The following is a 144179-nucleotide window of genomic DNA, read 5'->3' on the forward strand; positions in this document are numbered from 1 at the left end:
GTATAATATATTTGTCCAATGACTACCCATTTATCATCTGCATTTGTTCTCGGAGTAGCAATTTTAATGGCCAGTAGTGTATATGTACATAACATCTACCGATTTCGTCCCATTCAGATTATTTATTTATGAAGCGTCGTTTTCTTTTGTCTTATGGTCTATTATCTCGTATCCAGGCACTTTCACCCTCTATCACCGTGCCTTTTTACCTTGCGCAGTCGTCTGAGGTTTATGGACTTCATTATTAATGAATTTGTGGGCATTTTGTCAAAATATACATAACATGATTGAGTGTATAGTTGACAGTTACTTAAGCAGTGTTGTATATCCACTTCCGCCTGAATCTACCATCGATCCTGATCTATTCCACTAAGATTGTGGTGATAAAATAGAATCGTGACGTTTTTAGAAGATCAGTTGAATGCTTTAGGCACGGTCAGGACTTTGAGAAGGATAATGGCTGCTCTGATCCAAGACACACGCGGTTTCACATGGAAATGCGGCAATCAACCTACCTTTAATGACGTCGTAGTTTTATCGAGTTCTGGGGTTGTTCCTTTCTCTTCCTGCGCTTCCTCATTACTGTACCTTGTAAGGGATGACGATCACACTGGGAACAAGTTGAATGAGGTTTATTTCCATTTTTATTATGTTCGATATTCAGATCCCACCTACGTACGATCATCTTTGCTAAACGTGGATGATTGTTAGATAGAATCAAACTGGGTCTAATGACAAACGCGTGAATTCAGATGGACGTTCTTGGTTCAGTCTTCTAACAGAGCCTCGTGACGGCACTTGAGTTTGATTTTCGACGCTAGCTTGAGGTACGACTCAGCTGTGGCATTCACTTGACTGGGTTTTCTTAATATGGCAGGCTCGCGATTGGCTCCCTCAGATCCACGCGGAAGGCACGAGATTCGTCATATTTCAGGCGTTGAACAGATGGGAAATTTTGAGTAAAGGAACTAGGCTTTCTTTCTCCTACTCTCTTATCGCAGGAGACGCTGTCCATTTGGTCGAGGCAGGTTGGATTTTGTACAGAGTAACAGTAGCTGTGCTGGGTTCTGGTGAGTATGACTTGCCGATTTTGTGCTCACTTACAAGGTGATTTTGAATAGGGGTTAGTCCGAGTCCTCATCTAGTAAATTTCTGTAATCTGCAAAGTCATTTTACAGAAACGTTATGGGATTGTTGGGAGTAATAACTTCGCTGTCGTTTATTCAGATGGTCATGATTAACGTAATTCATCGGGATCCCCATTACATTTCGTCTTCCGTTTCACTGTGAATTACAAGTCGATTTTTACGGCTCAACCTGTACCAGAAAATGGTGAATTTCGCCCTAAGTTATTTTGCTAATATTTGAATTTTTGTGTGTGAGCACATGGGCGTCCACGTTGCGTTCCTTAGTCAACCTAATACTTGCTGAATAGTAGTAATCAGTACATTGCCAAACAGTTTCCCCATTACGGAACCATTGTGTCAGGATATTATACATGTTGAATGATAACTGAAGTCCAGGAGTGCGTTTGTGAATGAACGTCAGCTGGAATCAACTCACTGCGTTAACTTCCCCCCCCCCCTCGCCCCCCCCCCCCCAGCATCGTTTCTTTGTGACAGGACAGAGGACTAAACTGAATAACTCAGATGGCTTGGCATTCAGCGGAAGTTAGATAATGATGAGCAGTGGTTTGGTTCAGTAGGAAGCTCGCGACCACGAGAAACCCATGTTATTCGCAAAAGTACATCCCATCAAAGTATCGATTATCAGTATTAAACGTTTTCAATATTTAATAAACAGTGTGCGGTTTTTAGCTTTTTCACAGCAACTGAACAAAAGATTACACTCCGTAAGGATGGAAATGAATATGGAATGTAGCTTCTAAAATGAACGGTTCCAAAATGACCGCGGGAAACCACGTGTGTCCGCTTGGGATACTAAATCTCACTCCTCCAGAATACTGGCCGATGTTCTTAACTAATGCGCCATCTTGCCGTGCGAGGAACACTGGCTTCGTACGCAGTACCATTTTTCATCTCGTACAGAAATGCGGCACATGAAAGCCACTATTTCCTTTCTGAAGCTATATTAAATGAATGGAGAACTTGGCCACAATAGCTGCTTTGTGACTCTTTAGTTGTACCCAAAGAGTTTGTACCTCAGTTTCGGCCTGCCGCTGTGGCCGAGCGGTTTTAGACGCTTCAGTCTGGAACCGCGCTGCTGCTGCTGCTGCCGCAGGTTCGAATCCCGCCTCGGGCGTGGATGTGTGCGTGATGTCCTTAGGTTAGTTAGGATTAAGTAGTTCTAAGTGTAGGGGACTGGTGACCTTAGATGTTAATTCCCATAGTACTTAGAGCCATTTGAACCATTTGAACCTCAGTTTCTTATGAAAGATAGTGTCCACAAAAATTATGGAGTTGTTGAGTTCCTTAGCAATACTGCTAAGCCAAATGAATGTATCGTTTTGATTGACATCGTCAACATTGACATATATAGGTGGAGTACCTCTTCGACCTTCTCGTCATCACTCCACATGATAATGTCATGTTGTCGCAGTGATGTATGTGCCAAACGCAGTTCCCCTTCTGGGACTTGACGTTAGCAATGCACACTTTATCAGCGACTATGTTAGACTAGTTAAACACATTGCTTGACAAAAGCAGTGAAGCACGCCGAAGACATGTAACTTCGTGCACGAACACACCATTGGCGGATATGTAAACGACGAGAAAAATTCTCTGTGTCAGGTAGAATGGCCACCAGAGTGTATTAGTGTTGCTCGTGTTTAGTATTGTTATCAGGCCTGGTAGGATACATAAGGGGCGTGAACAGGATCAGTTGATGACTGAAGGAAACGGAGATGTCACAACTCGTGTGCTACACCGTTATCAGTATTTGAAAGATTTTGAAACAGGTCTCATTGTTGGTGTCCAATGGTGCGATATTCAGATTTTTTTTGGGGGGGGGGGGGGGGGCGGAGGGTTTCGAATGTGACTTGCCCAGTGCTGGACTTCATGGGATTTTAGGGGCAAGTATTCACGTCAACAAGGTTCCATCCGACACATCTGACCGCTACAAGAGCGAATCGCCATATTATGAACGAGACAGATGGTGCGATAATCAGCACACTGGATTCCCGTTCGAGAGGACGAAGATTCTGCTCCACGTCCGGCCATCCGTATTTGGGTCTTCCGCCATGTCACATCGTTCCAGGAAATGCTAGGATGGTTTCTTTAACAAATGCACGGCCGATCTCCTTCCCCGTCCTCCAAATATTGAAAGTGAGTGCTGCGTCTCTAATGACCACGATGTCGACGGGACGTTAAACCCTAATTTGCCAGCCTGAGTGGCCGAGCGGTTCTAGGTGCTTCAGTCTAGAACCGCGAGACCGCTACGGTCGCAGGTTCGAATCCTGCCTCGGGCATGTATGTGTGTGATGTCTTTAGGTTAGTTAGGTTTCAGTAGTTCTAAGTCTAGGGGACTGATGACCTCAGATGTTAAGTCCCATAGTGCTCAGAACCATTTGAGCATTTTTGAAACCCTAATTTTCCATTTTTCCTTTCCGTGTTGTGTAGCATGCATACTGTAACCCCTTCGCATCTGCTCTTGCTATCAGAGGACAAATAACGAATCCCTCACCACACTGTGTATCATACCGCACCACTGGTCGTGGCCATCAGCTGCGGGTCCAGTCCCGTGCGTAACCTGCCACAACTACACAAACAGCTGCGGTTGGAGCGGTATCGTTGTCGGGAAGCCTGGACTGCTGATGAATGGCCTCGCATTGGGTTAAGTGATGAATCGAGGTTCTCCACTACCCGAGATGACCATCGTCGGCTAGTATGGCGGAGACAGGCTGAAAATCCCCATTCTTCCAATGTTACTTCTGACATCAGGGTGTTGGGAACCATCAGGTCACTGTTGGTAGCGATTCTGTGATGGTACAATAGTACATCATGGAAATCGTGTGTTCTCGTCTGTTACCTCTCATGCAACAGTATAGTGCCTTTTTCAACATGACAATGCTCATCCATAGACAACAGGCTGCATGCTGTTGAGGTACTCCCGTGGCCCGAAAGATCTCCAATCTCCAGTAGAACACGTGTGGGATCAGCTCAAACGTCAACTCCATCTCAGTGCCCGTAACCAGGACATCACGGACGACCGACAACAGCTGTGGCCAGCTTGGCTCAAAAGGGATACAGCGGCCGTAAGGCACACCCCTCATTCGAAAGAGTGCAAGCATCCAGGTACGAGGGCGTGCAATGTCGTGCTCACAAGTAGGCTTATACTGCCAATTTCTTTGTAAGCTTGACTCGAAGTTTTAATCTACATCTATAAAGATACTCCGCAAGCCACTATACAGTGCATGGCGGAGGATACCCTGTACCACTAAAACTTCCTGGCAGATTAAAACTGTGAACCGGACCGAGACTCGAACTCGGGACCTTTGCCTTTCGCTTGCAAGTTCTCTACCAACTGGTACTGGCGGAAGTAAAGCTGTGAGGACGGATCGTGTGTCGTGCTTGGGTAGCTCAGATGGTAGAGCACTTGCCCGCGAAAGGCAAAGGTCCCGAGTTCGAGTCTCGGTCCGGCACACAGTTTTAATCTGCCAGGAAGTTTCACATCAGCGCACACTTCGCAGCAGAGAGAAAATCTCATTCTACCCTGTATCACTACTTGTCATTTCCTTTCCCGTTCCATTCGCAAATAGAGGGAAAAACGACTGTATGCCCCCGTACGAGCCCTAATTTCTCGTATCTTATCTTCGTTGTCCTGACGCGTAGTGAATGTTGGGGGCAGTAGAATCGTTCAGCAGCCAGCTTAAGATGCCATTTCTGTAAATTTTCTCAGTAGTGTTTCTCGAAAAGAACGTGGTGCTCCCTCCAACGATTGGCATTTGGATTCCCGAAGCATCTCTATAATATTTACGTGTTGTTGAAACCTCTCAGTAACAAATCTAGCAAACCCGCTTCTGAATTGCTCCTCTTACTTCCTTCCGTCCGACGTGGTACGGATCCCAAACATTCGACCAACATGCAAGAATAGGTCGCACCCGCATCCTATATGCGGTCCCCTTACAGGTGAACCACTCTTCCCTAAAATTCTCCCAATAAACCGAAGTCGACCATACGCCTTCCCTACCATAGTTATCAACTGCTCGTTCCACCTCATACCACTTTGCAACGTTATGCCCAGATATTTAAACGACATGAGTGAGTCGAGCAGGACAGCAGTAATACTGTATCCTAACATTACAGGTTTGTTCTTCCTACTTATACGCATTAACTTACATTTTTCCACTTTTAGGATTAGCTACCATTCGTCACACCAACTGGAAATTTTGTCTAAGTCGTCTGGTATCTTCCTTCAGTCACTCAACTTCGACACCTTACCGTACCCCACGGCATCATCAGCAAACAGCCGCAGATTCCTTCCCACCCTCAGCCAAATCAGTTACGTACGTAAAGAACAACAGTGGTCCTATCTCGCTTCACTTGTCTCTAATGAACACTCGCCGCCGAGGACAACAAACCAGGTTCTATTATTTAAGAGGTCTTCGAGCCACTCAGATATCTGTGAATTTATTCCGCGTGATCGTACGTTCGCTATGGAACACCGTGTCAAATGCTTTCCGGAAATGTAGAAATATGGAATCTGCCTGTTGTCCTTCATCCATCGTTCTCAGTATATCTTGTGAGAAACGGGCAAGCTGAAGTTCACACGAGCGATGCTTTCTAAAACCGTGCTGATTCGTGCACATAAGTTTCTCAGTCTCAACAAAGTTTATTGTATTCGAACTGGGAATATGTTCAAGTATTTTGCAGCAAACAGAAGCTAGGGATATTGGCCTGTAATTCTGCGTGTGCGTTCTTTTACTGTTCTTATATACTGGGGTCACCTGCGTTTTCTCCAGTCGCTCGGGACTTCGCACTGGGCGAGAGATTCACGACAAATGCAAGCTAGATAAGGGTCAATTCCGCCGAGTTTGGCATTGAGTGTTGGGGAGACTTTGTTACGTCGAAGTCATCAATCCTCTGATAATGCAGCTGATAGCACGAATCAACGAGAGGCGAGTATTCTGTTTCGATTTCTCCCCTAGCGTACAGATTTTTCTTGTTGCATGAAGTCAAGTGAGCATAGAATGGGTTAAAGAGTTAAACAATTATAAGCTGATGATCGTGGTACTTTGTAAAAACTGTGAACACGTTAGTTATTTCTACATGTTACTATATTACAAGCGAGTGTAGTCATCTCACAATTGATTATTCGAACTACCGATGCATCATATGCTCTTACTTGGAATTTTGTTCCTACACTCTGATTGACACGAAATAATCTTGCTACATGACGAGACTATTGAAACTGTTCCCAAAAGTGTAACAATTCTTTAACTACTGTACTTCATGATTAAACAAGCTGACAAGTCATAAAACGAATAGACCTGTCAGTCTCAGTAAAACAAGAGAAATTCACTAAAATAATCCCCTAGCGCATATAATGAAGCAATGGGTTTTAGAAATGAATACAACGTGAAGGACCACTTGCTTTTTTAAGTTCGGAACGTAAACATAGAACGCAGCAATGAGTCTGAACTAGCGTTTTGTCTAGAGACCATAGTTTTCGAACAAGTTTCAACAATGTGCATACTATCAGCTACTGAGATACGAGACACTCATTCAGTCTGACTGCATACACTGAAGGATACTGACATCAATTAGATACAATGCTTGACAAAAATAGGGGGAAGTACCCACAAGAAGAGGAAACGAAATAAAACTTCACAAGTTGAGAGGATATGTGATGTTACTGCAGTGATTACGAAATCGAGAGAAATTTACAAATTATTTGACTGTTCAATATTCTCTTGAAAATAATTATGGATAGTGTAATACAGTTTCTCTTTGCAACGCATAATTACTGTTAGAGAATTGAGACTTTTACATTTCGCATGTAGGCATGACCTTTAGATGTTCCACAGTGAGATAACCGAAATGGACCAGCAATCTAATGAACCATTGCCCTCTTAAGGGGATTCGAATATTAGGCTCCTAAATGAGGTAGTTCTCAACTGAGGAAAGAACTTAAAAAGTTTCAGAAGGGATCAGAAGCAGGGGTGTGAGCCAGATAGCCAATTGTAATTTCAAATGAAACTGTATGGTTCCAGAGACCTTTTCAAGCCTCAGACATCTGTGATGTATGTATACGCAAACTGAAGCGACGAATGAAAGCTTGTAATAGGGTTGAGATTCGAGCCCAGAACTCCTGCTCACTGGGAAGAATGCACCGTACATTATGGATATCACGCATGTTACTTCTCATTGGACAGTATCATGCTGCCTTTTTTACAGGAATATGCTAGTCTACTGGTGGCACAGGTCTCCACGAACAGTCTGCGCGATCCTGAGGCACTCCTGTGGCCAACAAGATCTCCAGATCTGTCTCTGATAGAATATTTGTGGAGCCAACTAGGATGAGAACTCCATCAAAGTGGCAGCATCCTTTATGTCAAGGACCAGTTACATGTGTGGGCTAGCTTGCTTCAGCAACGTCCTTATGATATCCCTTCCATCTTAACCAGTGCCTGCATCAAGGCCGTACTGACAATGGGGCAATATTCTTTTGTGGCAGCAGGAATCCCTTGCATGGAGCAGGCCCATCCGTGCTGGCACTGCTCCAATGTTCCAAAAAAAATTATATGCTCATAGGTAGAAGTATAGATAAACCTGTTCTGGACCATTGCGTAGTATACAGACTTTTCTCTCTATTTTACATCTGTGCGCATCCTTGTTCTTATACGGATTGTTACATTTATTACAAAAATATGATGATCCCAAGAAAGCAGTCATACTGTTAATTGCATCGAAATGGTTGTGATCTTCATACAGATAAATCTTTATCTCTTTCTCAGGACCACTAAAGATAACTGAATCGAAATTCTTTGCACATACAAGATTTATTTGGATATCCAACAATTCCTTAACATTTTTAATGTCATCCAGAGTGAACCCTTCTTCATTGTAGTCACTCAATTGGTTACATAATATCTCAGTTATCTCTTTTTGTAATTTACATTTATCTCCTTCTCTAATTTTCTTAATCTAACCTGTAGTTAGTTCTCTGCCCGAAATATTATTTGTATGGTATGTTAATGGAACTATTACTGTTCTAGGACAGCGCACATATCATCATTTTTAATTCTTGTGACGCATCTCTTAGTCTTTTTGTCTTCACTTAGAATTATTATTTTTCTGCCTTTACCGCCACTACCTCTAGGAACCGCTAACATTTGAATATTAAATGATGTATCTGCTATATCAACTGTCTCATCAGACGTTAATGTATCTCTCATTTTATTGCACAAAACTTGAACAGTTTCTCAAGTATTATTTGATGCTCTATATCCAGTGGAAATTCGATAAAACATTTTTTTGTTGTTGATTGTTGAATTCAACTTCTCTCCTTTCCTAAAATTACTTCTATTTTTTGCTACTTCCACCAAAGAATTGAGTGCTTTCGTTAAATAATCTGTTTTATCACTAACAGTGTTGAGTTTGGCATTATTAGCATCGTTGAAGACAATTTTATAGGCTATGGACCACAAATTAAATTTTGTATTAAATCTGGATCTAATTTCTTTAATCTGAAATGAATCATTTTTTAATTGGTTTGGCTTCTTCTTCTCGCTCAAATAGTTTGTTGCTGAATGGATAAATCTGATCTAGTCTCACTATTTTTTCCTCTCTAGGTGGTTGAGATTTTTCAATAATGTCATCATCAAATCTGTAAAAATAATTTATATTAGGGGCACATTTTGGTCTTGATCTAGTCTTTTGGAATAATCCTGGATGAAATTGAAACTCCTGGAACTCAATTAAAGTAATTAATTCTGATTTCTTTAATGTTGTTTATCCTCTAATACCAAGATTTTTGCTTTGGCTTTTAGTTCATTTACTTTCAAATTATTGAGAGTCCTTGTAGGAAGTGGCTATTATTTGAAACGATTAAATTATTTAAATCAGCTTTTCTGAATCTTCTATATATGTGTACATTATTCTTTCTGCAATAATCACAAAGTTGGGCGACTGTAAACTCCCTCAATGAGACTTCAAGTTATGAAGGGCAGAAAATATTAGTTTTGCAAAAAAGTTTCAATAAGTGGTAATTTCATTTTAAGTTAGTTTTGAGTGTCTTTTTCTCAGTAAATGTTTTTTTGAGATGACTTTTAACTGTTTCATGTACACACAGTTTTTCTTTTCTGTCTTTCTTGTAGTTGACAAGGCTCGCATCTACTTGAGTGCTTGTCATTGTTTTTGTTGAAATCTTTAACTCGTTGACAACCAATACATTTTTACTATTTATTTGTTCTTTATTTATAGAATGTTCTTCGTCACTTGAAAATCTATCAATTTTATTGAACGTCCATCATTACTTATAATAATCTTGAAGACATCCATTGCTTCTACTTAGTGTTTATCTGTTGACGGAAGATTTCAGAAAAAAAACTAAAATCTTTAACTTCTTGACAACCAATACATTTTTTAGAATTAGCATCAGTTTCTTCTTCTTGCTTTTCCAATAATATTTTAAAGTGCTCATCACTCGAAATTTGCTTCAAATGTTTCTTATAATATCTAGTCACAATATATTTTTCATATGCATAAAGAACTCGATTATTGTTATATGTATCTTTGTGATAGCTTTTTTCACATTCTTTACACGTGTCTGAATACTAAACCTTTGTATACATGTGTGGATAAAAATTATCCATTGGATTTTCAATTTCGCATTTGCTACACTTCTTGAGCACTTCCATTTATTGAGATATTTATTCATTAGTTTATTTACATCAATATTATGGATGTCACTGCAAATGAAGTCTAAAAAATCTCAGTCTGATGAAGACTAATAATATCATTAATCAATTGTTCTTGTGTGTTGTTATTGAAAATATTAAAATAGTTCAGCTGACAGACAATTCTCAAATTTTCTTTCATTATTTGGTATAAATTTAGTGAGTTAGGATCATATTCAAGTCTTAACATTTTTTCACAATTTGGATGTATATCTATAATTCCATATAATTGTCTTTGTAAATTTCTTCTTTGTATTCTAATGCCACAATAATCATATTCACATTCATCATCCAATAATTTTAAAAGGACAAACAAATGTCTCAAATTAATATCTTTAGCTGATATAACTACATGTCATTGTATTTCTCTAATTGTTTAATCTTTCTCATTAATTTGTTGATTTAAGATTTGAATGTGTTATCTTCTTTTCCTCAGAACACACATAGCCATTGCCTTATCAATTTGTAAGTCTTCAGTTTGTTCTTGTAAATTTTCAGTTGTAGTTTATATTCACCATATTTTCTTATTGTTGGTATAACATCACGTGTAACGCATTTTCTAAATTGTTTGGCTGCTTCTTTATAGACTTTAAATTCAATTAAATTAAACCAGATTCATTGTTAAATATTGTCTGTTTTTCATTGTAAGTTAGACCCCCTGGGAGTTGGACCTATAATATCTCCATATTTTGTCTGCAACAGCTACATTATTTCTAATTGATTTATCAGTGTCTATATATTATAAAATTTCTGCAGTGTGTTTTCCTTTAAACCATGGATTATTCTCTGTATCAATTATCACAACATCTTCTTTATTGTTATAAACAATCCTGTTGTTATTCTGAATAAATTCAAATAAGTTCATTGTAGATGGTTCAGCTTAAGATGTACTTGCAAGGCTGCCATTTATTACAAATAATTTTTATTAGTTTTGCAAAATATAGAAATAGTTGATTTTTCATTCTCTCTTAAGATGAACGATTTGTTCATGTTAAAAATTTCTAATGTTTTACGAATTTACAAGAACAAGTTGAAGATTTACAGACTGATAAAAAAGGTGATGTTTGATGATGTTGAATACACTGAAATAAAATATGATAATCCATTGGCTTTCGAATAAGAATAGCAGCTGCTAAACATTGCTTTACACTCCCCATCCATTATCATCCACACGGAAGCCCATTCTTAATTTTCTCTTTCCATACATTATTCCTCTAACTAGAGTTGCAGCAATTTTTTCGCCTAAAGAAGTATCACTTGCGTGCATTCTTTCTTTTGCAGCTAACTGAGGTTCTTTATCAACTTTGTTTTTTTTTCTGTATCTTTATTATCTCTATATGCGATATTGTGTTGTTTGCAATTTTCGTCTAGTATATTTAAATTTTGTGGAAGTACCAAAATGCCAAATCTTTCATTGGTTGGTTTCACTTTATTTCCAAGTAGTTCTGTTATAGAATATTTTGTTTTGCTTGTAACATGCATTTTATTTTCAGCTCCCATTTATAGAGGAAATAATTTATTAGTTTTGCAAAAAGTAGCTAGCATTTAAAAATTTAAAAATTAAGTAGCTGTAACTGGGTAGCTGAAAGTAAAGTGAAGTGATTTTTTTACCTATATGAAATTGTGTGCCACTTTTAATGAGAAAATTCCGAATGATACAGGTGCCTATATAGTAATTCTCAGCATGAAAAATTTGATATATAATGCATGACACAGAATATTAACTGAGAATTTCTAATAGCTTTTTTATATAGATTAGTGATAGCTAAAGCAGTCTTAGACTGCATCATGTTTGCACTTTTTTCTAATTTTCAGTATAATACCAAACAGCTGAAGCTGTCAGTACAATCAGATAACCAGAGATTCAGATACTAAAAATCTGGTTAACAAACAAGTTAAGAAAGAATTCTCTGTACAGTTTGATAAAAGAGTTGTTCTAGAAAATTTCGATACAGTGCCATATGGTTATTAACATTTAATGAATAATTATTAAAATAATATATTTATCTTGTGGGCGTGTTTGCTCAGTTGTTAAAATTATTTTGTTCATCTTGAGGGTGTGTTTGTTCAGTAAATTATTCCCTAGTGTGCTCAAGTAATTTATTTATAAAAGTAATTTTTTAAAGTGATCTATTTATAAAAAAATGTAAAATGTCGGTAAATTATCTGTGAGTGCGCTTGTTCCTCCCAGCTACTACTTTCAGGCCAGTGAGGATTATTTAGGTCTTGTATCTCTCTTATTTCTGTTCTTGCATCGGTTGGTTGACGATAATTTTTTTTTTTTTGTGGGGTGCTCAACTGCGCGGTCATCAGCGCCCAACATCGGTTGGAGCGACTGCAACGTGTTTGTTGTATTCATAAGGCCATCCTCGAACTCAGTTTCTATACTTTTAGCATACGATGGGTGGCTAGCTTTGGCGATCACATTAGTTTTTGTCACACTGACAGCAACCTCATGGCGAATATATGGGGAAGCATTGCCTGTCAGAATATAGGCCGAAACTGTCCAACAAGAAACCTTCACTTTCATTAGCGCCTTGCGGACCTGTTAGGTTTGGGCAGACATGCAGCAAAAATGAATGCATATTCTATCAGGAACTATAAGACTAATAAATATAGTTGTTCTTAAAATTCAGATCCAGACGTACGGAATAGATTCTCACATATGTTGGCGGCCTTAAGACTTCTTAAGTAACAGAACCAAGTACATTGTTCTCGACGGTGAGTGCTCATCAGACACAAAAGTTTCGTCAACACTGCCTCAGGGAAGTATGATAGGACTTGTTTTGTATTCTACACTCCTGGAAATGGAAAAAAGAACACATTGACACCGGTGTGTCAGACCCACCATACTTGCTCCGGACACTGCGAGAGGGCTGTACAAGCAATGATCACACGCACGGCACAGCGGACACACCAGGAACCGCGGTGTTGGCCGTCGAATGGCGCTAGCTGCGCAGCATTTGTGCACCGCCGCCGTCAGTGTCAGCCAGTTTGCCGTGGCATACGGAGCTCCATCGCAGTCTTTAACACTGGTAGCATGCCGCGACAGCGTGGACGTGAACCGTATGTGCAGTTGACGGACTTTGAGCGAGGGCGTATAGTGGGCATGCGGGAGGCCGGGTGGACGTACCGCCGAATTGCTCAACACGTGGGGCGTGAGGTCTCCACAGTACATCGATGTTGTCGCCAGTGGTCGGCGGAAGGTGCACGTGCCCGTCGACCTGGGACCGGACCGCAGCGACGCACGGATGCACGCCAAGACCGTAGGATCCTACGCAGTGCCGTAGGGGACCGCACCGCCACTTCCCAGCAAATTAGGGACACTGTTGCTCCTGGGGTATCGGCGAGGACCATTCGCAACCGTCTCCATGAAGCTGGGCTACGGTCCCGCACACCGTTAGGCCATCTTCCGCTCACGTCCCAACATCGTGCATCCCGCCTCCAGTGGTGTCGCGACAGGCGTGAATGGAGGGACGAATGGAGACGTGTCGTCTTCAGCGATGATAGTCGCTTCTGCCTTGGTGCCAATGATGGTCGTATGCGTGTTTGGCGCCGTGCAGGTGAGCGCCACAATCAGGACTGCATACGACCGAGGTACACAGGGCCAACACCCGGCATCATGGTGTGGGGAGCGATCTCCTACACTGGCCGTACACCACTGGTGATCGTCGAGGGGACACTGAATAGTGCACGGTACATCCAAACCGTCATAGAACCCATCGTTCTACCATTCCTAGACCGGCAAGGGAACTTGCTGTTCCAACAGGACAATGCACGTCCGCATGTATCCCGTGCCACCCAACGTGCTCTAGAAGGTGTAAGTCAACTACCCTGGCCAGCAAGATCTCCGGATCTGTCCCCCATTGAGCATGTTTGGGACTGGATGAAGCGTCGTCTCACGCGGTCTGCACGTCCAGCACGAACGCTGGTCCAGCTGAGGCGCCAGGTGGAAATGGCATGGCAAGCCGTTCCACAGGACTACATCCAGCATCTCTACGATCGTCTCCATGGGAGAATAGCAGCCTGCATTGCTGCGAAAGGTGGATATACACTGTACTAGTGCCGACATTGTGCATGCTCTGTTGCCTGTGTCTATGTGCCTGTGGTTCTGTCAGTGTGATCATGTGATGTATCTGACCCCAGGAATGTGTCAATAAAGTTTCCCCTTCCTGGGACAATAAAGTCACGGTGTTCTTATTTCAATTTCCAGGAGTGTATATACATAAACGCGGTGAAGGACAGGGAGAGCAGCAACCTGCTACGTTTGCTGGAGACGGTGTAATTCATGGAAAAGTCTCTTCTTCGTAGAAAGAGAGAGGATTGGATTTATAGAATTTCTGTTCATGTGATGAATGGCTGCTACCTCTAAATGTTAGTGCAGACTGTACGACAAACAATCCTGTAATGTTTGAACAGAATATTAGTGGCGTGCTGCTTGAGACAGTGCAATCACTTAAATATCTAGGCATAACGTTACAAACCAAACTGGATTCCAAGTGACATGTAAGGTCTATTGTGGGGAAGGCAAATGGTCGAATTCGGTTTATTGAAAGAATTCTAAGAAAGTGCAGCTGTTCTATAAAGGAGACAGCGTACAGAACAGTTGTGGAAACCATTTTTAACTACTGCTCTAGTGTTTGAGATCCCCACGATGCTGGATGCAAAAAAGACATCGAAGAAATTCCGTGGTTTGCTGCTACATTTGTTACTGGTAGGTTCGATCAATATCGGAGTATTTGTGATCTCAAATGGGAGTTCGAGGAACGGAGATGTTCTCTTAGCGAAACACTGTTGGAAATCTTAGAGAACTGGTATTTGCGAGAGAATGCAGAACGATCTTATTGTTACCAACATACATCTCGCATAATGAGCGCGAAGACAAGATAAGAGAAATTAGGGCGAGTGTAGCAGCACATAGATAATCGTTCTTCCTTCCCTCCATCTTTGAGTGGAAGAGGAAAGGCAATGACTAGGAGTGATACAAGGTACCCTCCTCCATGTACCGTCTGATAGCTTGTGCTGTTAGGTACGTGCATGTAGATGTAGACGGAGAGCTCGATATAGGCTACAACAAATTATCTTTCTGTGGACGTTATTTCTGGCTTATACTATATGCTTATATTAAACTACTACTACTACTACTACTACACGGTCCAGTCACATTTACGTGAACACCGCCTATGTTCGACGTCAACTTGAGATAACCGCTCACAGACGGCAAGTGGCAGGACCGTTGCTATTCACAATATACATAAATGACCTGGTGGATGACATCGGAAGTTCACTGAGGCTTTTTGCAGATGATGCTGTGGTGCACCGAGAGGTTGTAACAATGGAAAATTGTACTGAAATGCAGGAGGATCTGCAGCGAATTGACGCATGGTGCAGGGAATGGCAATTGAATCTCAATGTAGACAAGTGTAATGTGCTCCGAATATACAGAAAGATAGATCCTTTATCATTTAGCTACAAAATAGCAGGTCAGCAACTGGAAGCAGTTAATACCATAAATTATCTGGGAGTACGCATTAGGAGTGATTTAAAATGGAATGATCATATAATGTTGATCGTCGGTAAAGCAGATGCCAGACTGAGATTCATTGGAAGAATCCTAAGGAAATGCAATCCGAAAACAAAGGAAGTAGGTTACAGTACGCTTGTTCGCCCACTGCTTGAATACTGCTCAGCAGTGTGGGATCCGTACCAGATAGGGTTGATAGAAGAGATAGAGAAGATCCAACGGAGAGCAGCGCGGTTCGTTACAGGATCATTTAGTAATCGCGAAAGCGTTACGGAGATGATAGATAAACTCCAGTGGAAGACTCTGCAGGAGAGACGCTCAGTAGCTCGGTACGGGCTTTTATTGAAGTTTCGAGAACATACCTTCACCGAAGAGTCAAGCAGTATATTGCTCCCTCCTACGTATATCTCGCGAAGAGACCACGAGGATAAAATCAGAGAGATTAGAGCCCACACAGAGGCATACCGACAATCCTTCTTTCCACGAACAATACGAGACTGGAATAGAAGGGAGAACCGATAGAGGTACTGAAGGTACCCTCCGCCACACACCGTCAGGTGGCTTGCGGAGTATGGACGTAGATGTAGAAGTAGATGTAGATGAGTAGCAATGGAAGGTATGTGAAGCGTGTCCGGGGGACACGGAAAACAGTGCAGTCACTGTCGTAATGCGGAAACGGATTGATTTGTAGGAGTCCGAAAGGGCATTATCATTGGTTTTCAGGCCAAGTGTGGAAGAATTTCTGAAACGGCCATGTTTGTAAACTGTTCGCGTGCCACCTTGCTTAAAGTACAGGGTGATTATAATTAAAATTAAACTTTGAAATTGCTGTAGAAATAACACCACTGGTCAGAGTTACGTCTAACTGCAACGGAATATTATCAAAGGGGGGGGGGGGGAACGTATGGCAGAAGAAAAAAATAGTATGAAAAATGATCAGTAGATTGCGCTTTATTTGTCGGAATACGTAATTGAAGCCATCTGCCATGCGCACGACCCACTGAAGTTGGTATAAACACGCCACGTACATTGTTTTACCTCCTTTCACGTCTGCGACGTTCGCCATGACTGTCTCAATGCAGGATCGCGCTCTGCTTGTAAGGCTGTATTACAAGAATGAGGACTGAGCGCACGTCACTCTGCAGAAGTTCTGGACACTGAAGGATTTGAAAAAAGGCTTTGGTTCGATGACTGCGATGGGTCTGAAGAAAATGATTCGTAAATTCTAAAAGATGGGTTCTTTTGGTGCGCAACGTGGTAGAGGTATGAAACGAATTGATTTGACGTCAGTGGAAGCAGTAGCCGCACCAATGCAGGAGGAGACGAGAGCTGGGGTGGTGCACGGAGAATTGCCCAAATATTGGACACACCCGTGAGCAGGCCGCTTAAAATCCTACGAAACAACCTTCTTTGCTATTCATTCAAAATTACTCATGTACACGAGTTGCTTCCTGTTGATCTGCCAGCAAGAGAGACCTTTGCTTTAGACTTTCTTGCTCGCATGGAACTGGACAATGAGTGGCCGTGGAAGATTTTGTGGACAGACGTAGCCCACTTCCATCTGACAGGATGTGTCAATACACAGAATTGTCGAATATGGGTTACGGAAAATCCACACGCAAATCAACCAGTAACACTTCATCCTGAAAAGGGCACTGTGTGGTGCGGGTTGACGGCATCATTTATCAGCAGACCATATTTTTTGGAAGAGACAGGTGCTTCCGGTCCTGTTACCTGCACCGTCACAGGTAAGCGCTATGAGTCTCTTTCGCGCAACCACGCCATTCCAGCTCTCCAACCGCGTGCATGTGTCGATGGGACCATTTTTGTGCAAGATGGCGCAACTCCGCACATTGCAAATCCAATTAAGCAGCAGCTGAAGCTCCATTTCGGAGATGTTAGAATTATCAGCGGCCATTTCGCTACAGCCTGGCCGTCCCGATCACCTGATCTTAATCCGTGTGATTTCTGGCAGTGGGGCTATCTGAAAGATGGTGTGTTCAGTGTTCCGATTGCAGACTTAGCTGCATTGAAGGCACGCATTGCGCAACACATTCTGAACGTAACCCCGGAAACACTATCATCAGTTGTGGAACATGCTGTTTCTCGATTTCAGCTTGTTGCAGAAAACGGTGGACATGTTTTGCACGAGTTACATGGCGATTAATAATCCGATTTGATTTTTACTGATGCTTTTTATGCGGTTTTTGGCGTCAGGTCGATTAAAAACCGACTTGATTGATGGTTTTCATGCAGTTATTGACCTAAAGACAATTAAAAAGCGATGTGAGTGATGCTTTTTTATGCGGTTTTTGGCCTCGGGACAATTAAAAACCGATTTTTCCCATCTGATGTAATATGACCTTGCGGTGGTGGATGGGCTTACGTAACTAACAGTATCACACCTGTACACCCATGCACACTGAGTAGTACAGTTTGTTTAACGTCAAACCTACACCTTAGGCATTGTTGTATGATTCACTTGTCATTTGTAGTCGACCACTATTAAATTATGATGCTAACAGCACCATCTATTGCTGTATTTTGTAACTATTTATTTTTCTTCTGCCATACGTTTTCCCCCTTCTCCGATAATATTCCGTTACAATTTGATGCGATTTTGACTAGTGGTGTTATTTCTGCAGCGATTTGAAAGTTTAACCTTAATTATAATCAACCTGTATATCATTCACGTGAAAATGGCGCTATCTAAAATCGGCGCCGAGGCAGCTGCGGTGCAAGTGGGTCATAGATGAGAAGGGTGAGCAATGACTAAAAAAAAAATGGCTCTGAGCACTATGGGACTCAACTGCTGTGGTCATAAGTCCCCTAGAACTTAGAACTACTTAAACCTAACTAACCTAAGGACAGCACACAACACCCAGCCATCACGAGGCAGAGAAAATCCCTGACCCCGCCGGGAATCGAACCCGGGAACCCGGGCGTGGGAAGCGAGCAATGACTGCAGAGATGATTATGGACGAATAGACGTGCAACTGTTGAGCAACTGTCCGTCCAGATGCACCAAGTCGCTACCAACATTGTCTCCGTTAGCGAACATATAGCGAACGTCGCTGCGTATAGGCTTCTGCAGCAGGCACCTATTCATGCACCCATGCTGACTGCGTCGACGGTAATGCAACTAGACGATCATTGAGCGGCGACATTTGGTCTTTTCATATGAATCACCTATTGTGGTCCATCGTACTGGTGGCCTTTAGTGTACACAGTATGAAACGTCTTAAAGCAAACACTCTGCAACAATCTTCGGGAGTGTCCAGACCAGAGAAGGCAGTATTATGATCTGGGAAATTTTTTCGTACCATTTCATGGTTGGTCTGGTCATTTTGGAAGGCACCATGGAGCAACACATGTAAGCATCCATCCTTGGGGACTATATCCACCCCCACATGCAACTTGTTTTTGTTCTCGGAACGATGGCATCTACAAGCAAGACCATGTAACTCCCCAGTTTAGAATCCAATTGAGAATCTTTAGGGCCACCTCGATGTGGCTGGTCGCCCCATGGATGCTCACCTGGATAACCTAGCGCAGCTGTCGCGGCGCTGGAGTGAACATGGCTCCACATCCCTGTCGGTATGATCCGGAACCTCACTGACACATTTTCAGCACGTCCACAGTGCAAAATGTGGTTTCTGAGGGTTTTGCAGATGGTCAGATTAAAGTGAATGCACTGTGCAAGAGAAAGTGTGATCATTCGTGAGACCTAAAATGTTTTTCACATGGCTTAGGACATTGTGTTCGAACATTATGAATTACCTCGAAGGAAACGGTCTATTGGCACAGAGTCAACATGGGGTTTAGAAAACATCATTCCTGTGAAACACAACTAGCTCTTTATTCACATGAAGTACTGAGTGCCATTGACGAGGGATTTCAAATCGATTCCGTATTCCTGGATTTTCGGAAGGCTTTTGACACTGTACCACACAATCGGCTCTTAGTGAAATTGCGTGCTTGCGGAATATCGTCTCAGTTATCTGATTGGATTTGCGATTTCCTGTCAGAGAGGTCACAGTTCATAGTAACTGACGGAAAGGCATAAAGTAAAAGAGAAGAGATTTCAGGCGTTCCCCAAGGTAGTGTCATAGGCCCTTTGCTGTTCCTTATCTATATAAACGATTTGGGAGACAATCTGAGCAGCCATCTTCGGTTTTTTGCAGATGACGCTGTCGTTTATCGACTAATAAAGTCATCAGAAGATCAAAACAAACTGCAAAACGATTTAGAGAAAATATCTGAATGGTGCGAAAAGTGGCAGTCGACCCTAAATAAAGGAAAGTGTGAGGTCATCCACATGAGTGCTAAAAGAAACTCGTTAAACTTCGGTTACACGATCAATTAGTCTAATCTAAAAGCGGTAGATTCAGCTAAATACCTAGGTATTACAATTACGAACAACTTAAATTGGAAAGAACACATAGAACATGATGTGGGGAAGGCTAACCAATGGCTGCGTTTTATTGGCAGGACACTTAAAAAATGTAACAGACCTACTAAGGAGACTGCCTACACTACGCTTGTCCATTCTCTTTTAGAATACTGCTGAGCGGTGTGGGATCCTTACCAGGTAGGACTGACGGAGTACATCGAAAAAGTTCAAAGAAAGGCAGCATGTTTTGTACTATCGCCAAATGTGGGAGAGAGTCACAGAAATGATACAGGATTTAGGTGGGAAATCATTAAAAGAAAGGCGTTTTTCGTTAAGACAGAATCTTCTCACGAAATTCCAATCAGTAACTTTCTCCTCCGAATGCGAAAATATTTTGTTGACACCGACATGCATAGGGAGGAACGATCACCACGATAAAATAAGGGAAGTCGGAGCTCGTATGGAAAGATATAGGTGTTCATTCTAAAGGTGGCTACACTGAGTCACAGCGCCAGAGATTGTGCCAAAGATTATTATTCCGCCACCTCCACTGGTGCAGTAGTAGTTCAGAGGATGTCGAGGGCAGTTGTTGTTCTGTTGGGCGAGAGAGTAGACGCTGTTCGGTTGGTGTAATGTATAGATGAAAGACGTTGCAATTGTCAGAATATGTTTGAAAAAGGAGATGGGCTTTTGATTTATGATGCTGGTGTAATGGAATATTTTCGTCAACATATAACGAGGTAAAAAGGTATTACAGTTTTCTTTAATGACAATCCCTCTTGCTCACAGGTACAGTCAACAAAGCATCCGGCTCGTGTTCATTTATTAGACTTGTAATTCTGGTTTCTATGTGCAATTATAGTATTTCTGGTTTTTCAATTAGTTCATTGTAAATGGTGATTAAAACACTTTGTAGTATTGAGAAAGAACCGAGCCAGATACATGTACGTTGAGTCACACTACCACACACAGAACAGTTACACTTGCACTTTGTTGTTTTGTAGCTTTTATAGTTGCAGGGGACTCAGTTAATCAATTGTGTTAATGGAAATTCCTTGTCATTTTTTATTTTTATTTTATGCAGTCAGATTGCGTGCTAATACTAGTCAGGGCCAACGAGGTCTCGTAACCGGTCACACAGTTACTAAAATTATTGCACTTATTCATTAATATTAGCCAGTGATATCAGGTGTTCCCCAGGGAAGCGTCCTGGGACCTCTGCTGTTCCTGATCTATATAAATGACCTTGGTGACAATCTGAGCAGTTCTCTTTGGTTGTTCGCAGATGATGCTATAATTTACCGTCTAGTAAGGTCATCCGAAGACCAGTATGAGTTGCAAAGCGATTTATAAAAGATTGCTGTATAGTGTGGCAGGTGGCAGTTGACGCTAAATAACGAAAAGTGTGAGGTGATCCACATGAGTTCCAAAAGAAATCCGTTGGAATTCGATTACTCGATAAATAGTACAATTCTCAAGGCTGTCAATTCAACTAAGTACCTGGGTGTTACAATTACGAACAACTTCAGTTGGAAAGACCACATAGATAATATTGTGGGGAAGGCGAGCCAAAGGTTGCGTTTCATTGGCAGGACACTTAGAAGATGCAACAAGTCCACTAAAGAGACAGCTTACACTACACTCGTTCGTCCTCTGTTAGAATATTGCTGCGCGGTGTGGGATCCTTACCAGGTGGGATTGACGGAGGACATCGAAAGGCTGCAAAAAAGGGTAGCTCGTTTTGTATTATCACGTAATAGGGGAGAGAGTGTGGCAGATATGATACGCGAGTTGGGATGGAAGTCATTAAAGCAAAGACGTTTTTCGTCGCGGCGAGATCTATTTACGAAATTTCAGTCACCAACTTTCTCTTCCGAATGCGAAAATACGTACACGTGCCCGTCGACCTGGGACCGGACCGCAGCGACGCACGGATGCACGCCAAGACCGTAGGATCCTACGCAGTGCCGTAGGGGACCGCACCGCCACTTCCCAGCAAATTAGGGACACTGTTGCTCCTGGGGTATCGGCGAGGACCATTCGCAACCGTCTCCATGAAGCTGGGCTACGGTCCCGCACACCGTTAGGCCGTCTTCCGCTCACGCCCCAACATCGTGCAGCCCGCCTCCAGTGGTGTCGCGACAGGCGTGAATGGAGGGACGAATGGAGACGTGTCGTCTTCAGCGATGAGAGTCGCTTCTGCCTTGGTGCCAATGATGGTCGTATGCGTGTTTGGCGCCGTGCAGGTGAGCGCCACAATCAGGACTGCATACGACCGAGGCACACAGGGCCAACACCCGGCATCATGGTGTGGGGAGCGATCTCCTACATTGGCCGTACACCACTGGTGATCGTTGAGGGGACACTGAATAGTGCACGGTACATCCAAACCGTCATCGAACCCATCGTTCTACCATTCCTAGACCGGCAAGGGAACTTGCTGTTCCAACAGGACAATGCACGTCCGCATGTATCCCGTGCCACCCAACGTGCTCCAGAAGGTGTAAGTCAACTACCCTGGCCAGCAAGATCTCCGGATCTGTCGCCCATTGAGCATGTTTGGGACTGGATGAAGCGTCGTCTCACGCGGTCTGCGCGTCCAGCACGAACGCTGGTCCAACTGAGGCGCCAGGTGGAAATGGCATGGCAAGCCGTTCCACAGGACTACATACAGCATCTCTACGATCGTCTCCATGGGAGAATAGCAGCCTGCATTGCTGCGAAAGGTGGATATACACTGTACTAGTGCCGACATTGTGCATGCTCTGTTGCCTGTGTCTATGTGCCTGTGGTTCTGTCAGTGTGATCATGTGATGTATCTGACCCCAGGAATGTGTCAATAAAGTTTCCCCTTCCTGGGACAATGAATTCACGGTGTTCTTATTTCAATTTCCAGGAGTGTATTTTGTTCAGCCCAACCTACATAGGTAGGAATGATCATCAAAATAAAATAAGAGATATCAGAGCTCGAACAGAAAGGTTTAAGTGTTCGTTTTTCGCGCGCGCTGTTCGGGAGTGGAATGGTAGAGAGATAGTATGATTGTGGTTCGATGAACCCTCTGCCAAGCACTTAAATGTGAATTGCAGAGTAAGCATGTAGATGTAGATTAGTCCTTTCTTTTTAAGCCCCCATGCAATTCTTTTCGCCCTATACGAGATTGGAACAATAGAGAATTGTGAAGGTGGTACGATGAACCCTCTGCCAGGGATTTGAACGTGATTTGCAGAGTATCCATGTTGATGTAGATGTAGATGTAGGAAATAATTGGACTCCTTGCCGTGAGGCAGTGAGTAAGAGGAGGGCGTTTCTGACTTTAAGATGAAAAGCCGTTACTGTAGTTGGGTTTTTAGCTAGGTAGCGCGAAGCAGATTCAGAGGGATGTAGGTTGTAGTAAGTACTGGGAGATGAAGAAGCTTGCACAGGATAGGGTAGCATGGAGAGTAGCATCAAACCAGTCTCACGACTGAAGACCAGAACAACAACAGCGCGAAGTAAGTGGAAGTGGGCGGGGGGGGGGGGGAGGAGAGGCATGCAGTGACCATTCACAGATCGCTAGTTTCCTGATGACTTTGATATTCGGCAAACACGCATAACAAAGACCATCGAAGTGAAATGCAGTTCGTGATGTGTCAAGGGAAAAATGAGAGTCCTCCACTGCCTGTGGCAGGGAAGCAGGCCGCTGTACGCCGTGCTCCCGCGCTGCGCTGGCGCTCAGCCACCGCTGTGACGCTTTCCACCGCAGGCGGCCTCTTGTTTCGCGCGCGGCGAAGCGTCAAATTAAAAGAAGTTGTCGCGTAGCCGGGCTGCGGCGGCCGGACTGTGCGGCGGAGTCGCCGCCGGCTCTGGCTGGGAAGCACCTGCTTCCTCCCGCGCCGCACGACAGCAGTTTCCACTCCGCGAGCCGACGGCCAGCCGCGACGGAACCGACGCGCCGGACGGCGAGCGAGACTATCCGGAAGTGCTGAGTCACTTTCCAGCGCCGCCGCGGCGACACGCCGTAACTACTCTCCCGTAAAACACTCCGCGAATCGGGGACAGTTTGTTGCGAAACTCCTGCAGTCCGAGTAGAGGTGCAGCTAGATACCCTAACGACGCCACCAACAATGCCCTTTACCTGTGAGAATAAATCACACGTGACACTCTGTTCGCACCTCATGCATGAAGCGTGAAACATCCCCCTCTCTTTTTTTTAACTTCTCACATCCACCACTGCTGGCGTCTCACCTCCAACTGCTCAACGCTACGCGCTGTTCACATCCATCTGCCCAACACTACAATGGCAGACAACAATGCCAACCAGCCACAGACTGCACACAGCACGTTGTTGTTGTTGTGGTCTTCAATCCTGAGACTGGTTTGATGCAGCTCTCCATGCTACTCTATCCTGTGCAAGCTTCTTCATCTCCCAGTATCTACTGCAACCTACATCCTTCTGAATCTGCTTAGTGTATTCATCTCTTGGTCTCCCTCTACGATTTTTACCCTCCACACTGCCCTCCAATGCTAAATTTGTGATCCCTTGATGCCTCAAAACATATCCTACCAACCGATCCCTTCTTCTAGTCAAGTTGTGCCACAAACTTCTCTTCTCCCCAATCCTATTCAATACCTCCTCATTAGTTACGTGATCTACCCACCTTATCTTCAGCATTCTTCTGTAGCACCACATTTCGAAAGCTTCTATTCTCTTCTTGTCCAAACTAGTTATCGTCCATGTTTCACTTCCATACATGGCTACACTCCATACAAATACTTTCAGAAACGACTTCCTGACACTTAAATCTATACTCGATGTAAACAAATTACTCTTCTTGAGAAACGCTTTCCTTGCCATTGCCAGTCTACATTTTATATCCTCTCTACTTCGACCATCATCGGTTATTTTACTCCCTAAATAGCAAAACTCCTTTCCTACTTTAAGTGTCTCATTTCCTAATCTAATTCCCTCAGCATCACCCGACTTAATTTGACTACATTCCATTATCCTCGTTTTGCTTTTGTTGATGTTCATCTTATACCCTCCTTTCAAGACACTGTCCATTCCGTTCAACTGCTCTTCCAAGTCCTTTGCTGTCTCTGACAGAATTACAATGTCACAGCACAGCCAGTGATTTTCATACAGAGCGCTACGTGACGTTACCAACATAAAAACCTAAACAGCCTTCTTACATACCCCCCATACTCCCCACAAAAAATTTTACAAATACTTTTGGGCAGTGCCCAATACTGGTCTGAAATTTTTTTTCGTAATTACGATAGCAAAGATATCAAATGCACACACTTATTGATACAATGTTGGTCATAAGCAAAGATTGTTATCACAGTTCTGATCATTCATCACATTAGTAACTGCAGTTTTTTTTCGGAGTCTGAGAAGTAAATGAAAATGCACACGGAAGTAGTGGATTTCCATGCAGTCTTGAAGAAGTAATGTTGTCCTTGCAACGGAAAGACAGTGCTGACTCTTGACATGCAGACAGGTAATGGGCCACAACAGAGCAAACCCACAAGAGAGTCAGTCGAAGTTTTGAAGAATATTGGTAGGTAGGTCATCACAGAGCAGACCCACTGTAGTCCTGGTAATGGTATTGGTGGGCCATCGGTTCCGACTGTGCGGGTGCATAATCACCATCAAAGAGTCTTGCGGACAATATAGCAAGTCCATAAACCACCACTTGTGCACTCACAAACTTTTTGGAATTGTCCTTAGAACCAGCAATGCTGTCGATCAGCCCCTTGCTGAATTATTAACACACATGCAAACACTAACAGTCCCCACCCTTTTTTTTTAACTTCTCACATCCACCACTGCTGGCGGCTCACCTCCAACTGCGCAACGCTACGCGCTGTTCACAGCCAACTGCCCAACACTACAATAGCAAATATTCCAACCATGCCAACCAGCCACAGACTGCGCACAGCACAGACAGTGATTTTCATACAGAGCGTTACCTGACGTTACCAACATAAAAACCTAAACAGCCTACTTACAAGCGTTTCTCTTCGTTACTTCGGTCAATCTGTTTTCTAACGCTCTGTTTCAAGCACTTACACGGATTTCATTTCGACTGAGTGCTTCACCTAGAATTATTACTAGCTGATAAACTCGACACTGCCTGGATGTTCATTTTGCCTATTTTCTATTAGAAATGAAAACAAAATGAACTCTGTTTGTAATGTTACATCGAAAAAACTTGAGGTGCTGAGAAACATAAGGGCCCAAACCGCACTTTTGAAAAAAATAGATGTTTATGAAATTCAAATTGTGAGCAAACCACCAGTCTCATGGGTCTGACTTGTTTTTTAACCAAGTTCCAACAGCGTATAGTTCCTGTAAAAAATAGTGTACCCACTTTATGTTAAGAAACTTCAATTAATATTGACTTGTTTGCTGTTGTATAATTTGTAATAAATGTGAAACTAGAATCAGAACATAAGGAGCAGATACTAAATGCAACACACACACACAATTATGACCTCTCCCAACTCTTTACGGTCGTCGTTATCATCATTTTCATTAAGCACATTCTCGTTCAGATAAAACTGTTGAAACGTCCCCTCAGAAATATTATGAATTACTGTGCTGGTAAACTTCTACGTTATTTGATACAAAGACAGCTGAGTTAAACTGAACGTACTCAGACATTTTTCTCTTTACTTATTCTGATCATCACTAAACTGACACACAATATTTTTAGCGCAACGCAATCTGACTTTCATTAATCGGCACTAAACAATGGCCCTGACTAACAATAACCTATACCTTTCATGAGTCACTTACTTCACAAAAATCTTCGTTACTCGAACTACTGCAACACAGTGAGCGACAATACCGCCAGCTAAAGAAAAGATTCTAACTAGTGAAGGCACTAACTACTGATAGGCATAGTTAGCAAATGAAAGATTTTGATAGAGAGCAAACAATGTATTTATCTTAATAGCGTTCAAAAGTCATATATATATATATATATACATATATATATATAATTTTGTGACATCCAATTAAACAAATTTTCTTTTTCTGATGGACACCCGTCCAGATCGTCCGCTCAGAACTCTGACATCTCTCTCTCCACACCCACCACTGCTAGCGGCTCACCTCCAACTGTCCAACACTACACAAGCGAAAATTCCAACAAAGAGTCCAACCAGCCACAGACTGCACACAGCACAGTCAGTGATTTTCATACAGACCGCTACGTGGCGTTACCAACATAAAAACCTGAACATCCTACTTACACTGTCTGTTCATTCCATGCATGAAATCTAGCAGTTTTATTAAGTCTTTGTGTTTCAAGTTTGATCGAGTAGTTTTGTAAACTCTTTGTGTTTCAAGCTTCTGCCACCTACGTATCTGGACACTACATTTTCCACGGCGTCTACAAACTATGTGAAAACACAAATTGTGACTTGAAGAAAATGATGGCCTCCCGCGACTCCAGCGAAGAATGTGCTATTTTAAACTAGATGCCATGGTAACTTGTTGAAAACTTCATCTGTGTAAAATTTTGGAAATGTCTGTCACCATGTACGCAACTTTTTTTTTTCTTTTTTTTTTTTGGTATTGAGGTCGGTGGCACTCTTAAGGTCTCTGAAACTTTCAGCATCCATTTTACAGACTGGAATGCTGAAACAATGGAACGGAAGGTTATGGTGGGGCGTTCTTTCGAGAGATTCCAGCTTTTAAGAAGAAATGACCGCCAATGTAGCTAGTGAGAGTTCTTACAGCAATGAATATTTATGGTTTGGGCCCATATAGAAGTGAGTATCAGTGAAATGGGAGAGACACCTTTCCGCAAATGTTCATGTACACTGTGTTGGTGTACATCACAGATATGGCTGGTTCTTCTTAAGACAAACAGGTTTCACGACACCCTAAAATCTCAAAATCGACGATGGTGTGCTTTAGACACTCTTGGTTCTCAGCATCTCATTTCATTTCAGTGTACTCGCGGAAACACCTTTGAAGTTATGAAAGACTGGCACAAAGAAATATACATTATTTGCGAACTTTTAAGTACAGTATTCAAATTGAGAAACATATTGTGCAATATACAAATTCTTTGTAATGTTTGTTTAACTCAGAACTTGATTATAAACAACTTTTATAGTTACATGTCTACAACGCGATTTTGTTGACGTCACCATGGCAACGCTTCTTCGTAACTCTATAGACGGCCATTGTATTCGCTTAAAGCCGTTTGCACTTCACAGTTAAAAGCTGTCAAAAGTGCTGCCAGGTGTCAAAGATTTCCTTACGTTGACTCGACTGTGGGAGCGTCGTAGTAATAAAGCATAAACGTATTAACACTTCATGCATGATGCCGAGCTTTTTCACACATCTCAATGCTTATGGCGTCGTATCTCTTAAACTACAAGTCACACTATGTTATACTGGCGTGGGTACGTTAAACGGCATATGTAGATAATGTCTGGGAAATATTGTTGTGAATAAATTTAGTATTAAAGAAGTAATAAATTTAAACGTCATGCACAATGCGAAAATTTCACGCACCTCACTGTTTATAACGTCGTATCTCTTGAGCTATGTGTGTTACTATGCTATATAATCATATAGCATCATATGTAGATACTATCTCCGAAATTTATTGCGATTGGAGTTAGCAGCACAGAAGTAATAAATTTAAACATCATGCATGATACATTAGTTTTTTACGCTTCTCTTTGTATATGACGTCGTATCTCTTGATAGGTAGTTCTTACCCCCACAGTCATAGTTGCCTGACACTAAGTAATATGTTTACCAATTTTGGTTGAAATCAGTTAAGTGATTTAGGAGGGAGTGATATATATATATATCATAATGTAATTTCACCACAGTTAGATGAAGTGGGAAACATCCTTAAATCACTTAAAGCATATGAAGAAACTTTTTGCTTCCTGTTCTGTAGATATGACTTAAACCACTCATTGCTGCTCCATTTATACTGTGGAATTGTAATTTCTGTAACATAATTTCATGGTTCACAAAAATGGTTCAAATGGCTTTGAGCACTATGGGACTTAACATCTACAGTCATCAGTCCCCTAGAACTTAGAACTACTTAAACCTAACTAACCTAAGGACATCACACAACACCCAGCCATCACGAGGCAGAGAAAATCCCTGACCCCACCGGGAATCGAACCCGGGAACCCGAGCGTGGGAAGCGAGAATGCTACCGCACTCATGGTTCACACAATCAGTCGCTTTGGATATGGCACTGAAAATTCCTATTGTTGACATTTTACTACTTAAAGACTCTATTATGTGGGCAGTCTCAGCGGAACAGCATTTTTTAAATCCAAGCTGTGATTTACTGAGTACACCGTTACTGTTGAGATGGCTAACCACTCTTGAGTACATTACATTCTCGACAGTTTTTGAAAATACTGTGAGCAAGAATACTGGCCAGTAATTGTTGACATCTGTGGTATCCTCTTTTGACAATGGCATATTTTAACCTGTCTGGGAAAATACCTTGAGTTAGTGATGCTTTACAGATATTACTCAGAACATCAGATGCAACTGCTCCACATTGTTTAATATCTTGTTAGAGATGTGATATACTCCAACAGAACATTTATTTTTCAAAGATTTAATGGTCTTCCTTATTTCACAAGAGGTTATTGATGAAAACTAATCCGACAAGGATTTCTCAAAACTGACTCTTCCATGTACTGATTGGCGTTTTCTTTTCAACTATTCTCAGCAATTTTTTTACATACACTTAAGAAATGGTTGTTAAATACAGTGGTTACTTTTCCTCTCTCTCTTCGAACAACATTCCACACTGATCTGATTTTATTGCCCGAGTTGTTAATTTCATATCTAATATACATATTTTTTGATTTTCTAACAACTTTTCTCAGTATGTTACAATAATTTTTATATTGTAAAAATACTTCTTGGTCTTTACTAAATCCTGCTGCCTCATACAACTTTCTTTTCCTTTCTGAAGATACTTAAACACATGTAGTGATACAAGGTTTCTTTTAAAACTGTTTGGTGTTACATCTAGTAATTTTTTGGGGGCAACAGTGTTCAAAAAAGGTTATAAATTTATTAAGAAACATGTTGAATTTATCATTGGCGTTTGGATCATCCCCAATTAAAGTTTCTTAAACTTTCTCTGAAGTGCTCTATAGATACTTGGTTGACCAGCCTTGGACTTCTACGTAATGGTTTCTGAACAGTACATCCTGTTGAGTTTTGTAAGTTGAACAGTTGTGCATCAAGATCTGATAATGCGTTTATCACAGAGAAAGCATGTTTCAGTTTTACATCCTCTTGCTGCACAATTACAATATCTATCAGAGTGCTACTGTTTTGAGCTATATGTGTAGGGAAATTGATCACTGATTTTAAGTTATTTGTCATTAATAACGCTTCTAGTTCACTTTTCCTATCAGAATTGTTTAGCAAGATTACATTGTAATCATCACAGCTCAATAACTACTTCTTTTTGTCTGACAGATGGCATAATAAGGAGTCAACCTTTTTTACGAATAGCTCTAGCTCCCAATCTCCTAACAGGGACTTGTACACTGTTGCTAATATTAACACTACATTATCTAGTTGTAGTTCACATCCACAAACTTCAAAGTGCTGATCGACTCAAAATTTGCTTACCTCAACAGTTTTGTATTTATACCCTTGTTTTGTGTAAATGGCAACTCCTCCTTTTTCATGCTAGATCTGGAAGTGTAAGGTGCTATATTATACCCATTTATACTGACACTTCCCATCCCCAAAGTACATGGTCTTCAGACAGACGAAGTATATCAATCTTGTTCTTATTTTTGAGTTCATCTAAACACACTAACAGCTGATCTAAATTTTTTATTTCCCTGAGATTTTGATGAAGTAAATTGATACTACCCTTAGATTTATCCTTATTTACTGTACATGAAGCTTCTTTTATTCTATTTTTCTCGATTATTGTCTGTCTGGACTTTGACTTTAACCTCAAAACCAGGTCTGTCTGGTGAAATTAACCACAGGGATCATCCCTTGTATGACCGTGGCCCCCCTTACAGTATCTGCTAATAGAGAAGCTATACATAATTAAACGGTAATGTAAACCAAGTTTTAAACTTACTTTCGAAAGTTCTAATTAACAACCTAAACTCTGTATGACAGACCCGAATGAATTTAACTTTGAACAGCTAAATCTAGTCAAAAAATTAAGATCCACACTATCCCGAAATTTACGCCTAAAATGTAAACAGAACTAATGACTATCGGCCTTTATGAAATAATTTCTTTTCGATATAAATACGCTCAGAAAAGCGAAACATTCAATAGATAGCCTATCAAAGAAGTAAATGCACTAGTCTAAAAATTAATTTTAACTACATTAGCTCTTATTTCAATATTAATCACTTAACTTAGCGAGAGCTTTGCGGACATGCGTCTGCCAGAGATATAACATTCTAAAGTCATTAAGATTCAAAGGCACTGAGGTCTCATGACGACCCATTCTGCTCTGTCATACTTCTCTACTGACAACACAATACCCTCCATCTCCTTTTATACTGGCTGGTCCATCTCTCGTGACATCTGGTGATCGATTACGCATTACGTACCAGTGTCCCGTTACTTTTGATAAGATAGCGTATCTGTGTTGGAATATGGGACCTAACGGCGTAACATTATTCTAGGTCTGCCGTCGTTCATCAGATAGCTGGTGATAAGCCTGCACTCCTTTGTTCACTGATATAGATGCTACTAATGACGTTCAGAGATTCTCCTTGAGACCACAACGTCTTCCTGCAGTATCTTTACTACATTCTTGTTATAACCTTGGAAATTTTCTTAAACCCGTGTTTCTAACCTGAGCTAATTAAATCACAATACTTATGAAATAAGACATATATATATATATACATACATATATACACAACAAATTATCTATCTATCTATATCTATATCTATACTCCGCGAGCCACCTTACGGTGTGTGGCGGAGGGTACTTATTGTACCACTATCTGATCCCCCCTTCCCTGTTCCATTCACGAATTGTGCGTGGGAAGAACGACTGCTTGTAAGTCTCCGTATTTGCTCTAATTTCTCGGATCTTTTCGTTGTGATCATTACGCGAGATATATGTGGGCGGTAGTAATATGTTGCCCATCTCTTCCCGGAATGTGCTCTCTCGTAATTTCGATAATAAACCTCTCCGTATTGCGTAACGCCTTTCTTGAAGTGTCCGCCACTGGAGCTTGTTCAGCATCTCCGTAACGCTCTCGCGCTGACTAAATGTCCCCATGACGAATCGCGCTGCTTTTCGCTGGATCATGTCTATCTCTTCTATTAATCCAACCTGGTAAGGGTCCCATACTGATGAGCAATACTCAAGAATCGGACGAACAAGCGTTTTGTAAGCTACTTCTTTCGTCGATCCATTCAACAGAACTAGTGCTTAAACAATGAAGTAAACTTTAAAGTATAACTGGACAGCAGCTATGGAGTGGCAAATGATCAAGTAACCTGGTATACTACGTTTCAAATCTATTACTTTCTAAATTCAAATTCAGAATCATGACCTGTTTAGATAACAACTTTTAAATTAACTAAACGTTGCCTCAGTAACTACTTTTACCACTCTGAAGGCTACTGATATCCCAAATAACCTGTTAGTCATCTTCATGCCCATTTCTGATGCACTGCTAACCTGTGTAATGCTTTCATAGAATATCTCCCGGTCAGAACTGCCATGCCAGTACTTATAATTGACACAGGGGCCAGCACAATCCATATTTAGCAATTCCACCTCTAAATATATAATACTTTTGAAATCTGTCGCTAGCTCCAATAGAATAATGTTTTTCTTCTGGGCATTGTCATGCTTTTAGATGCACTTGAGAAAACAACATGCTTAAAATTACTAATATTTAGTGTCATACAGCTTTAAAATGGAATGTAGTTGAACAATGTCTTTTTTGGACAACTATTTATTATATGCTTTAACCAGTTCTTTGCGATATTCTTATTTAGTGCAATTTCTCTACTTCAGTGGAAATCAACGTGATGAAACAAGAAGTAGCTTCTTTTCTTTATAGCAGATAATGGAAAGCCATCAAATTATAATGTGCTGCTGTTATTATTAGTATTTTAACGTTTCTATACAAATACTTCATGATGTAGTAACAAAAAGAAGCACTCGTTTTACTAAATAACTCACGAAAATATTACTGTAGTTTTGTAGCTGTCATGTTTCCACCATAACTACAGATGAAATAGGTAAAATGAATTTTCACTTTAGTTGCTACATTAAAATTGCATGATTTACTTTTTTATTGTGACATGAAAATATAACTTATACATTGCAAATGGATATTGAAAATACAGTTTTTATTAAAGAAAAGCACACTCATAAGCGTTAAATATGACATTAAGATAATATTGTATGCTCAGTATAAGTTGCATTTACCATAAATACACTGGTACATTTGTAATAAACACATGTGTTGACTGTTTTACCGTAATTGCAGCTTGCAGTCACCAGATTGCAGTGCCCATAGAGCGTCCGTTCCTTGCGTGTTACCTGAAGCATAGTTAAAGCCACTTTCGTCTTCGTCACTACACGGTTGCTTCAGTTGTTGAATACATGCTCAGCTATAAACTTCGATATTCTGAATAGATGCATTCTTATAGGTTTTGCACGACCACAGCATCTTCTCATGGGCTTTTGTGTAAACGAGATTGTGTAACAATAATGTGTATGTAATGGTGCTTGGAGAGAAATTTTTTTTGATTTAAATTCAGCATGGACGTCTGTTGGCATTGACGGTATATTTGCAGTTCGCTTTCAAAAATCTATCACGACAATTGGCACTTACTCACTAAATTTCTGTGGACTGCTCATGCATCCAAAGTTACCGGTCTCATAGTAAGAATACTGAAATGTCACATACATATCATACAATAGGTAAAAAATTTTATTGTCCTAGTCAAGTTTTAGATTGTCGTAAGGGTAAAATGCAGAATTCAAGTTGGCATTGATTATATTGCAGTTATTGAATATCCTGGAATCCTTTTTCGTATTTCACCTCCTTTATATCTGCACTGCCAAAATAATGAATTGAGACGTTTATTGTTGAACTACTGTTTTAACACTCCATCTGTGTCTGTATTTCGTAGGTAGAATAAGGAATTCATACAATTCCTATGAATGGAAACTTAATGAATTCAATACACTTAAAATTTAAGACACTTCTCAAGTCTTACAAAACTATGAGGCATTTCCCACACCAATTTATCCAACACAATTTTACTCCATTCTTGAAGATATGAGTTCTTATATGTTGCACGAACCAGAATCAGTTCCTGTTTGGGGTTCATTATGATATGTCTGCTAACTTCAAAGAACCCAACAAACATGTTGAGCAGATTGCACACACTAAAGCGATTACATATGAATCTGTTTTTTGATCGTTCTGCATTTTGGAGACCTTTCACATTCCATAAAGATGCGGAGGCATATGTTTTGAGGGTCGATGCCATTGCGTTATTTCATGTGCAGTCGACCTCGACTGTATTACATTCATATTTTACTTCTAGGAACAGAAACTGCATTATGTGCAGTTTGCAGTGCGGCTGCTTTAGGGATTCCATCCTTCTTCATGCATGTCCTTACCAAGTAAAGGAAACTGCTGCTCGGAATTTTTGAATCATCTTGGTGTTGAATGAAAATCCTTGTCTCGTCACTATTATTAAACCTCATCGAAGCAAAAACAAATGATTCACTCATTGCGTTGGTGCTATTATACTGTATGACATCATTGCATAGTTTCTGTCCTGTATGTTTAACGAATTTTCAATTTGTCTGTGTTATCACAGTGTGCTTCTGCTGTGAAGTAGTGTACCGACGTTTGTGAGCTTCTGTTTTGTGCAACCTTAAAGCATCGATTGCACAACGACCAGCGCAGCGCCGCGAAAAGGAGTCGAGAGGGCGCTGACCCGCGCGCTAATGGCAAGAGCCGGCAGCGACACACCTCCAGGAAGAGAAGAGTTCAGTGCCCCCTGTCATAGCTGACTTAACCAGCTGGCATCGCTGGTCAGCCCCAGTTCGGTGGCAGACTTCGAGAGCATCAGTAGTAGGAAGACGATATTTAGCCTGTGTTCTGCAAGTAGTAATAGGGAGTGAATGTAATTGCGTGTAGGAAGCACAGAAGCACATCGAACCAGCCCATAAAAAGAAATTATGTTATGTTTCTTTTCTTTTTAGAAATAAATTGTTCTTATAGTTTGAAAGAACACTCCTGGAAATTGAAATAAGAACACCGTGAATTCATTGTCCCAGGAAGGGGAAACTTTATTGACACATTCCTGGGGTCAGATACATCACATGATCACACTGACAGACCCACAGGCACACAGACACAGGCAACAGAGCATGCACAATGTCGGCACTAGTACAGTGTATATCCACCTTTCGCAGCAATGCAGGCTGCTATTCTCCCATGGAGACGATCGTAGAGATGCTGGATGTAGTCCTGTGGAACGGCTTGCCATGCCATTTCCACCTGGCGCCTCAGTTGGACCAGCGTTCGTGCTGGACGTGCAGACCGCGTGAGACGACGCTTCATCCAGTCCCAAACATGCTCAGTGGGGGACAGATCCGGAGATATTGCTGGTCAGGGTAGTTGACTTACACCTTCTAGAGCACGTTGGTGGCACGGGATACATGCGGACGTGCATTGTCCTGTTGGAACAGCAAGTTCCCTTGCCGGTCTAGGAATGGTAGAACGATGGGTTCGATGACGGTTTGGATGTACCGTGCACTATTCAGTGTCCCCTCGACGATCACCAGTGGTGTACGGCCAGTGTAGGAGATCGCTCCCCATACCATGATGCCGGGTGTTGGCCCTGTGTGCCTCGGTCGTATGCAGTCCTGATTGTGGCGCTCACCTGCACGGCGCCAAACGCGCATACGACCATCATTGGCACCAAGGCAGAAGCGACTCTCATCGCTGAAGACGACACGTCTCCATTCGTCCCTCCATTCACGCCTGTCGCGACACCATCGGAGGCGGGCTGCACGATGTTGGGGCGTGAGCGGAAGACGGCCTAACGGTGTACGGGACCGTAGCCCAGCTTCATGGAGACGGTTGCGAATGGTCCTCGCCGATACCCCAGGAGCAACAGTGTCCCTAATTTGCTGGGAAGTGGCGGTGCGGTCCCCTACGGCACTGCATAGGATCCTACGGTTTTGGCGTGCACCCGTGCGTCGCTGCGGTCCGGTCCCAGGTCGACGGGCACGTGCACCTTCCGCCGGCCACTGGCGACAACATCGATGTACTGTGGAGACCTCACGCCCCACGTGTTGAGCAATTCGGCGGTACGTCCGCCCGGCCTACCGCATGCCCACTATACGCCCTCGCTCAAAGTCCGTCAACTGCACATACGGTTCACGTCCACGCTGTCGCGGCATGCTACCAGTGTTAAAGACTGCGATGGAGCTCCGTATGCCACGGCAAACTGGCTGACACTGACGGCGGCGGTGCACAAATGCTGCGCAGCTAGCGCCATTCGACGGCCAACACCGCGGTTCCTGGTGTGTCCGTTGTGCCGTGCGTGTGATCATTGCTTGTACAGCCCTCTCGCAGTGTCCGGAGCAAGTATGGTGGGTCTGACACACCGGTGTCAATGTGTTCTTTTTTCCATTTCCAGGAGTGTATTATGTACAGATCATTTTGGATTCCTGTCACCAGCTATCGCAACTAATCGCCTTCCTCTTTTGTGGCCGGACTGACTCCCACAGTAGCCAACACAACAGGTTTTATACATTATACTCATGCTGCTGCTTCAAATTAAGTTGTCCTGAAAATCGACCAGATTCCCATCCTGGTGCATAATGTTTAACTCGAGGTGGTCTGCTGTAGCAACAGTCAATGGGAATATATGGTTGATTGGCACATCAATGAGTTTATACCCTGGTCCTACTGCAAGAAAGTTCATGTAGATCGTTTGACTTGGTCCACTGTTGAGGAACGATTTTTTTGCGATATTGCACTTGACAGGGATTGTGCTATTTGGTAGTATATCCACTGGCAGATCACGCTTGTAAATTTTTTCAGTGTTACTCTCCGAATCTTCACTCTTTAAGAAACCGAGTAGTGGACCTATCGAACCTTCCTGGCTAAATTCAGCTGTCTATTTTCTCATTTTTATTTCCCTTTCAAACGTATTGACGTTTGCTCGTGGCTCAAACCATTTTAAAGATCTTTTATAATTGCATTTAAATCGTTAATGTTTAAGCCAGGGCTTTTTCCACAACTTTGTTACTTCTTAAAGGTACTTTATTGTTGACGTCATCGATGTTACGAATGTTGCTGTGTTTCCAGACTGATCAGTACAACATTCTATTTCCCCATGCTTAAGTATATTGATAAAAGTAATTTGCACTTAATACTGACACTCTGCTCTTTTAATGTTAGAGTGTACAACATCAGATCGAAATTTCGACTGATGCAATGATGTTAATGATTCTTGTTTTTAGTGCAATTTCTGGGGAGAACATTAGTCAGACATGTCCACAGAGATATAAATCAACGTCTTCATAACATCCGAGGTCATAAAAGACATGGTTGTTTGCAAGGTAATGCAATAAGGCAGATGTGAATTCCCGTATAAGTCAAAGTATTAGATGTTAACACCGTTTTTTTTAAACATATGCCACACTGTGGGTTCCAAATCCCCCTGAAACATCTAAATTTTGCAATCCCACACTCTTTGGATTTCCACATCGTCTTTGACGTCATTTTAAACGTAAACACTTCATAAAATCTGGGGATTTTCAGGTTTTTGACGAATTTAAGCAGGATCTTGCCGTTGGTGGGGAGACTTGCGTGCCTCAGCGATACAGATGGCCGTACCATAGGTGTAACCACAACGGAGGGGTATCTGCTGAGAGGCCAGACAAACGTGTGGTTCCTGAAGAGGGGCAGCAGCCTTTCCAGTAGTTGCAGGGGCAACAGTATGGATGATTGACTGATCTGGCCTTGCAACACTAACCAAAACGGCCTTGCTGTGCTGGTACTGCGAACGGCTGAAAGCAAGGGGAAACTACGGCCGTAATTTTTCCCGAGGGCATGCAGCTTTACTGTATGCTTAAATGATGATGGCGTCCTCTTGGGTAAAATATTCCGGAGGTAAAATAGTCCCCCATTCGGATCTCCGGGCGGGGTCTACTCAAGAGGACGTCGTCATCAGGAGAAAGAAAACTGACGTTCTACGGATTGGTGCGTGGAATGTCAGATCCCTTAATCGGGCAGGTAGGTTAGAAAATTTAAAATGGGAAATGGGTAGGTTAAAGTTATATATGGTAGGAATTAGTGAAGTTCGGTGGCAAGAGGAACAAGACTTTTGGTCAGGTGAATACAGGGTTATAAATACAAAATCAAATAGGGGTAATGCAGGAGTAAGTTTAATAATGAATAAAAAAATAGGAGTGCGGGTAAGCTACTACCAACAGCATAGTGAACGCATTATTGTGGCCAAGATAGACACGAAGCCCATGCCTACTACAGTAGTACAAGTTTATATGCCAACTAGCTCTGCAGATGATGAAGAAATTGATGAAATGTATGATGAGATAAAAGAAATTATTCAGGTAGTGAAGGGAGACGGAAATTTAATAGTCATGGGTGACTGGAATTCGAGAGTAGGAAAAGGGAGAGAAGGAAACGCAGTGGGTGAATATGGATTGGGGGAGAGAAACGAAAGAGGAAGCCGTCTGGTAGAATTGTGCACAGACCATAACTTAATCATAGCTAACACTTGGTTTAAGAATCATTATAGAAGGTTGTATACATGGAAGAATCGTGGAGATACTAGAAGGTATAGATTATATAATGGTAAAACAGAGATTTAGGAACCAGGTTTCAAATTGTAAGACATTTCCAGGGGCAGATGTGGACTCTGACGACAATCTATTCGTTATGAACTGAAGAAGCTGCAAAAAGGTGGGAATTTAAGGAGATGGGACCTGGATAAACTGACTAAACCAGAGGTTGTACAGAGTTTCAGGCAGAACATAAGGGAACAATTGACAGGAATTGGGGAAAGAAATACAGTAGAAGAAGAATGGGTAGCTCTGAGGGATGAAATAGTGAAGGCAGCAGAGGATCGAGTAGGTAAAAAGACGAGGGCTAGTAGAAATCCATGGGTAACAGAAGAAATATTGAATTTAATCGATGAAATGAGAAAATATAAAAACGCAGTAAATGAAGCAGGCAAAAGGGGATACAAACGTCTCAAAAATGAGACTGACAGGAAGTGCTGAATGGCTAAGTAGGGATGGCTAGAGGACAAATGTAAGGATTTAGAGGCTTATCTCACTAGGGGTAAGATAGATACTGCCTACAGGAAAATTTAAGAGACCTTTGGAGAAAAGAGAGCCACTTGTATGGATATCAAGAGCTCAGATGGAGACCCAGTTCTAAGCAGAGAAGGGAAAGCAGAAAGGTGGAAGGAGTATATAGAGGGTCTATACAAGGGCGATGTTCTTAAGGGCAATATTATGGAAATGGAAGAGGGTGTAGATGAAGAGGAAATGGGAGATACGATACTGCGTGAAGAGTTTGACAGAGCACTGAAATACCTGAGTCGAAACAAGGCATCGGGAGTAGACAACATTCCATTGGAACTACTGACGGCCTTGGGAGAGCCAGTCCTGACAAAACTCTACCGTCTGGTGAGCAAGATGTATGAGACAGGCGAAATATCCTCAGACTTCAAGAAGAATATAATATTTCCAATCCCAAAGAAAGCAGGTGTTGACAGATGTGAAAATTACCGAACAATCAGTTTAATAAGTCACAGCTGCAAAATACAGACGAATGGAAAAACTGGTAGAAGCCTATAACACTCCCCGTCTGCTAACTACTGTACCATAACCTCAATGCCAGAAGCAGGTTGTAACATAAAACAATTTTGTAAAAGTAACTATGGCACAAAGCAACAGAGCAGTGTTACCCTCTGAGAGGAATTTTGTTAAGTTGACCGTATTGTTCCTAATGGAAGTGGCTTATCGGAAATGAAAGTCAGAATTACGTTAATATTGGAATAGTGACAAACAAAATTTTGCATAGCTATACTGTTCATAGAATAAGGGAAACGGTCGCCAGCCTAATTAGGCAAGAGAAAGATTAACATTCTCGTTTATGAAAGTAGGTATAAGTAACTATAATGGACAACACAACAGACACAACCTAGACTTAGCAACACGCAAGTGCAATGAACTCTAACACACATATGTTTTAAGATTGAAGCTAACAGTTAGAGCAGCAGGAACTATTTTCTAAATTATAACAGGTACAGAAAAACACTATCACTTTCAGGGTTTACACAAACTGAGTGGTCTTTATACTGTTAATATGCACACAAGAGAGATAAACACTTGGCATACATGAGAATGTAACGTTTCACAACTGCAGCTTTCTCACTTTTACTACAACGAAACACAATGTTGACAAAATTGCAAGAAACTGACTCTCCTTTTTAGAATTTACTACAGACAACAACGTGATTATTTACTTTATAAGACTCAGCCTAAAGTTTGAAGTTGGTAACAGCACTTTAAATAACAGTTTCAATAGGAAAATTATTATTGGACAAATAACATTTGTTTTAACTCACTCTGTTACCACATTAGCTTTAACTATCTTTTTAATAAGTTCAAAAGGCATTATTTAACAAAGCTCTAGGCTTCAACGTACTTTCAGTAAGGACACTCGGTAATCACTTTACTTCAAACGGAGAGGACCCTGAGAGGTGTTATGATGAGGAGTAAATCAAGGTAGGTAAATAAATTCCAATATGAATTACCTTATATTTCAGCACACTAACACATCCATTAGGCTGATCCTTCACTGTACATCAATATAGTATTACGTTACAGTGATTGCGCAACGTGGTGGCAACTGCATGTTGGTAGGTGGATTCGCAGACAGAATTGCTGGACTCTGTCATTTCTTCGTGGCGATGATTCATACAAATTCCAGAATAGTTCCAGCTATTTGTCCATCCATCCGAGGCCTTGGAAAGAAGCAGGAAAAGCCTCTCTCTGAATCATCACAATATGCACCGTTATAATGACAGTGCACAGACTCGTAGCTCCTTTCCGACTGGTGGCTCGTCTCCGACTGGTTATCAGTTCTACCTTTTCCACCTATGCCAACCACAATTTGCGCGCGCTACATATTTCCGTTCCTGAGGGGAATCACTACACCTTTTACATACAAAATAACTAAAAGCCCTAAGTGAGGATCAGCAATTTACATAACAGCAAACAAATACATTAAATAAAACAGAACATTCTCACATATTGACACTTCTACAAAAAATTATTCACACAAAATTACAATTACATACAATAAGTTCTGTTCCCTCCAAATGGGACAAAGAACTTTAAATTACAGATACACTACTTTGCATAGAATCAAATCACGACATCAAAGGTTTTACAAAGAAAAGATTACACAATTTGATGTTATCGATTCAATCACACTTACGGAAGATCAACAATGTAACATTAAATAAATCAAAAGCAAAATAAATCCATACAGCATAAGAGCTGTGGTGTTACACATGCCCCATGTTTCATTGAAGTTTCCTGTCAGGGATACTTCAAGGAAACATCTATAACACCTAAGTGGTGCTGGCTGCAAAAAAAATTTATTCCATCCAACTTCAGTTGGGAGAGAAAAAAAACACACATTACAAACATACAGTATATACTCTAAGAATTGCATACATTTCTTCCAAAAGATTTTCAAAATAAAACATCTAAAGCAATTTTCAATTTCACACTGGTTTAAGGAAACTAATTTTGCATCATTACACAAGATATCTTCAAGTATGTTCATTTCATACACACACAGTTCAATTAATAGGCAATCAGTACACAAAATAAATCTGCATATTAGTAGCAAAGGTATAGCCTCCAACAATAAATAAAAGAATAAACACATATGCAATAACACAGAACATTCTAACTTAGCAAAACAGAAGTTTGTCTCTCAATAATTTTAAAAGGAATGTAAGTTTCAGACACACAAGTAGAGTCATGATCACAGTACATTTTACAAGGTTCAGCAATTAATGAAATATTGAAAATATCAGTTTGCATCCACATATGTACAAATATTTACACAAACAACTATGGGAACCTTTTTCCAAATGACTCTTTAAATACCAAAGTAACTTTGCAAGGTTGTTTCAAAATAATTAACTTTAAAACTGCTCTTCATTAATAGCAGTCCAAAATATTTGTTGCACATAAACACACTAACATATTCAGATCCTATCTTTAATCATCACTGCTGTGTTTTAAAACAAGGCAGTCCAAAACTTTAATTTACACCAGAAAACCTAGTCTCAAAACATCAATAACTATTTGAACAAGAATACATACACACCTTTTTAATAACTTTTCACTGACTTCAATAAGAATAGTCAGTTTATAACATATTGCTCAAAAAACCTAACTTAATTCACTGCTTGCCTCAGCACTAGCAGTCCATGTTACACATTCTGCCCATTATTGGTTTAGCAGTCTTTTTACATACAAATTTAGGCACAAATGCACAATTTAGATAAAGAACACACAAAAAAAAAACATCTTTTTAAGTTGACACACTGCCCCATCCTCTAGGTTTGGCAGTTCGTGACCACTTATCAACTTCTTGCCCCATAATGGCAAGTCCTTTGGCTACTGCTCATATAGTATATTTGGTAGCCCTTAGCTTCAGGACCGCAGAAGTTTTATTCTTTTGTCTTGTATTGCTGCCCAAAAGCATATTTTTGAGCAGTTTATTGTCATCATCTTTAAGCTTTTCATTATTCTGTCACATCTTTGGTAAAATTTGCATTAATGGTATAAAACATAAAACCTGCAACTTTGAAACAGTAATTAGACACTGGCAACAAAACCATTTCTTTTCAAATGACACAAACAGGTAACATATACATTAATCGAGAAAGAATTAAATGTCATATTCAGGATCAAGTTAGAATAAAGTATTTCTTACTACTCCTTTATCATTGCTTTTCCACACACAGTTAGGTCATTACATACACCCAGATCAGGGCAATAGTTTCATATCCTATTGCAAGTGATATCTGCCAACCCTTTTACTGGCACAAGACACATACATCTCATATCTATCTTACACACATTAGTCAGGTTCATTTCCACAGTTTTAACACACAAAGTTCTTCAACACCATATTTACCCCTATTTTCAAAAACATTTACATTTAGTCATATTATGGCATTCATTTACCTTTTCTTTTCAGTAAGCTATTCTTTTCTCATCTATTTTTTCCTTTACTTTTCCATTACATTTTCTCTTTACAGTACTCACTATACTTTCATTATTCTTGGTCATTTTCTAGTGTACCCATATTATTTTTCCATTTACTTGTCCACAAACAATACACAGTATCTTACATTATTTCTACACTTTTCACTCTATTCTGATAGAGAAGAAGGAAAGAAGATAGTAAAAGTTCTGAATGATGAAGAGGAAGGTTGGCAGCACGAAAAGAAACGGAAGTAGTGCTAGCAACGACTCGGGTCCCTGGTGCTCGTCAGGCACCTGACAATGCAAAGAGTGCATTGCCCCCTGAGGGTGTACATTTCATTCATCATTGGTTTCTGTGGACATACTTTTTCAGGTCAACTATATTTCTAACTCCTAAAGGCTTTCTTGACCTAGGGTACACAAGAAAATAAGCATTTGCATGTGGAGTTCCTTGCACTTCAAAAGGCCCATTGTAAATGTATTTGAATTTAGAAATTTCATTATTAATTTCACTAGATTTTTCATGGGTCTTCACTAAAACATAATCTCCAAGTTTAAATTTAGTTGTTTTGAGGTTATTATCATGCCTTTTAGATCTAGCGGCCGCTTTCTCTTTCATTCTCTTCTTAACTAACTCTTTTTTCTCATGCAGGTTAATTCCTACAATAGGGGGGAATTGCAAGATCTCTTCAATAATACTTTTACTTTTACGGTCCAACAGAATTTCTTCAGGGGTAAAACCTGTGGTTTCATGGTATAAGGTGTTCATGGTCTTTTCAAAGTCACTTACACATCTGCCCCAAGCCTTATGGTTATGGTGACAGTAGGTTCTACCTAACCTTCCTAATTCTCGCATATATCTTTCGACAGGGTTACTAGCCGGGTGGTAAGCTGAAATATATTTAACTTGAACATCATGTTGCTTCATGCCTTCCTTCCAGATTTTTGAGATAAACTGTGGTCCATTATCAGACAAAACTGCTTTAGGTTTACCAATGGTGTTAAAATACTCAGTCATCTTGCTAAAGACTGCTTTAGCAGTGGCTTTTCTGATTGGATATAATTTAATAAATTTGGAGAACACTTCCAATACTACAACAATGTAAGACCAATTACCTAAGGTTTTAGGTAAAGGACCATACAAATCCACTGACAATAATTCTAATGTGTCCTCTGGTACTGTATTCTGCATGAAACCTTGATTTATTTTATTTGTTACTTTTGCCCTCTGACATACATCACAAGATCTTATCCTCTCAGTAATTTTCTTAGTAGCACCTACATTAATCACAACCACATCAGTTAATTTTTCGATACACTTCTTGGGACCACAATGCCCTAAGGCAAGATGAAAATAATCAATTACTTCAGTCTCAAATTGCCTAGGCCAACACACCTTCCATTCTTCAGTGCTGGTATTCTTTCTCCTGTATAAAATTCCATTAAATATCTTGTAAAATCTACAGATTTGTGGGTAATTCTGGTTACTAAAATTAACTTTCACTGATTTCCAAATTTCATCCTCATTCTGGTGGAACCTCATACTTTTACAAATTTGCTCAATTCTTTTCCTACCTGGAACCTCCTTAATATATCTTACATGGAATTTGCCATCTTCATTATCTTCCCTTGGTAAGTTGTTCATACCCTCAGGCAACCGTGATAAAGCATCAGCTACATAATTGGCACTACCTTTAATGTATAATATCTCATAATCAAACTGTTGTAAGTACAAAGCCCATCGACTCAACCTGCCGGTAAACAGTCGACAGTTTTTTAAAAAGGTTAATGCCTTGTGGTCTGTATGAATTATAGTTTTATGTCCCCATAAATAATTCCTAAATTTCTTTAATCCCCAAATGATTGCTAAAGCCCCCTTCTCTGAAATAGTATAGTTTTTCTCATATTTAGTTAAAGTTCTACTAGCAAAAGCAATGGTATTATGTTCAGTTTCTCCAGATTCTGTGTTTTCCTGAAATATTTCAACACCAATACCATAAGCACTACTGTCTGTAATCATGTGGAATGGCTCACTTAAAACTGGATGATGTAAAATGTTTTCCCTTACTAACTCGGTTTTTAAATTTTCAAAATCTTTCTGACATTCAGATGTCCAAATATATATACTATTTTTCTTTAACAAGCTATTCAAATGTGGGCTGTTAAAAGCTTGCCCTTTCACAAATTTGCGGTAAAACCCGCAAAGACCTAAAAACGCTTTCAACTGTTTCCTGTTCTTTGGAGGAGGGCACTTTTCAATAGCATTAAGCTTTTCTGGGTCCTTGCTAATCCCAGATGTGGTTATTATGTGTCCTAAAAACTTAATTTCTTGTCTCACAAATTCACACTTTTTTAACTTTAAAGTCATGCCCCCTGCTTGAAGAGCAATAAGGGTTTTCTTTAACAGGTCACAATGTTCTTCCCAGTTATCAGTAGCAATCAATAAGTCATCCACATATACAGTCAATGTAGCACAAAGTTCTTTTCCTAATACAGAATCCAAAGCCCTAATGAAAACAGAAACAGAAGTATTCAAACCAAATGGTACAACTTTGTATTGGTAACATTTTCCTGCAAACAAAAAAGCTGTATATTTCCTAGAATCTTTGTGTAATGGGATCTGCCAATATCCAGCGGTGAGGTCTAAACTGGTTAGATATTTCACATTATGAAACTTTTGTAATAAATCATCTAAATTTTCAGGCCTATCTACTTCCCTCCTGACAATTTTATTCAATGTCCGTGCATCAATGACTACTCTTACACCTCCATCCTTTTTGTTGACTATAATAAGTGGACTATTGTATTCACTATTGCTTCTTTCTATTACCCCCCATTCCAACATTTTATCAATTTCAGCTTGTACTGCCTCTTTCTTAGCTACAGGTATTGGATATGGTCTGACAAAGAATGGTTCATGTTCCAGGACATCCATACGGTATTCAAAGTTATTTACGACACCTGGTTTATCAGAGAACACTTTCTTATTATTATTCAAGATATTAAATAAATCATCTTTCTGTTCACATGATATTTCTTGGATAACATCAACAATTTCCCTAAAACTGTCAGTTTTTTTATCATCCTGCAATAAACCTCTCACATGGTATATTTCATATAGTTGGGATAAACCATCATTTTCAGATTCTATTTTTAATAAAATGGATTCCACATTCACAGCTTGGACCTGGTTGTTACCTTCAAATTTAATTTCTATTGTTTCGGTTTCCCTATTAATCTTAACAGTTCCACTACTACAATCTAAAATTACTTTTTCCTTGTCTAGCCAATCAATACCTAGGATCATTTCAGCACTTAGTTCAGGGACCACTAAAAAATCATGTTCAAATTTTTGGCTTCCTATTTCAAAGTCCATCAATACTTGTTTTTGAATGGGCTTGCTGGATCTACCAGTAGCTCCTATAATTTTCACTCCACTAACAGACATTATTACTAACCCTGGATTACATGAAATATGATTAAAGAAAGATTCTGATATGGCACTGATTTGGGATCCTGTGTCTAAAAGTACTTGCAGTTCAGTGTTACAAACATTTACAGGTATTATAGTTTGTTTAATAATTCTCTGTTCCTTTACCTCCTGTTCTTCCCATAATAAATCCTGCTCAACCATAATGTCTTTCCAGGAAATATTACCTACTGATTTCAATTGTATATCAGGTGGCTTTTTGGGTTTGTGGACCTCTACATCTTTACAGATCTTTAACAGTTCACGGTCTACTATATTTATCTCTGAACATTCTTTAGGTTTATGTAAATCTATTTCTGTCATTTCATTTAGTAAAGCCCGCCCTAATATAGTATCATCTGGCGGCTCTTTCAGTTTTGTTTCAGTTACACATTCCGGATTTTGTTTCGAAAAGATGTCGTTAATTTTTTCGTAACCTCTTTCTGTAAAGGTATAAGTATGTTTGTCTACCTCCGAAAACTCATCTGTATCTGTCGTCTCTCCTTCATCTGAGCTATCGCTAGGTTCTATTTCGTCATCAGATTCGAGCAGGAAGGCAACTTTTAAACAGTGAGGCAGATTATCACTAGATGTTTCAGTCACTTCGTTTTCCGACTCATTTTCTACACAATGCACATCGTTGGGACAGTCAGGCACTTCTGTTATATCACTTTGAACGATTTCAGCCTTAACTTCATACTTAATATAATCGTCACATACTTCAATAACTTTCATTTCATTTTCTTCCATGCTGTCATTTTCAGGTAATCGTGCGAAATTCTTACTAGACCCTTCTGCATCAAAACTATTAAACACCTTTCCATCAACAATAATTTCATCTGCACTGCTCATAATGTCATGATTACTAACGTCCTCCTCTACCTCATTTTTACCTATTATTAATTGTGCACACGTCTTTTGCGTGGCGTATTCTACCTTCCTTTCCTCTTTATTCATCACAACCTCCCCCACATCTACGTCTTTTACTTCATACACATCATTAACAGTGCCAATATTTCCCTTTTCACTCGCCTTTTCTGGCTCCCTTTTATTTTTTAATAAAGTTTTTTCGCACGATTCCGATACCGAGTTATCTTTATCATATGACATATTAACTTTATTTTCATTTCTACATTCATCTACTACTGAAACCGGCCATCGGAAGTGTCCGATCCCGCCTCTTCTGTCTCTCTCTACGGCAGCCATCTTGTTCTGGCGTTTGCCATTTGTGTCTGCTGCCAAGTGTAATGTATGCTGTTCCGGCAACAGCTGGCCCGAGCACGAACGGTCACGTGACTTCGCACTGGGAACGCCACTATGTATCATTCCGCGCCCGTCTGCTATAGGCGCGCCCTTAACCTTCCTGCCCCGTAGTTCACGTCTTTCCTTCTCGAATCTAATATTTGGCATCTTTTCTTTGGGCCCAAAACCGGTTTCCGCGTGAATCCGGCCCGTAACACACGCGGTTTTTAGTTTTCCATTTCGTCCCTAGTTTGGGAATTACGTGCTATGTATCCTCTGCCGCGCGTCGTATAATTTCCCCTGCCTCTCGCACGACCTCTTTGAATCGCGTTTACACGATATCTTTCGTTTTCAGGTCGTTCATTTTGGTCATTACTTTCTCGCAAATAATTGTTGTTATTGTGGGGGCGAGATTCGCGATTTCTTCGCCAGTGATCTTCATCCTCTACCCTTTCCAGAAACGCAGAAAAACTACTGTGGGTACTCCCAACATACCGTTTAGAATCCTCAGGCAGTTTCTGCCAAAGAACCCAAACGATCTCGGCTTCAGTCCTTCTTGCTTTTAAGTGTATTAGTTTTCTGTACCACGATTCGCAAAACTCTTTCATGGTTTGCCTACCTCTGACATCATACAGTCTGGCCATTAGAAATTCACGCCACAACTGGTCTTGTTTTTGTTCTGACCAGTATTCGTCAATAAATTTTTGTTTGAAGGTTTCAAAAGACATCTGGTTAGTATCAAGATTCAACCCCCACCTTTTTGCTTCTCCCGTTAATGCACTGATTACAACATTAATTTTTTCCTGGTCAGTCAAATAGTCAGGAAAATTTCTTTCGCAATTCTTTACAAAGTCTAGGGGGTGCCATCCGTTATGCCTCTTCACAGGGTCGAATTTCTCTTCGCCCTCTAATATTTTACTGAGAGGCATTCTTTCAGTAAAATGTGTAGGTCCGGTTTGTATTTTCCTTTCCAAGTCATACACTTTGCCTTGGATTTGTGAAGTGTTATGTTCACACTTCTTTTCGAAAGTAAGAATCTGTTTGGTTAGAGCTCTGCTTGTTTCTGTTACAGATTGTTTAATCTGTGCAAATCCCGTGTTACATTCGGTTTGTATTTCGGATTTAATACCGAATACCTTTTCGTCAACCTTAGTACAGACTAATGGTTCTATTTGATCTTGAATTTTAATTATTTCAGAGTCAAATCTTTCGTTAATGTCATCAATTTGTCCTTGTACATTGGCAATATTGCCATTGATGACAGTAATTTCGCTTTTAATACTTTTGATTTCATTACTCACTGTTCCTACCCTTGAGTTGACTTCTTCAATTTGTTTACTAAGTCTGGTACCCTGCTCTTGCATTTGTTTACTAATATCACTACCCTGTGTTGCAATTAGCTGTCTTTGTTCTACATTTTGTTGTCCTAGTGCTGCGATTTGTGCATTAATATTGTCACTGTGTGCTGTAATTTGTGCCTTAATATTGTCATTTTCTACTGCATTTTGCTGTCTTTGTTCTACATTTTGTTGCCTCAATGCTGTAATTTGCGCAGACAACATTTTTAACAAATCTATCATATCTGAATTCTTTTCACTTTTAGGTTCTACTGCCTTTTCGTGTTCAGATCCTACACCCCTTTCTGGTTTTGGTGATTCAAACATATCCCTCGATTCATCAGCATAGCCACTGTCTTCGACAACATTGCCTACATTGTCTTGCTTAGTACGCGCTACACACATAGCTTCGATCTGTTTATTAACGTCTGCGTGATAACGTACGTAATTTAACTCGCACGTCATGCCATCTGTTGGTGTGCTGCCTGAACTGCTCTCGGTTGCATTCTGCTCTCGTGTGTCTACATTTATTTCTAATTTCCTGTCCATTTTAGCTATTATTAAGTACTGATACCTTTTATTTACAATTTAAACTGAACTTTCACTACTAGTTCTGTCAAGTAATGTACAGGTTCGTGCCGCTGGACGTTTTATGTTCACTCAATGTTTGTAAAATGCTAACTACTTATAATTTTTTCCGTCTGTAGGTGCAAACTGAACAACGTCCTGTCACGCGGCGCCACGTATAACACTCCCCGTCTGCTAACTACTGTACCATAACCTCAATGCCAGAAGCGGGTTGTAACATAAAACAATTTTGTAAAAGTAACTATGGCACAAAGCAACAGAGCAGTGTTACCCTCTGAGAGGAATTTTGTTAAGTTGACCGTATTGTTCCTAATGGAAGTGGCTTATCGGAAATGAAAGTCAGAATTACGTTAATATTGGAATAGTGACAAACAAAATTTTGCATAGCTATACTGTTCATAGAATAAGGGAAACGGTCGCCAGCCTAATTAGGCAAGAGAAAGATTAACATTCTCGTTTATGAAAGTAGGTATAAGTAACTATAATGGACAACACAACAGACACAACCTAGACTTAGCAACACGCGAGTGCAATGAACTCTAACACACATATGTTTTAAGATTGAAGCTAACAGTTAGAGCAGCAGGAACTATTTTCTAAATTATAACAGGTACAGAAAAACACTATCACTTTCAGGGTTTACACAAACTGAGTGGTCTTTATACTGTTAATATGCACACAAGAGAGATAAACACTTGGCATACATGAGAATGTAACGTTTCACAACTGCAGCTTTCTCACTTTTACTACAACGAAACACAATGTTGACAAAATTGCAAGAAACTGACTCTCCTTTTTAGAATTTACTACAGACAACAACGTGATTATTTACTTTATAAGACTCAGCCTAAAGTTTGAAGTTGGTAACAGCACTTTAAATAACAGTTTCAATAGGAAAATTATTATTGGACAAATAACATTTGTTTTAACTCACTCTGTTACCACATTAGCTTTAACTATCTTTTTAATAAGTTCAAAAGGCATTATTTAACAAAGCTCTAGGCTTCAACGTACTTTCAGTAAGGACACTCGGTAATCACTTTACTTCAAACGGAGAGGACCCTGAGAGGTGTTATGATGAGGAGTAAATCAAGGTAGGTAAATAAATTCCAATATGAATTACCTTATATTTCAGCACACTAACACATCCATTAGGCTGATCCTTCACTGTACATCAATATAGTATTACGTTACAGTGATTGCGCAACGTGGTGGCAACTGCATGTTGGTAGGTGGATTCGCAGACAGAATTGCTGGACTCTGTCATTTCTTCGTGGCGATGATTCATACAAATTCCAGAATAGTTCCAGCTATTTGTCCATCCATCCGAGGCCTTGGAAAGAAGCAGGAAAAGCCTCTCTCTGAATCATCACAATATGCACCGTTATAATGACAGTGCACAGACTCGTAGCTCCTTTCCGACTGGTGGCTCGTCTCCGACTGGTTATCAGTTCTACCTTTTCCACCTATGCCAACCACAATTTGCGCGCGCTACATATTTCCGTTCCTGAGGGGAATCACTACACCTTTTACATACAAAATAACTAAAAGCCCTAAGTGAGGATCAGCAATTTACATAACAGCAAACAAATACATTAAATAAAACAGAACATTCTCACATATTGACACTTCTACAAAAAATTATTCACACAAAATTACAATTACATACAATAAGTTCTGTTCCCTCCAAATGGGACAAAGAACTTTAAATTACAGATACACTACTTTGCATAGAATCAAATCACGACATCAAAGGTTTTACAAAGAAAAGATTACACAATTTGATGTTATCGATTCAATCACACTTACGGAAGATCAACAATGTAACATTAAATAAATCAAAAGCAAAATAAATCCATACAGCATAAGAGCTGTGGTGTTACAAGCCGATCTCGGCGAAGATCAGTTTGGATTCCGCAAAATTGTTGGAACACGTGAGGCAGTACTGAACCTACGACTTAGAAAATAGATTAAGGAAAGGCAAACCTACATTTCCAGCATTTGTAGACTTACAAGGGAATGGTCAGACTTGTCATGTCGAAACCTGTGTTGCTTTTTTTTACCACTGTGAGTTAACATTGCAAGAAGTCTGTATGCAAAATTTTAGCTGCTGACATGACCTGGAAGTCTGTAAACAATTTTATGAAGTAAGACATTATTGTCGCATGGTTTACGCGCTTATAACTGCCCTTGTACATCCCTGACCTCTCTCGCTACGTTATACCAACGCCATCTAGGGACAAGGTGGCGTTAGCTACGCGCCGCTCTCTTGCCACAGCAGTGAGAGAGCTGATTCTCCCAGTGAAAGCAATCGTATAATAATTAAACATTCGTTGACAAATATGGCTGATATGTTATCTACAACATTCTTTCCAAATAGCTACGCAATAGACACAAATAAATATACGGTTTAGAACACGTCCAAATTTTATTTCTTGTAATTACCGCAAAAACGCGAAATTAAGGTTAGGTTATGTTAGGTTAGGTTAGGTTAGATACAATGTTCAAAACATAGGTTTTTTGTGCACCAAGAACATGCAAGCAAAGACGACATATGACAGCCCTGCGAATCACAGACGTTGTTAGATGTCCATAGACAAAACTGGGCTGGTGTTAGGAATGAATCAGGCCTAGTATCAGTATATTTCGAGGAGTGCCACTCATATTTAATCAAATTCTGAAACCGTGGGGGGGAAAATTGATAATGTACTACTGATTGCAGCTTGAGAATATTGTCACGGTGATAGACAGGAAATTGCAGTGATCTGCACACAATAATTTTCTCTGTTAGTTTTCTGTAAAATGCCTTACACTGACGGAAAAATTCTCTGTCTAAAGGTTGGATTACGTTCGTCGTGCCGGGTGGAATCTGAAGTATCTCTACTTCTTGTCAGGGTGGGCTCGAAATACAGCTTTTAATGAATCAGACCTTTTATGACCTGACCACGATTCTAGAAGGAGAAGAGATTTGTTCCCGCAGAACGGAAGAAAAGCATGACGCATGAAAAGCGTAACGTTTTCATTTCCCATTTTTCCAGACTTCGATGCGTGTACCACAAGATTGTTTGCGTAGAACATTGTTCTTTTGACACGTGATCCAAAACGTCCAGTTGGTTCTTGAAGACATACATAGAGTTTAGGCAGCAATGAACCATCCAGACTAATCATGGGCATTATAGTGTATGAATGGATGAGTGCAGTCATGGACTGCGCAATCACCTCAATGTGTTTTCCCCCTTTGAATGACAGTGTTCTTTTCGCACGCATTTCTTTTTGAAAACCTGATTGATCTGCATTGTACACGTACGATTCACTAAAACTAGCGATCTTATTTTTTGCATTCGTAAGAAAAGCTTCTATCATTTCGATTTGTGTCACTTCATTTTCCGACCTGTTTCTCGATACATATTTTGTTATTTTTCTTGCTACAATTTTATGTGATCTTTTGAAGCGACTAATCCAACTTTGAGAAGCTGTAAATTCTTTAGCGCCTATCGCGTTGGCAATCAGTAACGCCCAATCACGCACAGTTGTATCACTGACACTAAATGACTGTTGTCTGGCATCGGTAAATAGCTCAAAAAGTCGCGTATTTATCTCCGTTGCAATTTCCAGTCGACTCTTACGTCGTCCAGCGACTTCCTTTTTCCATCTATACAATCCACGTTCAGAACGCACAAAGCGATACTTATTTTGAACAGTACTGACACGTATGCGTTTCTTACCACTTTCGTTCAACCAATACGTCACCGCTTTTTCCTTATCTGGTAAGATAATTGTAGTTGCTGGTGTTACTTTCGGAGATAATTGATGATGGTACGTGACACTATCACTCGAAGAGTCTTCATGAGTGTCTTCGCCGTCTGTATATTCACAGTCTGCAATATCGAGTGTTTCAGTTGTTTCTGGCCACATGTCTGCGCCATTTACATGCTCGTCTAGAAGTTTAACAACCATGTTGCACAATACATAGTATTCACGCGTGTTTTCTGTTGATTGCTTCATTTGGCATCTCCATGGCAAGCAGCAAAACATTTACAGGGTTCACCATCACTTGTGAGGGGAGATTGAATGTTCACCGTAAAGTGGCTTGCGGAGTATAGACGAACATGTACAGAACGTCTTTCACATCTCTAATCAGTTTCAGGACGGTATGTTTCGAAATACGTACCAGAAATTAAAAGGACGTGCGTGCCACAGAAACGAATATTCGATTCCCCTTTCCACCAAAACCGTGCAGCGATACTCCTCTTTAGTGAACGCCGCGATAAGACGGCCGCTCTTCCCGACCATGCGCACAACGCTCGCGACTCGCCACTTCCAGGGGTGGCCAGCCGTCACTGCAAGCGCCAAGCGGAAAACACAGCCATGTTCGTGATTTTTTTTAGGTGACTGCCAGTTCATGTCAGCAGCTACAATTTTGCATACGGACCTTTTGCACAGTTAAATAACAGTGCTAAAAAAAAGCAATACATGTTTCGGCATGACAAGTCTGACCATTCCCTTGTTAGAGAAAGGTTTTGACAATGTTGACTGGAATACTCTCTTTCAAATTCTAAAGGTGGCAGGGGTAAAATACAGGGAGCGCTTTTGACAATGTTGACTGGAATACTCTCTTTCAAATTCTAAAGGTGGCAGGGGTAAAATACAGGGAGCGAAAGGCTATTTACAATTTGTACAGAAACCAGATGGCAGTTATAAGAGTCGAGGGACATGAAAGGGAAGGTGGTTGGGAAGGGAGTGAGACAGGGTTGTAGCCTCTCCCCGATGTTATTCAATCTGTATATTGAGCAAGTAGTAAAGGCAACAAAAGAAAAATTCGGAGTAGGTATTAAAATCCATGGAGAAGAAATAAAAACTTTGAGGTTCGCCTATGACATTGTAATTCTGTCAGAGACAGCAAAGGACTTGGAAGAGCAGTTGAATGGAATGGACAGTGTCTTGAAATAAGGATATAAGATGAACATCAACAAAAGCAAAACGAGGATAATGGAATGTAGTCGAATTAAGTCGGGTGATGCTGAGGGAATTAGATTAGGAAATGAGACACTTAAAGTAGTAAAGGAGTTTTTCTATTTGGGGAGCAAAATAACTGATGATGGTCGAAGTAGAGAGGATATAAAATGTAGACTGGCAATGGCAAGGGAAGCGTTTCTGAACAAGAGAAATTTGTTGACATCGAATATAGATTTAAGTGTCTGGAAGTCGTTTCTGAAAGTATTTGTATGGAGTGTAGCCATGTATAGAAGTTGAACATGGACGATAAATAGTTTGGACAAGAAGAGAATAGAAGCTTTCGAAATGTGGTGCTACAGAAGAATGCTGAAGATTAGATGGGTAGATCACATAACTAATGAGGAGGTATTGAATAGAATTGGGGAGAAGAGGAGTTTGTGGCACAACTTGACAAGAAGAAGGGACCGGTTTGTAGGACATGTTCTGAGGCATCGAGGGATCACAAATTTAGCATTGGAGGGCAGCGTGGAGGGTAAAAATCGTAGAGGGAGACCAAGAGATGAATACACTAAGCAGATTCAGAAGGATGTAGGTTGCAGTAGGTACTGGGAGATGAAGAAGCTTGCACAGGATAGAGTAGCATGGAGAGCTACATCAAACCAGTATCAGGACTGAAGACAACAATAACAAACAACAAGCAGGTGTGTGTTTATAAGTGGTCTGTCCTGTAGTATAACTAGAAGAACTTTTTAAAAAAGCGGACTTTGTCTTTTCTTGTATGGTTTTAAATATAATCTATACTCGATGTTAACAAATTTCTCTTCTTAAGAAACGCTTTCCTTGCCATTGCCAGTCTACATTTTATATCCTCTCTACTTCGACCATCATCAGTTATTTTGCTCCCCAAATAGCAAAACTCCTTTACTACTTTAAGTGTCTGATTTCCTAATCTAATACCCTTAGCATCACCCGACTTAATTCGACTACATTCCATTATCCTCGTTTTGCTTTTGTTGATGTTCATCTTATATCCTCCCTTCAAGACACCATCCATTCCGTTCAACTGCTCTTCCAAGTCCTTTGCTGTCTCTGACAGAATTACAATGTCATCGGCGAACCTCAAAGTTTTTATTTCTTCTCCATGGATTTTAATACCTACTCGAAATTTTTCTTTTGTTTCCTTTACTGCTTGCTCAATATACAGATTGAATAACATTGGGGAGAGGCTACAACCCTGTCTCACTCCCTTCCCAACCACTGCTTCCCTTTCATGCCCCTCGACTCTTATAACTGCCATCTGGTTTCTGTACAAATTGTAAATAGCCTTTCGCTCCCTGTATTTTACCCCTGCCACCTTTAGAATTTGAAAGAGAATATTCCAGTCAACATTGTCAAAAGCTTTCTCTAAGTCTACAAATGCTAGAAACGTAGGTTTGCCTTTCCTTAATCTTTCTTCTAAGATAAGTCGTAAGGTCAGTATTGCCTCACGTGTTCCAGTATTTCTACGGAATCCAAACTGATCTTCCCCGAGGTCGGCTTCTACTAGTTTTTCCATTCGTCTGTAAAGAATTCGTGTTAGTATTTTGCAACTGTGGCTTATTAAATTGATTGTTCGATAATTTTCACATCTGTCAACACCTTTTTCTGTGGGATTGGGATGATTATATTCTTCTTGAAGTCTGAGGGTATTTCGCCTGTTTCATACACCTTGCTCACCAGATGGTAGAGTTTTGTTAGGACTGGCTCTCCCAAGGCCGTCATTAGTTCTACTGGAATGTTGTCTACTCCGGGGGCCTTGTTTCGACTCAGGTCTTTCAGCGCTCTGTCAAACTCTTCACGCAGTATCGTATCTCCCATTTCATCTTCATCTACATCCTCTTCCATTTCCATAATATTGTCCTCAAGTACATCGCCCTTGTATAGACCCTCTATATACTCCTTCCACCTTTCTGCTTTCCCTTCTTTGCTTAGAACTGGGTTTCCATCTGAGCTCTTGATGTTCATACAAGTGGTTCTCTTATCTCCAAAGGTCTCTTTAATTTTCCTGTAGGCAGTATCTATCTTACCCCTAGTGAGATAAGCCTCTACATCCTTACATTTGTCCTCTAGCCATCCCTGCTTAGCCATTCAGCACTTCCTGTCGATCTCATTTTTGAGACGTTTGTATTCCTTTTTGCCTGCTTCATTTACTGCATTTTTATATTTTCTCCTTTCATCAATTAAATTCAATATTTCTTCTGTTACCCAAGGATTTCTACTAGCCCTCGTCTTTTTACCTACTTGATCCTCTGCTGCCTTCACTACTTCATCCCTCAAAGCTACCCATTCTTCTTCTACTGTATTTCTTTCCCCAATTCCTGTCAATTGTTCCCTTATGCTCTGCCTGAAACTCTGTACAACCTCTGGTTTAGTCAGTTTATCCAGGTCCCATCTCCTTAAATTCCCACCTTTTTGCAGTTTCTTCAGTTTTAATCTACAGGTCATAACCAATAGATTGTGGTCAGAGTCCACATCTGCCCCTGGAAATGTCTTACAATTTAAAACCTGGTTCCTAAGTCTCTGTCTTACCATTATATAATCTATCGGATACCTTTTAGTATCTCCAGGCTTCTTCCATGTATACAACCTTCTATAATGATTCTTAAACCAAGTGTTAGCTATGATTAAGTTGTTCTCTGTGCAAAATTCTGCCACGCGGATTCCTCTTTCATTTCTTAGCCCCAATCCATATTCACCTACTACGTTTCCTTCTCTCCTTTTTCCTACACTCGAATTCCAGTCACCCATGACTATTAAATTTTCGTCTCCCTTCACTATCTGAATAATTTCTTTTATTTCATCATACATTTCTTCAATTTCTTCGTCATCTGCAGAGCTAGTTGGCATATAAACTTGTACTACTGTAGTAGGTGTGGGCTTCGTATCTATCTTGGCCACAATAACGCGTTCACTGTGCTGTTTGTAGTACCTTACCCGCATTCCTATTTTCCTATTCATTATTAAACCTACTCCTGCATTACCCCTATTTGACTTTGTGTTTATAACCCTGTAGTCACCTGACCAGAAGTCTTGTTCCTCCTGCCACCGAACTTCACTAATTCCCACTATATCTAACTTTAACCTATCCATTTCCCTTTTTAAATTTTCTAACCTACCTGCCCGATTAAGGGATCTGACATTCCACGCTCCGATCCGTAGAACGCCAGTTTTCTTTCTCCTGATAACGACATCCTCTTGAGTAGTCCCCGCCCGGAGATCCGAATGGGGGACTATTTTACCTCCGGAATATTTTACCCAAGAAGACGCCATCATCATTTAATCATACAGTAAAGCTGCATGCCCTCGGGAAAAACTACGGCCGTAGTTTCTCCTTGCTTTCAGCCGTTCGCAGTACCAGCACAGCAAGGCCGTTTTGGTTATTGTTACAAGGCCAGATCAGTCAATCATCCAGACTGTTGCCCCTGCAACTACTGAAAAGGCTGCTGCCCCTCTTCAGGAACCACACGTTTGTCTGGCCTCTCAACAGATACCCTTCCGTTGTGGTTGTACCTACGGTACGGCCATCTGTATCGCTGAGGCACGCAAGCCTCCCCACCAACGGCAAGGTCCATGGTTCATGGGGGGGCCTTTCCTCATATCAATGCCTATATCATTCTGTCAATGCCTATATCATTCTATCAATGCCTATACCATTCTATGAATGCCTATATCATTCTGCATTCTTCATTGTACAGGCTATGGCAACAACCCCTCCTGCTAAAGAGCCAATTGCTGATAGTCCTACAAGTTCTGGAATTACAAATGCAATAATTCCTCCAGATGTGTTAGGTTTTGGCAGAACACTAGGCATTTTAAAACGTGTTCTTCTAATTCTTTTCTGCTTTGAGACACTTTTAGCCATTGATACCATTGATTGGATGCAATTTCTTAAACATTCCACAGGGTTCTCTTCTGCTTCCTTAGTATACAACTTGTCAGAAATTTAGTGCAGCAAAGAATTTAAGTTTGGCATGGATTGCTTAATCATGGAGCAGTGAATTCCACACACTCTCGAACACAATGGGAGTCTCTGTGATATGTTTCCATATGTGTATGTCCTTCTGTCGATGTATTTTCTTTGCTTTATTGGCATAAATTCGATCCGCAGCGTGACGTTCTGCCAAACCTTGATTTGCAGTGTAAATTAAATCATGTTCCTTGTAGGCCTCATCTAGTAGATTAATCCGCTTTCATAGCATCTCCCAACATTTCCATTTCTGGAGCCTGTTGTTTGATATTCTCAATTTTAAGACTTCTGTTCATTGCTTCGATTTTTCTGTCGATTGTCCTTCATGCAACTTTCTCATGTAATCCATTACCTCTTAGCTGTACTGCATTTGAGTACAGCAATCCAAGCACCTGAGAAATATGTTTTAAATTCGTATTTTCCGGTTTGAAAGTGATAATAGGGTTCGCATTATCCCTTAACAGCTGCTTCAGAATCCTGGAATATGTCAGAACAAAAAAAAAAAAAAAAAAAAAAAAAAAAAAAAAAAAAAAAAAAAAAAAAGCTTCAACCTTCATACGGCTGCTGAAACAAAAATATTTCCGCATCTGATCCTGGTTTTCCACTGCAACGTAGTCGACTGCGAAGACACTGTTAGGCTTTACTTTTTCACATGGTGGGATATCTCTGATTTCGCTGAATCTTTGGAAGGTTACTCTGCTGATGCCATACAATATCTAGTATTATAATTGGAATATGGACTGAAATAAACTTTTTGAAAATTTATATGCAAGCCTGAAGCAGATCCATTCAGGATGTGTTGACAATGACACAACATTCGTCTTCACTTCTCCGCGATTGACTGCTACGTTCCGAAGCTGCGCGCCAAAATGATAAACTTCGGTTATAAATATTAGCAAAACTAAACAGCGTATTTACTTGCATTTCATATTAAAGCATCTCTCATTAGCGTGTTGTCATACCATTATTTTACAAATGTTAATAACCAATAGAATAATAAAGAAATGCTAAGCGAAAGGGCAAACGAAGCACTTCGGTGATCTCCAGATCGCGCCGAACTTTCTTGGCGGGCGAAATGATTCGGATGTAATATGAGAGCTGGTTCGGCAGCCTTGAAGGACAGACATGATGTCTCTTATTAGCAATTTCTAGTTATGTGGACATGTGATTGAGAACAATTTGATAGCAACTAAGCAAATATGCAGTTCATTGCTATGTTTTTATGCAAGTGTGAAGATTGTAGAATATAATTGTACAGATTCTCATATTCTGCTAACAAAAAGCGAGCGGCATCCCGTATGAACAAACTAATTGGAAATTTAATTGTTAATGTAATATCAGTTCCTCGCTAAGAGTTTATTACAGCCTCAGGAAAACGGATTGATGACCTACGTGCTGATTTTTTTGCGCAGGGGACAACTATGCAGGTTGGTGAACATTGATTAGAACTTTTGCTTTCCAGTCTGGGCGGTGAAGCAAATAGGCACCTCGCGTGTATTGCAATGTTAGTATAAGTGAGATCAGTGACACATCATCTGTAGTATAACATAACTGATTTGGAGTTGAGAAATTTTCAAGGGAAGGGGTTTATCATACGCACGTATATATCACCCCTCTATCTGTAATTCTCCTTTTTCAACTTGCTGTAACACGCACATGTAACTCTTACACATTTCGATTTTTATTCATAAACTCGTACATTTAGCAGGGTACATGAGCATACTTAAATAAGCTCGTAGTTCTGTTCCTAAATCTGGAACAGATGGGTCATACATTTCTATATGTATTATAGAGTAACATGAATTGTGAAGCTGAGCGATGTTGTCTTCCGATAGATGAAAAGTTTCGCATGCTAACTCCAACATACAAGTATTGCTCCACACCCTTTCAAAGAAGCAGTACAAATATGGCCGCAGATTAGTCAACAGTCTAAAGCATGCTTGATGCACAACTGCACACATCACATTTCCAAATGTGTGCTTTTGTAAATGGGTTTACTCTTTCTTGTTAAATAGTTTAACTGTTAGCGAAAAGTCCTCTGAAATTATCATATGATCAGCTAGTACAACTGATAGAGAGTGAGCATTTCTGTGGAACAAATCGAAAATCTACATTGATGTGTCAAATAGACACACTCGATCATCCAGGAATATTATGACTTTGGCAGCACTATGCCAAAGATTTTCGAAAACCACCACCGCATAGAAATCGTGATCCGAAATCGTTCTCACACTAACACGTTTACTGACGCTGTTATTTAAACTGTAACTAAGATTAAAAAACATTATCTTCACATCGGGCAGCTGCTATGATAACTTCTCCTCAACTAAAAGGGAAAAGAAAAAAAATAGTTTTTCGACTACATTCTTACTCGTCATCATTGGCATTAATACTGACATGATGGCTGTCTTGTAGCGGGCAGTGTTGTATGCATTTCAACATATTTATCCTTTGAGAGTTCTCTCCTGACTGGGTAAATTATTTATGAACCAATGGTCAGAAATATTCTGAAGAGCTTGTATGCGTATTACAGAGTAGTTTTTTCCTGAGAGATAATTCTTAAGAAAAAAATTCTATATATTGCGCCATTTCCTAGTTAATTAATATTGAAGTTAGCCAATCAGGCCATTGCACACGTAAATTGAAGTGGCACACCAAATACATTTAGTGTCAGTTGTTTCCTAGATGCTGCATAAAACTATTCAGTCTTTATCTTGGGTTCTATCCTGATCATCAACTGATGTAAAATTTTTTAATTTTTGTATCGCTCTCTTGTTTGTTTTTTGGAAACCTAACGAAGGATATGTTTTGTAACACCATCTTTGGTAGGCTGCTGGAATTTGTGACTGATAGGCTAACTTCAATGCTAATTAACTTGTAAATGGGGCAAGGTATCGAATTTTTTTCTTCATAGTTATTCCCCAGCACACCCTACTTTGGAATACTCTCACAAGCTTTTCAGACTGTTTGTGACCACCATGTACGAAATTAGCAGCTGTGTATATATCTTTAAAATATAAGAAACGTAATTTCTATAATCTTTGCTTTTATCCTGTTAAAATACGAAAATGCTGAGATTTACCGGTATTGTCTGTTCATTGCTACCTCTCACGCATAATTAACAAGGCTTTGACGCTAAGCCCAATAAACGCAGAGTGATGGTACTCATTGTGTAACATCTTTGATGATAAACCCGATAAATGCAGAGTAATGGTGCTTGTTAACGTGTATGAGGACAGTAAGCATGTAGCGCATTTTACAACCAAAGAAACTTCTGCCTATACTTTGAATATATTTATTAACTTGCTCTTAAAATAGAATTGTGACTGCACGACTGGCGTATTCAAGAAATCTGCCTGGCCCAGGAGTCCTAAATATCTTGAAACTAATTATCCCCAAATATATCAAGACATTTTAACTGGAGGGCTATGGTTTCAACGAAAAAGAAGAGGAGCTTGTTACTCCATATTAAATGTTCAAGTGGCTGAAATATAAAAATGTGTGTAAAAAGCTTTTAAACATTTATGAGAAACTTACAGAAAGATGCTGTAGTTTGAATGCATTTGACTATTATTAGACTTATACTACTGTTATGTGATATTTCACACAGATTTCAATGGCTACTTTGAGCGTTTAAGAGTGATATTTCTAAGTATGAGTGTAGCTTTAGGCATTATGATTTGAATTCACGATGCCAGATTGATTGTACCCCTCCTATTGAACAAGGTTTTCCACTTTCTGGGTATTAATTTATTTTTTAATCTTATTAAAATTTATTCTATAGAAATGGAGGCTCTACTGAAGAGAATAACCATAGAAATTGTAATCTGTTCAAAAATAAATTTGTGAACTGTAGGTAAATGTTTTCTATCACATTAATGGATGTGAATATTTCAATACTAGAAAAGGGATAAAATTTGTATGGACCTCAATAACGATTTTAAAAGCATTTAGCAAAACAAACATAATAAATTAATTAGTGGTTGGGATTTTCAATTTTTTGAAGATGGAAATATTAAACTGAAATGATTAAATTTAAATAATGAAATATTAAACTTAAATGTAAATAATTTCATGATATAGAACTTTGGTTCAAATTTTTCATATTTTTTCGTATGTGTATTTTTTATTTTTTTTTTAGTTTGTGGGTACTTGAGAAGAATGCTAACGAAATAACTACCAAGTGCGCTCAAGCGACCCATATAGTAATGAGAGAGGACATGTAGCTGGACTCAAATAATTCAGTTGGAGTATTTGGCGAACCGGTCGACTTTTGAATAGGACAGTTGCCACTATTCATTGATGTTGGCAGGAGAGGGTGAACCATGGCCGAAAACAGCGTCAAGAAGCAACTGATTGACCTAGAGGGACGACAGAACGTGACGACCGAGCATTCGTCAGTGAGGTACTCAGAATCTCAGATTCATCATTATCATCGACCCGAAGGGCAACTGGTGCTTCAGTGACAACAAGTGCCATTAATAAGTGGCTCACCGAAAGGAGGATGAACTCAAGGCGCCCCTTGCACCGACTGCCATTGACCTTTGTTCACCAATAAACCCTTTCGCATTTGTGACGGGCGCATTCGGTCTGGAATCTCATTGACTGGAGTAATTTGTCTTCAGTGATGATTCCTGCTTCTAATTCAGGCCCGACGACCAGCAAAGACGGAGAAGCTCTGGACAGCACGGGTTACCAGCCTGACTGTTGCCCACCAAACGACCCGATTATCAGGACCGATGACCTGGGGTACCACTTTATTTCATAGCCGTACACCTTTGGTTGTCATCCGCCGCAGCCATACAGCACAGTGGTACGTCTACGATATTCTGTATCCCGTTTTGTTGCCTTTCATGGAAAGCCACCCTGGGCCTACATTTCAGTAAGATAATGCCTGCCTGCACACGTCGACGGTTTCTAGTACTTGTCTAGGTGCTTACCAAACCCTACTTTGGCCAAAAAGGTCGCTGGAATTCTCGCCAATTGAGAATATTTTGTGACGAGTTATTTATTACCTTTTACCTGAAAATACGCTTAAAATTTTTTGACCTATTCCACATCTACTAGGACCACTTCGCTTGCCAACTGTGGAATGTACTTTAGCGTGTTTTGTTTTATTTGTAAATATTTATCGTAAAGTCTTGTTTTTCTGCATGGTTTACGTCCTGGACGACCTCCCACTACAGATCTATTGGAACGAATAGTACATCTAATCTAATCTGACCTACGTGGTCATTCCACTCTATACCTTTAGGTATCTTTCAGTCATCACTGTTTACAGTGATTTATCACCAACAGTGTAATCGAACAGTGATAGAATTCTTCGCTTGCTTAAGGGCAATACGTTACATTTATTTGTGTTTAGGGTCAACTGAATGTCGTTCATCAGTCATCGAGCCTTCTCGGGTCTTCCTGCGCTCTTATGGCGTTGCGACCTTGCTACAGACAAGAGGACCTTCTGTAAACAGCCTCACAAAATGACCGACGTTATCCAAGTAGGTACACTAGTCTCTTAGGCTAGTTACGGAGATTATTCTTGACATCTGTAGATTTTGTTTCGTGAAGAACATGTTCAGCTCCATCTGCAACGATGTACTGAATCTAAACAGAATTCTGGTCCGATAGTAGGTAAGATCGTATTTTGTTGATGATCGCCAAAGAACCCTAAATTAGGAAAGAAAATATTGGTGTAGAAACTATCCCGGAGTGTTTACACGAGCCTGATTTTTTAACGTGATGCTCATTTGATCTTTCCGAAATCACGTCCCTATTCCCTTTTCGTCATCCTCATCATCGCCTTCAGGCATTAGACGTCATCTCTGGTCCGTCTTCACGGGTCAGTCTTATTCATACCATCTCTTCTTGTGCCCACCAAAACTTCTTTTTTCATGAGGTACATATTTCTTAGTAAGCAGTGGTAATTACCACTCCGATTTATCCAAAATCTCACTTTTTAATATATATTTCATGGAATTTAGCAGTCTCCTTCACGGCTTTATCTCTCTCTCTCTCTTTCTCGCTCTCTCTCTCTCTCTCTCTCTCTCACTCACGCACACAGACTGTTCTTTTAAACTGCTTCTTGCATTGTTCATACATACAATGAAATTTTACAAGTTGCTTTATCTACGCCTTGCTTTTCTAAACAACTTATTTAATTTGTGAAATTGTTCTATTATTTTATTACACACGAAAAAGTTCGATCTACGTTCTACTCCACCAGTCGTCATTACTTCTGTCTTATCTGTAAAGATCTTCGTATTATATTCTTGGTACAGTAAGCGCGACTTGTGGACAGCACTTTGCAGTTTACCTTCATTATCGTATATTAATAGTCAGTCACCAGAAAATAAATGTCTATTTGTGTTTCGTGTGCTATTTTTGAACCAGAGTTAACGAACAGTTCCTACAGTTTCAAGAGGTCGTCAATATATGTACTGAAAAGTTCTACAGCACACTGTTTTTTTTTTTTTTTTTTTTTTTTTTTTACGTGAGTATAGTATGCATCGGGCATCGTCTTTCTTCCACTATGCTGAAGACAAGTTGTTTATGTGGTGTCACCGCCAGACACCACAATTGCTAGGTGGTAGCCTTTAAATCGGCCGCGGTCCGCTAGTATACGTCGGACCCGCGTGTCGCCACTATCAGTGATTGCAGACCGAGCGCCGCCACACGGCAGGTCTAGAGAGACGTCCTAGCACTCGCCCCAATTGTACAGCCGACTTTGGTAGAGATGGTTCACTGACAAATTACGCTCTCACTTGCCGAGACGATAGTTAGCATTGCCTTGAGCTACGTCATTTGCTACGACCTAGCAAGGCGCCATTATCATTTGCTATTTATCTTGTGATGCATGTACCGTCAGACCGATGTTCACCAATTATGGATTAAAGTTAAGTATTCCAGAAGCTACGTACTTTTCTTCCTACTATAAACTCCTATAACTGTTCCAGACCTCACGCCAGCCTGCGTGAGCTTAGACGCGTGCCTTTCGGCTACCAGTCATAGTGGCTTGGCTGTCTTGCCAAGTCACAACAGTTTACATATTGGGTCAAACCCCTTAACATAGTATATACATGCTACGTGGGTTTCATTACTATTCTCTCTTCTTTTGTCAGTTATTTTACGAGGAACGTGTTGTTGGAGCAAGATCAGCCTTTTCTAAAGCCTACAATGGCCATTTTGAGATGCTATTGGACATGGGCGGCAGATGGTGATCGAAACATTCCTTAGACCCGTTGTTAAACTCATTAGACGATGCAAGCAATAAACGTTTCGTTCAGCATCTCCCGACTATGACCAACAGCCTCTGAAGATGGGCATTAGCCCGCATCTCGTGGTCGTGCGGTAGCGTTCTCGCTTCCCACGCCCGGGTTCCCGGGTTCGATTCCCGGCGGGGTCAGGGATTTTCTCTGCCTCGTGATGGCTGGGTGTTGTGTGCTGTCCTTAGGTTAGTTAGGTTTAAGTAGTTCTAAGTTCTAGGGGACTTATGACCACAGCAGTTGAGTCCCATAGTGCTCAGAGCCATTTTTGAAGATGGGCATTGTATGCGGAAAACGTTTATGACTGCGTTGTAGGATGCGATTGCGTCACAAAAAAAAGGAGCTTCACAACTGTCTCATTTATTATTAGCGTTGGATCTTGCCCATTCGTCGCTTGTAGGGTGCCTAAATGATGCTGTGTCCTCAGAATGCTGTACAACAGTTCAAACAAATAACATTAGTAGTTTTATTTCTATAAAGCAATTGATAATACTTAACATTGGAGATACATTGGTGTCACAAGCAACATGCAAACTCTAATAGTCCTCGCTATAGAAAAAGTCCAAGAGCGGCGCTTGTGTTCACTTCTTGTAGGGGGCGCTCCTGACGTGGCGCGGTCCAATTCCGCGCACCATTGGCCGACGTTTCCTCACCGCCTTCCCTGCTCTTGCGTTCGTTCCGGCTCTTGTGATTACATAATGTTGCTTAAAATCCGTCTTGATTGCAAAAAATTTTTTTTATTTTTTTTATTATTCATATGACCGGTTTCGGTTATTCAGAACCATCTTCAGATCTGATATTTCAGTTACAGGAGTAACCCGTCGAAATCCAGCAACTTTCACATGTCTTTTATGTGACGTAGCATGTGAAAGTTGCTGGATTTCGACGTGTTACTCCTGTAACTGAAATATCAGATCGAAGATGGTTCTGAATGAACCGAAACTGGTCATATGAATAATAAAAAAATTTTTTTTGCAATCAAGACGGATTTTAAGCAACATTATAAAATCACTGACTGCTGTTATCCCATAAGACATTATGTCTGTTTTTGCAAAATCTTGTGATTACGCCGGAACATTCCTCCCTCTCCCCCCCCCCCCCCCCATCCCAAAGCGACGGATATCGTCGTGTATGGAGTGCGACCGCGCCGGGGGATGCAGGAGGGTGGACACCTCGACGGGCCGGAAGCTCTGGCTGCAGGGGACATCACGCGTCCGGCCGTACCCCGCCATCCGGCCTGCGCTCTGGCGGAAACGTCGCCCGAGAACCGACCAGAAGGGTGCGCGTCCACCTCCTTCTGCCATGAACCAGATGAACGCGGCGACTGCTACGGTGTGGGCGGAACCAGCTCCATCGGTAGGACGAGAGGTGGAGGAGGCGAAGGCTCCGTCTCGATGGGGTCGTCCCGTGGTGTTGTGGTGGCACCCTCTGGCGGCTGCTAGGGCCGCGCTGTCCTCTGAACTCGTGAATCTGGAGGATGAAAGATCATTGTGTATATGACAGAGGCAGCACTGCAAACCATCGAGACCTGAAAGAAGATACATTGCAAGCGCCAAGGCTATGGACGATCTCGCCTAGCGCCCAACGTCTGCTGCCGCTGAAAACCCTGTAAAAGACAGTATCGTGCTGCGCGAAGCGATACTTGCGGCCTTCCTTAGGCCCCGGATGCTGAGGAGGGTGGAGCAGTTGGAGCAATTCCGGTGGTGGCGCCCGTGAGGCAATTCCGCAGGGGATGGTCCATCTCGTGGATGCGAACGTTAGGAGCCGAGAAACAGTTGCAAGGCTTGATCCTTGTATGAGCGGAGCGAAGTTTGGCCATTTGCTGCTTGAATGTTCTGACAAAACATTCGGCTTCGTCGTTTGTCTGTGGATGGAGCGGTGCACCAGTTAGATGTATGTCATTGGGTTCACAGAATGTTTAAAATTCATTTGACGTGAACTGAGGTCCGTTGTCTGACAATATTACTTCAGGTAAACCTTCAAGAAAAAAAATTGATGACAACAGCAGAACTGTGCTACGTGACGTAGTCGAGTTCATTGGCACAGCAAAAGGAAACTTGCCATATGAGTCAACCACAGTCAACTAACGAGTTTTCCAAAAAGGTCCCGCGAACTCTATGTGCACACTTTGCCATGGTGATTGAAGTGTTGGCAGAAGAGCCAACACTGTGTTGCTAGACGAGGCCAAAATGCACGCGTTTAACTACACGCTGACTGGAGTGAGGTCTGGAACAGTTAACGGAATTAATAGTAGCAAATAAAGTACGTAGTTGATATAATACTTAACTTTAATCCACAATTGGTGTATATCGCTCTTGACGGTACATGTTATAATCTCAATATCAAATGCTATGGCGCCTTGCTAGGTCGTAGCAAATGACGTAGCTGAAGGCTATGCTAACTATTGTCTCGGCAAATGAGAGCGTAGTTGTTACTGATCCACCTCTGGATAAGTCGGCTGTACAACTGGGACGATTGCTAGTAAATCTCACTGGACCTGCCGTGTGGCGGCGCTCGGTCTGCCATCACTGACAGTGGCGACACGCGGGTCCGTCGTATACTAGCGGACCGCGGCCGATTTAAAAGCTACCACCTAGCAAGTGTGGTGTCTGGCGGTGACACCACAGTGATTGCGACTTAGGCTAAGCAGAGAATTTTTGGGGCGGAGCTGACTGATTATCCGCACATGCGTGACACTGCGGCGTCATCTGTTCTATTTGGGCGTGCGTACCCTGCCAAGTACAGTGTCGACGCGGTAACTGTTTTGTACGGACAATCCCCCCAGTGTCCTTGGTGAAGTAACTACAACACGTCTTTTTCAAAGCTTTAGGGATCAACACATGTGACTGTCCACTGTCATTTTGAACAAGAATCGCACCTTTCTGTACAGCGAGCCTATGCCGACGTGCAAAGTATCGGCGCACTACTGAGTTCTTTATGCTGTTCAAGGAACGAGGCCAAGCTGTGCGAATGAACTTGAGCAAAATGTTCAAATCTGAATCAGCTTCAGTGGCCTGTGCAATTTTCTTATAGTTCAGCGGAAAAGACTAAAGCAATGCAGAATCCTGAGCATCAATGTGACAAGAAGATGCAGCAGAAGCGTCAAAGTCTGTATCAGGGCCAATTGGAAGGCGTGAAAGTGCGTGCGCATTACAATGTAGAGCTGTCGGACGATACACAATCTCGTACTGGTATTGAGACAACAAAGCCCATCGTTGCAATTTTTGGGCAGTTCGTACAAGAACCGGTTTAGTCGGATAAAACAAGGACAGCAAGGGCTTGTGATCTGTTACTAAGTAGAATTTTCTGCCATACAAATAGTGGTGGAATTAGGTGACAACATATACAATAGCCAATACCTCTTTTTCAATTTGTGAATAATTACACTGAGTTTTGGACAACACAGTAGGTCTGCCTGTATCATCAATTCTGTGCGAAAGCACTGCACCGGTTCCGTAAGCGGAAGCGTTAATGTGCAATACAACTTGTTCTTAAGGATCAAAGTGAACTAAGCATCGATCACTGAACAATGCATCTTTAAGTTTTTGAAAAGTTACTTGGCACTCATCAGTCCAAACACAGGGGACATTCTTGCGACGCAGTCGATGCAATGGAGCTGCGATTTGTGCAGCATTCGATATGAACCGAACATAATAGTTCATTTTCACGAAGTTCTGACTGCAATTCTGTGATATTGCGAGGAACTGGCAGATCTCGTATGGTTAACAATGCGACTGCAGAGGATGTACACCTTGACTATATGACATGACCAAGATATAGCAACACAGGTTTGAAAAAGCCACACTTGTCCGGTCTACACTTCAGTCCTGCCTCAGATAACACACGAAACAAAACACGTAAATTTGCAATATGTTCTTCAGATGTACGACCTGCTACTACAATACCGTCCAAATAGTTTGAACAGTTTGGCACTTGTGCAGTCAGTTGTTCCAAATACCGTTGGAAAATGGCGGGTGCGGAAGCACTGCCAAAAGGTTAAAGCAGATATTTAAAAAAGCCCAAATGAGTATTTATACACACTTCATCGAGCGGTATTTGAAGATACGCTTCGTGCAAATCACTTTTTGAGAAGTAGCGTCCAGCGCCTAATTTGTCCATGAGATCCTCTGGGCGTGGCAATGGATAAGTATCAATCACAGTTTGTGGGTTGACCGTAGACTTAAAGTCAACACAGAGGCGAATGGGACCTGAAGGTTTGGGGAGCAAAAGCAGTGGACTTGCCCATTAACTAGCTGATGACTCCGTTATCCTGCAAATATCTTAGTTCATCGGCAACTTCGTCCCTTAATGCAATGGGAACAGTTCTGGCAAAATTACGGCTGAGCATTGTCTGTCAGAGTAATATGTGCAACAAAATTGTTAGCTTTGTCTAAACCTTCAGAAAAGAGTCCCGGGAATTCTTTTAGAAAGCTAGCAACACTGTCCTTTGCATTAAATGCAGACATTGACAACACACATTGTCCTGAATGTGAAAGCCAAACAAATCAAAAGAATCGAGGCCAAAGATATTACATTCGGGTGACTGCAGCACTGTATAAGTCACTGTTCGAGTATGCGAGCGATAAATGGCGGGCAGAGTACATGCTCCGAGAACGGGAATGTCTTGTCCATTATAAGCCGTCAGTTGCGTGCTAGCTTTTGACAGGCGCGGGGAACTCATCAGTTCATATCTTTGACGATATAGCACTGTGACAGAGGCATCCGTGTCCATCTGAAATTTCACACGTTTTCCACAAATAAGTAAATAAACAAAAAGTTTGTCATATAACAGAAGAAACTGCACGCTTGCTAGGTTTGATAATGCCTCTTGAAAACTGGGAATACACTGCATCAACGACATGGATCTTGTGACTAGGTTTCTGTGAGTGGGGCAAATTCGTATGTTTGTTCCGTTGCAAACATGCGGATTGCACATTTTCTTTCCTACAACAAGCGTATCACTGAGCTTGTCGGGAGGGACAGTCTTGTCGTTTGTGGCGTGAATAACACCGTGGGCAAGACTTAATTCTGTTCGCCTGTGTAGCCGCCTGTTTAGCGAACTGCTTTCGGGACGGTGACAGGTGGTATTTATTCGGCGTGGCTAGCGCACGCCAACGGTGTGGAATGGAGCGTTCGCTACTGAGGGACTCTAGCCGACATATAGCTGGCTGCTCAAATGTATGAGCCGACAAGACACCGGAATCGTACTGATCTAGCATTTGCACTACCTGCTGAAATGAAGGATCGGATTGTTCCAAAATTTGTTCTCTGATTCTGACATCACATATATTGTACACGAACAAATCACGCAATTTTACTTCTTAATATGAAGCACCGCAAGCACATTTGAATTTATATATCATTGTACGAAAGGTAGTTCAAGAGATACGAAGTCACAAACAACGAGATTCATGGAAAAATACCGCATCATGCTTGAAGTTTTAATGATTTATTCTTTGCTAGTTAGACACTCTTGCAGTCGAGTGAAGGAAATCCCTGACACCTGCCGGCGCTTTTGACAGCTATCAACTGCGAGGCGCAAGCGGCTTTAAGAGAAAACAGTACCCGTCTATAGATCTATGAAGAGGCGTTGCCATAGAGACGTTTACAAAAGTGCGTTTTATACACGCGAAGAAGCTGCACCCAGCGATCAGAAACTGTCGGGGTTAATCTCATACATAGTCTATCGCAGGAGCAGATATAAGATTTCGTTTCTAACAGAAAATTGACTAAATGAATACCAAATCAAGCCCGGGTTCGTAAGGTAGTTTCCTATAAAATAGGTTTCATGGCCTCCTCTTTGTTTTTCTGTTAAGGTATAAGATTGTCACCTATTGCACCTTACTCCTTGGAAGTGAATATTTCTCGCTCAGTTCCCTGATCGTTGTTTTACGAAGTCTTACTTTTTCTGTGGCTTCCTTCATATTGTTTTCGTCCCATATCTGTCCAGCCGATGGAGATGGCGCAGTGGTTATAGCACGTTGCATCGCATTCGGAAGGACGACTGTTCAAACCCACGTACTGCCATCCAGATTTAGGTTTTCCTTGATTTCCCTAAAGCGATCAAGGTAAATGTCGGGATGATTTCTTTGACAGGGCATGGCCGATTTCCTTCCCCATCCTTGACAAAGTCCGAGCTTGTGCTCCATCTCTAATGACCTCGCTTATCGACGGGACGTTAAACCTAATTTTCTTTCCCTTTTGCTTCCTTATGCCCTGACTTCTAAATATTTTCCTATTAAAGAAAAACATCTTAAAAAGTACATTTGTATACTATCTATTTCGTCTTTAATTATTTGTCTGTTGGAACCCAAAGGTACCACTGTGATAGGTTCATACCCCAACTGTCATTTCTTGGGTTCGACACTGTCACAGCCTACAATATACGAGTAGAATACATCATCAGTTGTATGTAAACGTAGAATAAAAATGTAATATTACTTATTAGCAAACAAAACAGTGCAGCGACAGTGGCCGTCACAGAATTACATACCTCAAGGTTACACCCGTTACCGGCAGTCCACAGGTGCTAAGCGCTGTGATTCGCCTACCTAATAGCTTTGTTCCGGCAAGTACACTGTTAACAGTGCAATAGGTCAGGCCCACCTGCATTTTCAGTGTTCCCTTGCGACATCGTTTGTTCACGTGTGATTTCAGTATTCCATGGAATGGGGTATTGACTTATGTTTTGTTGTGAGCGAAATGTAGGAGGAAGGGGCTACATATATGCTACTCCACTCGGTCTGCGTAGCATCAAAAGACATTTGAAAAAAAGGTAAAGTCCTCAAACTGAATGTAGTGAAGAATTTTTTTTGACCTGGCTAACAGCAGTGAAGAAACCAGTAAAAATATGTACATAATTTCGTAATACGGCAATGAAACACTCTGGTGTTTCCAAATCGACTGCCTGTTCCACATTAGTAGTGCGGTAAAATCGTCAGAATCTCTAGATATGACAATGTGTTTTGATTCTCCAAGAAAAGGGTGTAAATGAAAAACGAAGTCTATGGAATTTGACGGTTTTTACAAAAAGAGGAGATAGTCAGAAAGCTAGAAAAATACAGGCTGATCTCGGGGAAAAAATTAACTAAACTTGCTCAGAGACTTCCATTATTTTTTTCTCTTCTCAGTTGGTTTTTGTTACAGACAGTGTAATGGTGGACGAAAACATTTAATGGGATGCAAAGAATGCAACAGCAAGAACGACGTTTTGTGTAGAATGTGCTTATTGCCTGCCGAGGACAATAGTCTTGTAGTATACTTCGGTAAAATTTGGATTTCACAAAAATCATTCGCACAAATATATTCTGGTCGACTTCAACGGAAGTAATGGCCTGAAAATATGTACAGTTACTTTTGTATAGCGTATATCAATGATTTGGAAGATGGGTGCAGAGACAAAGGGTCAGTAAGAGCTACAAAAATCATTTTTGGGAGGTAGGGAATATTCTCTGTGGTATTAAGAGGAGCCATCGCAACAAAAATCCGGCGGCTGTACACATGTATTTGCGCTGCCGTACAAAGTTTCTCGGAAATAAAATGCGTTCATAGGTGACATGATACAATAATGATGTCTTAGGTATCACCGAAATTAATTTTGTGGTTTTCTTAACCACTCTCTCACTGGAGGTTTCTACGCAAATTTTGGTTACACAGGCAGAACAGTTTCGCTCCTCTTACTGTGCTGGTGTGAGCTGTCGCCAGCCCACTAGTCAGCAAAGATGTAGCGTGAAGATCGATAGTAGGCTCTGGATCAAGTGGGCCTATCAGGACAGAGGCCGAAGACAGACTTGCTAGCAACAGGCCGCCAACGCCCTCTCGACCGCAAGTATTAAGATCACCGCCGCGGGCCGGAGGGCTCAGTCTCAATTACTAGCTCACATTCTCAGTCACTAGCGCAGTCACTCAGTCACTAGCCCGGGCACTGCCGCCCTAACTCACACCCTAGTTTGCAGTCTGTCATTCATTGCTTAGTGGGACTTGTACTTCACCAGCATTCAGGCTAATGTGAATTATTAGCGAAGAGCATGTACCACAACGCATGGACAGTTAAAGTTAAGTAGGTTCCTGTGTGTGTAAATAAAGAACTGTGTTAATACACGTGTGCAGCTGTGTTGTGGAAAGAGGATACCATCCACCAAACAACATCCTCTCCCTTGATTCCTACGTTACAAGACTCGACAGTGGCAACGAGGACACAACACTTTCGGTGTCTTATTTTTTTGTCTTCGAACACTTTTATGTTTTCATGGTAATATATGTACCACATGCATCTGTAAGCTTTCAGAATGTTCACAGAATTTTCTCAGTCCAAATACGCTATTGGTTCTATTTTATCAACAAGTTGAAGTAAAAAAATTATTTTTATTCAAAATTTCTTGTAACGTTAGTTTTTTTATGGAGCAAATGACAAGAATTTTCTTTCAGAAAGTGCTGCATCACATTCTAGACTGAAAGTAGAGATGTCTAACATTTTTTTCGGAATTTTTACTAACACCTGAAATTGTGACAAACTGGCAATATTAACGACATAGGAGACAATCTGAGTAGTCGTCTTAGATGGTTTGGAGATGATGCTGTCATTTGTAAAGTCTTGTAAAGTCATCAGATGATCAAAACGACTTGGAGAGTGATTTAGATAAGATATCTGTATGGTGCGAAAAGTGGCAATTGACCCTGAATATAAAAAGTCTGAAGTTATTCACTTAAGGACTAAAAGAAATCAGCTAAATTTCGATTACGCGATAAGTCACACAAATCTGAAGGCTGTAAATTCAACTAAATTCTTAGGTATTACAATTACAAATAACCTAAACTGGAACTATCACATAGATAATGTTGTGGGTAGAGCAAGCCAAAGACTGCAATTCATTGGTAGAACACTTAGAAGGTGCAACAGGTCTATTAAAGAGACTGCTTACACGACGCTTGTCCGCCCTATTCTGGAGTATTGCTGTGCAGTGTGGGATCCGCATCAGGTGGGACTGACGGATGACATCGAAAAAGTACAAAGAAGGGCAGCTCGTTTCGTATTATCGCGAAACAGGGGAGATAGTGTCACAGACATGATACGTAAACTGGAGTGGCAATCATTAAAACAAAGGCGTTTTTCGTTGCGACGGGATCTTCTCATGAAAATTCAATCACCAGTTTTCTCCTCAAATTGCGAAAACATTCTGCTGGCAGCCACCTACATAGGGAGAAATGATCATCACGATAAAATAAGAGAAATCAGGGCTCACACAGAAAAATTTAAGTGCTCGTTTTCCCCGCGTGCCGTTCGAGAGTGGAACGCTAGAGAGACAGCACGAAGGTGGTTCATTGAACCGTCTACCAGACACTTTATGAAACGTCCCCTTATAACAATTGTACAGGACTGAGCTTAAACTGACACACAATATTTTTAGCGCAACGCAATCTGACTTTCAAAAATCTCTACTAAAGAATGGCCCTGACTAACATTAACCTATACCTTTCACAAATCACTTACCTCACAAAAATCTTCGTTACTCGAACTACTGCAATACAGCGAGCGCCACTACTGCCAGCTAAATAAAAGATTCAAACTACTGAAGGGACTAACTACTGATAGGCATAGTTAGCAAATGAAAGACTTTAATAGAGAACAAACAATGTATTTACCTTAATATCATCAAAAGTCATAATATATGTAATTTCAAAACTCCGCCATTTCCTTCCACACATCCACCACTGCTGGCGGCTCACCTATAACTGCGCAACGCTACGCGCTGTTCACATCCAGCTGCCGCTGCCCAACACTACAATGGCAGACAACAATGCAAACTAGCCACAGACTGCACACAGCACAGCCAGTGATTTTCATACCGAGCGCTCCGTAACGTTGCCGATAAGAAAACATAAACAGCCTACTTACAACTTTACTGTGAATAGCAGAGTAAGCATGTAGATGTAGACGTAGATGTAGGTGCCTTATTTCGTGACGGCCGCTGTAGTAACAGACAGCTTTTGGCTGTTCGAAACGCATTGTTGTCTTGATGGAAAACTGCGCTTTTGGTCTTGTTCCTCCAATGTCGAAACTGCAGTGACGCGACACGTCCTGTTACTGAGCTCTCGTCCGATGCAATAATCTGTCCGATACCACCTGCCCTCGTCCGATATCAGTATCGTAGTGGTTATAATCTCTAATGCACACCTGTGTGGCAGGAGCGTCCACAGCGGGCAGAGCACAGCTGCTGCATACAGTATGGCAGACGACCGCCGGCTGCGCCTGTAGCGCTCCCTGCAGACCGCATTAGCGGAGGTGACCCGCCAAGCGAAATGGGGGCACCGCGCGGGCTGCGAACTGCGGGCTCCAGGGCTGCAGCAGCACAGCGCGGCGGCCGCGGGGGCGGCTGCGGCCAGGCTCTGGCCGGCGACGTACCCCAGCGTCTCTTCACGAGGCTCTCGTCGCCACTTCCAGAGCAACTACTTTCAATAAAATGCAAATTTTTAGGCAGCGCCATTTCGACAACTGCATCAAGAACTCGAGGGGCCCTTCAAGTTAACAGAGCTGTAAACGGAGCAACACCAATCCCAAGTGATACCTAAAGCTTAAGTGTTCCGTGTGGCATTATCGTTCACGGTTAAAAGTTCTCGATCGTTATTCGATTGGTGAAAAACTGACAAGCGTATTTTACACTCCTGGAAATGGAAAAAAGAACACATTGACACCGGTGTGTCAGACCCACCATACTTGCTCCGGACACTGCGAGAGGGCTGTACAAGCAATGATCACACGCACGGCACAGCGGACACACCAGGAACCGCGGTGTTGGCCGTCGAATGGCGCTAGCTGCGCAGCATTTGTGCACCGCCCCGTCAGTGTCAGCCAGTTTGCCGTGGCATACGGAGCTCCATCGCAGTCTTTAACACTGGTAGCATGCCGCGACAGCGTGGACGTGAACCGTATGTGCAGTTGACGGACTTTGAGCGAGGGCGTATAGTGGGCATGCGGGAGGCCGGGTGGACGTACCGCCGAATTGCCCAACACGTGGGGCGTGAGGTGTCCACAGTACATCGATGTTGTCGCCAGTGGTCGGCGGAAGGTGCACGTGCCCGTCGACCTGGGACCGGACCGCAGCGACGCACGGATGCACGCCAAGACCGTAGGATCCTACGCAGTGCCGTAGGGGACCGCACCGCCACTTCCCAGCAAATTAGGGACACTGTTGCTCCTGGGGTATCGGCGAGGACCATTCGCAACCGTCTCCATGAAGCTGGGCTACGGTCCCGCACACCGTTAGGCCGTCTTCCGCTCACGCCCCAACATCGTGCAGCCCGCCTCCAGTGGTGTCGCGACAGGCGTGAATGGAGGGACGAATGGAGACGTGTCGTCTTCAGCGATGAGAGTCGCTTCTGCCTTGGTGCCACTGATGGTCGTATGCGTGTTTGGCGCCGTGCAGGTGAGCGCCACAATCAGGACTGCATACGACCGAGGCACACAGGGCCAACACCCGGCATCATGGTGTGGGGAGCGATCTTCTACACTGGCCGTACACCACTGGTGATCGTCGAGGGGACACTGGATAGTGCACGGTACATCCAAACCGTCATCGAACCCATCGTTCTACCATTCCTAGACCGGCAAGGGAACTTGCTGTTCCAACAGGACAACGCACGTCCGCATGTATCCCGTGCCACCCAACGTGCTCTAGAAGGTGTAAGTCAACTACCCTGGCCAGCAAGATCTCCGGATCTGTCCCCCATTGAGCATGTTTGGGACTGGATGAAGCGTCGTCTCACGCGGTCTGCACGTCCAGCACGAACGCTGGTCCAACTGAGGCGCCAGGTGGAAATGGCATGGCAAGCCGTTCCACAGGACTACATCCAGCATCTTAACGATCGTCTCCATGGGAGAATAGCAGCCTGCATTGCTGCGAAAGGTGGATATACACTGTACTAGTGCCGACATTGTGCATGCTCTGTTGCCTGTGTCTATGTGCCTGTGGTTCTGTCAGTGTGATCATGTGATGTATGTGACACCAGGAATGTGTCAATAAAGTTTCCCCTTCCTGGGACAATGAATTCACGTTGTTCTTATTTCAATTTCCAGGAGTGTATTTAAGCGGACCAGTACGTGAATGTTGTTGTTGTGGTCTTCAGTCCAGAGACTGGTTTGATACAGCTCTCCATGCTACTCTATCCTGTGCAAGGTTCTTAAAGTACCTACTGCAACCTTCATCCTTCTCACTCGGCTTAGTATATTCGTCTCACGGTCTCCATCTACAATTTTTACCCTCCACGCTTCCCTTCAATACTAAATTGGTGATCCCTTGATGCCTCCCAACCGATCCCTTCTTCTAGTCAAGTTGTGCTACAAATTTCTATTCGCTCCAATACTACTCAATACCTCCTTATCCCTACCAACCGATCCCTTCTTCTAGACAAGTTGTGCCACAAACTCCTCTTCTCCCCAATTCTATTCAATACATCCTCATTAGTTATGTGATCTACCAATCTAATCTTCAGCATTCTCCTGTAGCACCACATTTCGAAAGCTTCTATTCTCTTCTTGTCCAAACTATTTATCGTCCATGTTTCACTTCCATACATGGCTACACTCTATACAAATACTTTCAGAAACGACTTGCTGACACTTAAATCTATACTCGATGTTAACAAATTTCTCTTCTTCAGCAACGCTTTCCTTGCCATTGCCAGTCTACATTTTATATCCTCTCTACTTCGACCATCATCAGTTATTTTGCTCCCCAAATAGCAAACCTCATCTACTACTTTAAGTTTCCCATCTCCAAACCTAATTCCCTCAGCACCAGCATCACCCGACTTAATTCGAATAAATTCCATTGTCCTCGTTTTGCTTTTGTTGATGTTCATCTTAGATCCTCCTTTCAGGACACTGTCCACTCCGTTCAACTGCTCTTCCAAGTCCTTCGCTGTCTCTGACAGAATTACAATGTCATCAGCGAACCTCAAAGTTTTTATTTCTTCTCCGTGGATTTTAATACCTACTCCGAATTTTTCTTTTGTTTCCTTTACTGCTTGCTCAATATACAGATTGAATAACGTCGGGGAGAGGCTACAACCCTGTTTCACTCCCTTCCCAAGCACTGCTTCCGTTCCATGCACCTCATCTCTTATAACTGCCATCTGGATTCTGTACAAATTGTACAGCATTTCGCTCCCTGTATTTTACCCCTGCCACCTTCAGAATTTGAAAGAATTCCAGTCAACATTGTCAAAAGCCTTCTGTAAATCTACAAATGTCAGAAACGTAGGTTGGCTTTCCTTAGCCTATTTTCCAAGATAAGTCGTGGGTCAGTATTGCCTCACGTGTTCCAATATTTCTACGGAATCCAAACTGATCTTCCCCTAGGTCGGCTTCTACCAGTTTTTCAATTCGCCTGTAAAGAATTCGTGTCAGTATTTTGCAGCCGTGATTTATTAACCTGATAGTTCGGTAATTTTCACATCTGTCAACACCAGCTTGCTTTGGGATGGGAATTATTATATTCTTCTTGAAGTCTGAGGGTATTTCGCCTGTCTCATACATCTTGCTCACCAGATGGTAGAGTTTTGTCATGGCTGGCTCTACCAAGGCTGTCCGTAGTTCTAATGCAATGTTTCGACTTATGTCTTTCAGTGCTCTGTCAAACTCTTCATGCAGTATCATATCTCCCATTTCATCTTCATCCACATCCTCTGCCAATTCCATAATATTATCCTCAAGTACTTCGCCGTTGTATAGACCCTCTATATACTCCTTCCATATTTCTGCTTTCCCTTCTTTGCTTAGTACTGGTTTTCCATCTGAGCTCTTTATAGTCGTACAAGTGGTTCTCTTCTCTCCAAAGGTCTCTTTAATAGTCCTGTGGGCAGTATGTACCTCACCCCTACTGACATATGCCTCTAAATCCTTACATTTGTGCTCTAGCCATCCCTGCGTAACCATTTTGCACTTCCCGTCGATCTCATTTGTGAGACGTTTGTATTCCTTTTTGCCTGCTTCATTTACTGCATTTTTATATTTCCTCCTATAATCAGTTAAATTCAACATCTCTTCTGTTACCCAAGAATGTCTACTAGCCCTCGTTTTTTTACCTGCTTGATACTCTGCTGCCTTCACTATTTCATCTCTCAGAGCTACGCATTCTTCTTCTACTGTATTTTTCCCCCCGTTCTTTTCATCGGTTCCCTAATGTTCTCTTTGAAACTCTCTACAACCTCTGGTTCTTTCAGTTTATCCAGGTCCCATCTCCTTAAATTCCCACCTTTTTGCAGCTTCTTCAGTTTTAATCTACAGGTTATAACCAACAGATTGTGGTCAGAGTCTACATCTGCCCCTGGAAATGTCTTACAGTTCAAAACCTGGTTCCTAAATCTCTGTCTTACTATTGTATAATCTATCAGAAACCTTACAGTATCTCCAGGCCTTTTCCATGTATACAACCTTCTTTCATGATTCTTGAACCAAGTGTTAGCTATGATTAAGTTATGCTCTGTGCAAATTTCTACCAGGCGGCTTCCTCTTTCATTTCTTATACCCATTCCATATCCACCTACTACGTTTCCTTCTGTTCCTTTTCCTACTATCGAATTCCAGTCACCCATGACTATTAAATTTTCGTCTCCCTTCACTATCTGAACAAATTCTTTTATCTCATCATACATTTTATCAATCTCTTCGTCATCTGCAGAGCTAGTTGGCATATAAACTTGTACTACTGTGGTAGGCGTGGGCTTCGTGTCTATCTTGGCCACAATAATGCGTTCTCTATGCTGTTTGTAGTAGCTCACCCGCACTCCAATTTTTTTATTTATTCTTAAACCTACTCCAGCATTAGCCTTATTTGATTTTGTATTTATAACCCTGTATTCACCAGACCAGAAGTCTTGTTCCTCCTGCCACCGAACTTCACTAATTCCCACTATATCTAACTTTAACCTACCCATTTCCCTTTTTAAATTTTCTAACCTACCTGGCCGTTTAAGGGATCGGAAAATCCACGCTCCGATTCGTAGAATGCCAGTTTTCTTTCTCCTGATAACGACGTCCTCCTGAGTATTCCCCGCCCGGAGATCTGAATGGAGGACTATTTTACCTCCGGAATATTTTATCCAAGAGGATGCCATTATCATTTAACCATAAAGTAGAGCTGCGTGCCCTCGGGAAAAATTACGGCTTTAGTTTCCCCTTGCTTTCAGCCGTTCGCAGTACCAACACAGCAAGGCCGTTTTGGTTAGTGTTACAAGGCCAGATAAGTCAATCATCCAGACTGTTCCTCCTGCAACTACTGAAAATGCTGCTGCCCCTCTTCAGGAGCCACAAATTTGTCTGACCTCTCAACAGATACCCCTCCGTTGTGATTGCACCTACGGTACGGCTAGCTGTATCGCTGTGGCACACAAGCCTTCCGGAGGGTGGTTGGGGGGGGGGGGGGAGGGCAGTACGTGAATAAGTATAAAAAAAACGATTGTTTAAATATTTGTCTTAAAAGTGCTCTGTAGTTTTCTAAAAAATAATAAGTTTACTTTGAGCAAGTTGTTCCGACGAAAGCCCCAAAATTAGAGGAATTTAAAATTGTCTGAACACATGACGACGCTTCCATTTCTCGCTGAAAGCTGTGTTAAAAACAGAACTTTTTTCGCTCTTGTTGCTTTTTTTTTGACGTTTTAGTCTGCAGTATCTTACCTACAAGATTATTAGAGAAGTAATTACAGGGTAGGAAGCAAAACCCATAAGATCTGTGTACGGGAACGGCCACCAAAAGCTGTTCTGGTTGGAATAAATACTTTCAAAATACGTGTGTGGGTGATCAGCTATGCTTCAATGATGGTGCGGTGTCAGGTTTTAAGGTTGTAGAATTGACTGGAGTGCCTGTTGGATTAAATATGCAAAAAACTTTCGTTTCAATTGACCGCAGCAGACTCTTATGAGCAGAGAAATCGGTGTTCGAATCCACCAAAGAAGCGAGAATAATAAGAAGAAACCTGACAAATAAAAGAAAGGGACAACAACAGAAACAATATGATTATGGACCTGGGATGCCTTAGTGTTACGCAAGATAGGCAGATAAGAAAGCTTTAAATTTAAATTGGATTTCCTAGAGGCTTATTTATTTGATGTTCTGGTATCAAATGGTTAAAAACTATTAAAGAGGGCTACGGTCGCAGGTTCGAATCCTGCCTCGGGCATGGATGTGTGTGATGTTCTTAGGTTAGTTAGGTTTAATTGGTTCTAAGTTCTAGGCGACTGATGACCTCAGAAGTTAAGTCGCATAGTGCTCAGAGCCATTTATTAAAGAGGGCTGAAATTTCGTTTGGTGCCTTAAAACAAACTAAGAAGACTATTTTTATGACATAAATTTGAAAATTGAAGATGTTTTTAAAGAAAACTGTGAGTTAAATAGTGAAATTGTTGATATTCATTATTAAAGATTTTTTCGATCATAATTTATGACAGCAACACTTTTTTAAGGCTCTACTTTAAACATAACAGTGTAAAGAATGCCTTGTGTTCACGAACCAATCCCCTTTGCTCCCACTCATTTTCTGTTAAAAATGTTATGCTGTTTGTAAATCTCGATGGCTTCTAAAGATGCGCACATGGTAATGCTTTGACTGTCCAGATAATGATCTTCATGATAAATGTATTGTTCACTTTAGAATTATACAGAAACTCAAAAAATATGCTGCTTATAGTGGCAGGGATTGGTTGCTTCTCCTGGGAAGAGAAGAATATTGTTAACTTTGATTAGAATTAACTGATGAATGGAACAGACGAGTTAGGGGGGAGACATGGATTCGTGCAGTCTTGTGATTGGCGCAAAACCCTTGTGGGAGTGGTTGCAGGAGTGCTTTGGTGGAGTTCACCGAGGTTTGATGGGAAGTGACGAGAGGAGAAACTTGGTCTTCCGATTCAGTCTGGAGTTGGTCAGGTCTTGACTTTTGTTATGAGTGGGCTGCACTTGTGATTTTTGTCCTGAGCATGACTTCTCACTAGCACTGCTCTTGACTGGAAAACCTGTGATGAGGACTTACCTGTACCGACAGTTTAGACCTCAGTCATCTTGGACAACTTGCCGTGCCAAGGGCAGTCTTATTCGTGACAGGTCTGCAGCTTTGACGTTTGATCTCCTTGTGCGCACAGCTACATAAGTGAGTCAAATTGGTCCATGATATGACCAGCAAACGGGAGTGTCCCACGCTGGAATCTGCTGACATTTCAGGGTACCATTAGATAGAGACTGCGATCCGTTTAACATCGCCGGCAGCGACTTTGCATATTTCATGGCTGCGATAGAGGATTACAGGCGTCTCGCGTCACTGGTCTGCAAACGCTTGAACCATATCCATCACCTGAGACAGTGCTACACATTGAGGAAGGTGTATAGTATTGCTACTCTGGCTTGTTAGGACAAACAGAATCAGGCTCGCCACTTGTTCTCAGCTGCACCAACGTAGTATAACCTCTGTGTATAATAAATACATCAAAGTCTATTCAGTGTTGGATAATTTCGGATTGCGTTATTCATGTTTTGAGCCAGAGTAAATAGCTCAATCAGACGGACCGTAGTCTTTGCCAACCAGCCACCACCCAGGTGAGTGTTAACCATTTGTTACATGTTTGTGCTGCCATCAGATCACATTTTATTTTTCTCACGACGCTTAACATGTAGTTTTGTCCAATTTTTAATCAATAAAGTTGTGCCATAAGTGTTATAAAAGATCAGTCCCATGTTGATATATTAATCACCCATCAACAATTGACTAAACTAATGACAGGGTCACCATTGCATTAACATTATATCAGCATTCGAGTTCATTTAGATTCTGATAAATCAATAAACACAATCAAAGGGCAAAATCAGTTTAGCAGATGCGTAAGGCACCTAGTCAGATGGAAAATTTACTAGTTAAAGTGATTGCTGTTTTTGTATCTGTGGTGTCACCGCCAGACACCACACTTGCTAGGTGGTAGCCTTTAAATCGGCCGCGGTTCGTTAGTATACGTTGGACCCGCGTGTCGCCACTATCAGTGATTGCAGACCGAGCGCCGCCACACGGCAGGTCTAGAGACACTTCCTAGCACTCGCCCCAGTTAGACAGCCGATTTTGCTAGCGATGGTTCACTGACAAATTACGCTCTCATTTGCCGAGACGATAGTTAGCATAGCCTTCAGCTGCGTCATTTGCTACGACCTAGCAAGGCGCCATTACCAGTTACTATTGATGCTGTAAAACATGTACCGTCAAGAGCGATGTTCACCAATTATGGATTAAAGTTAAGTATTCCAGAAGCTACGTACGTTTTTTACTAGTCTCATTTCCGTGTCCTGTTCCAGACCTCACGCCAGCCTGCGTGAGCTTAAACGCGTGCCTTTCGGCTTCCTCGTAGTGTGTTGGCTGTCTTGCCAATCCACAACAGTATCCCTCCTGGACAGGCGGCGCATGGGTCTGCTCCTGTAAACTGAAGGGTAGGCCGAATGTAGGAAGCGAGTAGGAGCAGGAACCGTGAAGTACCGCGGTCCTGCGTACAAGTTAAAACTATTTTTCTGGTGTATGAACATGTACAAATTATAATATTACTTAACTTTGGCTGAGATGAGCACTTAGGTGCGAAGCCGTACAGGTATCAACGCAAATAGCTACTAGTAGTTGGGCAAACTATCATTGAAGTAACTGAAGTAAAAAAAGTCTGTAATGGCTAGCCCCCCATGAAGTAGAAACAATGTTGCTATGTGGTCTCCTCGGAATCAAATGGGCTGAATCTTCAACGGCGCTAGAGGGCGCTGTCGCCGGTGTCGGTGTAGTGCCAACCTACGAACTTGCACCTACGCCGTGGTATCGTAGCTATCGATACCACAGCTGTCAGGGAGGTACCTCATAGTCTCTTGTTACCTTCCAAAACATACCATGAGTCCAGTGTAGTCTTGCAGTTTCTTTGGATATGCATGCATGCCCAAAGAAACTTTGCATCGTAATTCAGAATAACGAAGACACTGCAATATTTCTTGAGAGTCGTGGGCCTAGTATTCGTAAATAAATATGTAACGGCAGGCCCTGTGTTTTTAAGAAGAAAGATGCAATGTTCCTTCCGATATGCACGCATGAATACATCTGCTGTACTTCTTGTAGGCTCTAGTCGTTGCAGTGTCTGTTCCAGTGTTCGTTCTTCTTAACAGCACAGGCACTGCAATTCCGCATTTATCCGCAGACACTGGCAACAACTTTCAGTTACAATGTGCTCCCCTGAACTGGAATTACATAATGCGCGTACAAGTGCAGGCTGTGACGTAGGAAAGACGACGTATGGACGTCTGCGTCTGGCTGTAGTCGATGCATTGCTTAGTTCGTCTTAACAACACAGGCCCTGCAGTACTGAATTTATCTGCAGACTTTGGCGGCAACTGTCTATTACAATCTACTCCCCTGTACAGAAATGACATAATATGTGTACGAGTGTAGGTTGCGACGCTGGGAAGACGACATATGGAAGTCCGTGTCTAATCGTGATTCGTACTCGGATGGCCGAAGCTGTTAAGGCGAACGATCGCGCTAAGCAGGAAATCCAGGTGGGAGTCCCAGCCCGACACAAATTTTCGTTTTCGTCATTCCAATATACAGTCAAAAGTGGTTCATATTCGCCACTGTGAATACATTCCTTAAATTTTTTCTAAAGACGTCTCGAAGACATTAAGCACAATTTGTCCTTTTAACGGATTTTCGCGCCTACGTTTCACTACAGAACATTGAACATTCACACATTTTCACAATGCATATGAACAATAAGATCACATGAGCATGATTGGCGGGTCAGAGAAAGCGACTGTCCAGTGAGACTGGAAAACATTTTACATGGTGACTGGTAAAAACAGTGAAGACTTTCAGTGGGTTGACGTGCATCAATGTGTCATTGACGCTAGAATAACAACGAAACAACTGATGCACGAGTCAGATCATTTTCCAGTACGTTCGCACTTAGTGTAGGTGCATTATGTCGGGCAACTAATGGTGAGCATTGGTTTACATTTGGATTCAGTTTAGCATATAGAAAGAATAACACTTTTACTGAGTATTGTCGCAGGAGTTTGTCTGTGTTGCCAGCATTATCGGGCACCAAATAGTAAGGGTCTGTAACGAGACAATGCCGGACAATGTTTCCATGTTACTTCCAGTATGAGGTGCTATTTTTCTTTCAAGGTCCGAGAGGTCGCGAGATTAAGACCACGGTCAATATCCTGTGATGTTTTGCGCAGGTGTGATGCGCGGTGTCTCGCATCACATTACTCTTTTCAGTTGTGAGTGCACATTGTGTACGTAAGAAAAGTTTCCCACCGAGTGTGAAGGCGTGCTGTCATTCGTTTTCTTGATGCTGAGGTGTGTTCCACCAGATTTCACGCAGCCACGTAACGGAACTGTCATGTATGACAACAAAGTCCTTCTTCATGACAATGTTCGGAAGCACGCTGCAGCTGCAACAGAGACGCTACTCCAGCGGTTTCGTCGGGAAGTGTTTGGTTACCTCTGATCACCCACCGTACAGTCTGGGAGGACAACATTTTGGCACACACGAAGAGCAGCAGATCAGCATAGAGAATAGGCGGAAAGCACAGGCGGCTGTCTTTTATGACGAGAGTATTGGAAAGTTGGTACAATACTACGACAAATATCTACGTTGGAGCGGCGACTGTGTAGAGAAGTAATTGAAAGGTGTAGGAAATGTTTCAAATAAAACATTTTTAATTTTCGCTGTGGTTTCCGTTTCTGGGCCGATTCTCCTTGAAAAAAAAAATCGCCCTCATATTTTGTTGCTTCGTGAATCTAATGCTATGAAGAATCGTGTGAAAATACACTCCTGGAAATGGAAAAAAGAACACATTGACACCGGTGTGTCAGACCCACCATACTTGCTCCGGACGCTGCGAGAGGGCTGTACAAGCAATGATCACACGCACGGCACAGCGGACACACCAAAACCGCGGTGTTGGCCGTCGAATGGCGCTAGCTGCGCAGCATTTGTGCACCGCCGCCGTCAGTGTCAGCCACTTTGCCGTGGCATACGGAGCTCCATCGCAGTCTTTAACACTGGTAGCATGCCGCGACAGCGTGGACGTGAACCGTATGTGCAGTTGACGGTCTTTGAGCGAGGGCGTATAGTGGGCATGCGGGAGGCCGGGTGGACGTACCGCCGAATTGCTCAACACGTGGGGCGTGAGGTCTCCACAGTACATCGATGTTGTCGCCAGTGGTCGGCGGAAGGTGCACGTGCCCGTCGACCTGGGACCGGACCGTAGTGACGCACGGATGCACGCCAAGACCGTAGGATCCTACGCAGTGCCGTATGGGACCGCACCGCCACTTCCCAGCAAATTAGGGACACTGTTGCTCCTGGGGTATCGGCGAGGACCATTCGCAACCGTCTCCATGAAGCTGGGCTACGGTCCCGCACACCGTTAGGCCGTCTTCCGCTCACGCCCCAACATCGTGCAGCCCGCCTCCAGTGGTGTCGCGACAGGCGTGAATGGAGGGACGAATGGAGACGTGTCGTCTTCAGCGATGAGAGTCGCTTCTGCCTTGGTGCCAATGATGGTCGTATGCGTGTTTGGCGCCGTTCAGGTGAGCGCCACAATCAGGACTGCATACGACCGAGGCACACAGGGCCAACACCCGGCATCATGGTGTGGGGAGCGATCTCCTACACTGGCCGTACACCACTGGTGATCGTCGAGGGGACACTGAATAGTGCACGGTACATCCAAACCGTCATCGAACCCATCGTTCTACCATTCCTAGACCGGCAAGGGAACTTGCTGTTCCAACAGGACAATGCACGTCCGCATGTATCCCGTGCCACCCAACGTGCTCTAGAAGGTGTAAGTCAACTACCCTGGCCAGCAAGGTCTCCGGATCTGTCCCCCATTGAGCTTGTTTGGGACTGGATGAAGCGTCGTCTCACGCGGTCTGCACGTCCAGCACGAACGCTGGTCCAACTGAGGCGCCAGGTGGAAATGGCATGGCAAGCTGTTCCACAGGACTACATCCAGCATCTCTGCGATCGTCTCCATGGGAGAATAGCAGCCTGCATTGCTGCGAAAGGTGGATATGCACTGTAATAGTGCCGACATTGTGCATGCTCTGTTGCCTGTGTCTATGTGCCTGTGGTTCTGTCAGTGTGATCATGTGATGTATCTGACCCCAGGAATGTGTCAATAAAGTTTCCCCTTCCTGGGACAATGAATTCACGGTGTTCTTATTTCAATTTCCAGGAGTGTATTTTGTTGCTTCGCGAATCTAATGCTATGAAGAATCGTGTGAAAATATTTTATATAGAAGTGAGCTGGATCTGTTAACCATTGCAAAGTACTGTCGCCTGCAGTGATAATATGTACATGATCATCAATCATTATCGAGATGTGTAACCATTTTATTGATAAGCTTCATTAATCTTATCAGACTCAACTGTAGCTCAGATGTAGAGATGTGTTAAATAACACTGCGCCTCTGGTATTTATTAACTATATTTCGTCAATAGATGGAGAAATATTCCGAATTTTCATGTTCAGCAGTAATAAGGCTTGGCCACAATGCAACTAACTCTTTAATGGAACCGTAACCTTTTTATGTGAACAGATCAATTGAGTAATCTAACTTAAGTGTTGCCAGAATGTGCTCGAGGGGATTTCTGATATTGGATGTTGCTGGAAAGCATCCGCCAACGCAGTGTGGACAATAACTGCAGCACGTAAACCATCGAAAGCTTAGTGAACAACGTCATTGTATTACGGTTGGGCTGTAACGAGCATGTGAACCACCTCAAACAAATTTCAAATCGTAATAAGTCACGTGTGCATACAGTTTACATGAGTGGTTATTCTAACGGAACAGCCATTTAGCTGCTTACGACTTGAACATCGTTCTGGGCCGTAAAAGTCAGTGAGTGATGTGAAAGAACCGCACAGGTTGAATAAAGGTATTAAAACGCTACTACAAAACTAAAAAAAAAAAGTTTAACGGCACATTCAAACTGAACAAACTGAACCTAGTCGGAACACATGTAAGGACAGAGAGGATACCGGACGCGTTAAATTAATACGAATTATGTGATTATATGTCGAATTGTCACAAAACCCTTAGGCTCTAAGATTTAATCCAACGTAAAGTCAGTCAGCTGATCAAAGTCATCTGTCTCGATGATCGTTGGTCATGATAGCACAAAAACGGAAAATTGTGACAGGAGAAGGCCGAAATACTCAGTCTGAATGTAGGAAGTTACTGCGCAGCGAAAGACTGATGCAGACCAAGGGACTCCACGAGTGTGACACCGAAACGAGTGGAGATTTTAATAAATTTATGGCCCAAAGTCAAGGAGTGTCATATTACGATTAGCAAACACACCGGATGACCAAAAAGGAGGCACGCAGAATGGGAGGAGGAAACGAAATGAAACATCGCGGGTTGAGGGGGCATGTGAGCTGTTTCGGTGATTACAAAATCGAGACAAATTTACCAAGAACTTTGTAGTTTGAGCCCAGCGATCAGTACGTCGCAGCAGCCCATCTGGCGTGGATACGTGCGCTGATTCGGTTGGGAAAGGTGCCATAAAGCCATCGTATACTCTGGTGAGGTAAGATAGCGTAAAACTCCTGCAACTCATCCTTGCTATCCTTGATACTGGCACTGGGAATGGAGATGACGTCAGAGCTGGTCCAATACACGTTCCACCGGGGACAGACCAGGATGTCTTTCTGGCCACTGGAGTACTTAAACATCACGCAGAGAGTTCATAGACAACATGAAATGTGTGGAAGAGCGTTGTCCTGTTGAAAAAGGGCACCACGATTCTGTCTCATGCGAGTTACATAAGGACGCAGGATGTCAAATGGTTCAAATGGCTCTGAGCACTATGGGACTCAACTGCTGTGGTCATAAGTCCCCTAGAACTTAGAAGTACTTAAACCTAACTAACCTAAGGACATCACACACATCCATGCCCGAGGCAGGATTCGAACCTGCGACCGTAGCGGTCGTGCGGTTCCAGACTGTAGCGCCTTTAAATGCTCGGCCAATCCGGCTGGCTCGCAGGATATCCTTAGCGTACTCTTATGCCCTTAGATTTTCCTCAGCCATTGCCAGTGTGACTTCGAGTCATATCCAATGGCTCCTCACCGCATGGCGCCAGCTGCGCTGCAGTGTGTCTTTCCAAAACTTTGGAAGAATAGGATCCCTCCTCAGGTCACCCCAATATTCGCCGACGGTGGTGTTCCGGCGAACTGCTGAGCCAGGGTCCATCACTGAACACTGTGTAATGCCATTCACCAGCAGTCCATGCCTTTCGACATCACTCAAAACGCAGCCTTTGTCTTGTGACACTAACGACAGCCTAGATATGGGTTGGAAATTTCATAATCCTAGCCTCTGACCAATAGCTCAGAATGACACCAACTGTTGCAGGGAGTCCTTTACTTATTCTCAAATGGCAGAGGCGTAAGTCAAGGGGTTACGACGTGGCTGGTGCACAATATTGCGATCCTACCTTGTGGCGATCAGTCGTGGTCGACCGGCGACAGCGAATATGCCTGCCCTCATGTTCCCATGCTGTTCAACATGGGGCCACTGTCACATCCGAACGCCCCAAATATCTGAATATTACGAGATTCGCCCAGGCAGCCAAATAGATACCACAACGAGACCTCTTTCTAACTTTGTCAGGTGATGATAAAGTTGCCTCAAAGAGGTATGCAGCATCTCTATTTCCTACACAGGGATCACTGAACAGCCAGTCGGTGTGGCCGAGCGATTCTAGGCGCTTCAGTCTGGAACCGCGCGACCGCTACGGTCGCAGGTTCGAATCCTGCCTCGGGCATGGATGTGACTGATGTCCTTAGGTTAGTTAGTTTTTTGAATATTTCTAAGTCTAGGGGACTGATGACCTCAGATGTCAAGTCCCATAGTGCTCAGAGCCATTTGAACCATTTTGATCACTGAACATCTGACGCTGTTCGCGCCTATTATATAACCTACCAGACCTGATAACAAAACTAAACACGAATAGCACTAATGCACCGAGGTCTATGTCACATAGAGTTGACATTACACAGTGTCTTGTGGGTGAGGCAGGTTTTTTGTTGGGCAGTGTAAGTTTTTATTCGTGCGATTAAATCTGCATAAAGGTTTTACAGACGTATTCTCGAGTTGACGGAGATACTGAAATGATATTGTGCTGAAGTCTTCTTAAGCCACCCAAATTTTACGATAATGCTGGAAGCTGAAGAAATGAATTAAAATTTGTGCCACGGCCGGGACTGGAACCCAGGTCTTTTTGTTTACTACGCAGAAACGCTGACCATTACAGCACCGCAGCACTACAGTACACCAACTACTCAAGTCGAATGCCCTCGCCAACACAAACCTCAATTCATATCTTCAGCTCATTTTCCCCTAAACTGCCAATAATGCCAGGGCTCTTCATCATATCAATAGCACCCCAGCGTTGGAAGTAATGGGGGATGCTGGAAGCTGAAGAAAATTGGTACAAATTTGAATTCATTTCTTCAATTTGCAACATTATCGTAGATAAAGATGGGACTTAAATCTCTCGGGGAAAATTTAGTTATAAGATCAGTCCAAATTTTGTTGTAACTCTTCTCAGTTTATAATTATAAATTTTCACTACATGGCGGTGACCGTTATATGGGATACTTTGCATGTAGGAGGACACTATGAGTTCAAGAATACCTCACCAAAAACGTAGTTGGCGTTTAAGACCAACAAATTATGACAACATAACAGAGTTCCATCAAAAAAATGGTTCAAATGTCTCTGAGCACTATGTGACTTAACATCTGTGGTCATCAGTCCCGTAGAATTTAGAACTACTTAAACCTAACTAACCTAAGGACATCACACACATCCATACCCGAGGCAGGATTCGAACCTGCGACCGTAGCGGTCACGCGGTTCCAGACTGAAGCGCCTAGAACCACACGGCCACACCGGCCGGCAGTTCCATGAAAACTCGCTTGTAAAAGAGACCATGCATTTTGTAGGAATGTTAATTTAGGGCGGCAGTTGAATACGAGGGCGTGCTGAAAAGTAATGCCTCCCAATTTTTTATGTGAAACTTCTTGAAGCTTTTTAATCAAAACAATCTTTGACACGTTGCCTGCTGGTTCCTGTCTCGGGTTCTTCGGACGAGGTTTATTTGATGATTTTTCCGACGTTTCGCCAGCACGTATGGCTGACACTGTCATAGCTTCACCCTCCATTACTGTTGGGGCCTGGAGGGCCAAACGTTGGAAAAAGTATCAAACAGACGGCGAAGAATCCGAGACAGAAGCCAAAAGGCAGTTTGTAAAGAAGTGCACTTTAAAACCTCAAGAGGTCTGTAAAACTAACTTTATTAACGTCTTTATTGTTCATGCCTACATATTTGTTTCTCAACATAGTCATCCTGGCGACAAACACACTTCTCCCAACGAGGAATCAGTTTGTTGATTTCGTCACTGTAGAACGTCTGATTTTCTTGACGGAGCCATTACCTCACCTCTACCTGCACCGTTTCATCACTATCGTAGGTGGCCCTCAGCCTTATTGAGCCGTGCTGACCCCGGCTTAAGCGTTGCTTTAAAACTTGGCTGTTTTTGGTTTCCCGCGGTTATCGCGGTTATGCTGTGGTTTCTTCCCTTTCTGCGTGTGGCAGCAGCGGTGTGTATCGATATTTGTACTGTATACCGTCTTTGACCTGGTGCTTATAGTACCGGCTTGGTGGTGTGCAGTCAGTCGGTCGGTTGGAGTGGATCAGCGAGTAAATCTCTGCGCGGCGCAGTCGGCCAGGCTCGCTGGCAGTCTCTACGCAGTGTCGGTGCGTGTGGGGACTGTTCTGAGTGTTTTGAGGTTCGTGGCTCACCGACCCATTACATGAAAGTTGACTGGTGAATTAATTACCGAAGCCACGTCTGTTCACGTTGTCCTGTTGGTTGGTTGTTTGCTGTTGGTGGTATTGGCTCTGAGCACTATGGCTCTGAGCACTATGGGACTTAACATCTCTGGTCATCAGTCCCCTAGAACTTAGAACTACTTAAACCTAACTAACCTAAGGACATCACACACATCCATGCCCGAGGCAGGATTCCAACCTGCGACCGTAGCAGTCGCGCGGTTCCGGACTGATGTGCCTAGAACCGCGAGATGTTGGTGGTATTCCTGGGAGTAACAGCGAGTGTTCAAGTTGGTGAAGATTTATCCGCCGTGTGGTGGAATTAACTACATTTGTCAGTTTGAAATTCAAATGCACCAGCGGAATTTTCTGCCTTGTGGCTGTTAGTGTTCCGGTTTCCTGCCCTGACGAAAGTCAGGCAGTGTCCGCTACTCACCTGTTGTCGCTGTCCAACATGGTGTGTAGTTTTTGACGGCTTAATGTATTTTTGGTTGTGGGCGGCTATGTCTATAACGTTTTGGCTTTGGAACTCTTGTATACTGGTCGGTGGTTAGCAAGTCATCTTGTCAGTGGGTCCCTGACTATCTCTTGGTCGTGTTGCCTGCGGATCGAGTATAGTTGGGCCGACTTCTTGTCTCACCTAAGCGAACGTTATGATTTCAAGGGCAGACCGAGCCCCCTGGAAACTTCTGAGCGCCGTTTCCTATACTGCCTTCTTATTAGCGTTTAATTGTGTATTTTTTTAATGGCTCATAGCCGATGGTTGGAATTTTTATGCTTGTAATTGTGTTTTTAAAAACAAAGGCCTTCAGCCGTTTTAAAAGTAAGTTTTTCTAAATTTGGCAAGTCTTGCGTTGCCTGAAGATAAAGCTTGCACCTTCTACCAGCTGAAAATTTATTCAAACTAGTTTATTGTTTTTAAAAGCATTGGCCTTCAGTCGCTTTAAGTTATAAGGATCCTACTTATCAAGTATTAACCATTTTAGCATAAAGCTGCGGGCTATCTGCCTGTTGAAAATTTTTTGTAGTGTATTGTTTTTAAAAGCATCGCCCTTCACCCGCTTTAAGTTTTAATGTTCTTATTTATCAAGTATTACAGTCTTTCAAGATAAAGCTGTGGGCCTTCTGCCTCTTGAAAATTTATTGTAGTGGTATTGTTCTTAAAACGATTGACCTTCAGCCGCTTTAAAATTATGGATTCTTACTTATCAAGTCTTGCATCACTTGGGCTTAAATACTATTTAAGGATAAAAACTTTGGCCTTCTGCCTTGGAAAATTGGTTGCAGTTCTTTTTTTTTTTTTTTTTTTTTTAACGAATGCCTTCAGCCGTTTGAAGTAAGGTTTCTTATTGGTCATAAAGCTTGAACCTTATGCCTATTGAAAGGTTATTGTAGTTATGTTGTTTTAAATTTATGGGCCTTCAGTCGCTTTTAAAAACTTAATCTGACTAATCAAGTCTTCAAGTCTTTCATAGCTTGGCCTTAAATACTATTTAATGTTAAAGCCTAGCAACGTCTGTAAAAAAAAAAAAAAAAAAAAAAAAAAAAAAAAAAAAAAAAAAAAAAAAAAAAAAAGTATTTTATTCATGGGAAAGCCATTTTAGAATTAAAGACGTTTCTGTCGATAGTCAAGTTTAGAAGTTGCTCTGTAATGTTTGGACAACTAAATAAGTGTTACATTTGGAGTGTAACTGACAGCCGCTCATTCTGGCCCCCTTCCACAATTCCTACTGCTTGTCCTGTCCTGCGAGTTTAGCAGGGCATATCACTTATAGCGCCATTCTAAATGTCGGGAGATATTAATTTTTACCCATATTTTTTAAATGATGTTTTAGGATTGAAACCTGCTTATCAGTACTTGTGCACCCTTTTCCTTGGATTTAAGAGGAAAGTATTTCTCTGTAGATGTAAACATCTGGTGCAAAGTATATTGAAATAACTGAATCTGATCTGAGCCCTTCTTGTTCTATAATTATTCTACAGCTTCTCTTGTTCATCCGCATCACCATAATTAACTTTGATCAATCATTGCATTAAATGACCGCTTGCTTCACGTCTCTCAGTAGGATCGGGTAGGTTCTTTCATTGGGTTGCCTTTAACAGTTTTTTGGACAGGTTTGCTTTGCCACTAAAATTAACCTCCTTGACTTGTCGTCATTGTCCATCGTTGCCAGAACCTCCGTGCAGCAGTCAGATCGCGCAGCTTAGCCCCTGTAGTGAGTGTCTGTTATCTAAATACAGGGTGAGCACAAAAGAAGTTTACATTTTCAGAAAAAGTACCTCTTTTTTTTTGCATGTGAGTCCAATTCTTTCGTTGCAGGCTACCACCGCTGGAGAATGTTAGTGTAGAAAAGAAATGGTATTCCCTTCAGTTAGCAAAAAGGGAGTCGGTATATTCTGTTCAACGAGCATTCAGTACACACTTCTCCAGGAATCACCCAGAAGCGTCTCCTTTATGCCTGTTAGAGATAGTTTGCAGAGAAGGGCTGCACTTGGAAAGGCAGAAGTCCTCGTCGGCCCCTCGTGCCACAGAAAAATCTTGGTCGCACAGGAGCAGCACAACAGCGAAGTCCGCCGAAATCAACACGAGCAGGTTGTAGGCTTACCATCCCACAAACAGCCGTTTCCAGAATCCTGGGCAAATGCTTGCTCGTCAAACCGTACAGATTGTGGTTGGTCCAGCCACTCACTACAGGACACTAAGCTGCACGGTCTGACCAGTGCACGGAGGTTAATGCAACGATGGACAATGACGACAAGTCAAGGAGGTTAATTTTAGTGGCAAAGCAGCGTCTGCCACTAATCGTAAAGTTAATCGGCGCAATGTCCCTTTTAGGGGAACAGAAAACTATCGCTTCTCCTTCGAACGTGAACGATATTCGCCAAAAGGTCAATGTGTTCCGAGGAATGTCGCGAGAGAAGGTTCATGCACGTCCTTTCTCACGGAGAAAACGATCACAGGCATTTATTGTCACGACATATTTTCTTTGTGGCTTCTGACTCAACTTCAGAAAGATTCCAACAATTTCATCTTGCAACAAGATGCTGCGATTTTCTACTTCCACTTGTTTGTATGGGGAGACCTAACACTCAAATGCTTGGACAATGGCTCAGTTGTGCAGATGCTGATGATGACGTGCGATGCAGATGTCCACCACGATGACCAGACAAAAGCCCCTTGTGATTTGTTTTATGAGACTGTGTGAGAGACAAAGTGTTTGTTCCACTCTTCCCACATTTCTAGCCACAGGTGTGGTAGAGTCCATCCCTACCAGTGTGACGCACAAGGTTTCTTGTGTGACCTGAAGAGCACATACCGAACCCGTGTAACCTGTAAAATAAACTTCCAGAGATAATCGGATACAGTTGAGGCGAATGAGTTGAAACATTTTGTTGGTATGGATTTTTAAAATGTGACGTTCTTTTGTTCTCACACTATAGATCCTAGACTTCAGTGGACTCAAAGCCAGAAAATGATGAATACGTCTTTTTTGAGTTTTTTGTGTACTAAAACAGTTGTGTGGTGTATGTATTCTAAACTTTGCCTAATTCCATGTATTTAGAAAAGAAGGTGGTAGTATAGGTTTGTCATGACGCATTCCCTGAAAAAAAATCTGTCAATAGAACACTTCTGTAATTTCACAGACAATATATATGTGTGAAAAACAGCCCCATAGTTGACTAATTTGATACAGGTGGTAACTATTTCCATTACAGATGACGGTTCTCGAGAATAACCTAACATCTTTGACATGTCGTATTCCATGTAGAGAACTAAAAGAGAGGCAGGTAGTCACAATATAAAACGTTAGTTTCTCGAGCAAAGCTTTAACAAAGTTTTCAATGTATTAGGAAGTAAAGTTATTCCAGTTCGAAATTAAACAAAGTTCTTCCACAGGTGAAAAATAAACAATAGTTCTCCAATGGGAAACAAAATTAAAGTTCTTGAATAAAAAAATGATTATGTTTCTCAAGCCGTGAAGGTAGTCAGTTCATTAGTGAGGACAAAACGCTCTTTAAAGGTGAGCAAAATCGTGAAGTCTGAATAAGGTAAGGCTTCAACATAAAACAAGTTCCTTAAATCTTGAGTTTGAAAATAAACAAACCACACTCCAGCTTAAGTCGCAGAAGCAAACACTTCCAAATATCTTACAGCCACACTTCATTCTGACGATCAAATAGTGTAGAAAAATTTCAAGTCCCACAAGGATAGAAGCACAAATAGCGGAAGTAAAACTTGTACAAATTTTACCAAGTTCCAGCTAGTAGAAAGCCGATGACACTTAAAATGCAGAAGGAGATGGGGGCATGCTGGAGGAGTCCATAGTGAGGCATTGCTGAAATCTTCTTGTCGGTTGTTCGCTGCGATGCTAAGCTCATGTGCCAGCCTAAATAGATGCCTCGTGGTAAGATACAAGCAGGCCCTGTTTTCGGCATGTGACACAGTGGACGCAGGAAGAGATGCGGTACGTCAACGACCTCTAAAGTCGTCGCGCACGCTACCTACTGATCTGGCCATAACTCTGTTGTCACCACCTGCCAGTCTGGCTGCAGAATTCCGGAACTCAGATTTCACCCGGCGTCCATTCCGCAGGAGCGAAGTTCGCAGCAACACACTTAGACAAGGTGCCTGATGCCGTCGGCACCAGATGTTTATGATGCCATGACATTCCTCCTCCCTCTCCACAGCTGAAGGAGAAGAGATGGAGATAGACATAAGAAGCTTTGGTGATGTTAGGGTACTCCGTCCCGGAGGTGGGAGGGGGGGGGGGGTGCTAGACATGAGTCTATTTGCAATGGCATGTCGTGACATGCTGTCTGATACCTGACATAATGCTGAAGTGTATCAGCCAGGGAAGGCTCTGGTGATGACTATGGAAGGGCCCATGATGTGTTGAGCTTCTGGAACAGAGAGTTGTGTAAGATTTTCCGCTGGAGGCTTGGGGCTCTGACGCAGCTGAATCTGATTTACAAGTTTCCTACAATGGGTGCCGTCCTGTAATTCAGCTTCTAGCTTGGTTCTGCCGGGGAGATGTTTGACAGTAGCTGGGAGACGACAAGGACAACCCCAGGAGAAGGTGAGGATTTAGACAGAATCTTGCAAGGGAAAATAGTGTCAGTTAGTCTGCAAAGCGAGTGAAGAGTCCGTTTGAAGGTGTATAATGGAGAGTTGTGAACAGTGGAGACGCATGTGCAATTTTTATACAGGCGAGGAGCCTTCCCTTGTGGGGTGGCTCAGAAAGAAAGTAGGAAAAGTGTGAGAGCATCATCCACTGAATGGTTGCGGCAGAGTTTAGCCATCTGTGTTTTAAAAGTTCGAACATATCTCTCAGCTAGAACGTCAGAAGCTGGACGAAAAGGGTGTTGTGTTTATGAGTGATACACTGCTGAGGGCGCAAAGGGAAGTGAACTCTGTGGGCATAAGTTGGCGTCCACTCTCAGTGACCATTGACCCAGGGAGGACCTCTAAAGCGAAAATGTGTGTGAGGACTTGTATAGTATGGGCAGATGATGTGAAAGTCATCTTGGTGACAAAGTGGAAACCAGTAACAGCCATGGAGTTCCCAAAAAGGACGGACAAAATTTGTGTACACCATAGACTCTGAAGAAGTGGTTGACCAGGAAAAGTAACGCCTAGCTGGGGCAGCCTGCTTGCTCTGACACGTATAGCGGGATGTGACCATATTTTCTATGTATGAGTCCTTATGTCGCCAGCAGATGTGTTGGTGTGGCAGCCTCTTCGTAAGTACCATGTAACAATGGCCCTCTTGGAGCAGGGACCCGATGCTGCAGTGTGTGGGGATGATAACTCTTTTCATCCACTGCCTCCTTGTAGTAGGGCGACCACCTGGAGAACGGAGAGCTCCTGCCATCACGACCAGGAAGCCTAGAGATCCGGTACAGTCAAGTTCTCTGGGGTCAGCTCTGATCGATACAGTTCGACGCCCGACAAGATAAGCCTCCAAGAGGAGTTTAGCGACTGTTTCTTCTGCTTCTGAGTCCATGTGGAAGCATACTTCAGTGTCTGCACTGGAATCTGGGTCCTGACCAGGAGCTTCTGTGTGTTATTGCTGGATCAACTGGTAGATCTACAGTCCTGCATTGGACAGCAGGTAAGCAGATAGCCGCATGTCACCTGCAATGTCATGGACGGGGAAGTGTGGTTCCATCCAGGCGAGGTATCGGGGCCAGGGCTCCACTTTTCACATGGGCCATTGAAAGGGCAGTGGTATTGGCTGATTGTGAAACAGTCAATATGTGTAAGGTACCCGGCGTACAACGGTGCCGACTGGAGGGTAGCCACTAGCCATTCAATGAGTTCATTGGTGAGCTGCATGCTCTGCGGTAGAACTGGATTGATTAAATCCACTGTCACTGGAGTGACTGCCATTTTGGAAATTGTCCTTCAGAGGTAGAGTACCTGGGTCAAGGCACATGAAAACCAAATGATCTTTTTAAATGCTCGTCGGTATCTGACAAGTCCGGTTCCATTACGATAGCCACTATAGAGATAGTGGTCACCAAATTAACAAGTTTTGCCCGCATCTCGTGGTTGTGCGGTAGCGTTCTCGCTTCCCACGCCCGGGTTCCCGGGTTCGATTCCCGGCGGGGTCAGGGATTTTCTCTGCCTCGTGATGGCTGGGTGTTGTGTGCTGTCCTTATTTTAGTTAGGTTTAAGTAGTTCTAAGTTCTAGGGGACTGATGACCATAGATGTTAAGTCCCATAGTGCTCAGAGCCATTTGAACCATTTTTGAACAAGTTTACTTCCTGAACATGACTTTGACAAAGTCTTCAATTTACTATGTAAGTAAAGGTTTTTAAGTCCAGAGTTAAAAAACGTTCATCCAAAAGTTACGGTAGTTTTCTAATGACAAACAAGACAAAAGTTCTGGAATAAAAAAAAAATTTCTCAACAAGTGAAAATAATCACGTGATAAGTGAGAACAAAACACTCTTTAAACGTGAGCATAATTTTGAAGCCTGAATAAGGTTAAATTAAACGTAAAATAAGTTCCTTAATTCTTTGGTTCGAAAATGGTCTTCACTATGTCTTCAGTCGCAGAAGCACACACTTTCAAAATTTTTACAGTCGTACTTCACAGCAGAAGTTCCGACGATCGGACAGTAAAGAAAATTCGTAGGTACAGCAAGGAAAAGAACAAAACATAAAGTCTTGGGATTATATCGTCAGGGGAAGTAAAAACAGTAGAAATTGTACCAAGCTCCAACTAGGAAGGAGTGCTGACAGGAAACAGAATACGTTGGAGAGACAAGCTAGATGAAGATGAAAGCTGCTAAAAGAAGCATAGGTGAAGAGTCGTTTAGTGACTAGAAAATGCTACCTATGCTCTGGCACTTCATTAACCAGGTGCCTAAACTTCAAATAGCTTTTCTCACGTATGTGCTGTTTTGCGTTGTAAGAAAAATTTTTAAATACAAGAAAGTAAGATCTAATAGTTTCAGTGTATCGATCTACAGTCTGTACTGTAGAGGTCGGGATGTGAGTCATACGGTCGCTGGTGAATCGACTGATAAAAAATTAAGATGTGGTGCTGTCTTCTGGCCTGGACGGGGGCTGTTGGTATGGTGATGACTGGAGTCATATGGTGAATCGCCAATGGAACATACCTGATTATAACAGTCCTTTATTCATGTCACTCACAAGAAAGTAGCTGTGCTCGAGGAAAGGTTGTCAGCCTTGATGACGTAAGTGAGTGCGAGAGCCGGCGTCAGTGTTTAGTTCGCCGGCAGACAATGTATGCAGTGAGTCGCAGCTATCATTAATTGCACGGTCGTAAATGTGTGACGCAAGCGCCGTAACATAGGCGAGGAATGACGACGGTAGCATGAACACACCGTGGTAGACGGTGTTTAAATCATGGTGCCCAGTTTGACCATAAATGATGTTGTGCGTATGCCCTGGACGGTGGGCCCCAACAATGTAGGCTCACACAGCGTTGGGTGACATCGTTAGTGTTGCTGGGCAAGAAACCAGTCCAGGCTTGAACTCACGACGCGAAGGGAGATGACCAACAAAAGACAGTATTCAACAGGCAGGTGATCCATCAGGGCAGAGTCACAAAGTTGACTGTATGCAGGCCTTAGCTCGGGTTGGTGGCTGGTGGCAACGCCCGTGTATCGGGAAATAAGAGATTTTTACGCCTTCTTTTGGTGTCAGAGGAAACTGTAGACTATGCTGCCATTTGCAGCATGTTTTTGTATACGGCTGTATGAGTAATGGACGCTGTAAATGTGTGAGCTGGAGTTGTGCCAAAACTCGGCAAGTATATGAACAGATTAAGTGCTACTACACGTTCAAGAGGATTCCACATTGATGGGAAAGATTATGAGCGACTTAACTCTAGAAATATCGTCACAGCATGGCGTAGCGACTAGTGGGAACACATGATAAACTCCGCTGATCGGAATCCATGATAGACTCCGTTAAACTTTGCTTGAGGAATGTGTTAGGTCGCTCTCAGGTGGTTGAAGAGAACCTAAATATAATTTTGACAGAAACATAAGCCACAGTTAACTCAAGACGCATTGGTCGGGGAGAATGTGATACGGCGTTAACGCCGGCTCACTTCCTAAATAGTGGCAAACTACACTGAAGCTCCAAAGAAACTCGTATAGGCAAGCGTATTCAAATACAGAGATATTTAAACAGGCAGAACACGACGCTGCGGTAGGCAACGCCTATATGACTACAAGTGTCTGGCGCAGTTGTTAGACCGGTTACAGCTGCTACACTGCCCGGTTATCAAGATTTAAGTGACTTTGAACGTGGTGTTATAGTCGGCGCACGAGCAATGGGACACAGCATCTCCGAGGTAGCGTTGAAGCGGGACTTTTCCGTATGACCATTTCACGAGTGCACCGTGAATATCAGGAATCCGTAATGTACCGTGAATATCAGTAATCCGGTAAAACATCAAATCTCCGACATCGCTGCAGCCGGAAAAGACCCTGCAAGAACGGGACCAACGACGTCTGAAGAGAATCGTTCAACATGGCAGGATTGCAACCCTTTGGCAAATTGCTACAGATTTCATTGCTGGGCCATCAACATGTGTTGGGAAATACACTCCTGGAAATTGAAATAAGAACACCGTGAATTCATTGTCCCAGGAAGGGGAAACTTCATTGACACATTCCTGGGGTCAGATACATCACATGATCACACTGACAGAACCACAGGCACATAGACACAGGCAACAGAGCATGCACAATGTCGGCACTAGTACAGTGTATATCCACCTTTCGCAGCAATGCAGGCTGCTATTCTCCCATGGAGACGATCGTAGAGATGCTGGATGTAGTCCTGTGGAACGGCTTGCCATGCCATTTCCACCTGGCGCCTCAGATGGACCAGCGTTCGTGCTGGACGTGCAGACCGCGTGAGACGATGCTTCATCCAGTCCCAAACATGCTCAATGGGGGACAGATCCGGAGATCTTGCTGGCCAGGGTAGTTGACTTACACCTTCTAGAGCACGTTGGGTGGCACGGGATACATGCGGACGTGCATTGTCCTGTTGGAACAGCAAGTTCCCTTGCCGGTCTAGGAATGGTAGAACGATGGGTTCGATGACGGTTTGGATGTACCGTGCACTATTCAGTGTCCCCTCGACGATCACCAGTGGTGTACGGCCAGTGTAGGAGATCGCTCCCCACACCATGATGTCGGGTGTTGGCCCTGTGTGCCTCGGTCGTATGCAGTCCTGATTGTGGCGCTCACCTGCACGGCGCCAAACACGCATACGACCATCATTGGCACCAAGGCAGAAGCGACTCTCATCGCTGAAGACGACACGTCTCCATTCGTCCCTCCATTCACGCCTGTCGCGACACCACTGGAGGCGGGCTGCACGATGTTGGGGCGTGAGCGGAAGACGGCCTAACGGTGTGCGGCACCGTAGCCCAGCTTCATGGAGACGGTTGCGAATGGTCCTCGCCGATACCCCAGGAGCAACAGTGTCCCTAATTTGCTGGGAAGTGGCGGTGCGGTCCCCTACGGCACTGCGTAGGATCCTACGGTCTTGGCGTGCATCCGTGCGTCGCTGCAGTCCGCTCCCAGGTCGACGGGCACGTGCACCTTCCGCCGACCACTGGCGACAACATCGATGTACTGTGGAGACCTCACGCCCCACGTGTTGAGCAATTCGGCGGTACGTCTACTCGGCCTCCCGCATGCCCATTATACGCCCTCGCTCAAAGTCCGTCAACTGCACATACGGTTCACGTCCACGCTGTCGCGGCATGCTACCAGTGTTAAAGACTGCGATGGAGCTCCGTATGCCACGGCAAACTGGCTGACACTGACGGCGGCGGTGCACAAATGCTGCGCAGCTAGCGCCATTCGACGGCCAACACCGCGGTTCCTGGTGTGTCCGCTGTGCCGTGCGTGTGATCATTGCTTGTACAGCCCTCTCGCAGTGTCCGGAGCAAGTATGGTGGGTCTGACACACCGGTTTTTCCATTTCCAGGAGTGTATAATCGGTATGGGCTTCGGAGCCAAAGAACCACTCGTGTACCCTTGATAACTGTACGACACACAACTGTACGCCTCGCCTGGGTCCGTCAACACCGACATTGGAATATTGATGACTGGAAACATGTTGACTGGTCGGACGACTCTCGTTTCAAACTGTATCGAGCAAATGGACGTGTACGGGTATGGAGGCAACCTCACGAATCCAAGGACCCTGCAAGTGAGGAGGGGACTCTTCAAGCTGGTGGAGGCTCTGCAATGGTGTGGGGCGTGTGCAGCTGGAGTGATATGCGACCCCTGATACGTCTAGATACAACTCTAACAGGTGAAACGTGTATAAGCATCCTGTCTGATCACCTGCATAAATTTATGTCCATTGAGCATTCCGACTGACTTGGGCAATTCCAGCACGACAATGCGGCATCCCACATGCCCAGAATTGCTACAGAGTGGCTACAGGAACACTCTTCTGAGCTTAAACATTTGTGCTGGCCACAGAACTTTCCAGACAGGAACATTATTGAGCATGTCTGGGATGCCTTGCAATGTGCTGCTCAGAAGAGATCTCTACTGCCTCCTACTCTTACGGATTTATGGACAGCCCTGCAGGATTCATGGTGTTAGTTCCTTCCAACACTATTTCAGAAATTAGTCGCGTCCATGCCACGTCGTGTTGCAGCACTTCTGCGTGCTCGCGGGGCTCTATACGATGTTAGGTGGGTGTACCAGTTTCTTCGCCCCTTCAGTGTAGTAACCAGCAACTAGGAGCGATCTTAGCAAGGAGTTCCGACTAAGACAAGAGTCATCGAAGACATTTGGTGTAGGCGGAGAAATGAATACTTCCTGCTGCCAAACAGGTACAAAAAGGTGAAGAACAGTTCTGAAGAAAAAACCCAGAACTGGAAAAATCGTTCGGCTTCAAGAGGATATCAAACCACAACATTTGAGGAAGAGACGCTGCACAGCAGAGACAATAAGATAACATGCATAATTCTCCGCCATCTCGATGTTACGAAGGTCTGTCGACATGTTCCGCTGGTCATTCACCTTGAGGTAGACTAGCGTAGAGAGAACGTCTGTTAATAAGGAAGTTTCATGCCATTTGTTGGTATCTTCGAGAAAACTGTAAACTTCGCTGACATCTGCAGCACCTTTGTGTATGTGCAACTGTAACAGTAATGGATGCTGTGAATAAGTCACTATCTAGAATTCCTTTAAAGAATTAGCGCCTAACAATACTGTGAATGGGTGATGGCTGTGTGGTTCCTGTCTCGCAGTTATCAGCCAGCGTAGTCTGCATCGTATGACATACCGTACACACCTGGAGGCTGCTGGATATAACGTTCTTCTGAGAGTAAGGGTCTGATTTGGCGGGATGGGAGGATGGGTATACCGTATATGCGAGCTGGCTCGTTACAATTTCCCCAACGGCACCACTCCCACCATCGGAACAAACAGTGGGCTGGAGCGACGGGGCCTTACCATTGTGTGGCGATGCGTTCATTTGCCCCAAGTTCTCCTGTTTAGTTAGCTCCCTCAGAAGCGCGGCCAGAGCTGTTAGATTTCACAGCTTTGGCTTCTAGTTGTGTTAGTGTCGTCCTCCGATTTGTCAGCGCACTGTGTGTGTGCTCTTGCACTCTGAATGCCAGTTTTATTTCACTGGTGCTTGTAATTCAGGCTGACGATCGTTTTCCTCTCTATAATGTCATTCTGGTGCATTGCCACAGTAGAGCCAAAGCGCAACATTCCTCCTTCCTTTGAGCAATCCGGTCTCTGGATCGTGACATGTTTGTATTGTTGGACAAAAGAATATTCGCACAAGTTTCACAGATTGACACAAAAATATAATGTTCTCCACTATACCTTACTCAAATGTAGTGTAACCCACATGGTGCACTGGCTGCATAAAATACACTCCTGGAAATGGAAAAAAGAACACATTGACACCGGTGTGTCAGACCCACCATACTTGCTCCGGACACTGCGAGAGGGCTGTACAAGCAATGATCACACGCACGGCACAGCGGACACACCAGGAACCGCGGTGTTGGGCCTCGAATGGCGCTAGCTGCGCAGCATTTGTGTACCGCCGCCGTCAGTGTCAGACAGTTTGCCGTGGCATACGGAGCTCCATCGCAGTCTTTAACACTGGTAGCATGCCGCGACAGCGTGGACGTGAACCTTACGTGCAGTTGACGGACTTTGAGCGAGGGCGTATAGTGGGCATGCGGGAGGCCGGGTGGACGTACCGCCGAATTGCTCAACACGTGGGGCGTGAGGTCTCCACAGTACATCGATGTTGTCGCCAGTGGTCGGCGGAAGGTGCACGTGCCCGTCGACCTGGGACCGGACCGCAGCGACGCACCGATGCACGCCAAGACCGTAGGATCCTACGCAGTGCCGTAGGGGACCGCACCGCCACTTCCCAGCAAATTAGGGACACTGTTGCTCCTGGGGTATCGGCGAGGACCATTCGCAACCGTCTCCATGAAGCTGGGCTACGGTACCGCACACCGTTAGGCCGTCTTCCGCTCACGCCCCAACATCGTGCAGCCCGCCTCCAGTGGTGTCGCGACAGGCGTGAATGGAGGGAAGAATGGAGACGTGTCGTCTTCAGCGATGAGAGTCGCTTCTGCCTTGGTGCCAATGATGGTCGTATGCGTGTTTGGCGCCGTGCAGGTGAGCGCCACTATCAGGAATGCATACGACCGAGGCACACAGGGCCAACACCCGGCATCATGGTGTGGGGAGCGATCTCCTACACTGGCCGTACACCACTGGTGATCGTCGAGGGGACACTGAATAGTGGTACATCCAAACCCTTCATCGAACCCATCGTTCTACCATTCCTAGACCGGCAAGGGAACTTGCTGTTCCAACAGGACAATGCACGCCTGCATATATCCCGTGCCACCCAACGTGCTCTAGAAGGTGTAAGTCAACTACCCTGGCCAGCAAGATCTCCGGATCTGTCCCCCATTGAGCATGTTTGGGACAGTATGAAGCGTTGTCTCACGCGGTCTGCACGTCCAGCACGAACGCTGGTCCAACTGAGGCGCCAGGTGGAAATGGCATGGCAAGCCGTTCCACAGGACTGCATCCAGCATCTCTACGATCGTCTCCATGGGAGAATAGCAGCCTGCATTGCTGCGAAAGGTGGATATACACTGTACTAGTGCCGACATTGTGCATGCTCTGTTGCCTGTGTCTATGTGCCTGTGGTTCTGTCAGTGTGATCATGTGATGTATCTGACCCCAGGAATGTGTCAATAAAGTTTCCCCTTCCTGGGACAATGAATTCACGGTGTTCTTATTTCAATTTCCAGGAGTGTATAAATGGTATTTCGAATCGTCTCGTAACCAACTAGTAAAAAAATGCAGTACTCTCTTTTTAAATAATTTAACCAATTATCAAATACACAACATTTTTAACTCATTCCTTCGTTATACCATTCAGAACTTTGTCTGTTTTCACTAGGTTATATCTGAAAGCACAGTCTTCCTTAAAACTATGTTCACACAAAAACTCTGTATGTCATTACCACAAACACAATTTATTAGTTGGTTCAAATGGTTCAAATGGCTCTGAGCACTATGGGACTCAACATCTTAGGTCATAAGTTCCCTAGAACTTAGAATTACTTAAACCTAACAAACCTAAGGACATCACACACACCCATGCCCGAGGCAGGATTCGAACCTGCGACCGAAGCGGTCCCGCGGTTCCGGACTGCAGCGCCAGAACCGCACGGCCACCGCGGCCGGCTATTAGTTGGTATTTCTGCTTCTTCCCTTCACTTCAAAGCTAATTAAAAATTGACATTTTTTCAATGCTCTGCTTCCATCTACTAGAATCTCACCCAAAACAACTTCCCTGTGGCCAGCAGCATTTAAGAGCATATTTTTTATTGATTCATCAGTCTTGTGAATGGTTTGATGCGCCCCGCCACGATTCTTCTCCTGTGCCAACCTCTGCATCTCAGAGTAGTACCTGCAGTCTACATCCTCAATTATTTGCTGGATGTATTCCAATCTCTGTCTCTGTCTTCTTCTACAGTTTCAACACTCTACAGCTTCCTCTATGAGCCGGTACGTTTCTGGCGCCAGTTTCCATCGATTGGCATTTTGATCTTTGAGTCGACTTCGATGTTTCTTTGTCTTCTGCTCAACTTTGGTGGCGCAGATTTAACGGCAGCGCGTGCGCTCTGCTGGCGGGGGGGGGGGGGGGGGGGGGGTGTCGGGATCGGCGGTGAGCGAGAGTCACGTGGGACTGTGTACGTAGGCAGGACGGCAAGAGGACGAGTCGGACAACGAAGGAGCGGGGCAAGCGGCTACGGCGTGTTGAGTCGTGAGGGCAGATCCACCGCCCATGGTGATTTGGTTTTCCTAGAGGTCTGAAGGACAAGCTCCTTCGAGTCTGTTATAAGCTACGCCGGCCGATTGAATTGGAGTCGCCGAGTTGCTTCGATGGGTTGCGTGCGGCTTAATTGAATATGCCAGTGTACTAAAAATCCTTTGCAATTGCTTTAATTGTTTATCACTTACCTCGGTGTCGAGACTATTTGGAATTGTGGCTCCGCCCAACCAACCGACATGAAGCGTGGTTAAAGACGTAGCTAGAAATGCAACGGGTAGTGAGTAAGTCCGGCTCTGTCGTTTCAAGACACGCTGGGATACGTCCTATATTCTACCTTGTAGTTCATTTGGTGGTTTGGCGTGTAAATGTGCGCCGAGATAATTCTTGTCATCTTAACTTTAGGGCATGATTTTTAGCGAACTTATTAATCAAAGTTTAAGGGCTGGCACTGTCCAAGTAACTCACAGAGGCTAATTTCTTTCTATTCAGTTGTATTGATCACCTGTTCTCTAGATAAGATTGTGTAGTTTACGTCTCAGAATATTGTCTGCCGTTGATGTGTGTTGTGTTACAGATAACTGGCAGCGGTCGACGCGAGCATACTGGGAGCAGAGCACCACGGGGGCAGAGAGATATTTAAGGCCCTGTCCTCTCCTTTACATCTTGGGTTATGTTGTCACTGTTGCGTGATTCCATCTTTCCGGCGGAGAATTATAGCATCTGAAGTTCAATTGCAGTGCAAAGTTGAGTACATTTTTATGTCATTTCCTGTCTCGTGGATCTCTCGTATTGATTTGAATCCTTGATCTGCTCGCTTATATCGCTAATTCACACGCAATATTGATGCAAACTCATTTTAGGGGTATTGTGATATTGTCATGTTCTAGTTGTAATCATTCTAAGAATATTGTTGGTTAACTAACTGAGTAAGTAAATTTGAATATTGGTTTGGCCAAAATTAAAACACCTCCTTAATTGTTTATTAATTTGTATATAGTTTTGTTTAGGAAAGTTGGCTAGCCAAACCTGAAAAGATCTGTGTTCTTACCCTTAATCTGTTCCTCAGTTCATTGGAAGTAATGAGAGCTCTGATGGGGATTGTATCGACATTAGTACTATTTAAGTAAAGCTTTACCTGAGCTCATATTCAAATTGCAAGTTTTATGGGTCTGGTTCCGGTTAAAGAAATTTATTTGTTATTAGTCCAAGTGATCTGGCTTTGTAAGGCAGTTTCCTGTATTATTGTGATTGTGATTTTATAATGCTTTTGAGTGTAATAAAATATGTAGCAACTACAACGGATTGCTATTGTAATTTTGATGTGTCACTACCATAATACATTCCACTCTAGTACCATGGATGTCGTTCCCTGATGTCTTAACAGATGTTCTATCATCATGTCCCTTCCTCTTGTCAGCTAATTTTTAACATTCGCCTGTAGCACCACATCTTCAATACTTCGATTCTTTTCTGTTCCGGTTTTCCCACAGTCCATGTTTCACTATCATACAATTCTGTGCTCCAAGCGTACATTCTCAGAAATTTTTTCCTCAAATTAAGGCCTATGTTTGTTAAGAAATTTCTTGCCTAGGAATGCCCTTTTTGTCAGTCTAGACTGCTTTTGATTCCCTCCTTGCTCCGTCCATCACTGCTTATGTTGTTTCCTAGATAGCAGAATTCCTTAACTTCATCTACTTCGTGACCATCAATCTTGATGTTAAGTTCCCCTCTGTTCTCATATCAGCTACTTTTCACTACCTTCGTCTTTCTTCGATTCACTCTCCGTCCATATTCTGTACTCTTTAGACTGTTCATTCCATTCAGCAGATCATGTAATTGCTCTTCACTTTCATTCAGGACAGCAATGTCATCAGCGAGTCGTATCATAGATATCCTTTCACCTTGAATTTTAAATCCACTCCTGAATCTTTCTTTTATTGCCATCATTGCTTCTTCGACATACGGACTGAACAGTAGGGGCGAAAGATTACACCCCTGTCTTACATCCTTTTTTAATCCAAGCACTTCGTTCTTTGTCGTCTGGTCTTATTATGCCCTCTTGGCTCTTGTACATATTGTTTATTACGAGTCTTTCTCTGTAGTGTATATTTTCCTCAGAATTTCGATCATCTTGCACCACTTTCCATTGTCGAACGCTTTTTCCAGTTCGACAAATTCTATGAACGTGTCTTGATTTTTCTTTGTTCTTCCATTGTCAACAGAAACGTCAGAACTGCCTTTCTGATGCCTTTATCTTTCCTAAAGCGGAACTGATCGTCATCTAACACACACTCAATTTTCTTTTCCATTCTTCTATATGTTACTTTTGTCAGCAACTTGGATGCATGAGCTGTTAAACGGATTGCGCAATAATTCACGCACTTGTCAAAAAAATGGCTCTGAGCACTATGGGACTTAACATCTGTGGTCATCAGTCCCCTAGAACTTAGAACTACTTAAACTAACTAACCTAAGGACATCACACACATCCATGCCCGAGGCAGGATTCGAACCTGCGACCGTAGCGGTCACGCGGTTCCAGACTGAAGCGCCTAGAACCGCACGGCCACACAGGCCGTCCGCACTTGTCAGTTCCTGCAGTCTTCGGAATAATGTGCGTACTGTTTTTCCGAAAGTCAGATAGTATGTCGCCAGACTCATCCATTCTAGTCGCCAACGTGAATAGTCGTTTTGTTTCCACTTCCCCCAATGATTTTAGAAATTCTGATGGAATGTTATCTATCCTTTCTGCCTTAGTTGATGTAAATCCTCCAAAGCTCTCTTAAATTCTGATTCTAACAGTGGATCCCCTCTCTCTTCTAAATCCACTCCTGATTCTTCCTCTCTCGCACCAGACAAATCTTTCCCCTCACAGAACCTTTCAAGGTGCTCTTTCCACCTATTCGCTGCCTCCTCTGAATTTAACAGTGGAATTCACATTGCACTCTTAATGTTACCATTCTTGCTTTTAATTTGTTCTGACTTTCCTATATGCTGAGACAGTCCTTACGACAACCATTTCTTTTTAGATTTCTTCGCATTTTTTATGCAGCCATTTCGTCTTAATTTCCCTGCAGTTCCTATTTATTTCATTCCTCTGCGACTTGTATTTATGTATTTTTAAACTTCTCTGAACATTTTTGTACTTCCTTCTTTCATCGCTCAACTGAAGTATTTCTTCTGTTACCCATGGTTTCCTTGCAGTTACCCTCGGTTTAATTTCCAACTTCTGTGATTGCCTTATTTAGAGATTTCCATTCCTCTTCAATTGCACTGTCTACTGAGCTATCCCTTACTGCCATATCTATAGCCTTAGAGAAGTTCCAGGGTATCTCGTCATTCCTTAGTACTTCCGTATCCCACTTTTTGCGTATTGATTCTTCCTGACTAATCTCATAAACTTCAGCTACTCTTCATCACTACCACACTGTGGGTCTATATCTGCTCCTGGGTACGCCATACAATCCAGTATTTATTTTCGAAATCCCTGTGTGACCGTGATGTAATCTAACTGAAATCTTCCCACATTACCCGGTCATTTTCCAAGTATACCTCCTTCTCTTCAGTTCCTTGAACAGAATACTCTCTATTAGAAATTCATTACAGAACTCAATTAGTCTTTCTCCTCTCTCATTACTTGTTCCAAGCCCATATTTTTCTTCTGCTCCTTCCCCTACCATTGCAAAGCAGTCCCCCATGATTATTAGATTTTCATGTTGTTTTACATACTGTATTACCCTTTCAACATCCTCATGTACTTTTTCTGTCTCCTCAGCTTCCGCTTGCGGAATGTATACCTGAACTATCGTTGTCACTGTAGGTTTGCTGTCGATTCTGAGAAGAACAACCCTATCCCTGAACCGTTCACATTATCACACCCTCTGCCCTACCTTCCTATTCATAACGAATCCTACTACCCTTATATCAGTTTCTGCAGCTGTTGATATTACCCTGTATTCATCTGACCAGAAATCCTCGTCTTCTTTCCATTTCACTTCACTGACCCCTGCTATATCTTGATTGAGCGTTGGCATTTCCCTTTTTATATTTTCTGGCTTCACTGCCACGTTCTGACAATACATGCGCCGACTTGTGGCACCTTATCCGTTCGTTGGTTATTCAATCTTCTTTATCTCATGGTCACCTCCCCCTTGGCAGTCATCTCCCAGAGATCCGAATGGAGGACTACTCCGGAATCTTTTGCCAATGGAGAGATCATTATGACACTTTTTCAATTACAGGCCAGATGTCCTGTAGATATACGCTGTGTGTCTTTAATGCACCAGTATCTACAGCATCACAAGTTCCTTGGGTGCACATTCCTGAACGGATCCAGCCCTGTCGGCCGGATAATTAGCCTTACAAACACATTTCGTCTGCTTTCTCTTTCTCCTTCTCCACTTATGAGGATCTGGCGCCGTCATAAGTAATGACAAATGGGTCCCCCTCAGATATAAATGTATCTTTACTGTTATGCTGTCCATAACATTTTCAACTCAATTAAGATAATCAGTAGCTTCCTGTGCATTCTCTGCAATATCACAACAAAGTTACCATGTCGAGCAATTACATTCGGTAATAGTTATTACATAAGGTGCTACAACCTTTTATGCAGGTGATGAGAAGTCCTGTTTGTTAAGGAAGTAGTGTGTGTACGTCATATCTGGCTCATACTGTATATTTGCCACATTTGTCCCCTTACACCATCTCTCTGACAACGGTCCTATGTATAAAATGATGGGAAATACAAAGATTGGCGGTAAATTTAATATAAAAAAGGACTTACATCACTCCTATAATGCCACTGAGGAAGTAAGATTCTTGAATTAAGAGTAAATTGACACGAAATGAAAAATCCAAGATGGGCACTTATCCTGTTGTTGTGGTCTTTAGGCCTGAGACTGGTTTGATGCAGCTCTACATGCTACTCTATCCTGTGTAAGCTTTTACACCTCCACGTATCTACTGCAACGTGTGTAAATGAAGTAAATACTGATGTCAGGGACCGATAGAAATATCTGCACTTATACCTGTTGCACCCTGAACGTGTAACCACACACACACACACACACACACACACACACACACACACACACATATATATATATATATATATATATATCGATTCCACAGACCGAACGTGAGGAGAGGGGCTAGTGTAATTGGTTAATACAAACCATAAAAAAATGCACGGAAGTATGTTTTTTAACACAAACCTACGTTTTTTTTTATGGAACCCCGTTAGTTGTGTTAGCACATCTGAACATATAAGCAAATACGTAATCAGTGCCATTTGTTGCATTGTAAAATGTTAACTACATCCGGAGATATTGTAACCTAAAGTTGACGCTTGAGTACCACTCCTCCGCTGTTCGATCGTGTGTATCGGAGAGCACCGAATTGCGCAGGGATCCAAAGGGAACGGTGATGGTCCTTAGGTACAGAAGAGACTGGAACAGCACATTACGTCCACATGCTAACACCTTTTTATTGGTCTTTTTCACTGACGCACATATACATTACCATGAGGGCATTCAGCCACGGCGTTCCCACCCTCTTTCTCTGGTCGCTAAAAGAAGACCGACCGCTAAAATGGCGACACATAAGCCGCTGCCCTGCAAGGCCCACGGCCATTTTTGGTGACTGCAAAGGGAGACTAGCAATAAGAAGGTTCCTTGAACTTGCTTGCTGCTCGAGGAAAGTTCTAAAGCTCCCCCTAATACAATGGTCACCTACAGTGCCCAAAAGTCTGTCTCTACTGCTGAATTTAATTCTACTACTGCTGCTCAAGCCATGCAAGTACTGTGAGATCAATCAGTGGTTTAGCCTAACCCTAACAGTCCATCAGAGTAATATCAGTCAGGGAAAATTTAGGTACACCAAAGGCGAATAAAGCTGTATGATAATTGCCGAAGCAAAATGAAAGGGGAAATGCCTGATGGGTACTACCATGTCAGTGGCCTGCCTGGAAGACACCGCCGTCTTTCAACAGAGGAGGTATGAAGGAGAGACGTTTTCGAGGGAAGGGTTCATTACACGCATGTATATATATATTCTCCTCTCTCTCACTTTTTTTTCAACTTGCCGTACACTGTGTTGACGGCAAGCACTGCTATTGGCTGGATAGGTACGCCTGCGTAAGCACGGCAGCTGCATCATCGGAGGTCTGTTTAGCGCTGCGATTCTGTCGAATACGATACTTGTGAAATCCGAAAAGCTACTTAGCCCAAACTTTACATCTTACTCCAAAAGGGGCTGCAAATTAAGTAACGACTGTTCACTCTGAAGCTGGAAACCAAAGTTTGAAAAAAGTGTTCGTCTTGCAAGCAGAGGCTGCAGTATTTGTAACATTCGAGACAATCTTGCAAGCAGTTACCTATTTCTCTGAAGCGTGTTCCCATTTAATAGTGAGCTGTTACTTGAGAATATTACTATTGCTGAAATCGCGAGTGTAAATCAATTAATAATTGAATGGCAGTTGCAGCAAAAAGTGCCAACATTTATAAAATACAGCGAAAGTATGATAGCAAATAAACAGAAAATAAACGGTCCACTTCCTTTCGTTCCGTATTACTAAACGACTAAAATGACCACCCAGGCCAAGTTGCACGTCGCCTGTCTAGGCTTCCAGTAACAACAAAAACTAGATTTTCAGCAGTGAAAATTTCAAAAAACCTTTTTTTTCTTGCTTAAAATGTTTTGTGGGATGTCTGCTTCGTTGTACTGTTCATTCCAAGTTCACCAGGAACTTCGTTATCGAGCTGCAAAGCTATTTGCGAAAAAAATGGCTCCGAAAACCATTCAAAACGGAAAAAATGGTCGGCATGTGATTTCGAGAAAGGCTTACCAGGCGCTATGGAAATTATGGACGTGCTCAACTTGAGATCGTACCAGCCTGTTACAACTTCTGCACAAAAGCGAACGAAAAGCGCATGGAGTGAGCAGAGCAGCGAGTGACAGAAGATTGAGGAGGTCCTCCTGTTGGACTGGAAGGATTGCTGTCGATGAGAGAGGTAATTCTAATTTAACTACAAGAAGTGTTACTTAAAGCGCGTTTTTCTCAAAAACAAAATTTTCTAATTGGTAGGAAACATAAGTAGAGAAGGTACATACGCTTTTAATTGGAATTAGGTGACGGAATTCTAAATGGAATTCTCTGTTACCGTATGTAGTAGTTTGGGATATATTAAATAGTCTGTTTTCGGTGCGAAAGAAAGCGAAGAAAATGACATTTATTTCAACAAATCGTCATTTTGTTGCAACTAATATGTTATGTTTCCTGGTTAATGTGATAGAAAATATACTGAAAATGACTTTTACAAAATTATTTTCCTGCAGGTCCATTAGGAGGGTTTCGGGAACTTCCGCCGATAACCAATATCTGGGCTGCAAAGTGTCCTTCCTTCTGATGCGGCGGTTACAGGTGAAACGTCCCCTTAGAACAAATTATACAAGACTGTGCTTAAACTGACACACAATATTTTTAGCGCAACGCAATCTGACTATCAAAAATCCCTACAAAAGAATGGCCCTTTGCTAAAAGCTGTTTCACTAATTACTGAAATGGGACTGCCAGAGTCAAGTACTGCCGTAAATTTTATGTCATTTACAGTAATGTGAATCACAGGATATGCAATGTTGTTATGTTTTACGTCGTGTTCCTGGAGTAAGATGTCCCTAATGTCTTCCATTTTTATGTAATTACTAGCTATGGCAGCTGTGTCGTCAGTTTCATAAGTACGTTTTGTGGCTGCCAGCAGTGTGAGTCATTGCCTATTGTCTCTTTGTTGGCGCGCTTCGTTATTGGGATTTGGAGGCCTAACTTCTACAAATTCACCGTGACGAGAGGGCCCTGCCCTGTTTAAATCCCGCCAGTTCTGATGCAGTTCAGGTCTGTCGTTACGATCATATCGTCTGTCGTCATGTCGGTAGATTCCATAGTTTCTTTCTTGTAGGTCACGTGGTGGAGAATTTCTCCCTGAATCGTAACTGCGCGCTGGACCGTTGCGTCTAAAGTTATTCTGTCTCCCTTGATAATAATTATTTTGGTTCCCATATTGTCTGTTTCTCTGATTGTCTCTGTGATAGTCATTACCGCAGAGAGGTGATCTTTCCCTGTAGTTATTACTACTCTGCCAACGGTTGTCATACGGGTGGTGTCTGTTTCGGTCACAATTTACATTGAAAGAATAGCCTTGTCATATATTATTTCTGTCATCGCGGAATTGTGACGGATGTGATCTGTAATTGTTGTGCTCCTGTTTTCGCGTTCCACGATTGTCAGTGTCAATTTCCAGTTCTTGTAACAGTCCCTGAAAAGCTTCAATGTCGTCTTTGCAACGTCCTGCCGAAATAATATGTCGTAAATGTTCAGGTAATTTGATTAAGCAAATACGTATGAGTTCTGAGGGGCTCTATGGGTTTGACAGGTACTGATTCTTGTGCAACATGTCTTCAAAATATTTCACAAGACAGGAAAATTGAGATTGTTCGAAATGTTTCATTATGATGCTATGTTTTACTCGGTCTTGTGTAGCTTGAGACCAATATGCTGAGAGGAACGCATGGTAAAATTCTCCTTCACTGTAACAATCGTGAATGACCGATCGCATTCTTACAGCTGGTTCATTCTCCAAGTAGCCACACATAAATTCTAACCTGTGCTCCAATGACCAGTTGGGAGGGAAACAATGAGAGAATTGATGGAGCTACGCTTGTGGATGAATGTCGTTGGCAGAATTCTTAAACGTTTTGAATTTACGTGTAGTAATGAACAGCTTATAGTCAAAATCATCATGTCGGCGAGTAGCATATCGGTCATTGTTACGTCGTGTCGGTGGTTCCATCTCAAAATTCGGAGTACCTTGCCAATTTCTTTCATAATTTCCGAAGTGCCCTGAGTTATTATTTAGTGGGTGTTCCGTATTTCTATGTCCCTCTTCCTGTATTGGAGCGCGAGTGGCCTCTGAAATACGTAATTCTTGTATTACCTGTGTCAGCTGATCTTGTACTTGCTTATTAATTTGATTCTGATTTTGTTTGAATTTCCTAATTGGTTCGCACTCTTCTGTGTCAGTGATGGCTACAGGTCTTGTGTCATTCAGATCATCATCTACCTTTGCAGATAAGTTAGTGAACTGATCCGAAAGTTCGGCTACTTTCTCCGATAGTGTACTTATTTCCTCAGTGTGTTTTTCTGAACCAAGTTTCAGAGTGTCCATTTGTGTTAAAATCGTATCTACTGTGTCCTTTAAGTTTTCTTGAGTTTTTGCAGTTGCGTAACCGAATCGGTAGATGCAACTGAGTCAATTTTAGCTTGCAAGGTGTCGTGATTTTCATGAACAATAGTTTGCAGTTCTTTTATGGCTGCTTCATGATTCTGTAATGCATTTTCATGACGCGAAAAAATAAGTTGGAAATGCTCACAAATTTGTGTTTTTACATCATTACAGACTTTCTGACATTTAGATTCAATGTTATGTAACTCAGCAGTTAAATCTTCACGTGTTTGTTCGAGAGTTTGTTCCAATGAGTCTAACTTTTGAAGCTTTTGTTGTGTTTGTCTCTGATTTTGTTCCATTGTGTGTAACTGTTGCTGTGTTTGCCTCTGGTGTTGTTCCATTGTGTCTAACTTTTGAAGCTTTTGTCCCATTTGTTACATTAATTGTAATAACAATGCACTGGTGTCTGAAACATGTTCCTCAGTGCTTTTCGGCAGTGAATTTGCACCGGCAACATTCACATTTTGACAAGCGGAAAATGTGTCTTGACTCATTTGAAAAAACGGTGAGAACCCAAAACCTGAGTCTACAGTATTTGCAATATTGTGTTCTGTCATTCCCAATTCCTGAGGCGAGCTGTTGCCGACCGATCGATCGATAATGCTTCCCTGTTTACTACCTGTTTCACTGTCTACACCATTATTTGACGCCCGCTCCATTTCCCTATGCACAGTTACCAAATTACTACTTTGAATATTAGTTAATTCATTACATGGTGGCGTTAACACACTGCTTTCGTCTTCACTGTCATTTCTCAGTTTACTTTGGAGCCTAGTGTTACGTTTTTCACACGCCATTATTGTCACAATATTCCACATGACAACACAGAAAAACACAATTTGAAGAGCAAAAATAGGGGAACACATTAACATAGCACTGAAAATAATATCTAGTTAATTGCAAGCGTAGCTGCGAAATACTTGGTGCAAATCTACATGCATGCCACAACTGTTTTACTGTACAACAATGAAAGGCTGCAACTACAAAGGAGATTCTCTCTACAATTACGTGCTAGCAATAAACAAAATCTACACTAATTACATAAACTACAAGAAAAAAGCAGAAGATTCCAGTGAGGTATCCTGGCAGGGTCGCCATATGAAACGTCCCCTTAGAACAAATTATACAAGACTGTGCTTAAACTGACACACAATATTTTTAGCGCAACGCAATCTGACTATCAAAAATCCCTACAAAAGAATGGCCCTGACTAACATTAACCTATGCGTTCACAAATCACTTACCTCACAAAAATCTTCATTACTCGAACTACTGCAACACAGTGAGCATCACTACTGCCAGCTAAATAAAAGATTCAAACTACGGAAGGCACTAACTACTGATAGGCATAGTTAGCAAATGAAAGATTTTAATAGAGAACAAACAATGTATTTACCTTAATAGTGTTGAAAGACCATAATATACATAGCAGTTCATAATATCCAGTATAACAAATTTCAAAACTCCGCCATCTCTCTCCCCACATCCACCACTGCTGGCGGCTCACGTCCAACTGCCCAACGCTATGTGCTGTTAACATCCAGCTGCCACTGCGCAACACTACAATGGCAGACAACAATGCAAACTGGCACACAGAGCGCTACGTAACGTTGCCAATAAGAAAACATAAACAGCCTACTTACACAGGGTGCTTCCGATGTGGACAGAAAAATGATTTCTTAAAGACAAAAATTAAAGGAATAAAACTAAATCATCGTATTTAGCATTACTTTTAATTTTACTTCATAAAAGAAATCACGGAAGTCGCATATTTTTCATGCGTTCAAAGGGGACTACCGCTTTAATACAATATTGACCGACATTAAAAGTTTAAAATGATGTCATCTTTTTCTCGTTAAGAGGTATAATGTTGCGTTAATCGTTTAACACGATAAAAAAGGTATTTGTCTTGAGGTATTGTGACCCACGGCATACAAATTACCCTGACTATATTCCTTCAGTATTTGTGAACGAGAGCGATTAGCGACTTCCAGCAAACTTTAAGCAAATTTCAAACCATATTAAAACTTTTTCCCGGTGACACCCACCACAAAATAATGAATGGAAAACACTATATAGCTTATTAAATATGCGTTGTTCATGTGACAAGACTTCAATATCAAGCTGTTTTATACAAGGCAGTGAGTCATACGTAAGCTCGTCGTTCACAGGACGTCAGAGATTCGTCTTTCTCACTTCCTGACTCCTGTATCACCCTTGTGGATACTCCCATCGAGTGTAGTGTCGCAGAGTTTGAGACAGCGGATTCTTATTCGAGGGTAGGAGTGTTTGAATCCCTGACGCACCATCCAGCATCAAGATTTAGGTGGGTTCCCTAAATCAGTGGTTCCCAAGCGGTAGGTAATTACTCCTCAAGGGGAGAGGGTGGAGTGGAGAGATAGGAAAACTGGAAGATTCTTATTGGTAAAAATAGGGCTGGAAAACAGTTCAGTCACAAAACTCTACACTTTTTTTTAAAAACTATCTCTGTTATCACTATTTAGTTACACCCAAACACCCAACATTTACAAGACCACCACATCAATTTGACATCAGCCGCTAACAAAAGCGTTGTTCAGAGTTTTCCACTAATTGCAGTCTTCAGTAACCACTCTTTCTTAGTATTTTTGTCTTGCTGTCTACTGGCAAATCACACCATGTATTTCTCTGTTCCTCGCTGACAGTCCCCATTTTTTTCAATAGTTTTCGCATCCACATCTCATTGCTGTACGTCGTATCTGGTAGTACAGAGTCTTTGTAAACATTATGCTTCACATACATTCACAGTTTTCAGTTTTGAAAACTCCATTTAGTTCGCCAAAAGTCCCCGGGATGTTTACCCTGATCTGTTCGCTTCTTTTGCTCTCCATCCAGTCGTACAAGTATTCTGAGATGGAAAATCGACATGTAAATTCTTTAGCTATAAGAGAATTTCTATTGAAAAAAAATGGTTCAAATGGTTCTGAGCACTATGGGACTCAACTGCTGAGGTCATTAGTCCCCTAGAACTTAGAACTAGTTAAACCTAACTAACCTAAGGACATCACAAACATCCATGCCCGAGGCAGGATTCGAACCTGCGACCGTAGCGGTCTTGCGGTTCCAGGCTGCAGCGCCTTTAACCGCACGGCCACTTCGGCCGGCATTTCTATTGAATAAGTGCATATTTTCAGATATTAAAACTCGAACAAAACTTTCATTTCCTAAAGCATCAGTAAACAGACTAGGATAAAACACGAGTGCAACATTTTGGCTTAAAATTGATGCTGAGTAGCAATTAATATCTAAAAGCAGCCTTACGACTACAGATATTATTCACCCCAACTCGGAGATGTGAGAAGTATACTTTTGACTGTGGTAGCAATCAAAGAAAAAACGAAGGACAGAGTGAACTCTGAACGTGGCTGACGATGTGCATTGACAGACAACACGCCAAAATTAAAAAAAAAAAATGTTTGTTAGATATAAGCAATATTAACTGTTTCACTCACTTATTGTTTCTGGATGCAATGAATCATAAACAAAAACACGACAACGTTATTTTAATGATATTTACATTTTGTTATTTGGAAAATATCAGATTTGATTTTTGTTCGATCTCAGGTTTATTTAGGTGGCAAACTTAGTTGTTTGTATTGGCTGTCATCATATTTCTGCATATACTGATGTGGTTTCTCTGAGAAAGATATGGCCGATTTTCTTCCCCATCCTTGTTCAATCCCTTCTCTAACGACCACTTGCTCAACGAGACGTTGAGCCAGAATCTTAATTTTGTCGTTTTTACGGGCTCTGGATTCCTATCATACACGAAAACAATCGTACATTGGTGTACATTAACTGAAATTTTACCTTTTGCCTCGTTATCGTTGCATTATTCTTTGCGGCAAAGATTATCAGGCTCTGCTATTTAGTGGCGTTACAACATTATTACTATATTATTTCATTTAGGTCGTGATCCGTCTTATTTTTGACAAATAAAAACGTTTTATGAGTCACCTTATTCATTTGGAGGACGATAAGTGCATCTTGACAATAACAATGTGTCTCTGTTGATTCATCGTGGACGTGGGCAGCGGCTGGTCAGGTATTTAACTAAGGAATTCGCTAAAAAGCCGTGCAAAATGAGAACTTATTTTATTTTATTTTCTCTGCCAGTTTCGGCAGTTCAATGTGCCATCTTCAGGTCCCATGTGCACCTCTAAAAAATTATCGATATTCGCATACTGGGGCCATTTGTTTCTGGATATTGTGAATTCTTAAGTGCTTGCAACTTGGAGTTGCACTCAAGTTTTCGAAGGAAGCACTTGAGAACTCAGGACATTCAGAATCAGATCACCTCATTATGCCCTCATTATGGCAAAATCGATAATTTTTGAGAGGTGCATATGAGGCCATAAGATGGCATATTGAACTGCCGAAACTGGTAGCGAAATTAAAATAACTTCTTAATCTGCACGGCTGTTTGTCGAGTTTCTTTATTAAATAATAGTGTAACGTCTACTGCTGGAACACACAGATACATCTGTTCAGTATGACAACCAGAACGCCAGAAAGCGATATATTCGTGTGTAAGAATCTTAATTTGTGACAAAAAAAAAGAGAAAAAAGACAAAGCGAGAAATTTTCAAACAAAGAATTTTTATTTGGGGGAAAAAAGAAGAAAGACTAGGCGAGAAATTTTTAAACTTGGTTGAAAATTTCATGAATCTTTTATTAAAAAGTGTGCCAGAGTTGCAGTACATGTGTTCGGCGACTAGTTTCGAACAAACTGATTCATTCTCAAGCCTGACCTAATGAGGCTGCACTGAAAGTGCCTGATATTGTTCAAATGGTTCAAATGGCTCTGAGCACTATGTGACTTAACTTCTGAGGTCATCAGTCGCCTAGAACTTAGAACTAATTAAACCTAACTAACCTAAGGACATCACACACATCCATGCCCTAGGCAGGATTCGAGCCTGTGACCGTAGCAGTCACACAGTTCCAGACCGAAGCACCTAGAACCGCACGGCCACACCTGCCAGCCCTGATATTGTTCTTTTTGTTGTTAAGGTGAGACACTTTCGGTGTTGCCTCAGTAGGTCAGGCTTGAGAATGAGTCAGTTTGTTCAAAACTAGTCGCCAAATATATGTACGAGTACTGCAACTGTGACAAACGTGTTAGAAACGCTTCACGAAATTTTAATAAAGGTTGCTAGTCCTGTCTCAACAAAACGTTGAAACTGAAAAAACAGTTTAAAAGTATTAATATAGCAGCTGAGGGCTTGCTTTCAAGGGAAACTCACCATCGCATCCCCCTCAGATTTAGTGGTATGAGGGATCACTGGACTGCCCATCAGAAACTGAGCACAGATCAAGCATGAAAACAGGAAGAAGGTCTACTGAACTGTGAACAAAAAAGCAAAATAGGAACAATGAACGGTCCAAGAACAGGAAGTGCAATACAGAGCAGCTGGGAACAGAAATGGCGTCTTGGTTAAGTGGTTACTGTTGTAAGACGTCGTGGTCTCCTACCTTCATTGCTTAAATATTCCGCCCTCACTATCATATTCCACACATCAAGACGCTTCATTCGAACCCGAACTCGATAAGATAACGTCAATGTTGTATGAATTCATGTAAACTATATGCAAATAACAAGTGAGCACCGGGGTTGAAATACTCGAGGCTGGCCTACACACATACATTCCAGACACGACGGTCACAGGAGCAGGCAGGCCACACACCGGGAGGCCGGTCCCTTCAGAGGACGAGTCAACCTTGGCCACCTGTGGAGCAGAGAGCGTGTACGCGAGTGAAAGGGGGAATGACCCCATGTTTGGCTTAAAAGCAAATTCCGCTACATTGTGTGGGAGCATCCAACCTACGCATTCTTTACACATAACACGCAGTTTCAGAGATTTTCACAGAGAGACAGCAAACGCCAAACGCCGATACTACAGATTTCCGGATTGGTCGCCTTAAACGAAACGTCATTCTCCCGTTTTAGAAGAGTAATGCTGATTGGCAGACGATATTTCTGTCGCCTTGAGCTGAAGGAGTAATGGCAGAGACCGAAAGATATACTCCTTCACATCTGACGTGGAGAGGCGCCGTTGTCGCTCTTGGAGCAAGGAACAAGTCTCTCCTCAGTACTTCACTGGGGGAGCACCTCTGTCGAGAGCGAATCGAAGTGCGACTCTATATTGAGTCCTTGCGATTAAGCATTGTTCACTGTGTTGGCCGACACACTTATTGTGTGGTGTGAACGGACAGAGTTATAGTTAAACGCCTGCGAGCGAATTTTTGAATGGAATTGTGGTGGACTGGTTATCTGACCGGTGTACCACGCCAATAGTTAGACTAGGGGCGAATGGGAATCCTTGACTTCGTCAAGGCGTAGGGAGAGTTTGATTGACGAAGATCAATCCAGATAGAATGTGAGTTATCTTATTTGTCAGCAGCGAGCGGCGCAGACAGCAGTCATCGCAGCTTACAGTATTGTGCACGACAGCTATTGGGAGCCCCATATTTCCTCCACAACAGTACACTTCACTGCATTTCACACACGACCGCCTCGACCGTATCTAGCAACATTCTAAAGGATAATTATTCAAGTTGAGTAGGCGCGCCTCTCAGCCATTCTGCCAAGTCAATAACAATCTCAAACATTGTATAGAAATTTCATTAGCGAATCCTATACTTGAGAGGTAACTTCACATTCCGAAAAGAACCAGGATATAACTTGTTCAATTCATAACTAAAAGTGCCATTGTGATTTCTCAGAATTTTTGCAAAATAAATAATAATTTTCGTTAGTTTCATGTTTTTCTTACACTAACTAGCACTACTCCAGTACCCGAGTATCCCACTAGTTACGTAAGAAATTTTGTGAATTTTTGTGTCATTTCCTTACAGCAGACGACTCCAGAAGATATTTATTGCTAAAAAATTTTCAGGCATTTCTCTTTAGAATGTTAGGGGCGTTTGTCCGACTTCTGTAGTAGTGTGGGGGTGGAAATTGCATCTTGCAGGAGCCACAGGGGAAAAGGTACATCTCAGATTGCGCAGAATAACAGAATAACAAATCAACCCCATGCTCTGTCCGCCGCTCGTGGTCTCGCGGTAGCGTTCTTGCTTCCCGAGGACGGGGTCCCGGGTTCGATTCCCGGCGGGGTCAGGGATTTTCACCTGCCTCGAGATGACTGGGTGTTTGTGTTGTCCTCATCATTTCATCATCATCCAGGAAAGTGGCGAATTTGGACTGAGCAAAGGCTGGGAAATTGTACGGGCGCTGATAACCACGCAGTTGAGCGCCCCACAATCCAAACATCATCATCATCATCATCCCCACGCTCACACTGTGTTGGACTGCCAAGTAGGCTATGTTCAAACCTCCCTAGTGCCAATTTTTTATTTTTTTCGCTGTTCGCCTTATTAAAATTAGTGTCTGTCTCGTGGTGTAACGCCCGTTTGCGGCATAGAGGTGTAAGGTAGGGACCTATAATGACAATTGATTCTGCGCAACTACTCTATCAGCAGCCGAAAGGAACTGGCTTTCGAATGGGAACAGCAAAAGTTTGATGACAAGGCGACAAGTCAACCGAATCCTCCACCGACAAACACATCTGGTTTGTCATACAAGGCATTAGTGACAGCGCGTGTGTCATATGATAGGAATCTCTTATCGACGCACCTAATTTGTACGACTGAGTAAGTTAGTGAGATATGCTTCCTTCCCGATATAGGTGTTCGTATGAATGTGAATGTGATCACTCCCAAGGAAGTGATGAAAATTTAATAGTTCGTCACATAAGCTGCAACAAATGAACGCAACAGTTTCACAGTCACACAGTTTCTCTGTGCTATGCCAAAACATAAGTTTTTAAGGTTTTTGAAGTTGTGTTCCGTTTCAGAAGTATTGACTCTAGCCGCCATGGGACGTTACGCTTTCTTGCTTGAGGAATTTCACTCGAGATTTGTGGAACACAATGTGCGAATGACTAAGTGAATTTAGATATATTCATAAAGAACGTTCGCATGCACGAAACAGTTTCAGCTACTTTACTCCTCCCTCGTCTGTCCTCTTTTTTTGCATACGAAGTGTTCCGCGTTTTGCAACCACGGAATCTCTCTGCCGCAGAATGATGGTAGCATTAGGTTAGAGTAAAGGGGCAGATAAGACGGTATTGCGGTTAGAGTGGCTCCGTCTCTCTCGTCGCGACATCTTTAGGATCGGGACGCTTCTGTACACCCTCTCTAAAAGGATTGTGGACTGAATCGATTTGCCCTTATTTATGTGGCCGCTCGAGTCGGCTTATAGCGCCACTCATCAGACGCTCTTTCTGTTTGTTCGTCTCGAGGGCCTCAGTCTAGCTTGACTCATTCGGCCATTATTTCTGCAGCTCTTCTCGGTGCCGCTCGCTGAGTAGTACAAAAGAACATCCACCGCAAGAAGCTTGCCCTATTTTCTGTGAAACGCAGCGGTAGCAGATTCATTGGTGGAAAACACGGCAGCTACCTAATGCTTTTTGTTGAATACCGCCGTTATGCAATCCCGCTTATTACATTTTATCTGAAAATCCTGCTAATAATATAGGATTAAAGTATAATTATTTGTTCCTGATTTTTAGGCTTAATATAGACATCCACACTTTTCCTTATTAGTCATTTACTTACATAGCTAGTCTTATAAGAGTACACCAACGCACATTTTAATGTATTACAGTAATTTCACATATATTTTGTCCTATAATTGGAGTTGACTACATTGCTACTTTTGTTTCCACTTTACTCCAGGATTGTCGAAATTCATATTAGCATAAAACTCTTATTTACTTATTCATTTCTATTTTATGGCCCCAATTGGACTACTTGAGTCCGTTGTATAATTCCTACTGAGCAATCAGTTCGCCGTCATTCTCTAGTATCTTAATATTATTTCTTTGTCTGAAATTACCATTCTCCTTATTGGTTGATCTTGGTTTGTAGTTTCAATTTTTGCAGTTAGTTTCCTAATGTTGTCTGTTTTCTTTTTTGAAACTTCTATTGTAATTTTATTTCCCTCATCTTTTTCTTGATTTCCCAACTCCATCTAAGGTTGTTGTTAGTGTTACGTAATTTCTCTATTAATCGGTCGATGATTCTGTATCCATATTTACATCTACATCTACTTCAATAAAAGCCAACTTACTGTATGTGGCGGAGGGTATTTTTGGTAGCACTATCCGATCTCCCCTTCCTGTTCCACTCGCAAATGGCACGTGGGAAGAATGATTATCGTAAGCTTTTCACAATATATATAAATGACCTAGCAGATAGTGTCGGAAGTTCCATGCGGCTTTTCGCGGATGATGCTGTAGTATACAGAGAAGTTGTAGCATTAAAAAAATTGCAGCGAAATGCAGGAAGATGGTTCAAATGGCTCTGAGCACTATGGGACTTAACTTCTGAGGTCATCAGTCCCCTAGAACTTAGAACTACTTAAACCTAACTAACCTAAGGACATCACACACATCCATGCCCGAGGCAGGATTCGATCCTGCGACCGTAGCGGCCGCGCGGTTCCAGACTGTAGCGCCTAGAACCGCTCGGCCACCCCGGCCGGCATGCAGGAAGATCTGCAGCGGATAGGCACTTGGTGCAGGGAGTAGCAACTGACCCTTAACATAGACAAATGTAATGTATTGTGAATACATTGAAAGAAGGATCCTTTATTGTATGATTATATGATAGCGGAACAAACTCTGGTAGCAGTTACTTCTGTAAAATATCTGGGAATATGCGTACGGAACGATTTGACGTGGAATGATCATATAAAGTTAATTGTTTGCAAGACGGGTACCACGTTGAGATTCATTGGGAGAGTCCTTCGAAAATGTAGTCAATCACCAAAGGAGGTGGCTTGCAAAGCACTCCTTCGACCTATACTTGAGTATTAGTCATCAGTGTGGGATCCGTACCAGGTCGGGTTGACAGAGGAAATAGAGAAGATACAAAGAAGAGAGGTTATTTGGTAAGCGTTATAGCGTTGCGGAGATGTTAAGCAAACTCAAGTGGCAGACTGTGCAAGAGAGGCGCTCTGCATCGCGGTGTAGCTTGCTGTCCAGGTTTCGTGAGGGTGCATTTCTGGATGAGGTACCGAATATATTGCTTCCCCCTACTTATACCTCCCGAGGAGATTACGTCATGTAAAATTAGAGAGATTCCAGCGCGTACGGAGGCTTTCCGGCAGTTGTTCTTCCCGCGAACCATACGCGACTGGAACAGGAAAGGGAGCTAATGACAGTGGCACGTAATGTGCCCTCCGCCACACACCGTTGGGTGGCTTGCGGAGTATAAATGTAGATGTAGATGTAGAAGCATCAGTATTACCTCTAATTTCTCAAATTTTCTCGTCACGGTCATTTCGGAATATGTATGTGGTAAGAAGTAATATGTTGTCCGACTCCTCTCGGAATGTACTCCCTCGAAATTTCGATAGTAAACCTCTCCGTGATGCACAAGGCCTCTCTTGTGACGTCTGCTATTGCAGTTTGTTGAGCATCTCCGTAACGCGCTCGCGCCGACCAAACGATCCCATGACGAAACGTGCTGCTGTTCTCGGATCTTCTCAATCTCTTCCATCAGTTCTACCTGGTAAGAGTCCCAGACTGATCAACTGTACTCAAGAGTCGGTTGAACAAACGCCTTGTAAACCACTGCCTTCGTGGATGAGTTACATTTACGTAAGATTCTTCCTATGACTTTCAGTGTAGCATCTGAATATCCTGCTACTTGTTTTATCTGATCGTTCCACTTAAGGTCTCTCTGGATAATTACTCCTAGATATTTTTACAGTATTTGCTGTTTCCAGATATCTGTCATCACTAATGCAGTTGTATGGTAGTGGATTTCTTTTCCTATGTGTACGCAATTTATTGACACTCAGGGTCAACTTCCAGTGGCTGCTCCATTTATCAATCCTATGTGAGTTATTCGGCAAATCGATATCGTCTTCTGACGTTGCTACTTTCTTAAAGTCGCTGTTGCTAGAAGGAGAGCATCGTTGTAGAAGCTTATTTGTCCCTCATCTGGTCATGATGCCTTCCCGCTCCTAAAGGATTGTAATTGTTTTTCTGTTTCGTGATCAGTTATCTCAACGTCTGCCGTTTTCAAGTTAGTATGATGATTGAAAGAAAGGAACGTATTACGATCTTCCGCGGCGAAACAATTTCGGAACACCGAGTTCAGTATTTCGGCCTTTTCTCTGTAACCCTCCGTTTCGGTGCCAGTATGATCACTGAGTGATTGAACAGATGGTTTCAAATCGCTTACTGGTTTTACTTAAGATCCAAACGTCTATCGGGTTTTAATCACATCGGTTGACAAAACGTTACTTTCAGAGTCATGCAATGCTTCTATCATTGCCCGTCTTAGCTTATTTTCGCTTCGTTCACCTTTTGTTTATCAGTTACGGTTTGACGGTTCTTGAATCTGTGATGAAGCTCTCTTTGTTTACGTAGCGGTTTTCTAACACGGCTATTGAATCGTGGTGGGTTTCTCCCATCCCTTAAGACCTTGCTCGGAAATATTTGTGTAAGGCATGCTGAACGATGCTTTTGAGTTTTTTTTCAATTGTATTCCACATATTCATCCTCAGCACTGAGTATTTGGTGTTAACTTCCATTTGTACTCCACATATTCATCCTCAGCACTGAATATTTAGTGTTAACTACTCAGATATTCAGCAATTTGTATCCTGTCGCTCTTGATAAGCATAAATATTTTCCTACCTTTCTTAACAGTGCTTATAATACTCATTGTCATAAATACTACCGCAGCCTTACGATCACTGATACCTTCCACTACGTTAAATGATTCGACAAGTTCAAGTCTGTTTGTTGCTAGGATATCTAAGACGTTACCTTCACGCGTTGGTTCTCAAATTATCTGCACAAAATAATTTTCGGACAAGACATTCACCATTAAGTCATATAAATCGTTATCTCTGGCACCAATTTTGATAGAATGACTTTCCCAATCGATATCTCTATTACAACGTTATGATCAGGAAAATTACTATAGATATTCTGCAAGTTCTCTCTGCAGCGCTTTGCCATTACAGCTCTTGACCCAAGGGATCTATAACCGCATCCCATTACCATTTTTGACCGACTTTTGATGCTCAACTTCACCCACATTAATTCACATTCGGCATCCGTAGCAACCTCGCTAGATATTAACGAATTCTTTATCGAAATAAATATGCCAGCACCGTTGGTGACTAACCTCTCCTTGGGATATATATTCTAATGTGAACTTAGGATTTCGTTGCTATTGACTTCTGGTTTCAGTCAACATTCTGTTCGTAACAGTATCTTGGCATTATAACCTTGAATAAGCGGTACTAATTCTGGGGCCCTTACTTGTATTCTCCTGCAGTTTGCTGATATCATCTTAACCTTTTCTATGTCAGATTTGCGAGGACGAACCTTCCCTCCGAACGGCGTGGCTGATGGATCATCGACTGGGCAAGCAATTTGTGTCTGATCCCAAGGGAGACGGGTGGGGCTGGGGATGGAGGGGTGGTCTTTTAACTCAAAAAAGAACCACGTCCATATGACACGTACTCCGCTACCCCAGCGTCCTGATTAGTTGCCCAAATAACTTCATGCGTTTATTTCTCACTTTGGTAACATCCGGTTCTGTTTTCTTGTAGACTGTGGCATGAAAAACTAGTCTTAACTGCCTGTTTTCTTGGCAATTTTTTATTTGTGCATGTTCTTATTTTCCTAATATCTTGAGTATTCTGTCTATTTCTATTGTGTTAGTTATTCTGAACGTGATTTCATTACATACGGTATTTCATACTTAGGAGATGGTATGGACCAAAAAAGACATAAATGTCCGGTAAACACGGACTTTAAAATGCGTACTTTAAGACTTAAGAGCACTTGTTCATCTAACGCTACTACGAAACACATCTCTTCTACTGAAAGTTCTTTGCTATTACGAACGATCTACAGAATGCAGTAAACAAATCAAGATTCGTTTCTCCGTTGTTAAGCACAAAACTTCTTTAGTGTATTAACAGCTGTGGGTAAGTGCAGCACATAATTGATTCTAATCGAAACAGTTTGTGTTGTGATGAGTCTGTGAGATGCATGTATGTTGTAGTTTTATCTTTGCACACACGAGCGTAATGGAAGTCTATTTTACGCGCGGGCATTGGGAGATGTGATCTTCTGTTATTATCTGCCGAATGGAAGCAACCGTCGAGCCCGTGTCCTGTGTCCAGAGGGGATGTACGATCTACTCAATTGTTCATCTCTTGCAGCGACTAGCGGACTCTGGCTTCGCAGTCTCAGCAACAGCGGATGGTGGCCGGCCTTGCACCATTTGTTGTATGAAATAGGAAGCAGATTTAGCTAAACTCTCTACTAGTTTACAGAATAGAATAATGTGTTCTCATTTGTTTTCATATTTGTTTACTGAATACTGTAGGTCGTTCGTCATAGAATAGCCAACAGCATGCAGTGAAAGAGATATGTTTCACACTAACGAAGATGAACAAACACTTAAGGTATATACACTCCTGGAAATTGAAATAAGAACACCGTGAATTCATTGTCCCAGGAAGGGGAAACTTTATTGACACATTCCTGGGGTCAGATACATCACATGATCACACTGACAGAACCACAGGCACATAGACACAGGCAACAGAGCATGCACAATGTCGGCACTAGTACAGTGTATATCCACCTTTCGCAGCAATGCAGGCTGCTATTCTCCCATGGAGACGATCGTAGAGATGCTGGATGTAGTCCTGTGGAACGGCTTGCCATGCCATTTCCACCTGGCGCCTCAGTTGGACCAGCGTTCGTGCTGGACGTGCAGACCGCGTGAGACGACGCTTCATCCAGTCCCAAACATGCTCAATGGGGGACAGATCCGGAGATCTTGCTGGCCAGGGTAGTTGACTTACACCTTCTAGAGCACGTTGGGTGGCACGGGATACATGCGGACGTGCATTGTCCTGTTGGAACAGCAAGTTCCCTTGCCGGTCTAGGAATGGTAGAACGATGGGTTCGATGACGGTTTGGATGTACCGTGCACTATTCAGTGTCCCCTCGACGATCACCAGTGGTGTACGGCCAGTGTAGGAGATCGCTCCCCACACCATGATGCCGGGTGTTGGCCCTGTGTGCCTCGGTCGTATGCAGTCCTGATTGTGGCGCTCACCTGCACGGCGCCAAACACGCATACGACAATCATTGGCACCAAGGCAGAAGCGACTCTCATCGCTGAAGACGACACGTCTCCATTCGTCCCTCCATTCACGCCTGTCGCGACACCACTGGAGGCGGGCTGCACGATGTTGGGGCGTGAGCGGAAGACGGCCTAACGGTGTGCGGGACAGTAGCCCAGCTTCATGGAGACGGTTGCGAATGGTCCTCGCCGATACCCCAGGAGCAACAGTGTCCCTAATTTGCTGGGAAGTGGCGGTGCGGTCCCCTACGGCACTGCGTAGGATCCTACGGTCTTGGCGTGCATCCGTGCGTCGCTGCGGTCCGGTCCCAGGTCGACGGGCACGTGCACCTTCCACCGACCACTGGCGACAACGTCGATGTACCGTGGAGACCTCACGTCCCACGTGTTGAGCAATTCGGCGGTACGTCCACCCGGCCTCCCGCATGCCCACTATACGCCCTCGCTCAAAGTCCGTCAACTGCACATACGGTTCAAGTGTTCAAGTCCACGCTGTCGCGGCATGCTACCAGTGTTAAAGACTGCGATGGAGCTCCGTATGCCACGGCAAACTGGCTGACACTGACGGCGGCGGTGCACAAATGCTGCGCAGCTAGCGCCATTCGACGGCCAACACCGCGGTTCCTGGTGTGTCCGCTGTGCCGTGCGTGTGATCATTGCTTGTACATCCCTCTCGCAGTGTCCGGAGCAAGTATGGTGGGTCTGACACACCGGTGTCAATGTGTTCTTTTTTCCATTTCCAGGAGTGTAGAAATTTGGAAACGGATTTAAAGTTCATGAAGAAGAAATAAAAACTTTAGAGTTTACCGAGGAGAGAGAAAGACTTGTAAGAACAACTGAATAGAATGAACAGTGTCCTGAAAAGAGATTAAGTGACGAAAACCAATAAAAGTGAACCAAGTACAGTGGAATGTAATCGAATTAAATAGGTGATGTTGAGAAAATTAGGCAGGGAAATCAGACACTAAAAATAGCAGATGAGTTTTTCTGTTTGGGTAGAAAAATAACTGATGATGGCCGAAGCAGAAAGGATGACTGATCGTAGCAAGAAAAACATTCCTGCAAAGAGAACTTTTTGATAATAAACATATACACTCTAAAAAGAAGAAAAGAAAGAGACGAGGCCCCACGAAGGAATTATCCGAATGGCGCGGCAATGGGTGAACAGACAATCAAACGATTACCATTTCAATTATTCAGGAGAAAGAGATTCACAAATTGAGCAAGTCAGTAAAGCGTTGGTCCACCTCTGGCCCACATGCAATCAGTTATTCAGCTTGGCATTGATTGACAGAGTTGTCGGACGTCATCGTGGCGGGAATCGTGCCAGAGTTTGCCCGACTGCCGCGTTAGATCGTAAAACTCCCGTGCTTATTTGAGGGCCATGCACATAATGCTCAAAACGTCTCAATTGGAGAGAGATACGGCGATATTGCTGGGCAAGATAGGTCTGCCAAGCACGAAGACAAGCAGTAGAAACTCTCGCCGCATGCAGACGGTCGTTATCTTGCCGAAATGCAAGCCCAGGATGGTTTCCCATGAAGGGCAACAAAACCATGGTTAGAATATCGTCTACGTACTGCTGTGCTTTAAGGGTGGCACGGATGAAACCAAGATGTGCGTGAATGAAACAGGCAAGTGTCCCCCTAAGACGCCCCCTAGTTTGACAACACCCTCAGTGCCACCGAATCACCTTAGTTGACCACTTTTCAAATGTACCTGTCAGAAAATTCGACACACACTCACCCTCGTGGTTGCTCTAGCGCCTGAGTATTAGGCAACCCTTCACACCACTCAAGTGGTGGTTGCCTGCCTCCAGATGAAAGAGCAGCCGCAAGGCAGAATGAGTGGTTAAGTTTGTGACTGGTACATCTGTAACACGCTCAATTAAGGTGATTCTATGGCACCGAGTGTGTTTTAGAACTGGCGGCTCATAGGAGAACACTTTGCCTTTTTATTCACGCACATTTTAATGTTGGGCCCTCAATCCTTTCTCAGCGTGATCATGTCATAGTAGGGTGAGAAACAGGAGGACTGAAAGAGGATACGAACCTTTCGCTACTTCGAATCCCCTTCCGTTTACACTAAATTATCTGGGGGTAGCGTCTTTGATCATAATCAAAACGTCTTCGGTCCTGGATTATAATTCCGCCGCTGCTTAATTTTTGATTAATAATCAGCATTGGCGGCCGAAGACTTCCGGCATAAGAAGTCACGTTCATTCAGCGAACGGCCTTGTCAAAGAAGGCGAAGGAGTGGACAGAGATTCAGGGCACTCTCTTGTCCTAGGGGAGGGAAACTGCCCCTAAAGGCGGAAGAATAAGCAATGATCAACACCATGAGGATGCAGAAGGCAATGGAAACCACTGCATTAAAGACACGTAATGTGTATCGACAGGAAATGTGGCCTGTAACTGAAGAAGTGTTATGATTATCTCTCCATTGGCAAAAGATTCCGGAATAGTCCTCGATTCGGATCTCGAGGAGGGGACTGCCAAGTAGGAGGTTACCATGAGAAAAAGACTGAATAATCAACGAGTCGGGACGTGGAATGTCAGAAGCTTGAACGTGGTAGGGAAACTAGAAAGTCTGAAAAGGGAATTGCAAAGGCTCAATTTAGATATAATAGAGGTCAGTGAAGTGAAGTGGTAAGAATACAAGGATTTCTGGTCAGATAAGTACAGGATAATATCAACAGCAGCAGAAAATGGTATAACAGAAGTAGGAAGTAGGAAGTAGGAAGGTAGGGCAGATACTGTGTTTCTGTGAACAATTCAGTGACAGGGTCGTTCTTATCAGAATCGACAGCAAACCAACACCGACAACGATAGTCCAAGTATACATGTCGGCATCGAAAGTTGAAGAGATAGAAAAAGTTTATGAGGATACTGAAATGGTAATACAGTATGTAAAGGGGGATGAAAATCTAATAGTCATGGGGGATTGGAATGCAGTTGTAGGGGAAGCAGTAGAAGAAAAGGTTGCCTGAGAATATGGACTTGGGACAAGGAATGAAAGAGGAGAAAGACTAATTGAGTTCTGTAACAAGTTTCAGCTAGTAATAGCGAATACCCTGTTCGAGAATCACAAGAGGAGGAGGTATACTTGGAAAAGGCCGGGAGGTACGGGAAGATTTCAATTAGATTACATCATGGTCAGACAGAGATTCCGAAATCAAATACTGGATTGTAAGGCGTACCCAGGAGCAGATATAGACTCAGATCACAATATAGTAGTGATGAAAAGTAGTCTGAAGTTCAAGACGTTAGTCAGGAAGAATCAATACGCAAAGAAGTGGGATACGGAAGTACTAAGGAATGACGAGATACGTTTGAAGTTCTCTAACGCTATAGATACAGCAATAAGGAATAGCGCAGTAGGCAGTACAGTTGAAGAGGAATGGACATCTCTAAAAAGGGCCATCACAGAAGTTGGGAAGGAAAACATAGGTACAAAGAAGGTAATATCATGGGCAACAGCAGAAATACTTCAGTTGATTGAGAAAAGGAGGAAGTAGAAAAATGTTTCGGGAAACTCAGGAATACAGAAATACAAGTCGCTGAGGAATGAAATAAATAGGAAGTGCAGGGAAGCTAAGACGAAATGGCTGCAGGAAAAATTTGAAGACACTGAAAAAGAAATGACTGTCGGAAAGTCAGACTCAGCATACAGGAAAGTCAAAATAACATTTAGTGACATTAAAAGCAAGGGTGGTAAAATTAAGAGTGCTATGGGAATTCCACTGTTAAATGCTGAAGAGAGAGCGGATAGGTGGAAAGTATACATAGAAAGCCTCTATGAGGGGAAGTTTGTCTGATGTGATGTAAGAAGAAACGGGAGTCGATTTAGAAGAAAAAAAAATATATGTCAAAAATCCGCCTCAGTAGCGAAACGTTACTGGTCTTTACCCGGGTTTCAGCTAGAGTAATCTAGCCTTCTTCAGAAGCATAAAATAAACTAATACATGCTAGAATAAGGCACGGTCAAACATAAACGGTCTGGCATTTATTACTTTATTTTATGCTTCTGAAGAAGGCTAAATTTCTCTAGCTGAAACCTGGGTAAAGACCAGTAAAATTTCGCAACTGAGGCGCATTTTTGACATATTAATTTATCACAGTTGCTGACAGGGCTGCAACATGTTAAAAATTATTCGATTTAGAAGGGATAGGAGATCCAGTCTTAGAATCAGATTTGGAAGACTTAAGGTCAAATAAGTCAGAATGGAGAGATAACATTCCATCAGCATTTCTAAAATCATTGGACGAAGTGGCAACAAAACGACTATTCGCGTTGGTGTGCAGAATGTATGAGTCTGACGACATACCATCTGACTTTCGAAAAAATAGGACCCACATCATTCCGAAGACTGCTAGAACTGACAAGTGCGAGAATTATCGCACAATCAGCTTAACAGCTCATGCATCCAAATTTCTTACGAGAATAATATACAGAAGAATGGAAAAGAAAATTGAGGATGCGCTAGATGACTATCAGTTTGGCTTTAGAAAAAGTAAAGGCAAGAGAGAGGCAATTCTGACGTTGGGATTAATAATGGAAGCAAGACTGAAGAAAAATAAAGACGCGTTCATAGGATTTATCGACCTGGAAAAAGTGTTCGATAATGTAAAATGGTGCAAGATCGAAATTCTGAGAAAAAAAGGTGGAAGCTATAGGGAGAGATGGGTGATATACAATATGTACAACAACCAAGAGTGAATAATAAGAGTGGACTACCAAGAACAAAGTGCTCGTATTAAAAAGGATGTAAGACAAGAATGTAGTGTTTCGCTCCTACTGATCAATTTGTACATCGAGGAAGCAGTGATGGGAATAAAAGAAAAGATCAGGAGTGGAACTAAAATTCAAGGTGAAGGTATATTAATGATATGATTCGCTATCCTGAGTGGAAGTGAAGAAGAAGAATACATAATATCCCGAACGGAATCAACAGTTTAAAAAATATACAGTATGGATTGAGAGTAAGTCGAAGAAAGAGGAAGGTAAGGAGAAGTAGTAAAAATGAGAACAGCGAGAAACTTAACATCAGGATTGATGATGACGAAGTAGTTGAAGGAATTCTTCTACCTAGGCAGTAAAATAACCAATGACAAACGGAGCAAGGAGGACATCAAAAGCAGATAAGCTATGGCAAAAAAGGCGTTCCTGGCCAGGAGAAGTCTACTAATATCAAATATCGGCCTTAACTTGAGGAAGAAATTTCTGAGAATGTGCGTCTGGAGTACAGCATTGTTTGATAGTGAAACATGTACTGGGGGAAAACCGGAACAGAATCGAAGCATTTGAGATGTGGTGCTTCAGAAGAATGTTGAGCATTAGGGGGGTTGGTAAGGTAAGGAATGAGGATGTTCTACACAGAATCGGAGAGGAAAGGAATATGTGGAAAACACTGATAAGGAGAAGGGACAGGATGATAACATCTGTTAAGACATGAGGGAGTGACTTCCACGCTACTAGAGGGAGCTGTAGAGGGCAAAAACTGTAGAGGAAGAAAGAGACTGGAATACATCCAGCAATTTATTGAGGACTTACGTTGCAAGTGGTACTCTGAGATGAAGAAGTTAGCACAGGACAGGAATTAGTGGTGGGTCGCATCAGAACAGTCAGAAGACCGATGAACAAAACAAAAAAAAAAAAGAAAAAAGTGATTCCAAGCTGTACAGCAGAGCAAAACCTGTGATCGCGCTATACTTCGGAGGGGTCAGATGACTTTCAGTGGGGTTGCAGCCCCACTACGTTCTTAGAATAGGGTTGAAACGTCCAGGGCGTTTTCGTGTGAGTTATGAGCAGCTGTGTGTCTAAAATGTTTTCCTAGGCCACCAGTAAGAAAACCACTTGATTTCAACGCTTGTTGTCGCAGTTCTAATCTCCTTCGCAGAGGTGTCAAGGGAAGAGGTGCACTGTGGGCAAGAGGGGCGTGTCGGCCTTCCCATCATGTGACATGTGCACGATGCGAATGGGCGTAATTGGGGTTAAATTTTAGTGCCAACGTGACATCATTAACCCGACTTACAACTCACGTGAACTTCTGAGGTGTGGCCTCCTTTTGCAAGTGGCGACACCTCGCGTTTTGAATCGCCGCCGAGCCCGAGTAAGACGTGCGGGGCCCCACACTTGTGCACCAATACAGAGGAAAGTTGCGGGCATCTTTGAACCAAAATTTCAAACTTACGGGTCGAAATGGGACACAGTTACGGGGTTTCAGAAAAGTGATCCTTTAATATTTGTTGCGCAGTATAATTTTAAAAACACACAGAACTCGCTGTAAAACTCTGTACTTGAAGAATTAACAGTGTCCTCCAAATGACTTTAACCTGTTATATTACGCTTAGGTAAGTACAATTCGTAATATTTACAAGCACTGCACAAAACACAGTCTCATGTCTCATGACAACACAAATAGCAGAAAAGAACGGAGATTGTTTATGGTGTTCTCTACTGCTCATTACTTCATGTGATTCTAAATTGGTCACTATACTGAAACAACGACCACGAAACAGCACGTGTTCCTAGGTACAACAGTCTTACTTACATTAGATGAAATAGATGGACATAGAAAATGGAAAAATGACCATTAAAATGATGGAAAAGCGACGCAAAATGCTTAGTAGTTAAATAAGAAGACTGACTGATCCGGCTTGAGAGGAATGAATGAAAAATGAGTGCCTTGAGATTGAAGAACTGGAAAAGCAACGTAGAAGCAGTGTACCAAAAAAATGATCCAAGGGAAATGAGCAAACAGTATATACTAAATAAAAGATAAAGCAATATTAGCATGTGTAGAAAAGAACAAATAGGGATGGAAGAAATAAAGCTTAGTTATAACTGAACTATCGCTACTTGGGAGGACCCCCACGAACAAGTGAACACAGGAGAATGAAACTTTGTGGAAGCATTTGTAAGGCCATGTGGAAGAGAGAAAGCGAATGAACGATTGAAAGAAACATTTTAATTTCCACATGAGAGGTTAACATTTTTTGATCGCGTACCATGCCTACGTTCCAGGTTACAAGCGTTGCTCAGTGTGACGAGAGTCTGCATCAACGATAGCCTGGAACCGCTCTAGAGTCTGTTCTACTGCTGTACAAAATAACGGTGGACCACGGAATATTCAGCTGTCGTGAGACAGCTCATGCACTGATTGAAGATCGCAGTTGCATTCTGAACCCTGGAAACACTAAGTTCTTCAACAATATGTGGGGCAGCTGGCCGTTAGCCTCTCCCGGAACAAATTCCCAAATCGCCAGCTGATTCGGACTTCCGAATCACATTCTTTAACCCCGACGTGCAAATGGGACCTCCCGTGTTTCTTTAATGCTTCGATATTCACGAAGAGTAGCAGCACCACTGCTGTTGTTTTGATAAAACAGCTTTACGACTAAAGCCCTGCACACCTTGTCCACAGTCATGCTGGCTGTCTGCGTTTGAAATGCACTCTGATGTCTCTGTTTCAGCCGTGCGTCACCTACCAGTACCGATACCTAAAAGAAAATCATGACACTATCAGTAATAACAATGCAAATCCTGCAGTGTATAGTCACTCCTATAAAGTTGGGTAGCCATACAGTAAATAGTTTTCTGTTTACACTGGCTCAAGTAGCGAAAGTTTAATAACTAACCATCCTGTATATGAAGATTTGTATTAGGAAGTAGATTAGGACACGCATTATTCGTATGTGATGAAATACACTGTGGACCAAAGATATCGAGGTACAAAGCGGAGAAAATATTTTGTCACTAAACCATCTACAACGCCCATTGTACTTTCATTTATTACATTGGTTTGGCTACTGTCATTGTCAGATCTGTAATTATGATAAAAGCAACATTGAAATTAGGCGTCACATGTATATGTTAACTACATTCGAGCTGTTAGCTGCAGCTTAGATGTTACGGGGGACATGGGAAGAGGTCCCAGTATTCTAATGTTTTGGAGAGCCACAACAGATTCAGCTCACATCTGGTAGTAACTGAGGGAACTCTGACGGCGGAATACTACGTCACGGATATCCTGCATCCTTATGTGTTACCTCTGAATGAGACAATATCGTGCCATTTTTCAACACAACAATGCTCATCCACATGTGACACGTGTTTCTATGGACTGTCTGCGTGATGGTGAGATAGTCTCATAGGCAGCAAGATCCCCACACCTGTCCCCGACAGAACAAATGTTCGGACAGCTCAGATGTTGCAATCCTGTCATCTCCTTCCTCTCAGTAATTCTACGAGTAAAATACCATCCTCCACTCCAACTACCAAGAAGATGAATCAGAAACTCCTCAGCACTGAAACAGCCACAACTCATGATCCAAAAAATATCAACGATCAGATTGACAAAGCTGACTATATGGAATCCCTCATTACGTCAGATCAGTCAATACCAATACAATTTCACACTTTCCTTTTATCCCTACCTGATCCAAGATTCATGAAACCAAAATCACTTTCTCTTGAAATCTAAAAGTATGTACCGAAAATATACATACCCTTATCCAAGTTTCATTAGCATCAAATCATCTCTCCCCAACTTACACTCTATAGTCGCCATTAAGATGGCCTCCGCTGTCCTTGGTTCACATGCCTCGTCACATGACTATCAAATCCAACTTCCAGACAACCTCGACCTACTTCCACTGCTGTTATCAAAGGAGTCGGACAGATCTGGAAAGTAGGAAAGCCCTGCGAATCCGTGGCTTTTGGGTGCTGCTTATCTTTTTATGGTTATTACTGAATCATACACCCCTGTAACACCTCACAGCAGACGTAGCATTGAGCCATCTAGATGAGCCTGTTATCAAAGGAGTCGGACAGATCTGGAAAGTAGGAAAGCCCTGCGAATCCGTGGCTTTTGGGTGCTGCTTATCTTTTTATGGTTATTACTGAATCATACACCCCTGTAACACCTCACAGCAGACGTAGCATTGAGCCATCTAGATGAATTGGCGTAAAACATCGCTAACGTCAGTGCTTGAAATATAACGAACATCTAAGGGAGTAGTGTTGGATCCCTCACAAATATCGACACTGGAAGAAACCAACTTCCACAGGCGACACGCTTTCATCAGTCCCCACCAACCCGTAACTCACGTAATCGGTATCCTTTTCTCATCAAACCAAGTCAAAACGCCCCATAATAAAAGCAGAATTTATGCTACCCATCCGTCTAGTTGATACTCCCCTGCATCCAAACCATCCCCTCTGTCTTCGATCTACAGCTGAACACTACATACCTGTACGCTTCATAACAACAGTCCTTTAGAACATCAATCCGTTCGAAAGTTCGTTCATCCTATCCAAAATAACACTTGCTTTTGGCACTACACACGCTGGCAGATGACGTTCACCGGGTATTCGCCACACCCACACCCTGCCATCAGATCGCCACATTGTGAATCGTGTTTCGTCACTTCACTCAACGTTTTTCCACTGTTCAATCGTCCAATGTTTACGCTCCTTACACCAAGCGAAGCGTCGTTTGGCATTTACCAGTGTGATGTGTGGCTTATGACCAGTCGCTCGACCATGAAACCCAGGTTTACTCACCTTCCGCCTAACTGTCATAGTACTATCAGTGGATCCTGATGCAGATTGGAACTCCTGCGTGATAGTCTGGATAGATGTCAGCCTATTACACATTACGACCATTTTCAACTGTTGGTGGCTTCTGTCAGTCAACAGACGAAGTCGGCCTGTACGCCTTTGTGCTGTACGTGTTCCTTCAAGTTTCCACTTCACTGTCACATCGAAAACAGTGTTTTGGAGTGTGAAAATCCTGCGTACAGACCTATGACACAAGTGACACCCAATCACCTGACCACGTTAGAAGTCCGTGACTTCCGCGCTGTCCCAATTTTCCGCGGAGCGCCTCATTCCGCTCTCTCACGATGTCTAATGACTACTGAGGTCGCTGATGTGGAGTACCTGGCAGTAGGTTGCAGCACAATGCACCTAATGTGAAAAAAGTATGCTTTTTTGGGTGTACGGATACTTTTGATCATATAGTGTGTATTGTACACTTACCTACCGAGCCCTGCAGCCTTGTGTAGGCTACTCCCTCTTCCTACACTCACACCAACGCCCATCGTAAACCTTGGGTTTACTACTATCGATTATCCTTCATAGTGTCCCGAATTGGCCCCATCCGATTTTCAAGAGTATCGTATGCGGATAAATGTAGGAGAGATCAATGTGATAAGAATCAGTAAACATCACTGGAAGGCAAGACTTTAAAATAAGCGAATTCTTTCAGATATAAGGATGTTTTGAGACATAAAATGGAAGTTGTGTGGAGAAAATAAGAAGCACAGTATCAATGGGTGAATGAGCTTTTGAAAATGTGAAATGTTTGATAACAGTAAAAACAATTTCAATCGATTCGAGAAGTGGTTTGTCTGGAGGGTACTACTGTAAGGCATCGAATCATGGAAAGTCAAAAACCAAGAGGAAAAATGTTTGGATAGTTATGAAACGCAATAATTGTAGAGAACAATACTAAAAGTGAAATGGACTATAGAATGACTGATGCAGGAGTAGTCCTAAGAACAGGAGAGGAAATAAAACTAGTGGAAATGATAGGTAGTAAACATTTCGGCTGGGACACACTTCGTACTGTGAAGAAGCTGTCTACAATGAAGAGCCTTCAGAGGAGATATTACATCGAATCAGGGAATGGAAGAAAAAGACTCGCAATGCTGAATGACACGAAATATTTTGCGTAGTTACCAACAGATTGAGAAAAAGGCAACGGATAAAAGTAGGAGAATAGTATCTTGTCGATACCTGACAAAATACGAGAGAACGATAAGAGAGTCCTAAATTGGGATCCTTAAGATAGATGACCAATGCTTAGGAATGACATTTAGTTTTTATTCACATGGGCATCATGTAATAGTAACTTATGACGTTTGCAGTCGTTCAGAGTGAAGACTGCCAACCTCAGTCCACGTGTTACAACATAATCTACTGACGTAGCTGAGTTTTAGGTTCGAAATTATTTGGCCTCACGTACCAGATCTTAGTTTTCAAAAAGTAATGACTAATGACCCAAACCTGAATGGACACATTTAGAGAGACTAAACTGGTTAATTATCGTACCCGAATTCTCCACTGACTGATAGTTTAACGCTGCGGCTTATACGTATCTACCGTCGCGCAAACTAAACTACAACATCCAATACTAGAAAACGATTCAAGGTCAGATGCCAGACCCGCCTCGCTTAGAGTCCAGCCACCTCACCGATGAGACACACCTGATCGTCAACAAGTTATTGGGATTGGCGTTGTTGCTCCTGTGGGGGAATGGAATTTGACGGCGTCAGAGACTGGGGCACTGTGTGACTTTCCTGAGCGCACTGCGCAACGATGGATAAAATGATGCCGTCATACGGGAGAAGCAAGTTGGCTTGTGAGTTCAGAACAAAAAAAAACTCGTAAACACATCACTTCAAAAACTTTTTTTAAACTAGATGGAGCTGAAACGTGCTACTGCATTTCCCGAGTCGGTTAACACGGTTCGTCGCTGGCTTAGGTGGTCGGAATACAGAGGAAACGGGTGGCAGTGAAAGTGAATTTCGGTGATAATCATAGATTCTAGCGATTGAAGTTTGCTGAGGAAAATATCTACGATGATGAGCGGAATGTAGTATTCTCCAACGAATAAGCGATTTCCACAGCAAATTATGTTCAGTAAGAGTGTATAGGACGCATACTGTCCGTTACGACAGCAAATACATCCGCGAGTTATGTCATGGTAGTCGTGTGCGTGCGAGAGTTTGGACATGGATATGTTCGAATGGTCTTTGACTGCTTGACAGGATAGGTGAGCGACTTGACACTACTTACAACAGGCATTAAATGGCTAATGTTATGATTCCGTCAGTGAAACAACTGTAACCTTGGGTATTTAACTATTTTCAGCAGGATCACCCACCAATAGACATTTGAAAACCGTCATGATCCACGGCCAAGAGTTGCTAATAAAAATGTCTGTATTATACAACCTGTTCCGGCCCACAGACCATCATCAGGCATCTGAAAATAAATACTATTTAAAGCGATATAAAGTCTATGCCCTCAAATAATATAAAAATTGAAATATAACTTTTTGATGCTTTTTATATTGTATCGTTTTATATGCTGTTAAATATTTTATGATACCTCATGGTGGTCTGAGGGCTTAAACTGATTGCATGATAAAATAATTTTTATCAGTAGCTAGTGTCAATCATGGCGTTTTTCAAATATTTACCGGTTTTAGGGTGCCAGCTTAAAATGTATCCCAATACACGCCAGAGCTATAGTGCCGGAGTGGTTTGTAGAATAGAATAGGATTTCTCTCCTGACTCCCTTCTGCACTACATGTCTCCCCTGCTAGAAACGTATGCGCGGAGCTGTAGTGGACCTCGAGAGAGAACTGGCCTGACACTGCGCCAAAAACCGGCGATAAGCCAGGTGCCTGAGAGGTGAGAGATTTATTGCTCAGGTTCCCTCGTCGAAGGATGCATGTGGTCACTGAAGTGGAAGGCCTTTGCGCAGAAAGTTAAGTAGCAAAGAAATCACACGCTGTGCCCTTTTGAGGGTCGATAAAATCTTATCAAGAACGTTGAACGTCTCGTTCTGTTAATTTGGTGTTTTGTGAAGATTATACAAATTAGAAAAGTAAAGCAAAACAAAAAGATTACGTAAAGCGTGATTCGATGCGAATCCTGTCATCACCCTGCAGTTGTTAGGCAGTCTGTAGACTGGAGCTGTCAAGTTACTATACTAAGTGCTGAGATACTAAGTTATTTCTTTCGATGGTTCCGTGCCCACTGCAGTCGGGACTGACAATACTGCTGGATCAACCTGTGAGTACGCAGCGGTCATCCGTTGTAGATCCCCATGTTATGATCAGAAGAAATTACAATCGTCCGGTCATAACTG

The sequence above is a fragment of the Schistocerca cancellata genome, chromosome 8, assembly GCF_023864275.1.
Source record: "Schistocerca cancellata isolate TAMUIC-IGC-003103 chromosome 8, iqSchCanc2.1, whole genome shotgun sequence".
NCBI classification, from domain to species: domain Eukaryota; kingdom Metazoa; phylum Arthropoda; class Insecta; order Orthoptera; family Acrididae; genus Schistocerca; species Schistocerca cancellata.